This window comes from Ursus americanus, chromosome 2 (genome assembly GCF_024610735.1).
Source record: "Ursus americanus isolate L20-20 chromosome 2, mUrsAme1.1.p, whole genome shotgun sequence".
Taxonomy (NCBI): Eukaryota; Metazoa; Chordata; class Mammalia; order Carnivora; family Ursidae; genus Ursus; species Ursus americanus.
Window position 1 is genome coordinate 39590174 of NC_142128.1, and position 135716 is coordinate 39725889.

At 57.5% G+C, this 135716-nt stretch overlaps 3 protein-coding genes and 1 pseudogene across 4 annotated transcripts; 3 read left to right on the plus strand and 1 right to left on the minus strand.

Annotated features, from left to right (window-relative positions):
• Positions 1 to 7419: 7419 nt before the first annotated feature.
• On the minus strand, positions 7420 to 12464 carry SOX8 (SRY-box transcription factor 8). Its single transcript, XM_045784616.2, has 3 exons — positions 11717 to 12464; positions 10318 to 10547; positions 7420 to 9574 (listed from the first exon to the last, which is right to left on the minus strand). Exons 1-3 carry the CDS (start codon positions 12382 to 12384, stop codon positions 8838 to 8840), a joined length of 1635 nt encoding a protein of 544 aa, XP_045640572.2. The 5' UTR covers positions 12385 to 12464; the 3' UTR covers positions 7420 to 8837.
• A 10041-nt stretch (positions 12465 to 22505) lies between these two features.
• On the plus strand, positions 22506 to 69143 carry LOC148110553 (lipase maturation factor 1-like). Its single transcript, XM_087853922.1, has 4 exons — positions 22506 to 22718; positions 34403 to 34712; positions 41390 to 41451; positions 69064 to 69143. The coding sequence occupies exons 1-3, from the start codon at positions 22520 to 22522 to the stop codon at positions 41406 to 41408; spliced, it is 528 nt and encodes a 175-aa protein (XP_087710048.1). The 5' UTR covers positions 22506 to 22519; the 3' UTR covers positions 41409 to 41451; positions 69064 to 69143.
• LMF1 (lipase maturation factor 1) lies at positions 69079 to 111404 on the plus strand. Of its 2 annotated transcripts, XM_087853919.1 has the most exons (8): positions 69079 to 69212; positions 83454 to 83519; positions 97703 to 97870; positions 109144 to 109327; positions 109447 to 109600; positions 109757 to 109940; positions 110735 to 110847; positions 111185 to 111404. In XM_087853919.1, exons 1-8 carry the CDS (start codon positions 69201 to 69203, stop codon positions 111357 to 111359), a joined length of 1056 nt encoding a protein of 351 aa, XP_087710045.1. In that variant the 5' UTR covers positions 69079 to 69200; the 3' UTR covers positions 111360 to 111404. The 2 variants fall into 2 exon arrangements, with proteins under 2 accessions (XP_087710045.1, XP_087710047.1); XM_087853921.1 differs by lacking the exons at positions 69079 to 69212; positions 83454 to 83519; positions 97703 to 97870 and adding exons at positions 105194 to 107623; positions 107721 to 107763.
• Positions 69221 to 75868, plus strand: LOC123783815 (ubiquitin-conjugating enzyme E2 C pseudogene; annotated as a pseudogene).
• Positions 111405 to 135716: the final 24312 nt, after the last annotated feature.

Genomic DNA, 135716 nt, shown 5'->3' on the forward strand with positions numbered 1-135716 from the left:
AATCAAAACCAAACAAAACCCTAACTGCTTTACGTAAGCGGAATCTCGCGGGATGTCCTCTGTCTGTGGGAAGCTCCATGTTGCCTCCACACCCCATCACTGTCGAGTTGGGTCCCGATGTGTGAACAATCATCATTCATTTATTTACGTCAAGGGCGTGAGGAAGATTCCTGGTCTTCAGTCTACAAAGAACATTCTAGTCTAAGGAGAGCATGAGTGTGCCTTGTGGCTGGGTGTGCACACACCTGGGAGGGGAATGGCCGGCTCCTGGGTCACCTATGTGTCGGCTTTAGGTGGGACTGCTGTTTTGAAACGGTTCTGAAGGATGAGGCCCATTGCCCATGTCCGCTCCGGGTACCGATGCTCTCTGGTGACCCTAGCAGGTGCCGTGCCTTATGCCGGAGAGCTTGGCACACCCTAGCTGCTTCTTGGCGACTGAAGGTCCCATTCGTCAGCCTTAGCCACTGTCCTAAATGCAAGATGCCCCCGAGCTTCCTTCTGTCCGCGTGGCTTTAGTTCTTTGGGGGAGGAGACACTTCACCTCTGGAGGAGGCAGGCCCTGGGTCACCTTCATTCACTCATGGGTCTGTCTGCCCAGCAGACAGTCACGGAGCCTCTGGCTGTGTCCAGGATGGCCCAGGTCATGGGTGACAGTCATGCATGGTCACGGCCCCTGACTGTGGAGCTCGTGAGGCTGCCCAGGGGCTTGCTGCCCATGTGGGGACGGGACCGCCCGCCACCCCCTGCTCCCCACCCGCACTGGACAGGGATGAGCAGCGTGGAATGCTCCATACCTGTTTACTAGGATGACCACCCTCCCAGGACACACGACTTCCAGGGCTAAAATTGGAAATGCCCAGGAAAACAAGGGTGAGGGTTTGCTCCCCTGCCGCTCCCTAAGCTCTGGGACTCAGAGCTGTGAGGGGCTACCCTGGGTCCCAGCCCAGCGGCTCTGCCTGCCTGGGGCATGGCTCAGACCTGCCCTCCGTGCTGCCGCTCACTCAGGACCAGAGAGAAAAGGGCTCCCGGGGGCTGAATGAAGGGGCAAAGCATGATGCTGTTTCCCGGGACCAGCACTGAACGAGAGCGGAGCTGAGAGCCCCCTGCTCAGGGATGAGACTCTGTAGAAACACCTCAGGGGACACAACTTCCCCAGGAAGCCTCCCCATCAGCCTGTGTGGCAGGCTGGGTCCCTGTGTGGGTTCCTACAGTCCCCTGAACTTGTTCTAGGGGACCCTTCACTGCTGGAACGAGAGAAGGCAGGGCCACATCAGTCTTCTTCTTTAAAGCCCAGTACCTGCTGTATGATGGCCACTGGATGGGTGGGTGGATGGATGGATGGATGGATGGACGGATGGATGGACGGACGGATGGATGGATGGATGGATGGACGGATGGACAGATGCATGGATGGATGGATGGATGGGTGGATGGATGGACAAATGCATGGATGGATGGGTGGATGGTTGGATGGATGGACAGAAGCATGGATGGATGAATGGACGGACAAATGGTTAGAGGAGGGACAGATAGACAGATGGAAGGATAGATACAGAGCAGGTTACCCTGGCTGCAGGCTAACTCTGTGCTGAGGTGTGAGCCTTGTCACTTTAACTCAACAACAATGTTGGGTGGTGTGTATTGAGTGGCTGCTCCTAACCAAATCCTCTAAAGCACATGCCCGCATGCATCTCCCATGTTCCTGAGAACCGTTTCTGGGGAGGCGTGCAATTGTTCTTCTCATTTGACAGATGGACCACTGAAGCCAGAGAGGCCATGCACCCTGGGAAGTCCAAGCTCCAGACACAGGGCACCACGCCTCGGAGTAGACTCGGACCCTGCCTTGACACCCTCTCCCTCTTCAGGAAAACGTGGACTACTCAGGTTGCTAGCGCCAGAGTCCCCCAGGTCCTCTGGCCACCTTCATCCCTCCCTCCCCCATTAGTGACCGAGTTCCTAAGGGGACTTGAGTGACCTCAAGAAGTGGGGAGAAGGGGAGGCTCCCCCTCTTCGGGGGTGATGCCCAGGGTGTCATGGCCTGCCTTAGTCTCACACACGTCTGAGAGGGGACACACACACAACCATCAGACATTGAGTTGCAAAGGCAGCGACAGCACTTCCTAGCGGTGTGTGGATGCCCCACCATCTGACGGACACTTGTCATGGGGACACAGGTGTGGCCTCTGCTCCATGCAGCCTGACTGGGGTGCAGCCCCCTCCAACCCGCCCTCCGTCTGTATGAGAGGCTGTCCTCTGGTCTCAGTGGCCCAGGAACAGCCCTGGGACATAGCCTTGCTGACCAGCCCATGTTCAAGTCCTGGAACAAGGACCAGAGCCTCTCATCCTCATCATCTGTCAGTTAGGGCTCCCTCCAGATTCTCGTGCGGGCAAAAGAGAGGGTGCTGGGCTCTGTGGGCGGGCCTGGTTGCATCTCCTGTCCCTGAACATCCAGCAAGGGAAGGGCTGTTGACTGACTAACTGACAAACATCGTTCTTTCTCTGACGTTCCCTTCACCCCTGGGGCAGCGGAAATGTCTCGGAGCTGTCTGGGATTTCTCCCCCTCCGTCCCACAAGGCACCCGGAGACGACACCCAGACGGGGATAAGACCTACTGCAAAGCAGCAGGAAACCCAAGTGTAGATTCCAGCCAGTTTCGAGTCCAGCCCCCGGGGGGCAGTGGGTCAGGGACAGGAGGTGCTGAGCCCCCACCCCGTGGGCCAGGAGCTGTGGGCATTGGGACCCCCGATGAGCTCCTACTTCACGGACTCTCCACTCCCCCCCAACCCCCCAAGGAGCTCAAATTTTCTGGGTGGGAGAGCCGGATCTGTGGGTGGCACTTTTTTCCTGGTGACGTCTGAATAACCATGACAGCAGCTCAGGGGGGTGGAGCCGGGCTCTGGGAAGAGCTTCTGGGTCTCCCCCTCTTTCCTCTCCCCTCCTTCTCCTCCCCCCACACTTGCCTTCTACGTCTCATCTCACAGTGGGGGGAGCGCCCCCATGCCAGCCTCTGTCCCCCCTCCTCAGCCAGGAAGTACAGTAGGGGGCCAGAAGACCCATCCCAAAGTTCCTTTGCATCCAAATATTTACTGCTGTGTCTGCACACCAAAATTAATACACCAATTCTGTCTGCGGTTCCCACTGACCGCTTTGCCTGTGGGGATCAGGCCAGCCCCGGCCGCCCTGGCGGGCCGCAATGCCAGCGCCCACAAAGCCCGCACAGAGGCCGGCTGGTCGTGCATACAAAGCACCCGGCCCGGCCATTATCATTCCGGAGCCGAAACCCACCCCAGCGCGCATCTCATCGGTCATTCAGCAACCCTTAATGACTTGTCAGTTCCTTGCCCTGCCATTTTCTGTCTAATTAATTCTTTTATTGTGCACCGGATAAAGAAAGACAAAGGCCTCCCCGGCAATAATGATTCATTAAAATGCAGCGCCTTCGCCGCAGCTCTTGGCCCCGCACCAGCCCGGCTGCTCTGCCACCGAAGCAGGGCTGCCCGCCCGCACTCCCGCCGGGCCGCGCGCCCCTTAACCCTTTGCAGCCCCGCAGGCCTGGCAACTGGCTGCACCCTGCCCCGCCTTGGCCTCAGGGGAGCTGGTGAGTGGGGCTCCCGCAGGCGCCCACGCGGCTCTGGGAACAATCCGGACCTGATTTGGGCGCGGAGCTCTGCGAAGTGTCCTGCACTTTCCCACGGCAACCTCAGCGGGACTAAATTCTGGCCCCGGCCCCCTGGGGAAGGCGGGGACTGCTGGGGGTGCATTTGCCACACACAGGACACCCCCCACCCCGCCCCCCGGGTGGCCCAGGGTGGGTGAGGATGCAGGGAGGGTGAGCCGAGCCCTGAAAGTCTGAGGAGGACTGGGGAACGGAGTGAAGGCCCTGGGGCTCTAGGGACAAGTGCACCCACGGACAGGGCGGGAAGGCACCTGTCACGTGTGTCTGTCACATGTCCCAACCTCAGTGAGGCGGCCCGTCCCATGGTCGTGGGAGGAAACTGAGGCACACAGAGATCACTGGCCGGGGGCAAGCCTGGCCTGCCTTCCTCCGGTGGGGGGGGGTGTTGCTAAAACACCCCCCATGCAGCAGGAGGGATCCCAGACACAGAGGCTGGGAGAGGTGCCCCCTATTCCCCAGGCTTCTGAATGTACGTTCTCTGCCTGGTTTACTTTTAATTTTCTTATGGACAAACCGACCTTACAGTGCTGATGAGCAAAGTGAAGTATTGTGTGCTCAGAGGTAGGGGCGTGCTCACCGACAGGCGTCCTCAGGCATCGGTGCAGAGCGCTGGGTCCCAGACATGTCCTGATCTCACTGAGCGCCCCCCAGCACCACGGCGGGGTCATTGCCATCTTACTGTTGGGAAAGCTGAGGCTGCACGGGAACCAGGTGCCCCGAAGCCAGCAGGGAAGGCAGGAGACAGGGAACCCCTCAGAGCCTGACTCCCACTCTTCCTGGAGAGAAATGGGCTGGGGGTGGGCCATGCCGGGCTCTCAGCCCCAGGAGGGTCCTCACAGGAGGGCAGGGCCACGTCCCTGGTGTGTCTCCCCCTGTAGCTCCTTCCCTTCTCAACTCTTCTCCTTGGAAGGCTCCCGCGACTCCCAGGGAGCCCCGGGCCTCCACGGCCCCATCCTGGGAGGGGGTGGTCTGCACATCCGCTCCCTCCAGACACAGGGACCCCCAAGCAGGCAGGCTGTGGCCGAGAGTGAGACAGAGAAGCAGGAGGTATGAGGACGTGAGGTCTCTGAAACACGAACAGAACCATGACCCTCCTCTTTTTCCCCTGACTCCCTCTTCTTAGGGAGGCAACAAGGGGACTGGGATGGGTCCCTGCACCTTGCAGGCACGCCCCCCTTGCCTGCAGCAGCCAGCTCAGCCTCCAAAGTGCCCTCAGGGGCTGCGGCTGCAGGGCAGGCTGTGGGGAGCAGGGTCTTGAGGGGCCGCGGGGCTGAGCCCAGCAGGGAGAAGCAGACGCCCGGGCCCAGGGAGCAGTTACACATCTCCTTTCCTTGGGAACGATTCTGGGCCCCTGTGCCTGGTGGCAGCAGCCCCATCTCCCTTGTCTTGGGGGTCCACACTGGCCCCAGGGGTGGGAGTAAGGGATCTCACACCACTGGCTCCGTGGCCCTGAGACCCGGTCTTGGCCAGCACAGTTTTCCCTGCAGCCTGGTGGAACGTGTCCCAGGAGGCCGTCCACACAGGGTGGTGAGGACTTGTCTAGTGTCCAGTGGCCATCAGTCTCCACCCACAAACCCATCACAGCAGCCCTGATGTGTGGCTCACAGCCCCTGCAGACCTGGTCAGCCAGAGACCGTGTCTAAAGATCCTTGGTGCAGGGCCGGCCTGGAGGCCCTGGGCCAGACACTGGGGAGGAAGCGTTGGGGACCACGCAGCAGGCCACGTCCCTGAGTCTGACACCTGCCCTGGGTGCTGTCCCCCCAAAACGGCCAAAAGTCAAAGCAGGCAGGGTGGAGGTGGAGGGTGCCCCCGGGACAGGTCTGTGAGTGGGCTTCCCCCCCCCCCCACCGGCCCGCCCCCGGCAGCTGCTCAGAGGACACGGGGCCTTCCCCAGAGCTGACAGCCACGCCAGCCATGAACTCACAGTCAAACAGAAAACCCACTCCTGAAAGCTGATATCGTCCCCGGAAGAGCGACTGTGCATAGGACTAGCACAGGCTTTCCTGATCCAGCAGAGTCTGGGTCATAAACGCTGTTTCCCCTTTGTCTCTGAATAGGGCATTCTGTTCAGCTGAGATCAGAGGCAACGCGCTCCACTCCGGGGAAGGAAATGAAAAATGAGGAACTTTTCCCGCCAGCTCCTCAGGATGGGCCGATGGAACGCTCTCAGTGAGAACAGAGCTCTTGACAAGCTTGGACAACTGCCCCCTTGGACTTGGGCAAGGTGGGGCAAGGCCAGCCTTGTGAATAATGTTGTCTGGTGGGAGCTCCCTGGAAAAACCCTCACAAGCCTGAGGACCAAGGCAGCCCCTGGGACCCCTCCCAGCTGCCCTGACCCCCTGAGGGATCCACCTCGGTCACCTCCTTACAACATCACTGGAGATCCGGCGTTTGGGGAGAGAGGCCCCATGACTCCAATGCCTGAGAATGTTCCAATGGGGAGGCCACCGGCCCGGCCCCCCGAGAGCAGGGGTCGGAGTCAGGGGTGTCGGGGGGGGGGGCTGTCCTTGCTCTCCCTGGAACTCCATGAGCTCAGAGGGAGGAAACCAACAGGAGGCTTGCCTGGGCTGGGACCCAGGGCCATAGGGGCCTTCGCACCAGTCAGGTTGGCGGGAAGAAGGGCCGGGCCCCCGGGAGTTAACATGCAGGAGCCCCTCCAAGTGCAAACAAAACTGGCAGAGGCTCCCGCCTCCGGGAACCTGGCAAGGCCTGATCGATCCTGGAGCAGCAAAGGGGCGGCCTCGCCCCCTCCATCCGGGAGCTGGATGCAGGGGGTTTCCTTGCTTTGCGGTGTCCGTGTGACAGCCTGGAGGGCCATATGGACCTGGACAGCCCTTGGCTGGACACAGGACGTGCTGGACTGGCTCCACACAGGCATCCATGAGCCTGGCTTGCAGCCCCCCTCCCAGACCCCGCCTCGCCCGGGAGGCTTGGCACGCCCCAGACCTCACGAACCCTTGTAAATCCGGGCAGCTCTTCCCAACACTACCCTTGGCAGGCCCAGGACATGGCTCTCCAGCGCAGGGTGAGGTACGCGCCCTGGATCGCAGCCACACAGGCGGCTGTCAGACAAGGGGACAGGGTGGGTGCCCCCCTACCCAGGCCACCCTGTTAGAATCGCAGAGCCAGTGGCTTAGAGGATCTGGGTTCTCATGAGAAGCCCGATCTTCCTCTCGGCCCCAGACCCAGATGGCCCAGATGTGTCTCCAGGGCCCGGCGGCCAGTGCGCCCAGCCCGATGAAGGCCCGGAACCGGCTGCATGTGCCGGGGAGGCCCCACCAGGGGGTGAGGCTGCCCCTTGCTTGCTGTCGCTCCCCACAAGCGTTTCTCCCTAGAAACAGTCCGCCAGCCAGACAACCCCGGCTGCTGTCTGCAGGGAGGCGTTCACCCAGCTCCCAGCTTGGCTCTGCGCCAGCGCCCGAAAAATGCCGTCAGCCACCCAGAAACCGGCTCTGGGGTTTGCCTGGGAGGAAACCATGGCCCCGGATCTGGACCCGTTTTGCCTACTGAATAGGCCCCGGGGGAAGGAAGACTGGTGGGGCAGCTGGCGTCCCGGGGTCTCTGAGATTTGTTTAAATCCAGACACAGCCCCTGTGGGGCAGGGGCCTGGCTGTGCCCTCATGGGACTCCGGGTGCCCACATCCTCGGAGGAGGGCCCGGGCTGACCCCACTCCTGCCTCGGCCGAGGCCCTTCCTAACGAGACCCCAGGCGTACAGAAAGCAACACACAAAACGCAGCCCATGTAGATAAAAAGCATTTTTTTTTAATTTTATCAAATTGGTCTGTACAAAAGTTAGCGTTGCTTGGTCAGAAAGTAGCAGAACACAGCAGGTAGTGACGGCGGAAGGCCAGACTCCACGCGGAACAGAGTCGGAATAAAAATGAGTTTGCTGTAGTTCCCTCCCCCACCCCCAGAAAGAGATAAGCAAAAAACAAAAAAACAAAAACGAAAACAAAAAACATTTTTTTTCTTCTAGAAAAAGATAGGAAAAAGTAGAAAAAGTAAAAAGAAGCGAGTTCTCAGACGTCTTCAAATGTACAAAGTTTAAAGGCACAAATTTTCATGAAGTCGGAGTTATTGGTGCTCAGCACACAGCGGAAGCAGGTATGCGTCGATCGGGATTATTCACCTAAAACTAAGACTAAACACTTTAGTGGACAAGGCTTTAGTTTCACAGCTTGTAGGTGGCGTCTGGTTCCTAAGAGCCGGGTTCATGTGCTTCTGCAACCACCCCATCCCAGGAAATCCCCGTCCACTACTGGGCACAGCTGTGGGCGGGGACGGACCTCAGCGACACCCCTGCCTTCCACACCTCGGCCGCACGCTGGTGCCAGGGAACCCGACCTGGTCAGAGACACTACAAGGCAAATCCCTCGGGGTCCTGGCTACCTCCCCGGGGGCCTGCAGCTTGGCGGGGGGCACCCCACCTGTCCTCCAGGCCCTCGTGCTCAGCAACCCGGCCTCCGTCTTGTCTTAAATTCTACTCTCTGCACAAATTACTTCATTAATTAAAGATAAAATAATACAGAACATAAATACATTTCAACAGCTTCCAAAACAAATCGAACCTGTTTAAGCTTCAAAAATAAAAATTAAAAAAATAAAATAAAAAGAGAGAAGTGTTAGTCGCAGCCAAACCTTGCCCAGGAAGAGCCTTAACGGCAGGGAGCACCTCAGATCTGACGGGCCGGTCCCAAGAGGGGCTCCCGGCAGACATGCTCCCACCAGGCTGTGGACGTCTCCGGACCGCGGTCCCCTGGAGTTCTCTGTGCCAGGCCGGCAGGGACCTTGGAGCACATGCAGCTGGAGACTCCACGCCTCTTCCCTCCTCTCTGTCTTGTGTTGTGGCTGCTCGGTGTCCTCTGAGAAGCAAAACCACGGCGCTGATGTCGGCAAGGAAGAGGGCCTGATGGCTGTCCTTGGTTCCGCAAAGACAGTGCGGGAAGAGGGCTCTGTTGGCGGAAGGGAGTGTGGAGATCTGGAAGCCACGGGGGTCGGTTACAAAGCATGGTTCCCCCGCGCACTTCATTGGGCCCTGATAGAGCAGCCGCCTCTCCCTCTGCTGGCACACCCATTCTGGAAGACCTGAGGCTCTGTCTTTGCTGAGATCAAGGTTCTCCCTCACGGACGCCAGTCCCTTCCCCGGGCCACGGTGCCCTCAGGGTCTGGTCAGCGTAGTGTACACGGGCTGGTCCCAGTTGCCGGGCGGGCTGTGGGCAGGCGGCACGGAGAGGCCGCTGAGGAGGGGCGAGGCATAGGGCCGACGAGAAGGGTGGAAGTAGGGGCACTGGTAGAGGCTGGATGGGCAGCCAGGGTATGGGCTGTAGTAGCTGGGAGCCTGCAGGTCAGTGTAGTCGCACTGCGAGCTGGTGAAGGAGCTGGCAGCCGCGGCGGGGGCGGCCGTGGTGACGCTGGCCTGGCCGCTGTAGGAGCCGTAGTCGGCGCGGCCTGGAGAACTGTGCGACTGGTCACCGTAGTGGCTGGGGCTCAGCTGCTCCGTCTTGATGTGCGGCCGCGGGGGGCCCGCCTCGGTGGGCGACGCGGAGGCCGATGGGGCTCCCTTGTGGGCCCACACGGGGGACGCCCCGATGCCGGCCGCCCCCGAGTGTGAGTAGGAGGCAGCCCCATAGGAGCTGGCGGCGGGCTGGCCTGGCTCCGTGGGCAGGGCCGAGTGGCCATTGAGGGGCAGGTACTGGTCGAACTCGTGCACGTCGAAGGTGTCCATGTTGCCAATGACCTCGCTGCTCAGCTCCGAGATGTCCACGTTGCTGAAGTCGATGTTCTGGCGTCCGCTGTCCGCCAGGCGGCGGCCTTCCAGCTTCAGCTCCGGCTTGCCCCCGTGGTGCAGGTCTGTCTTGGGGGTGGTGGGCGGGGTGGGTGGCCCGTGGGTCTGCCCTGGGGACAGAGCACATTTCAGGGATGAATGCCCCTTCTGTGGGGGGCCGGCCGGGCTGGCGACGTGCACCCGGGAGGAACACCAGCCTGCTAACTGCCGCAGGTAGAAATCAACGGCTTTTTGTTCCTGTACGTTTCCCAGAAATTCCAGCAGAGCCAGACCCAGACCTCACTCCTTGGCCGAGGAAATTCCGTTAAGCGCTGTTCTGCAGGAAGAGCTGGGGCCGTGGAGGCCCCACCGTGAAGACCAAGGTGGGGGAAAAGAGAGGAAGTGCCCAGCCCCCTGCACATGACCACAACGTGATCCACACAAAACGTATTCTCCCCGAGGCTCACCATTCCCACCAGCTTGACCGAGACTGCTCGGCTGGCCGGGATTCTCCCCCCCCCCGGCCCCCCGGTCTGTCTGATCCTAGAGCTGGGCTGCTGACCACCATGCCAGGGGCAGGAGTGCTGGGTCAGCACCAGCAGCAAGGCCAGGGGAAGCAGAAACGCCTTCAGGCAGGGCAGGCCACACCCACGTCACCCCACCGGACCAAGGCAAAGCTGTGAGGGCCTCTGTGCTCCAAGGGGCCAAGCAGACCCTCCTCCCTGCGCGCCTCGAGGAACACGTGATCGTCTCAAAGCCACCTTCCCTGGGAGTGAGCCCCGGCTCCCCACCCCCACTACTCATCTCAGCGCATTCCGGAACCCCCACTTCTCCTGCTAGGGCAGGCACATGCTGTGGGGCCCCAGGAGCCCACCTGTGTGGTCGCTGTGGTGGTGTGGGTCACCGAGGCCCGCATCGGCCTTGTACACAGCACTGCCGGGGTGGGGGCCCAGCTCGGCCCCCGAGTCAGAGTCGCCTTGGCCTGTTTTCACGCTCTTCCTGCGGCGTGGCTGGTACTTGTAATCCGGGTGGTCCTTCTTGTGCTGGACACGCAGCCGCTCTGCCTCCTCCACGAAGGGGCGCTTCTCACTCTCACTCAGCAAGCTGCAGCACCAAGGGCAGAAGTGGGATGGCCATGGGGGAGGGCCTCACCAACCTCGACACTTACTGGGGGCACCCTCAACGGGCACCAGGCAGGCGCTCCCCTCTCTGGGGACAGGGGGCTCAGGCCAAGGAGGATTTCTGGTGAGGTCTGTTCTCATTAGGGTCACAGGAACATGCCAGAACAAGCCCCAAACCTTTCCATCTCCATCATCCTTACTTCCCTTCGCCCGGAGCCTGTGTAAGTCCCCTCCCTTTGGGACTTTCTAAGGCGGGGGGGGGGGGGGGGGGAAGAACCCATCAGAGAACACACTGGGGATAAAGCGAGGCTTCCTGGGAATGAGCAGGGATTCCATGGGCATCTGGGCTTCCTAGACCTCCAAGAACACGGAGGACAGATGCACAAACTCCCAGTGCCCACTCACGGGGAGAGGAGCAGGAAATGGCAGCCAGTGCCCCGAACCCAAAGCCGTCCATTTTAAACCCAAGTAGAACACATTTGCTGGGGACGGGCAGTTCTCAGCAGCAAGTGACGCTGCTGCTGTCCTACTTTCTGCAGACATGTCCAGCTTCGCCGTGCCCAAGTATGCACAAAGCCTGTGATGGACCCCCCTGCATCCCTCGTCCCTCCCTGCAGAGGGGTGCAGGGGCGGCAGAGGAGGGAGCAGCTGTGGGGAACATGCCCACTGAACTGACATGCACCCCCTCCGTCTGCCTTGACTTCCCCCACATGGTGGTCAGAGTGGAGGGGAGCCCTTTCCAAAAAGGGGCACCTCCGATGAGCACCTCATTGCCTGATACTGTGTCCTGCTTCCAGACAGAAGCCACCTTTCCTCAGGGAGGGACAGGTCCAGACCCTGGGACCACTCACAGGAGGGGTCCCCATCCTCAGCCTTCAGCAGACTGTTAGCGACTGAGGGAGTGTGCTAGGGGTTGCATACTCCCCTGGCAGCCCTCTGTGGCCTAGACCACCTGAGCATCCCGGGTGCACTCTCTCAGGCCAAAGGGGGGTTTTCCACTAGGGCTCGCCCTGGGAACAGCCACTGGGAGCAGAGCCGAGGCTGGGCGCAGGGCCACCTCCTAGGCCCTTGCGTACCCTCCGGACCCACTCGCAGCCCGCCCGCGCGGCTGTGGCCGCGTCCCTGGCCCTGGCCCGGGGACAGTGCACTCACCGCCACAGTTTGCCCAGCGTCTTGCTGAGCTCGGCGTTGTGCAGGTGCGGGTACTGATCGGCCAGCTTGCGGCGTGCCGCCTGCGCCCACACCATGAAAGCGTTCATGGGCCGCTTCACGTGAGGCTTGGCCTTCAGCGCGCCGCCGCCGCCCCCGCGCACCGGCATGGGCACCAGGCTCCAGTCATAGCCCTTGAGCACCTGCGACACGGCGTCGCGGATGCAGGCCGGGAAGCGTTCGTCCGCCGCCTCAGCCGCGTCGCCCCGGCCGCCGCCCCCCGCGCCCGCCGCGCGGCCCAGGCCCTCGGAACCGGCGGGCGACGGCGGCGCGTCCGAGTCCGAGTCCTCCACGTGCGACATGGAGCTGGCGGTGCCGGACGGGCTGCAGGGCGGCTGGGCGCGGGCCTCGCTCATGTCCAGCATCGGGGCCGCGCGCTGAGGGGCGCGCACCGGGACCCGCTGCTGCTGGGCTGCGCCGCGGCCGCTCTGGGACCCGAGGTCGCCGCGCGGTGGCCCGACCTGCGTCCCCGTCGCCGTCGCCGCCGCCGCAGACCGACCCCGGCCCTCCCGCTGCCGCTGCCGCCGCCGAAGCTCCGTCCCGGCGGAGGACCCGCAACAAGTTTCTTTAAGCTGCGGCCTCGAGGCCCCGCCCCCTTCCCGGCTCCCCATTGGCCCGCGCGCGCCCCGCTGCCCCCGGGGGCGGAGCCTAGCCGGCCGCCCCTCCCCCACCCGAAGAAAGTGCAGCGGTTCCCTCTGCGCCCCCGCGCGCCCCGCCCGGCGCCGCCCCACGCCTCAGGCCCCTTTTCCAGTCGGGGCGGGGAGGAAAAGGGGTCGAGGACCCGGGACCGTGGGGCGCGTCGCGGCTCCTGTGGGTCGCGCCCTTGGCCCCGTCGCCCAGCCCAGAGAAGCCCGCTCCGCGTGGAGGCGGGTCCTCCAGGGCCTCCCCCACAGCCGGTCCTGAGCCCGGACGTCTCGCCCGCAACCCAGAGGCGCCGGGGTCCACTGCTGCCAGCCTGCAGCCCAGGGGAGGGCTGGCTCGGCCGTGTAGCCTCAAAGCCCGGGCTCCCCGCCCGCAGGGCCAGCGCGCCGGGCAAGACCCTCCAGCGCGCCCTGAGTTTGCGCGCCTCGCACGTCCAGGTAAAGCTCGCCCAAGGGCCGCCGCTCCGAGCCGGGCGATCCCAGGTCCCCCGCCCAGGCCGGGTAGGAGCTGGGAAAGCGCGGGCGGGGGAGCGGCCCCAGGAGCCGGGCAGCCGAGGGAGGCGGGAGCGCTGGGCAGGGACTGGGCTGACCCTAGCTGCGGAGTCCCTGGGGGCCGCCCGGCGGATGGCGTGGCCGGACGCGGGGGCCTAGGGCCTTCCGGACCTGACCCGGGGAGGGGGGTGGGAGCGCTGAGGCCGTCTGGCTGGGCGGCCCTGGGTGGTCCGGCGAAGGTGCTGGCCGCCCCGGGCGCCCTCAGTGGAGGAGGTAGGCGCGCCAGCCTGGAGGGAAGGGGGCGGCTCGGGGCAGCGGGGTCGGAGAGGGGACATTTCTCCGGAGGCTAGCGCCGGGCCCCGGCTCCGAGTCCCCGCCCGAGGCCGCCCCCGCGAGTTGGCCTTGGGCCTGGCAGTCCCCGAGGGCGGCTCAGATTCTTTCGCCAAACCCGCCGGGAGGCGACGGACCGGCCGCCCAGAGCCTCGCCACAGCCCCTCGGGTGGCCGAGTGGGAACACGTGCGGCTGCGAGCTGTGGCCCGCGCGCCCTGGGTGACCCTAGGCAAGGGCGCCCAACTCCCCCAGCCGCGCGCCCCTCCTCGGAGGGGCCTGGGCCTGTGGCTGCCGCAGCGAAGGAGCGATGCCGCAGGAGGAGCTGGTCTGCTACCAGAAAACTCCAAATTGAAAGTCGGTGGGTCGGGCAGAAGCGTCTCCTAGGTGCTGGCATACCAACCCAGCGGTCACCAGCGTGCCCCCCGCTGCCCAGCACAGGCCTCCTGGCCCGCCCCGCGCCGGGGGTGTGGAGTCTGTAGTTCGCGCTTGAGCCTTGGAGCCCTGTCCATCCCGGCTGCCCTTCTAGGGATGAAGCCTTCACCTCAGGGACACTGGGGGCTGCCCCGGGATCCCACATACTTGCATTGGAAACATGCTGGCGCCTCTGTGGGGACACCTCAGGGCCCGAGGGTGGAGCCCAGATTTCCTGTCACCTGCAGGTGACCCCAACGCACAGCATGGGCTCTGATAGTCTGCCTTATAGGAAAGTTGGGGGGAGGGGCTGCTGTCTAAGGTGAACAGCCCTGGTGGGGGAGCCCTGGAGGGCAGACGTGTAGCCTCTGGGGACGTCTGTGCTCTTCTCTCCTGTCCTGTGGCTGGTCTCCCTTGGCTCTGTCACCTGCCAGGGAGCATCCTTACCTGCTGGTCCTGGCCTCCACTTGGGGTCCCCTCTCTGTGCTTGGACGACTCAGGAAGGGCCCAAGTGGGGGTTGCCTGAGGGCAGCCATCGATCTTATTGGCCCATGGGGACCCAGGCAAGTGTAAGCAAGAGGAGGGTTGGGGTTGGCACACCTGGACCCCCCAGAAAAAAGTCCCACCCCTCCCCGCACCCAGTGTACCATTGGGCACCAGGTCCGGCTTTGCATGAAGCGCTCTGCTGTGCCAAGGAACGTGAAGCAGGGGCTGCACGGTGGGCATCAGGTAAGGCAGCCTCGCCCCGCTCCCCACACGCGGTCGTGGGCAGGGGGAGTCCCGTGCCAAACCCAGGTCACGTAGTGGTGTGGCATGGGTGGTCCTAGGCCCCACCTTCAGCTCCACGGGGCTGTAGTGACCGCCGGGGGATTGGTAGGGGTGCTGGTGGGCCATGCCTGACATGTATGTGCAGCCCATGCCTCCTAGGGGATAGGTGGGGAGGAGCAAATCCTGCCAGGCCTGGACTCAGGCTGCCTGAGGGCGTGTGTGTGCACTTCCACATGAGGCAGCATCCAGGTGCGGGCTCACCAGCCCAGGGCGGGCTGCAGACACATAGGGTGGCACCCAGAAGTGCCCCACAGCCTCCTGGCCTTCTGGAAGGCCTGTATACCTGCCAGCGTGCATCCAGCCTCCTCCTCTGTTAGTGCTGACCTCAGTCCATGTCCTCAACTGCTAGGCAGGCCCTGACTGGGTACCTGGGTGTAGCCTTCAGAGAAAGGGGTGGCCACGGTTGGTTCCTGTGTTCACCAGTATTGATGAAGTGTCTGTTTTGTGCCAGGGGCTTCAGTGGGCAAACACCAGGGAGCTGCGACACTCACCACGGCGGAGGGGGTGTGCGTGTCTGGGAAGGGGTATTTTGAGGAGGTGAAATTAAGCTGAGATCTGAAGCTTCCAACTGCTTGGAGAAAGAGGGAAGGTCATTCCCTCAATGGTGGGGAGGAGAGGTGGAGGGGAAACATGTGCAAAGACCCTGAGGCAGCAGAGAGCACAGGGTATCCGAGAAAGCGTGAAGCTACAGTGATTTAAAACTTGAGGGATAGCCCTTTGAACCTCCTCTCAGTCCACCTCCTGGCTTCCCCTGCTTAGCTCTTCCTTCCTGCCCCACCCACCACAATCCACATGACCTTACCTTCACCTAGTGGCCTTTGCGGTCTCAGGGAGGTGATCTGATGAGCCAAGTGTGGACCATATCCCTGCCCCTGGGGCCTAGGAAGGCCGATGGCAATGAGGATTCTAGACCCACACCCCTGGCAGAGGCTCCAAGGGCACCTGTGAAGAAGGAAGTATGGGACGGCAAGCACCCCATGTGCCTACGAGCCCTGGCCGGTCCAGGCCCGGAGGGTTCCAGGGAAGCCCTTTCTAAGCGGAAACCTTCCCACCCATTGGCTTCTAGGGAAGCTCAGGAAGCCTGTGCCCGCCCCTGTGTGTGTGCACGTGTGTGTGAGTGCACGTGTATGTGCACATGCCTGTGTGTGCCTGTGTGTCACCCTGTGTGTGCAGTGGGCACTAGAGAGGCTGAGTAGTAAGGAAGGGCTGCTGAGGGCTGCAAGCCGCCATGGAGGACGGCATCGTGCTCTCATTCCCTGCATCGCCCTGATGGTCTCTCTGTCCACCCTCTGCCTGGCCCTCATCTTGGACAGCCAGGGAGGCCATGTCCGTAGTTTGTATGGTCTTTCAGAGAAAGGCAGTGGGGCCAGGCCACATGGGCGCTTGAGCCCCAGGGACGGCATGTCCCCTGTGTGTCTGCAGCCGTGACCTGGGCCTCTCCGCGAGCCAGCCCGAGGCAGTTGGCATCACATCCTGGGAACCCCAGCTCAGTCTCAGAGATTAATTGGTGCTTTTAATTACTGGCTGGTCTGGAGAAACCGAAAGTCCAAGACAAAGATGAGCCATCAGCTCGGAGCAGTGGCTCCGTAAAGATAGCCTCGTCCTGTCCCGCTGGGTCTCCGGAGAGAGAGGCGAGGGGGCTCACAGGGGCGCCAGGAGTCCAGTGTCCCTCAGTGACAGACTATCAGGGCTCCAGGCCAAGCTTTTTGTTGAAACACCCCTCCCCGACTTAGCTTGCCAGCTGGCGTGGAAGTTCTGGTTTGGGTCAAAGCCCTCCCCTTGGTTGGGCTGGTGTCCACTTGGGAGCTGGCTGTGCCTGTTACTCGGCCTTCTGTGCTATGCGTGCAGAGGACCCCAGAAGGAAGCTCAGGCCCAGATCCATCCCCCTCTGCCAGCAGCACCGGGTGTGGTGGGCCAGCCTGGGGGTGCTCGTCCTGAGAGGCTTGCTCCAGAGAGGGGGTGCTGCTCCAAGCTGCTGCATCTTCAGGACGAGGCCCAGCTTCCAGGTAGGGGTGCACGAGCTCCAGGCTCTGTCCCTGCACCTTCTTGCCAACTCTGAAGCCTCCAACACTGCCCAGGGATGACTGCTGACAGCCCAGTGGGACCCCCTGCTGTGGCCATTCTTTGAAAAAGTTTGGGGAGAGGGCAATGCTTAACCCAGGGGGCTGAGCCCCAGTGAACACGGTCTGTCCAGGGACATGTGCGACGCAGATGTGTGGAGAACAGCTGTGGTCTCTGCTCTGGCCTCCGCTCACCCCCTGCTGGTAGTGACCCCCCCCCCCCCGCCTCCGGCTGTGCCTATCCATCTCTCCTCTCCCCGGCCTGGGTCTGGGGGGCTGACTCCACCAGCGACGTTCAGGTCTGGGTGGTATCTTTGACGGGAGGCAGAGGCTGCTTCTGTAGCCAAAGACCATCCTCAGGTGGGGTCCCAGGGGTCTCCACATGCAGTCTTCCTTGGGGAGAGGTGAACACCAGGCATCCAGGCCAGGCTGTGGGGGAAACCTAGCCTGCTGAGGTCTTAGAGACGTGGGATCTGCCAGTGCCTTCTCTGGACACTTCCATCCCATAAGCCAATGTACTCCCTCCCCGTCTCTGCAGACGGGCATTATGTAATACCAGGCTCCTAGATCCCTGGGCCCCAGACCCTACCCTCATTCTGGAACCTGGGCTTTCTGGCTACTCTGGGCTCTTGCCCCCTGGACCCCAGTTCTCAAGACCCCTGCCCTTCACCATCGCCTGGGTCCCCCTCCGCCTGCACCAAGCTCCTCTGTGTTCTGGTCACTGGGCTCCTCTGAGAGGCAACAGGGCCAGGAGAGGCTTTCTCAGCCCCCTTGCAGGAGGGGAGCCAGGACGTTGGAAGATGACTCTCACTCCAGAAAACAGGCTTTCAAGCCCAAATAGGCTGTGTGAGCTATGCGTGTCCTTCCGAACTTGACTTTCAGAATTAATGAGGCTTCTTGTTCTAGATGTCCAAGTGCGAACCCCTCGGAAGCGGAGCCCTGCATCAGTCACCACCGAGAAAGGCAAATGCTAGCTTGAAATGAAAACATCAGAGAGAAAAATCCTTTCGGAATGAGGGGCCCTGGCTGGCTTTGCCACCACGGAAGGTTCCAGAGACACGGCAGAGCCAAAGGCAAATTAAAACACACCCTGTCAAAAGATTTCCGCTGTCTCCCAAGTATTTATTTTTTGGAACTTGGCGAAGGAGGGTTTAATTAAGACACCCTCAGGCGGGAGCCTTGTGCAGAGTGGAAGAGGCTGACGGTTCTTGGGAGTCCATCAGGACGGCTCGGAGCACGCGGCTCAGGTCAGGGGCAGAAGGCGTGGTCAGCTCCGGGGGCTGCGCAGACCCAGCTTCCCTGGCTGCAAGCCCTCAAGGAGCTCCACCAGCTAAGTGTTCTAATAAAGCGTGAGGAGAGGTGCCTCGGAGTGGTTTGTGGGCTGGGCTGGCCGCCTGCCCCTGCCTGCTGCCCTCAGGGTGTGGAGAAGGGTAGCAGGGAGTTGGAGGGATCCCCCAAGAAGGCGCTGGAGTTCTGGAGAGGAGGGCGTTGAGGTCACGGGACCTGATGCCGTCTGTCCCCTGTGGCCCCTTGACTGTGGGTGCGCTACGGGGTTACTCTGGGCAGCAGAGGGGTCCGGAATGCCTGTCCGTTCTGTGGGCTCGCCGTGGGGCCTGTGTGAGCCACTGTGTGCAGGGTGCTGGGCGCGCGGTAGCCCACACCTGCTGTTTATTACTTCTCTGTGACTCCTCGTCAGTCCAAGCTAGCAACTTCCAGAGCCCATCCACACTGCTGGGGCCCATCTCCATCTTCAGGGAGAACATCTAATAGGAATGCCAGCTGTTCTTTTTGGGAATGAATTGTCTGCTCTAGTCACTGGGCAGGAGTCATAGGAAGGTAAGACACAGTGCTGGATGGTGTAAGCACAAGCTCCCCAGCCTGTGGAGTAAGCAGTTTGGGCCAAATCAGGGGTCTTGGGTGCGGGTGCCTCCTGGAGCCTGGTTGAGATGGGAGCGTGGCAGCTGCCAGGGGAGAGGCTGTAAGGAGTGCTGGGGCCTGCGGGCATCTGGAGAGAGGCCCCAGTCATCCCGACGGCCTGCCCTCGTCCTGCTGCCCCCAGACCTCAGCCGACCATAGAGGCATGCCCGAGCCCAGCGCGGTAGGTAGCAGTGCGGGCCGACACCATGATGTTTGGTTTTAAGGCTGTTTGTTACTCAGCAGTATTGTGGCGACAGGTAACTGACACAGCTCTGCGAGCGGAATTCAGTCTGCAGGCCTCCTGGGTGTGACCCCTGGCCTGGGCAGTCTCCAAAACATCTTCCAGGACAGAGTCTCACTCTAAAAGAAAAAAACTGCACCGCACATTCTCTTTCCCTGTCGGGCTCTACCGCCACAGACTGTAACAGCACTGTGATTTTTTGCTTTCCTCTCTGCCTTGCAATCACGGCTCACCGGCTTGTGGGGCAGCACAGAGCCACATCTCCCTCGGGGGTGCAGGCATGGGAGGCAAGGCGAGGGTGCCAGGAGAGGAGACGGGTGAGCCAAGCAGAACAGCCGTCCGTGAGTCACAGTTCCCGAAAACCAGCAAATGGCCCAGCACCTGCTCACCCACCCCCACCTGCACCTGCCAGCCTTACCCGGGGTCTTGGCCACTGGACAGTCAGGGTGGGACCAGCCCAAAGTGACCACCCCCCAGAAGAAAGCGACAGATGTTAGCACCCGTGGGTTCTGTCCCCCCATCAACTGATGTCAAGACATGAAAAATTGGGGTAAATGAAGGGTGGGCGATTAGGTCGGGCCCAAGCTGGGTTCTTGTGGGTGCCAGAGACAGCTGCAAATGCACGTCAGGGATGATAGCCCTGGGGCAGCAGGGCCTGCCAAGCCAGGGTGCCTGGGGACAGCTGGACGAGGTGCCGACACGGGGCTCATTCCTCCGTGAAGCCGTCCCGCAGCTGCTGGGAGTACGGCCAGCCTGGGACGGCACCAGGAGAGCTGTGGATGGCCCCCCAAGACGGGCCCAGGCGTTCTGGCTTGTCCGCGGGTCCGTGTGACACCAGCCCCAGGCTTGAGCTGACCGGTCATCTCGGGGAAGCCTCCCTTTCTCCCCTCTTGTCCTTTCCTGGGCTCTTTCTTGCTCACTCTGTCCGGGCGGGCTCGGCACCAGTCCCTCTGTAAGCAGCCTGACTTTTTCTCCAGCAGTTTTTGGCTTGAAAATGTAGGTTTAGGAGCCCTGCCCCCCAGGTTCCTGGTGTGGAGGAAAGGCCGGGAGAGAGAGAGAGAGAGGGAGGGAGAGAGACCCCCATGTACCTGGGGCCTGCAGGCACTGAGCCCACAGGGTGAGGAAGCCAGCTTGGTGCCTCCCCAGCACCAGCCTCCCAGCCCTGCAGCTGCCTCAGGGTTTACAAAAAGGTTTTGTTTTTAAGTGGAGTGCCTTCTTGGAGTATAGGGTGTGCCCATATCTAAATATTATTCAAAAGCTGTTAGATGCTCCCTGATCTAGATGGAGAGGTAAGTTTGGTGTAAATGACATGACCTATTCCAACAGGTAAAAACTGCCTTCTAGGGCATTCTGGAACAACAGGGTATTTTTAAGGTTTTTTTTGTTTTTTTTTTTTTTTACATTTTAAGTGAAATTCACATGGCATAACATACAAGCGTTTTGAAGTGTACAGGTGGGCAGTATTTATCGCATTCCCGATGTCACGCGGCCATCACCTCTGTCTGGCTCCGGCATATTTTCGTCACTCCCCGCTCCCAGCCCTAGACAATCACCGATCTGCTTTCTGTCTCTGGATGTTGTCCTGGACGTGTCACATACATGGAGTCGGGCATTGTGTGGCCTGTGTGTCTGGTTCTCCCACTCAGCACGACGTTTTTGAGGTGCATCTCTTTTGTAGCAGGTGTCATTTCACTCCTTTTTACGGCTGAGGAATAGACCAGCACACTTTTGATTAAATTCATGTGGAAACAGACAAGCACCGAGCCACTGGCCAGCCTTTCCTTGGCCCACGCCCTGCTCCGTGAGGTCCGCTCCCGTGTGGGCTCTAGCCCCTCAGACTCACTGGACCTCTGCAGTCAGCTCCCAGCAAGGCGGGTCCTGGAGGAAATAGAACATGAGCCCCCAGCAGAACGCTCTGATGGCCTCGCCCACCCTGGGTAAACCCGGAGAGGGAGCCTGGAGCCCAGCGAGCTGGATTCTGGACAAGGGCCCTTTTCTGCTCTACACAATGCCCCATTGTGCCCTTCTCTAGGGAGAACAATGCAACTTGGGCCAGGGCACGCTGAGGACAAAGGGCCCTTTGTGAGGACTGTCCCCACCTGAAAAGCAGCATCCTGGGTCACACCTGATGGCAGAGCTGTCCCTCCTTGCCTTCTGTCCCCTGAGCACCTCCTGCTTCCGGGGGATGCACGGAAGCTCGAGTGGGCTTGGGCTGAGGGGCGCCGGATTCTCCCTGCTCTCCCCAGACAGCTGAGTAAGCCCATCCCAAGCGCAGCGCCGGGACCCTGGAGAGGAGGTGCAGATTGTAGCTTTGCTGGAAGGACCTGGAAGCATGGACCAGGACTAACTGTCTCCCTGATCCCCAAGGCTGGGAGCCCTCAGGCACACGCCTTCCTGCTAGGCGCTCACCAGGATGCAGAAGATGTTTGTGCCTCCCCCCCCCCCCCCCCGCCAATCTTTTCCAAGTCCCACATTGCAGTTGGGCTCTGAGAGCTTTTCACCGCAAAAAAAGGGGGGGCACTCTTTAGAAACTCACTCTATAAGGTGCACATGTGCTATTATCCCAACAATGCCGGCGAGGGACAGCTGGAGGCTGAAGAAGTGTTCTAGAAGTTGCTGGTTTGGCCCGGATTTTGAGGAGTCTATGTCCAGAGCCACTCCCTGCCCTCACAGAGCTCACACCGCAGGTGGTAAAGATGTAATTAAACAAGACTGATCATTTGGCCACACAAGTATCAATAATAATTTCTACGTCAAAACACTCAGGATACGTACGAAGTCAAAACAAAACACCCAGGACAAACATTTGCAATTTACACACAAGAATAGGATCTTTAATATGTAAAGAGCTGTGAAGAATAAGAAAAACCCACGCCTACCTCAATGATGTGCTTCCAAGTACCTCACAGTTTGCCCACTAGCCACGAAGGTTCTAATGCCTACTCTGTCCTGCACACCCTTGGTTCTTCTAAGGAGTGCCTACGAGCCCACCCACTTGGCACCACCTCTCCTGAGCCGTGCCTGGGCTGCCCTATCGTCAGAATGTAGAGTTGCTGGTGTCTTCACCAGGGTTCTGCTTGGGTCATTGGTCCGTAAGTTCTTCTTTCCTCTGAATCCTCAGTGCATCACTTTCCCCAGGGGGCTGGGTGTGCAGTCTGGAGAGCTGGTTGGAGTGCTGCCTGAAGGGGCTTTGCTGACCTGAGCTGAAGGATCTGGCTGAAGTTCAGGACCCAGCTGCTGACCGTGCTTTTCCTCGCTAGCTGTGTGACTGTCTCGCCAACATCCTTCCGGGACAGCGGAGATGAGGACATGGGAAGGGGACACCTGTGAGACACCTGGCCACACACTCTGAGCAGGCAGTGGCAGCCTGGAGCCCCCGAGTGAAGCCACTGCTCTGACCCTTCCTCTGCTGGAATGCGACTCCATACACCTCAGGGGCACGCAGAGGGAGTGCAGCACCAGCAAGGGTCCTCTGCTGCCCACGCGGACGCTGACCAGGCCTACCCCGGTCCCGGCCAGACACAAGATTTCCAACAGCCATAGAGTGAGGGTCCAGGAGGGCAGTCGCCTAGGTAGGAAAGTGCGGCGGGAACTTCTGCAACACAGGCTGATGAAAGCGCAAATGAGCAAACAGGTCAGCCCCTTTCCAGTACATGTGGGTCCTCCCAGGTACCCACCCCTTGCCCTCACTGCTGCAGCTCGCCGTGCGGCCTGCGGGGGGCGCGCGCGCTCGGACTTGGAGCGCGCTCCCCGCCCATGGGCGTGGCCAGCCGGGACGGGACTGGCCTCCCATTCTGGGCGGGGCGTCCGGGCGCGTGGCGCTTCATGCGCATGCGCACTGGCGGCCCCGCGATGGCTGCGCCGGAGGAGTCGCTGAGGAGGCGGAAGGCCGGGAATGCGGGCCCCGAGCCTGGGTCTCCGCCGGGGCCGGGGCGCGACCCCGTGGGCTGTTCGGCCCGTCTCCGAGCGGGCACTTTCTGGCTGACCAGGATCGTGCTCCTGAGGGCCCTCGCTTTCATTTACTGTGAGTCCGCGGGGCCCGGAGCTCCCGTCACTGTTGCCCCTTCGCACGAGCCCTCGTCCCCGAGAGCGTCCTCCACCCCGGGACAGTCCCCGCCCCCCCGACCAAGACGCCCCTCCCCCCTGGACTCTTTAGCCCCCCTCCACCCCACCCCGTCTCCCCTTCCCCCGGAACGTCCCCCTCCCCTCAGGGCGCACCTCCCCCTGGGGCGTTCCTTTCCTCCAGGACGCTCCCCCCTCCAGGGCGCGCCTCTCCCCGGGACGCTCCTCCCCCTTGGGCGACCCTCCCCCCCCCAGGGCGCTCCCCCCCAACGCCCCTACCCCGGAGACGTGCATCTCCTCTCCAGGGCGCCCCACACCCCGGGACGCTCCTCCCCCTTGGGCGACCCTTCCCCCCCCCCCAAGGCGCTTCTCCCAACGCCCCTACTCCGGAGACGTGCCTCTCCCTTCCAGGGCGCTCCTCACCCCGGGACGCTCCTCCCCGTGGGGCGTCCCGCTCCCCCACCCCGCGACGCTCTCCCAAGGACGCCGCTTCTGGGGGCGTCTCTCCCCATAGGATGCTTCTCATCGCCCCCCTACGCCCCTCCCCCCTGGCCGTGCCCCTCCCCTCTAGGGCGCTCCTCTCCCTCTGGCGACCCTCCCTACAGGGCGCTCTTCCTCGACGCCCCATTCCCCGGGACTCCCTTCTCTGCCGTAGCCTCCCCCGCCTACGTTCCCCCCGTTGCCTCTCCCCCTGGGTCGTACCTCTCCCCTCCAGGGCACCCCTCCCCCCGGATACACACCCACATGCTCCACCCGAAGCCCCTCTCTCTGGGACACTCCTCCTCCCCCCCCCACGCCACCAGACGCTCCCCGACCCCGGGGCGCCCCCCAACTCTTTATCCCCCTCCAGTCGCCGGATGCCCCTCCCCCCGGGGTGCTTTCCCCCCAGAGCCCCTCCCACAGGCCCCTTCCAGAGGGTTACACAGTAGAGGCCCCCCCTTCCCCCCCCCCCCCCCCCCGTGGGGTGAGGTCTGGAGAGGTGGAGCTTCGGAGGGGGGGAGGTGACGGTGCTCGCAGGTAACTTCACCTGCCCCCTGCCCTGACTTCAGCACTTCCCAGAGCCAGGTTCCCCAGTTGGCCTGGGCAGGGCGTGGGGGCGGGGCGGGGGGGGGGCATCTGCCCAGGAGATCGGCCAGGGCCAGCCGAGGGACGCTGCTACGGAGCCTGTCCTTTAGCCACATGCCCCTCCCACTCACGAGCTGCACAGAGCTGCACGTCGGCCGGCCATGGGCAGCCCCTTGCACAGCCAGGGAGCCTGTGAGTAGAGGCCAAGCTGAGCCCCAGGCCTCACTTCTGCTCCTTCTTGGCACCGTGGAGACTTCGGGAGCAGGTGAAACTTGAGCCCTAGCCCTCACTTGACCAGGCTGGGAGCCTCTGGGCCCTCAGCTGCGCAGAGCCCACAGCAGCCCTGGCCCCAGAGGTTGAGGCCTGTCTGCACCAAACGCACCTCCCCGCCCCAGCCGCTGCACCCTCAAGGGCGCAAGAGCCCTGAGTCCGAGAGCAGTGTTAGAAGTCTGTAGCAGTGGGACACAAACTCTTATCCTCAAACCAACCTGGGGACCAGGCTGAAATGGCCTGGACAAGCCGGTGGTCTCTGCTAGAGGGATCCAGAGGGTGCTGGTCCCTGGCATTATTGGCCTAGACCACGCTGGGGGCACTGAATATCTCAGCTTCATTTCTAAAGCACTTTCCTCTCCCCGAGGAAGCAGCAGTGTCCTTCCAGAAACACTGAACAGTGGGGTGCACCCAAGGAGGGTGAGGGTGGCTTTTGCGTCTCATGGCGAACAGTGGACATCAGGCTTTCTGGAGCGATTCGGTGGACTGTGGGGTCCCCAGTGTGGGCTTTCCACCATGCCTCCCTCTCTTTTGTTACTGTAAAAATAGTTCTTGCCAGCCTTGCTTTGTCCTCCAGTTTTACATAGTTGTTCTGAATAAGCTGTCACTTAGCAAAAGACAAGCGAAGACAGTTCCCGGAGGAGGCTTTAGTAGACTGTTACCGGGGAGCCTGTAGCCCTGGCAGAGAGCAAGCTTGCTAACACCAGCCTCAGGCTTTCTGGTGAGCGGGGCTGCCTTTGATCTCCACGGGGATCCTCTGCTCGTTCTTGAGGAGACAGTTCTGAGCTGCTGGGTCGCATACGTTTTGAGCCCTGTGCTGAGCACAGAACCACTTGCTTTGAGACATGCGTTTTTTCCTATCTTTTCTCTATATTTGGAATAGAGTCAGTGTTTTTCAGTTACATGAAGGAACTGGTTTCCCATCTTCCATTGACAAGGTTCTCTGACAGATGGCCCTGGGCAAGTGGGCACGCCTCTTGCATTGGTCTCTTTCTAGAGGGTTCCGGATCTTTCTGGTAGCATGAGCTACCTCGGAGTTTCTGAAGTCCCAGGGTTTTTCATGATGCCATAGGGGCTGTCCACACATTTCACTTGATGTTGAATTTTATAGTTGCCCTTGCGGACTCCTGACCCACAAGGCTGAATGACGCACCTCTGCCCCGTGCTTCATTCTCTGCACATGTGAGAGGTTCTTAAAACACTGTCTTTAGTCTACCTGTTCATCCACCTGTGAGCTTGCAGCCGGGACAGTGTTCTATTTATACTTCTACCCTCCATCTAGGGGCATTTCCTGCTTCATAGAATTTCCTTATTGCCTAGTCTTTATCTTTACTCTTTGTCCCCACGGGATACTTTTCCACCTGTGTCCCCCTTCCCTCCCCGTCCCCAGCCACTTGGTGTGGACACTCGGGACACAGACGCTTGGTGTGGACACTCGGGACACAGACGGCCCACCCCAAAGGCCCCCTGACTCCCTCTGGGTTGTATTCACAATTCTTCAGATCTCATATTGCCGTCTTTTTTCTTTTATTCTCTCTTTTTGCTGGGATTTATCCCCAAACAACTTTTCAAGAAAGAATTTGGAGGTGAACTTTGTGTGTTTTTCTTGCACCCGTGGGAATTATTGATTTGCCTCGGTCTTCCATTCTCAGTCAGAGCAGGTTGTCTCAGAACTTTTTGGGTTGATGATGAGAAGTCTTCACACAGCCTGACCCCTGCTCTTCCCCAGATGCCTAAACAGAAATGCTTTCATTCTTTTTTTTTTTTTTTTTAAGATTTCATTTATTAGAGAGAGCAGGAGTGAGGTGAGTGGCAGAGAGAGAAGCAGACTCCCCGCTGAGCAGGGAGCCTGATGCAGGGCTATGCCAGACTGATGACATGAGCCAAAGGCAGACACTTAGCCAACTGAGTTACCCAAGCGCCCCAACACTTTCATTTTTCTACTGACACACTCTGACACCAAATGTGGTGGGGGGGGATTCCTCACAGGCAGTTCTGACACTATCTGCCCGGCATGGGTGCAGAACCACCCCCCCTCCCCAGGCTGAGGGCCCGGTCCCACGAGACCGCCCCCACTCCAGATGGCACTCACACACCCAGGCTGTCAGCAGCCGTAAGTCAGGGTTCTCATGACCCCCTTCTCGAGCACCGTAGTTTGCTGGAACAGCTCACAGAACTCAGGGAAACACCTTACTTATGGTTACTGGTTCATCATCAAGGATATGACACGGGAACAGCAGATGGAAGACACCCACAGGAGGGGTGTGGGGGGGGTGTGGTGGCAGGGAAGGAGCATGGAGCTGCAAAGCCCTGCCCAGTCTGCTGTCTCTAGATCCCTGTGTGTCCAAACACCCCAGTGGTTCCCAAATATGCCCCATTCGGGGACCCCTGTCCCATCAAGCCTCCCAGCTTGCCTGGAGCCTGCCTGAGAAGCCACTTCACGAAGCTAAGTGAAGGTCTGTTGGAAAAGATGGGCCCCTCCCAGGCCCTGTGGACCCTGCTGCTGTGACTGCCCTGGTCCACTGAGTGTCCACAAGTGGTGATGTAGGGGTCTCCAGAGGGGGTTCCTAGCACTGTGGAACAGAGTGATGTAGGAAAGATGTTAGGGTTCGAAGCCCACAGCCAGGAAGGAATTCTTGAGACATCTTTGGTGCAAAAAAGTTCGTTTTATTAAAGCACAGGGGGCAGGTAACTTGTGGGCAGAAAGAGCTGCACCGGGGTCATGAGGGGCGGCCAGTTATATGCTTTCAAGTCGGGACGGGGTTAAGGACAGTGTAAGTCTCCCAGAAATTTTGGAAACAAGGTTTCCAGGATCCGGAGGGGGCTACCTATTATTAGGAAAAGGTCATTTATTACCATCTAATAAACCCTCAGTCACGAGACCCTTCAGATGTATATCGGTGGGTCATACGCTTGGGGGATCTTGGGGCGGGGGTAGAGAGAAAGGAAGTTTCAAAGGAATTTTTTATGTTAAAGTAGACTTAGAGGGCCCTGGGGCGGGGGTCAGGCTAGGATGGCCTTTTGCCCTTAGCAGAGTGTCCACATGGAGCCAGTTGCGTCCCTAGAGGAAGGTTACTCTGCCTGTTTCGAGGACTTGTCAGTACGCTGCGGGTAGTTACGGAAATGTCATAATTTCTCTTCTGCCCTTGTTTCCCCCATCACAGGGGACGTTACACGTAAGCAGATTGCACATCTCAGTTTCCCACTGTTACCTTGGAGTCCCTGGAGCAACATTTCTTTGAAAATCCTACTTCTGAAGGGTCTCAAGGCTAGTTTTGGTCCAACTCTAATTCCTGCTTTTGCTTCACACGCATGTTTTGTGCAGTTGCTCTGTTGGCTTTCCTTATTTCTGTTACACGTGCTAGAGTTTTATTACTTCTCGCCCCTGACCAGCGGTTGCTCTTTGAGGTGAGTCTACACTGTACTTTCTAGAGACAGAAGCTTGTTGCCCTCCTGGTCTGGGCACACGACGTCACCCCACCCCCACCCGGGGCTCCTGCTGCTCAGACAGCACCGAAGGGGCATCACACTGGCACTGGCAGAACTCTTAGGTGTCCTTCGGAAATTTTGAGGAGAAAAATGGAACCAATTGCAAGAGCTTCATTGTATGTAGTTGTGAGATTTCACCAGTTCTGAGAGTTCATGGAAATTAGCTCTTGTTCTGCGCTCCTTGCATTCTAATGAAATGCTCTGCTTAGTTTTACAAGGTTCCCTGTAAAACGCTTCCAGGTTGTTTAAGAAGCAAGTAACACTGCCTCCTTCTGAGCTCTCCGTAGCACATGCCTCTGACGAAAGAGCACTGGGTGTTACTGTGCCGAGGCCCAGAATTTAACCACACTCAATAAAAACCAGCCAGCCGAGAATGGCATTTGGGGATGATTCTGTTTTAATTTTATAGCAATTCATCTGAATGGGAGAGAAAACTAAATTTGTGTTCTCTAAAGAAAATATTTGCAGACAACCTTGATAATGCATATTTAGGTAATCTGCTCACCTCTCCTAGATCAGTGTCTGGGTTTCCCCCATACCCCCACCCCCAGTGAGTGGCTGAGGGAACCTCCCTGCCTAGGCCCTGTCTCCTGCCTTCCTGGGCTGGGGGAGGGGCGTGTATCCTGCCTTCTTCCTGGGCTGGGGTGGGGGTCTGTCTCCTGCCTCCTAGGGTGAGGGTGGGGGGCAGACTCCTGCCTTCCTGGGATTGGGGGCGGGTAGGGCTGACTTCTGCTTTCCTAGGGTGGGGGTAGGGGCTGACTAAGCCTTTGTAGGTGCTATTGGTTTAGTTTTTGAGATGCTATGATATTTTGACAGTTTTGCTTCTTCTTTCTACTCAGCCATTTCTATAACAGGAATGGAAATTGAAATAGGTTTTCTTTTCTGAAATTTTAATCCAAGCTTTGTTCATTGTTTCCTGATGAGATAGGAAGCTTCCTATGCTTCTTGCCTTAGAATTGCTTTTTAAAACTAATTGGTGAGGGGCACCTGGCTGGCTCAGTCAGTTGAGCATCTGCGTTTGGCTCTGGTTGTGACCTCAGGTCCTGGGATCAAGCCCCATTTGGGGCTCCCTGCTCAGCGGGGAGTCTGCTTCTTCCTCTGCCTCCCCCCCTCCACTCGTGTGTGCTCTCTCTCTTTCTCTCTCAAATAAATAAATACAGTCTTTTTAAAGAAGAGCTAATTGGTGAGACCAGGGCTCCCTGGTGTCTCAGTCAGTGGAGCATCCGACTCTTCATCTTGGGGTTATGAGCTCAAGCCCCATGTTGGGCATAAAGATTACTTAAAAAAAAAAAAAAAGTCCTAAAACTGATTGGTTAGATCAAATCTTGTTTTCCTTCCCTGGCAATGAAGTGTGAATTGTGGTTGCAGGGAGGAAGGACCTGCCTCTGTTCGTCATTGCTAATTAGGTCCCCCGTGCGCTTGAGCCCCAGGGTTCTGGAATGGGCCACAGCAGCCTAAGTCAGGGGGGAGACAGGCTGGGCGCCACCTAGGGGAGCACCGCTGTGGAGGTGCCCTCGAAGGTCAGCAGCATGGGGACTTGGTTGGCTTCTGCCCGAGGCGGAGGCAGGTGAGGGAGAAGAGCGCCAGCGTGTGCTCCGCTGCCCTCCCACTGACCCTCTGTGGTTGGGTGGTGGGCTTTCGCCCTCAGGTGACTCACAGCCAGTGCCCCTTCCACGACCAGTGCCTGCCCCTTGGCCTCCCGTGGTCATGTGAGGGTCAGGCCTCACTTCTCTTTCTCCGCTGCTGTGAGCTGCATATGGCGTGCTTTCAAGAAACGTGGATGGAAAAAACCCAACCTATTAAGCAAACTCCGGACTTTATTGGGATTTCCCACCAGTGCCCCTTCCCGCCCCAGGGCCCCTCCCGGGGCCACACTGCACTTGGCCGCCTCGTCTCCTTCGTCCCCGTCCCCTCTGGTCTGTGGCAGTCCGTAGGACTTCCCTGGCTTTTTGTGACCTTGCTCGTTTTGAGCAGTTCTGGTGCCATATTTGGTCCGATGCCCTTCATGTTGGGTTTGTCTGGTGTTTCTCGGGATGAGACGGGTCACAGAGGCAAGGTGCCCTTGTCACCAGATCGGGTGCCCGAGTCCACACGACTCGCCGCGGAGGATGCCGACCTGGATTACCTGGTGAAGGTGTTTCCAGGTGTCTCCTCCCGTCTGTTCCCTGTCCCGTGGAAGCCGCGCCCTGGGCCCAGCCCGAGCCCCACGGGAGGGAGGACTCGGCACCACCCTGGGAGGGGGATCTCCACATATCACTGGGAATTTCTCTGTGAGGAAGGTTCGCGTCTCCTCTGCACGTCTTCACCAGTCCGCACGTTGAGTGAGGCTCTGGGTTACATCCCAAGCTGTTCCTTCCTGTGGTTTCAGACTGTCCGGCTCCAGTCAGCACTGCTGCGTCCCCCGCCCCGCCTGTGCCCCTGCCTCTGCTGCCTGCCCTCCTGCTGCAGCTCGCCCCGCCTGTGTTTCCCCACCATTTCTCCAGGGGTCGCTTCTTTACTGGGAAGTGGTGTTAGGGACCCAGATCTGCATGCCGGTAGGGCCCGATGTCATGTGTGGTCCTTCACATCTGGTTGTCTCCCGCACATCCATCTGAATGTCCGCTAGGGTTAACATGAATTCATACTGGCTTCTCCGGTGCTAATCCAGGACGCAGGTTAGGTGCGCGCCTTCCTTCCTTGCTTCTCCAGAACTTCCTTGTCTCACGGTGGGAATCTTGCCCCGCCATGCTTTGTTTGCTCCACCCACGGCACGTGCAAAGCAGTTTCAGAATTGTTCGCACGCGCCGTGAGAAAAACCAACTGGACTGCAGGGTTTCTCAACCATTCCTTTGGTATTTGTCCTTACAGTTCTCACTCAAAGCATTTTCTGGAGTTACTCAGGCCAGCCCTCCCTTCCCCCTTCTGCACAGTGTGGTCGTGTTAGACGTCTGCCATAGAGTGTCATTCATGTGTCACAATCTGCATTCCATCCTGGCATCCTCTGACCTGCGGGCTGGCTTGTTTCGATAGTTTGTAAACATTAAAGTTCATTTTTTGTGACATACAGTTCTATGTGTTTTGACAAATGCATGCTTACCCATCTCCCTGGCACTATACAGAGTGGTTGTGTCCCCCCCAACTTCCCCTGTGCATGTAGTCACCTGCCCCCTCCAGCTCCCTGCACGGCCGCTGTCGTCCATGCTCTGCCCCCGTGGCTTTGCCTTTTCTAGTATAGAAGGAATCCTAGAGTATGTAGCCTTTGGGTCTGGATTCTGTTAGAAAAGGGCATTTATGATCCTTCCGTGCTGTGGTGTGAGTCAGTGGCTGGTGTTATTTTCTCCCCACTGTTACCACATTGTAGGCATGCACCACCTGTGTTTATGTTTACTCCCACGCTGGGGGGCCTCTGTGTTGTTTCCCACGTTAGCAGTTGTGAACCAAGCCCCTGTTTGCTCCATTTGCATGCAGGCTTTTGTGGAAATGGAAGTTTGCAGTTCACGTGGGCAAATACCTAAGTGTATAATTTCTGGGTCATATATGGTAAATCTGTGTTCAACTTTAGAAGAAACTGCCAATGCGTCGTCCACGGTGGCTGTAGCAGTTTTCCCACCAGCAACGAATGTCTGTGGTTCTGAATCCCCTGGAGCATTTGGTATTTTCAGGTTTTCAGATTTTGCCTATCGTGACAGGTGTGTGGTAAGATTGCATGGGGGCTTTAATTGGCATTTCTCCAGTAAATGATATTTAGCATCTTTTCTGTGTTTATTTACCATCTGTGTATCTTAATTGTGTGAAACAGATGACTTCCGTGTCCACATATTTTGCCCACTTTAAACACTGGGTCGTTTGTTTCTTTATTCTTGAATTTTTAAAAAGTACTTTAATATTCTGGATACAAGTCCTTTATCAGATCCTTTATGTGGTTTGTAAATATTTTCTCCCAATCTGTGGCTTGTCTTTTCATTCTCTTACAAATATCATTTACAGAGCGGGAGTTTTTCATTGGATGAAGTACAGTTTATCAGTTTTTTTCTTTCTTGGGTCACACTTGTGGTGTTGTGTCTGAAAACTCATTGCCACACCCAAGCCCCAGATTTTCTTTTAGAAGTTCTCTGCTTTTATACTTCACATTGAGGTCTGCGGTCCTTTGTGAGTAAATTTCAGTTGTAAGGTGTGAAATAGGTGTCTGGGCTCATCTCTTTGCTTATGGTCGTCCAGTTGTTCTGTGCCGTTGGTTGAAAAGATGACGTTCCTTCATTAAACTGTCTTTGTACTTCTGTCAGAGATCAGCGGGCTGTATTTGTGTGGGCCTATTCCTGGGCTCTGTGTCCGGTTCCATGACGTCCGGGTCCCTCCTTTTGCCAGTACCCCACTGTCCTGATTGCTGTAGCTTTGTAGTAACTCTTGCAACTGGGTAATACGAGTCCTCCAACTTTGTTCTTTCTCAGAATTATTTTGGCCATTCTAGTTCCTTTGCTTTTCCATATTCGTTTTAGACTTAGCTTGTCGATACCAACAGAAAAGCTTACTGGCTGTTTTGATGGAGGGATCAGCTTGGGGAGAACGGACATCTCTGTAATGCTGAATCTTCCAGTCCACAAATATGATGTATCTCTCCACTTATGTAGATCTTCTTTGGTTCCTTTTGTTAGTGTTTTGTATGTTTTCTACATACAGATTCTGCGTGTATTTTGTTAGAGTTTTATCTATGTATTTTTGGGGGTTGCTATTTATTGTAATTAAGAAAAATTCAGATTACAGTTCATTGCTGATACATATGAATACAGTTGACTTTTATGTATCGCTCTTGTATTCTTTGACTTTGATAAACTCATTTTTTAGGTCCGAGAGGGGTTTTTGGTATATTTTTTGAGATTTTTCTACACAGGCCATCATATCATCTGTTAATAAAGACAGTTTCTTTCCAGTCTGTATGACTTTTACTTCTTTTGCTGGCCTCACCTTATGAGCTAGGATTTCCCATACACTGTTCAGTAGGGTGGTCAGATGTCCTTGTTTTGTTCCAGATCTTGGGGGAAGGGGCTGAAGTGCTGGCCAGAAGTCTGGTGCTGGCCGTCGGTGTCTCATAGCTGCCCTTATGGGCTGATGACGTTCCCTTCTGTTCCCAACATGCTGAAAGTTTTTACATGAGCGGCTGCTGAATTTTGTCACTGCTTTATCTTGTGTCTGTTGAGACTGTTGTACGATTTTTCTTCGTCTGGTAGTTTGGTGAATCACACTGATTTGTGAGTGTTGAACTAGCCTTGTATTTCTGGCATGCGATTCGTCATGATTTATTACCTATATTTCTTCTTTTGTGAGTTTTGGTAGTTTGTGTCTTTCAAGTAATTTGTCTGTTTCATCTGAGTTGCTGAGTTGACGATCCTTGAGCGATTTGTGGTGTTTCTTTATGGTCTTTTTAATGTCTGTGGGACCAATAGCGATGCTCCCTTCTCTGTTCTTGATACTGCCTCTCTCTTTTTCTTGATTAGTCTGGCTAGAGGTCTATCAGTTACCTTTTTGAAGAACCAACTTTTGGTTTTCTTGATTTTCTGTATTTTTTCTTGTTTTTAATTTCATTGATCTCCACTCTTCAGTTTTTCAAGGTTTCTTTCCTCCTGCTTGTTTTGTGTATCATTGCTATTTTTTTCTGATTCCTTAAAGTGGAAGTTTAGACTTGAGCCCTTTCTATCTTTCTCACATGAGTGCTTTACTGTAAGTTTCCCCTCAAGTGCTGCTTCAACAGCATCCTGAAATTTTTGATATATTGTGTTTTCAATTTTCATTCAATTAAAAAAATCTTATCATTTCGCTTGTGCTTTATTTTTTTAAAAGATTTTATTTATTTATTTGAGAGAGAGAGAGCACAGCAGGGGGAGCAGCAGAGGGAGAAGCAGACTCCCCGCTGAGCAGGGGACCCGACGTGTAATAGAGACCTTGCAGTGTGGCGTCCGGTCCTTCTGAGAGTGTGTTCCAACGTCTCCCTCCGGCCTTGGTGCTGTTTTCTCATAGGCTTTCCTTCATGTGCTTAGCTGATTGTGGCCGGTTTTGCTTTAGACTAGGGGTCGCACACGTTTCCAACCGTGAGCCTAAAGCGGTGTATGTGGAACTAGAGACTAAAGCACCACACGCTCAGCCCCATCCCTGCCCCGCGATGCCGCTGTGTCCGTCAGTGTGAGCGCTCCTGCAGCGGCGGCGGGGCGGGCGTCCCAGGCCATGTGTGTGGCGCTGCCCCAAGATGGCCTGTTGCTTGGCTCTTTCCCCTCGGTGGGCGTTGAGTTTCCCTGCTCTTCACGTTCACAGATGGGAATGCTGTCCTCTCTCTCCTGTCCTGTGGCATCCCTGTGCAAACACATCTGTGCCAACACTCAGTCTAGAGAATGCCAACTGCTCTTGTAGGGGTGGGACTTGAAGGCAACTAGCGGTTTGAATGCGGGCGATTGTGACTTCCACATGAGCTGTAGCCCGCCTGGGAGGGGCACCGCGGACCAGGCCCGTGGGCTGTCCGGACGTGTGTTATCATGACAAATGCTGAGTGCAGTCAGGGGTCCGTAACTGGCCGTTCACCTGTAACCACACGTGTGTGTGACACCAGCGTCTGTCTCACATACACACACACCCCATGTAGGTTTGTATGCGTGTACACATACAGCCTGGCTTCTCCGGATTGGGTCTTCCCGTGTTTCCCCCAGGATTTTGGAAATAGGACCTCTTGTGTCCCTTCTTTGACTCCAAACCATGGCTTGGACGCCCGCTCATCTTCTCGCCCAGCCAGACCCCCTCCTGCACGTGTCCACAGGTGGCCGTGCTCCTGCTCACGGTCCTTTGGTCTTTGTCTTCCAGTCGTGGCGTTCCTGGTGGCTTTCCATCAGAACAAGCAGCTGATCGGAGACCGGGGCCTGCTGCCCTGCCGCACGTACCTGAAGAGCGTACAGCAGTATTTTCGGGGCCCAGTCGGCTGGGACGCCGTGAGCTATGCGCCGACTGTGCTCTGGCTGCTGGACTGGTCACACATGGACTCCAACCTGGACGCCCTCGCACTTCTCGGGTTGGGCATCTCATCTTTCGTCCTGGTCACCGGCTGTGCCAATATGGTGCTCATGGCCACTCTCTGGGTTCTCTACATGTCCCTGGTCAACGTGGGACAGATCTGGTAAGCAGGAAGAACTGGAGTCCAGGCACACTGTGACTCGTGTCCTGGGCACGTCACAGGCTGCAGCACAAGCCAGAACCTCGTGGCAGCTGGGGAGACGCAGCAAGCTTGCTTCCTACGTGAACTCAGGGGACTGTCGTCACTTCAGTTAGGTGGTAGTAGAGTCTGCTGGTTGCCAGTAGACCAAAATCTAAGGAACTTTCTTCTTTGGGAATAATCGCGATTCTGTAGGGTGTGGCGTGGCCACCACCGAGAGAGCTCCCACAGTCGGCCTCCTGGGGCCGGGGAACCTGTGAGGTGGATGCAGGGTCCCTTCGTGAGCTCCTGGGAGTGCTCTGGTGGTGGGGGCTTGATTTGCAGGCTTGTTTCTTGTGCTCCTCCCAGCTCCAGCTCCTTCCTTGTTCAAGGGGAACCATTACCAGCTAGTGCCAGGAGTCACAGATCTGGTTGGCCCTGCTCCGGGTTGGCAGGGGGAGGAGAAGAGTGAGCAAGCTCCCGCTCCAAGCAGCCAGAGGTGGCGGTGGAGCTTCACAGAGCCGGGGAGGCTGGAGAAGTCCTGCGGGAACCGAGGGGGTGTGACAGGGCAGCTGCGGCCCAGGGGGGCCGATTAAAGTCCAGCGGCCACGGGGTGCTCCAGTGTGTTGAGCAGAGGGTGCCCCTCTTCTTCCCAGTTCTGGGCTCCAGAGGCAGCACAGGGGACCCTAAGAAAAGGCAAAATCTTGAGAGAAGCTCTGGGATATGGGATTGGTGTCTGTACGGATGCGTAGGAAGTAGATGTGGGCGTCTGCCCCTGTGCACTGACCAAGGCGTCGTCTGTCCTCTCGGCAAAAAGTGTAAGTCCAGTGTCCTGGTAGTTCGTCCAGCGCTGGCCTGGGATGGAGAGGCTCATGCAGTCTTCCCGGAATGGGGGCTCTAACCCAGACCACCCTGACCTTCAGTCCCATCTTGCAGGTCTATTTTGAATGGTTCCTTAGGGCTGTGGCCATGGGCTGGGGGCCGTCTGGCAGGCCCCCTTTGCTCCCCCGAGTGCAGTTGTGCCCTGGTCCCCGTGTGCAGGTGTGTGCCACTTGGAGAGGAGTCTGGGCTGGACTCTTGCCTGGTCCTCTTCCTGGCCGTGGGAAATGCTGGTTAGCGTTGCACTGGGTAGGACAGGTGTGGGGGACACTCAGCATGTATGCAGGAGGCCCATCCTGCAGATCCGGTCTGTGGCAAGGAGGGCTGGGCATCTCGGTCACCCTGAAAACCAGTCCCAGGGCCCTCCTGTTGGTGTGTTACTGTTGACCGTGGGGGTGAAAAATAGGGGCTGGGGTGCCTTGGGTGGGGTCTGGGTGACTGTCCCATGTGCCTCCTGCTTGTTGAGCAGCTGCAAAGGAGCTGGGAGGTGTGGCCCCCTCCACCCCCGTCTGCTCCTTCCCTTGCGGAATTCCCAGAGGTCAGACGCCCGAGGTGCTGTCCTTTCTGCCTCCATCTCTCGGTCAGTAGGTGATTACCAGCACAGAAGGACTCTGGCTGGGTTTTTCTGTGATGCCTTAAGAGGCTGCTGTTTTTTGAGATGTGTGATTTTAATCCACGCCGGAGGCGGGAGAGTTCTAGCACACACAGCGAGCGCACCCGACTCCGTGGATGGGTGGGGTGGCACACTTCACGCGTGGCATGTGGCTTGGGTCACGACCTACCGTGTCTAACAATGAGAGACATCGTTCTGATTTAAGTTTACTGTAAAAGGTATTTCCTAGTCATGTGTAGAATATGGTCAAGAAAGATTAACCCCATGTTTAAATTTTTGAAAACCAGTTTGGGTACACGTGGCCAAAAATAGTCTTATATTGACTGGAAAAGATTCTGCTCCCCTTCCCTTGGATATGTAAAAAAGAAAAATGTGATTCAGATTAATATAAGCTCACTAAAGCAAAATAAAATAAAAGTAGATGCATGAGATGTTTTGGGTGAAAAGTGAAAAAGAAAACAAAACCTATCAACGGGGACCCGTGGTTTCTTTACCTGGCTCACGGTGCACGTGTCTTCCCTCGTGGCCGAGCTGCTGGTGTGGTGCAGATGTGGGGCCGTGGAGGGGTGCCAGCGCCCTCTGCCTCCACGGTCTTTCCAGCCCCGCCCTTGACGCGGGTTTCCCTGATGGACGAGAGTTTCGGGGTCAGAGTGACATTACTAAGTGAGGCCCGCTCATGTGGACAACAGGCTTTCTTTGTCCTGGCACCCAAAATGAGACTTAGACACAGACTGTTCCTTGCATGTCCCGTTTATTTAAAGTTAAGAGAAAGGAATATTTGTTTGGGGCGAGACACTCTGATAATGGACACTGTTGACAGAATGTCTTCCAGGTGTTGTCCAGCTGGTGTCCCATGGTGGGGACAGGAAGCCCCCATGGGGCAAGGAGGCGCCGGGCAGGTGCACGTGGCGCTTCTCCGGGGTGCTGCAGCCTTGCTCTAGGGTCCCGTGGTGCCGGCCCTGTGTCTTCCCGCCTTTGCCACGTGTGCGGTGGCTGTTGCTTCAGTAGGCCCTCTGTCTCTCCTGTCCCTCTGCTGGGCGTCCGCTCAGCTTCTTCCCGGCTCAGGCTAGTGCCCTGCCGAAGTCCTGGCATCTCACACAAGTGCGCCAGGGCACCCTGGAGGCCTGCATTGCTGCCAAGGGAGGCAGCTAAACCTCATTCTCGGTGGCACTGTGAGTCTCCAAGGCAGATGTCGTGGGGCAGAGCCAGGTGGCCTTACACAGCATCCTGCACATTCCGGAGCCATGACCGCCCTTCGCCCGCTCTCCTGACTCGTTCCTGACACTGCGTGGCCGGTGGGAGCTCACAAATATACTTCATGGTGGCAGTGACCAGAGATCTAATCGTAGGGAAAGTGGCTCCCCTCCAGGCAGTGGGCACTCTGTAGAGTGATGACCCGTGCCCTCAGATTCGGGGGGTGGGGTGCTGATTTTATGAAGTCCTTATTGTGGCTGCAGGAGGCACAGTTGGAGGGAGCCTGGGGACGTGGGGGCTGGGATGAAGGACTGAGTCCGGGGGTGAGCCGGGGGCCGTGCCAGAGGCAGCAGCACCCTGGCAGGCCTTGTCCCAGAGCTGCAGGGCCAGCAGCAGTGTGGCCTGTGGTTGGGCGTGGGGCAGCCGTGGGCTGTGAGGGAGCGTTGCCACGTTGGATGCTCAGCCACCCAAGGCCACCCCCTTCTGCCCCATGAACCCCTATGCCTGCAGTTCCACAGTCATGGGGTGGGACCCGGGGGACCTGGGGCGCTGACTCTCCCCGCTTCTCCCATGTTTCATCAGATTCCGCATCCTCCTGATTTTACCCACGAAGTGTTTCCAGAACCTTCCTCTGCTGTTAGCACCCAGTGTGGCCCCACGTTCACGACATCTTTCAGCTCCACTTCCCACACGGCGTTGTTTTTTGTCAAGGGCACATGCCAGCTTCATTTTGGGTGTCTGCCGTTCCAGCTACGGGCAGTTAAGACGTACTGTTTTCATATGTTGGGCAAACCTAAGGTGATTTCTCCATGTACTCCGGCCGCCGCCTTCCCCACCAGCGTTGTGTTAAAGACCAGGGCAGACGTGATGTTGGTTTCTCAGGCCCTAGAGGCTGAGACTCATGGCCCTTGTTAGGGAACGGGAACCCCACACCCCAGGAGAGCAGCCTGGGTGCTGCAGGAAGTAGCTAGGGGCAGGGGCGTGAGTCCCGGGACCCCTTGGGGCTTTGCTGGTGTGCAGGAGAGCGAGGCAGGAGCAGGGTCATTTCCTTTGCGGCGCTGTATTGGGCTCGGGCTTCTCTCTGCCTTGGCTGAGTAGAGGGAGGGATGCAGCGGCTGCAGGAAGGCCTTGCTCATGCACAGAAGGTGAGTGGACGGGAGGTATGAGCGGCGCTTGGCACTGGGGGTCCCGCGTCCCCGCAGGGCTTCCTGGAGGCTGTTGCGAGCCAGCAATCAGGGCGCTGGTGCAGGGCGAGCCCGAGCGAGGGCGCGGGGTTTCCAGGGACACACGTGTGGGGCTGCTGCATGGCTTTGGGGTTCTCACTTCGCAGTTGCCCCCTTGCCATTATCCGCTGTGGAGTGTGGTCGGAACAGGTTTTCGTTTTCTGGTGCTGCGGGGCAGCAGCAACACCGGGGTGTCCGTCCCTGAGGCCGTGCGGTTAGGGGCAGAGAGATGACTGTCGGCAGCTCCACTTGCTTACGGAGGGAAGCCTTGTTAGAAGGGGCGCAGCGCCGTCTGTCAGGTGGAGACGGGGAGGAGGCGCCCCGGGACTGGATCGAGAAAGAACGGGCCTCACATGAGGCGGCCGGGCACACGGCTGGCAGGCGGCCCCCGAGCTGATGTGTCCTTGTCCTCAGATGCAGTGGGCTGCGGTACGCACGTCTGAACACACCGTGCGTGCGTGCTGTTCTCGCTGAGAACTTGGGTTTGTCTGCCTCGCATGTTGCCCAGAGTCCCAGAGGTTTTGTTCAGCGGAAGGAAGTTGTGCAGGCCTGCGGGGGCGCCACGCACAGGGGTCTGTTTGCGGGTGAGGACCCAGCAGGGTTGGAGGGAGCTCTCCCCACAGGCAGATTCCGTTGCTGCCTGGCCACTTCCCCTTCTCCTTTTAATTGAATAAACTTCATTTTGGAATGGCTGTAGGCTTACAGAAGTATTGCAGAGACAGTACAGAGAATTCCTGTGTACCCCCGACCAGCTTCGTGTATTGTCAGCCTCCTCCTTGTCATGTTTAAAGAGCTAACACTGATCTCTTCTGTCCCGGGAGCCCCTCCAGCAGCCACTGTATAGGCATAATGTCCCCTCAGGCTCCTCTGGGCTGCGACAGTGTCTCTGGCTCCCCGGCTTTGAGGAGGACTGGTCAGGGTGCTGTGGGACGTCCCTCTGCCGGGACTTGGTTGATGCTCTTCTCATGAGTGGACTGGGTTGTGAGTTTGGGGAGAAGGCCACGGAGACCACGCACCCTCCTCGTCACGGCACATCAGAGTCGGTGCCGTCGACGTGACTTGTCCGTGTTGCTGCTGCCCCTCCTCTCCCGGCTGAGGTCCTGTCTGCCACGCGTCAGGACACTTGTGCAGGGGACACGGGTCTCCTGGCCCTGCATGTTCATTTGTTCAGTCACTGATCATGTCAGTGTGGGGCTTCAGGTGTCTGTCCTCTTGCTCTAGGAGCTTAACCGTCCTGGGGACCCGTGACATGGGAAGAGAGAGCCAGAGTTCAGTAGCCGTGACCGCAGGAAGTTTAAGTGAGTTTACAGAAGAGTCTCACTGCACCAGCTCCGTCCGTCTCCGGCGGAGCCTGGTAGAACACTGGAAGCCTTAACTGTGACTTTGCTCCCGCCGCCCCACTTAGCATCAGTTTTCCAAAACGTTGGTTTTCTGATCCTTTTATCTGTGCTTTACTTTGGCAGTTCTCCTAAAGGGCTCCTTTGTTGCTAGCGAGGACGGCTGTGCAACCTCCTTTTCTCTTCCCCACCTTCCTGGCCCCCCAAAAGAAGAAAGGATTATCTCCAGAAACTTGGACCGAGGTCGGGGAGGCTCAGGGGGTCCCTTCCTGTGGAGGAAGCGCCTTTGCCATGTCCCTCTGCGAGAGGACAGAGCCTGCACTTCAAAGAGCACCAAGAGCAGATGCCAGACGGCCGTGGGGGTGCGGGGTCAGGGTCAGGGCCGCGGGGTGCGCTGCATGGCTGCTCGCCTCTGACTGTCGACAGTGAAAACCTCGTTTTGTCTTAAACACAGCAGCGCTCCACGTGGCCCCTCGCCCCCACCCGGCCCCGGCCCCGGCCTGCAGCCCTGCCGCCCAGAGCTCTGCCTTGATCCTTGCCCAGAGCCCGGATGTCAGGCAGCGGAGTATCTGCTAAAGATGGAGTCGATGCATAGAAATGAACTGCTTCGGTTCCGCGGGGTTCAGGGAGCAGAGTGGGGCCGTTTGCGTTCGGTGGGAGCAGTGGCTTCGCACACCCAGCGCCTGTGTGCTGCTGAGGACCCATGTTCGCATCGTGCTCCACTGTGAAGACAGCCCTTCCTTAACCCCTGGCGTGTGGGGACCAGATGCCTTTCATTTAGGGTCCCCTTTGTGATAATCTGTGCTCGGGGTACTGGGCATCCTTGAAACTTTCAAATTCTAGGGTAGGACATTTTCATGGTGTTGGATTACTTACAGAAATTATTTACTGACATATCCATTGTTACGTTTGCTTTTTCCTAAAAGATTTCTTGATCGGCCTGTTGTGGGCATGGCCTTAGATCCCTGTGTGGGATGGGGCCTGGTGAGAAAAGGCTCCTGGGCCCCAGGCAGCGGGTGGGCCCCTGCAGAGAGCACCTAAGGGCAGGTCTCCCCCGCCCCACCCTCTCCCACCACATTTAACATCCACGGGGTCTGTGACCTGACCTACAGTGTCCTGGGGTCACTGAGTTGAGCTTTACCTAGTTGGGTAGACTGATACTTTAATCTTGTAAGTTTTTTGACAAAACAAGACAAAAAACATTTTTTTAAGATTTTCTTTATTTGAGAGAGAGACAGAAAGCGGGCTCGATGGGGGGGAGGGGCAGAGGGAGAAGCAGAGCGGAGAGCCTGAAGTGGGGCTCAGTCCCGGGACCCGGGTCAGGATCTGAGCTGAAGGCAGACGCATAGCCGACTGAGCCACCCAGGGCCCCGGCAAGGCAAAATTTTAACATGTTTTTCTCCTTTTGTTTTTTAGGTATTCATTTGGTAAGTGAAAATCAGAAACGTACTCCGTGGGAGTTTAGCGTTGCATGTGGGGTATGTATTTGTATGCTTCTCCTGTGTGTCATCAGCATGGCAGGTGTCACTGTGTTGTCTGATGTCAGTTACTTAACCTGGAATCGTGGCCCACGCTGGCTTCCTTGCCCGAGTGGTGGACCAGTGCAGATAAGGGGACTGGTAATGTGCAGGTGTGTTTGTGTAGATGGCAGTGTCCACACGGCTGGGACGAGTAGTCCCACAGCGGTGACCGCGCTGTGTTATCACGGATCAGTTCTGTGCCTTGGGGGAAGGTCAGGCCATCCTGCAGGCCAGCCTCTCCCCACTCTAGGCCGTGCCGAGTTCGCAGGGGACACACGCCTGTGGAGGGGTTCGCCTGGGGCTAACACTGGACGACACCCCAGAGGCGGTCGGGTTTCTCCTTGGTTTGGTAAGGGGGGGACTTCAGGTCCCCCCCCCAGCCCGTGTTCTGTGGGGAATGGTGCACCCAGAGTGAACATGTGGAGCAGGGTTTGTTCAGAAACGTGCAGGCAGTGGGCCCAAGGCTGCTGGCGGGGTTGAGGAGAGGACAGCCCCCAAGTGGGCGGGGCTGGGCACGGCACAGCTTCCCTCTGGGTCGAACCACCTTGCGTGCTGATACCACAGAGACGTCTGCTCACTCCCGGGGTCATGACTACCCACACGCCCCACAGCACAACACCCCTAGTGCCCAGGCAGAATCCCCAGCCACAGGAGGAATCCCCAGGGTCTCGCACAGCTGTCGTGACTGGGCATGAAGCCCTAGTGAATGAAGACAAGAGCTCTCAGGAGAGAAACTGATGAGATGAGAAAAGAACCCAGTGGAAGATACAATATTTGAAATGAAAGACTCCCTGGATGGGCTGGCTGGCAGGGTGGGGGTGACAGCGGGGGGTGGAGGGGTCCTAGAGGCGCCCGGGCCAGGCAGAGCTCAGGCGCCCTTGGGAAGAGCTCAGAGATTGGTGGCATGTGTATGGAGCCCTGAGGGGAGGGGACAGCTGGAGGAAGTTTCCAGATGCGGTACAAGACACAGATGTCAGACCCAGGCAGCCCAGTGAACCCCGCACAGCATGAGCGGGAAGAGGCTGTGCCTCCCCGCTCATCCACGTGCTGCTGAAAACCCGGGGGAGAGGGAGCATTTTGAAAGCAGTGGGGGAAACAGGCCATGGCCCTCAGTGCCCAGGAGCAGTGGGCCCGTGCACCTTGGTGCTGACATGGGAGCTGGGACCCTGTGTGGGCTCGGAGGCTTCAGATCGGGGGAGTGAACTCAGTGTCCAAAGGCGCACTTGGGGCGCCACCATGGGGCTCCAGGCTGCGCGGGAGGGACGGGAGGGAAAGCCAGGCTTCAGACAGCAGAGCCGAGCGCGGAGAGCGGGAATCTGTGGGTCACCGTGAAAGCCTGTGTTCCTCCTCTGTCTTTCTTTACAGCACTCCCGACAAAATAGGTTGTTTGCGCTCTGAGATTGACGGTGCCCCAGAGCAGACACACGCGACAGGCTGAGGGAGCGCAGCGGGTCCGTCCACATGGCTGCGGGTCTCCATGCGTTACGTGACGCTGCACAACTTTCTAACAATATTTATTTATACGAGAGAGAGAGAGAGAGAGCGCGTGCGCACACGCATGCAGGGCGGGGAGGGGCAGACGGAGAGAGAAACTTCGCAGACTGCACTGAGCTCGGAGCCCGACACGGGGCTCCGTCCCACGACCCTGAGGTCGGGGCCTGAGCTGAAACCGCAGCCACCCAGCAGCCCACAAAGCTGTGCAACGTGAGGGACAGTTAGGAAGGATGAGGGTGCGTAATAGTCCCTCGAGCTGTCACTGGAACAGCGTCTGCCCGCAGACGGAGGTGAGGACCCAGCGCCAACGGGATGCATCACGGAGACACTCAGAGCTGAGAGCACGTGATGGGAGAGTGGTGGAATTAGAGGGGACCGAGCTGTTCCCGGTGGGGGCAGGAGCACCGACCCCCAGGGGTAAAGCGGCAGGACGGAGAAGAGGGCCAGGGGAGGACCACTGGCGCGGCACTGCCCTGCCCGGTCCCTGGCTCAGGAGGTGGTCACGAGCGGCTCACCCAGGTAACCGGTGATGCGTCCTGTCAAGGGCACATGGGACACCGCAAGGCACAGTAGCCACGTCCTGGCCATTAGCAAGCATGACACTGAGAAGGGAGCACATCCTGTATGGTTCTGCTCTGAATCCCCAGCACTGGCTCAGGAGGGTGGTGCCGTGACTAGTTTCACCTTTCACCTTGGACCAAGCCCTGGGGGCGAGAGGGCAAGGAGAGACCCCCCCCCAGCAACCATCCCAGATGTGGCAGGCCTGCTTCTGCTCTGCCAGCCTCCCTGGGCCTGTGCGAGAAGGCCTGGGGCAGGGCAGGAGGGGCGTGACTGCCCACAGACCCCGCTCCCCACTCCTACAAGGAGCAGAAGCCGGGAACAATGGGGAAGAAGCAGACGCTATATACCAGACAGGGGCCCCAACTGTGCTACCACACTACTTGGGGTGTTTCTGAGTGGGGCGGAGGGGGTCGCAGGAGTGCTAGGAAAGGCCACCCCAAGGCTGCGGGTGAAGCTGGGCCAGGGGCTGAGAGCGCCTGCTCCCACCCTGTGCTGACACAGCGGCCCGCAGGCAGGCAGGTGGGTGGGCAGGGTGCCCCTATGACAGAGCCTGCCCCAGGCCCCGTCTGGAGGCAGCAGCAGCCTGCGGTCATGGTCACAGAGGGCACCGATGGCAGCCACAGACCCAGGCACATCCTGTTTCTGGGCTTGACGGCCCCATCCCTGACTGCAGCCTCACTGCAGATCCTCGTTTCTGGGTGGTTATGTGCCTTCAGGACCTACTGTTCTTGTACACAGCACAGATGACCCTGATGTTGGAGCCCTCAGCTCAGGGCTCTGAAATACAGGGAGGTGTCCGTCAGGGGTCCCAGCCCGCAGAGGAGCCAGAAAGATGGGCCAGAAGGAGGCACTGGGAACAGGGCATCCTTGCTGGGCCTGCAGCCAGGCGGCCAGACTCATCAGCCTGGAGGCACCCGCCGCAACCTGAGGTGGGGGAAGGAAAGAGCAGAGCATTGGAGGCTGGAGGAGAGATAGACAACAGGCAGAAGAGCATTTAAAGGAATAAAAGCCAAGACCTTTCTAAAAATGAATGAAAGGCACATGCCACAGATCCAGGAATTTCAGAGACCACCCCACACCCTTCTGCATATATCAAACGGGTGAAAACCAGCAGGATGAGAGAATCTTCCCTGCGGCCAGCGGCCCCTCGGCGCCCGAGTGGAGGGAAGTCCCCTTGGTCGGCCCGCACAACGCCTTCCCCAAGAAGGCGCGTGAGGCTCTCCTCAGTGGTCTGCCCGGAGTGCTGACGGGGTCTTCAGGGAAGAGGGGCCCGACGTCGGCAGAAGTTGCATCAACTCAATGAAAGGAAGAATATCGCGGTTTATTAAGAGGAGGGTGAATACAGGCTTGTCGCTGGTTCCTGGTTACCTGAAAAGGTAGTTGAGAAAGCAAGCGTCTAAATTTGAAATTGCAAGTGAAGCTATTCATTTGTCGTGGGCCCGTGTCCCTCAGCAACTTCCTAGCCTGCTGGACGCAGCCGCCCTTGGCGTCCAGAGCCGCCAGCGCCTTCCTGGTCCGCTGCGCCCACACGTGGTCTTCCTGCTCGGGTTTGTGCTTTTGTCTGAAGCAAGAAGCAAGCAATACAGCGATCTCAGGATCTGTCTCATCCCACTTGCCGGTGCAGTAGTGCGGTCTAAGCAGTCAGCCGTGTGGCTGCGACCGGGAAAGGACCAGCTGTGAGTTCGGGCGTGAGGTTCGTGGTCAGCGAGAGCATGTGGCCCCTCTGATTGGGATTCATGTGACCTCAAGATTCTCCTCCAAGAAACCTGCCTTCTCCCTCTCTTGCTAAGATCTATTTGATTTACCTGAACTTGTAACAGTATAGTGTTTCCAGTTGTTAGGACTGAGAAAACGTCAGACCCTCGCTCCCTTTCAGGTGGGAGAGGCCCCTGTGCTCTGACGGACCGCACTGGGGCAGTTACCATAAATGAGCATCCAATCCGCTTTTGTGAAGCCAGCAAAAGTGGAAGCGCTGGTGTGTGGCTGTGAAGGGACAGGTGTGGCAGACGCAGCAGGAAGACCCCACTCAGGAGACACCTTTGGGGTTCGAAGGGCTCTCTGAGCTGAGGTGACGGCTGCGGGAGATCAGCGGCTGCAGAGGTTCCCAGGCCAGTCGTGAGTGGAGCGCGGCGCTGGCCGCTCCCGCTGAAGCTCTGGCATTTAGGGAACCCTGGTGGGGAAGTGGTGCACGAGGCCTCCTGTGGGAAACTAGAGGCTGAGTCCGGAGCCCCAGCCCCTTGGATCCCCGCGCCGGGTGGCACATGGGCCTTGTGGGTGCTGTGAGGCCAGGGCCACGTCCATGGCGGGAGAGTTGCTGCCGGGAGACCCGGCCAACAGCCACTGTTTTGCTCGCAGCTCAATCAGATCTGCCGTCCATCTGTGCGTCGTGGGTGTTAACCTGGCGCTGACAAGCCGCAGCTGTGTCGGTGGGAGCCCGTGACGCCCGCGGAGCTTGCTAGCAAGCTGCTGACTTGCTGACCCGTCTCCTGCGGAAGGAGGCCCCGAGGAAGACGGCGTCATGTGGTGTCTGCGCCGTGCAGCCGCGGGCCCTTCTCACAGACCGCCGAGCAGCCGGGGTCCAGAGCGCCGCTGACAGCTACCGCTGGCTCGCCACATTCAGACCACCACACGGCTCCGGGCACTTTCTTCCTCCCCAGTCTCAGAGAACAAGCAGCCAGCTGCTCCGGTGCGGCCCGGGAGCCAGGCCCCTGAACCACCACGCGGGAAGGACTGAGACCTTACGGCAGTGTCCCCTAGGCCTCACCTGGGCCTGCCTATGAGAATTCGCTTCTTGTTCGTTTGAAGTCTGTTTATTGTGTCTTTGTTTTGCACAGTGGACTTTGATGATGGCGGGGCCGCCCTGGGGATTGCCTGCTGAGCGCACAGCTGCCCGGAGCACGTTCTCGAGCGGTGAGCCCCAGCTGGCGGGCCGCTGAGCGGCTCCCTCCACGCGTCCGGAGCCACGGTGGGCTGGGTCGTTGAGAGCCCGGTGCGACCGGGTGCAGCCCCTTGGGTGCCATGTGCGCCTGCATGTCACAGCCCGCGTCCGCTGCGCTGGAAAGCTCTGTGGACTCGCTGGCCAGGACTCCAGTGGGCACGTCTGTTTTCTTCGGGGGACTCAAGCAGCTGCCTTCTCTGACCCTCGAAGGACATGGTGGGTGAAGTACTAACTCCCTTCAGTTTGGGAAGTGGGCTGCACGGCCAAGCTCTCTTTCTAGGCACCTTCCCCTTGTTAGGAACGACCGTGCGCTTCTCAGGGTATCTGTGTTTCTGGAACATGTTCCCCTTTCATAAGAGGTCCCGTCTGCAGTGTGAGTGGCCCCGGGACCCCGGGGGTCTCGAGTGCCCGTTTGCCCCTGGGTGGGACTGCCGGGTCAGGTGACGGCCATGTGAGTGGGGCTGTTTGCTCGGGGAAACAGGAAAAGCACAGGGCGCGTTTTGAGAAGTTGCTTTGCGGGCCGTGTCTCTGCAGCAGCTTTCCGCGGGGCTGCGCTTCGAAGGCCACTGGTTTGGTCACTTCTACTTCAGAGATGGGTCTAAATGTAATTAATTCAGGTCCCCACTAAGTGCTGACTGTTTCCTGCTCCCCTGCAGAATGTGTGCTTTTTTGGTACTCGTGAGCTCAGGCTGGGGGACTCGCTCAGACTTCACTCTGTCCTTGAAAGCAGCGTAGGCACCAACAGGCCCGGCCCAGCTGGTGCTTCTAGTCTTTTTTGCCCAGAAGGGGCTGCTCTTAGCCCACGGCCGCCCAATATTGCCTGGGTGCTGACGGCCGCCTGTGTTTGGTGAGGTTGGGACCCACAAAGGGCCCCACAGCCCTTTCTTGGAGCTGAGTGCAGCCACTGAATCCCAGATGTTTCTGCAGAGGCAGGCCCCTCAGGCCTGGCGTGTCCGAGAGCTCCAGGAGAGGCTGGCTGGCAGCCGCAGTGGGAACAGTCTCTGCGGCCAGGAGCTGAGCCATCTCAGGGGTCCTTGTGTCCCCTTCCACATACTTTGAGGAAGATGGGTGCTTTGCTGAGGCCTCTTCTGTCGGTCAAGGCCCCTGAGGTCCTAGAGTGTTTCCAGCCCTGAAAAGGATCATGTAACTTCGAGTGTGATTTTGGCTCAGTGCGTGCAGGTGTCGGCCTCCAGGTGGTCTCCCAGGCAGATCCGGGGCTCCACCTCCCCGGACACTGATCTTCCGTCAGGACCTTCTGGAACTTCACTGTTCGGAAGGGCGCAGCGTGCTTCACGAGTGCATTTGGTTTACACTCAGGAGTCCTCCTTCAAGGGATGATATTTCTATAGGTTTTTATCACTCCTGCTGCTGTGTGGGGTTTGTTTGTTTGTGGGTGTGGTTCAGAAGGTCCCTTGCTGGGGGCCATGGAAATCTGGCCCTGTCCAAGGCCCAGCAGCCCAGCCGAGGGCGGGGAACCGCGAGTAAGCACGGACATAGCCTTGCTCCCTGCATGTACCTCAGCCTTTCGCGTTGGCGGGGCGGAAGGCAGCCTCTTGGCCAGGTCCGCTTTGTTTTTGCTCAAACATTGCTGACAGATTGAAAGCTCACACGGTGCCTGAACACGGGAAGCAACTAAGCACAGGTCTTCCTTGGTTAGACAGGGAGCCTGAGCACCCCTTTCTGGTCCCTGGGGTGTGATTGGTCTTATGGAAGGCTTTCGGGATGCTCCATGTCTGGGGACATTCCTTTGTGGGAAAAGAGCATTCCGTTTTCACCGCGGGCCCATCTGGCTGAGAATTGGATGCTTTAGGGAGCCCTGGTTTCAGTAAGAAGCTCAGTGAACTGTTGATCTATCCTGACGTGCCCAGTGCTGAGTGTCAGCTAGTCCTTGGGCCTGCAGGTATCAGTAGGCCCGGCTGCAAACCACTGAGTCAGGGAGCAGGACCCTGGAGGAGCCTGGGGGCTGACCGCAATCTCACGGAGGCTTAGAGGGCTGGCTAGCAGCAGGAGGTCCGTGGGTGAGCTGTGGGGATGGGCGGGCAGGTGCTGGTCCTGCACAGTCGGTGTCTGGCAGGGAGTGGATGTGCAGGTGGGGCCCACACCTGCTGTGCAGGGCTTTGAGGGCAGGTGCTTTGCTGCAGGGACTCGTACAAGCCGGCTGTGTCTGTGCTCGGGAGACACGGGCAGAAGCAGCCCCTTTGGGCGTTCGGCACTCCCCTCTTGTCCAGAGGGATGCTTTGGCTGGTGCCTTATTAAGTCTGATTTTCAGGCAGGTCCAGTGCTGGCATCGATGTTTATGTGGCCTGGACTTTTGAACTCCGGTGTCTGTCCCAGCAGCACGTCCCACCAGCCGTTGTGAATTAAATGCTGCCTGTGACCCCTTACCCTTGCTGCTCTTAAATTCATGCTTTAAAAACAGCTTAATGAGGGGTTTACTGGTCCAATTGGAAGTTTTTATTAAAACCTATTAGTGCTGGAGCGGAGCCTGCCTACAGGAAGCGATTAGGCAGCCACGGAGTTCCAGGCGGACTGGGCTGCAGCAGGTCCCACCAAACCGTTTCCAGACCCTTGTGGCCCCAGCACTGGGCTTTGCCTGGTTCTCATATCCTCTGCTTTAATTTATGGTTCGTCTAATTCCCTTCCCAGCCCCCATGTCCAAGAAAGCAGTTTCTTTTAATCAAATTATTCCCGTAATCAGACGCAGCCTGGCCTGCCCTGTCCTGTCTTGTGAGCTTGCCCGGCTGGGCACCCTTTCAGGGGAGTCTTTCCCTGCTGTTTCCTGGGTGCTCAGGCTTGAGGCAGCCACTCTCCTAGCACAGCCCCCACAGGTCTCGGCCGGCACCCTTCCTCCCTGCTGCCTGAGAATGAGAGGGCCCCTCGGCACTGTTCGGATTTGGTCTCTTGTCTGCTCGTGTCCTTAGGAAGGACAGAGAAGCCTGTATCCAGTGATTTCCAGAGCTGCCGTGTGGCATGCGTGGGCTCTGAACCATGTCCACTAGCAGAGACGCGCATTTCCAAAGTGGGAAAAACAGTCTTGAACAGTCTCTGCTGCACGGTCAGTGTGAGCAGCCCTAGTTGCCTGTGACAGCCTGAGAGGGGCCCGGAGTGTGAACGCCATCAGCCTCTGCCCTGTCTGAATTTCAGGTGCTTTCTCAAACAGGGTCTTGGGGTTGGTCCTGATCTGGGGGGAGCATTCTTGCCTCCTCCCCCCCCCACCCCCCCCACCCACCCCCGCTGTCCTCTCTTTGGCCTGATGTCTCTGTCTGCACACACAGTTCCCTTCTCTGCTCACTGGGAACACCAGTGCTTCCTGCTGCTGGAGAAGGAGCCGTCAATGAGGGGCTGGGGCCTGGGGGTCACCCAAGACACCCTCCCCACAAGAAGCATCCGGTGCTCCTGGCTGTGACCCACTTGGCACAGTGGTCCCCTGGAGACTAGCATGTGGAAGGGGAAAAGGCAGGACTAGGGTGCTGGGGGCCCTTACGGGGAGTCTCTCACGGTACTGGGTTCTCCTTCCCTGTGTGCGTGCACAGTGAACATGCCTGGTTTTCAGTCTTCTCTTTTTCATCTAACGTTTTCTCCTCCCTTCCGTGTTAACCCCCTCCCTTACACCCTCTCTTACGCTCATCCCTCCTCAGAGCTGTGTGCAAAGGTGGATGCATGCGCACGTGCACTCAGGTTAAGGCCACTGTAACCGGACGGGGCCGCGCTGCGTGCATATCTGCCACTCTGTTTTCACTCAGGACTATCTGGTGAAAATTCTTTCGTTGGACCTACAAGAAAACATATTTTAAAGACTTTTTTTCTTACATGATCATTAACCTTTTGCTTATAGCTAGATGTGAATCTAGCTGCCCATTTCCATTTCTAAAACTTGATAATCTCTTTAATAAGCAGAATTCTAGAATAGTGAAGATCCATTTTGTTGCTTTAATCCATACTTGTAGTTCTGAGTCCATTTGGGTGGCTTTTGTCTGAAGTGCTTCTAAACTGTCTTTTATCAAACTGCATAGATATGGATTTTGACTAACATTTGCTTTTTTGGCCTTCAGATTTATTTCTAATAATTTGAAACATAAATGTGAAAAACGATTTGTACCCAACTTAATACGCCTTTCAAACAGGAAAGTCACTAAAGATTAAAATATGGCAAAGAATGTGCTTTGGAATTAACATAGTGTCGGTGGTGCATTAGGGTAACATCTAACATCATGGTTGATGAACTATTGTCTCCTGGGTGCTGGTGCCCTAGCGGTTGAAAAACTGGTTTTGTTACCACTCCGTTTTCTGGAGACTTGCTGCAAGTCCCTATGGCCAGGACTGTCTGACTGCCACAGGCTCTCCCTTCCCCCCTCCCACTGTTGCCATCATGGCTACATGCTGTTAGGAGTGGCCTTTCCACCCCCACCCTGGGCAATGCTGAGTGGTTGTCTGTTCCCTCCTTTATTCCTGTGGTCAAAACTATCATGGGTCTTTTCAAATAAGTGGTTTTATCTGATTTTTAAAAAAATGTGTTCTAGCTCATTAATTTGTACTTTTTATATGTTTCCTCTTTCTGGGAGGAAGGGGTTTATTATTTTCTAAGATTCTGAGCTGATTGTTAAACTCATTAATTTTCCATCTCTTTTTAGCTGCTAATGAAAGCATGGAGGCAGGTCACCACTCCCCTCTGACTGTGTCCCTGGCCCATCCAGCCTGTCAGCTGAGATTCTAGTGTCTTTCTGACAATGGCACATAGTGTAGTTTTATAATCATCAGTGCTGATGCTTCTATAGTCCAAGTGCTGTTTAGAGAAGAGTTCCAAAAATCCCAAGCCCTCAGGGTTTTATAGGTGACCTTTTGTTGATCAATTTCTGATTTTAGTACATTGTAAGCAGATAATCAGGCCTGAAGGTTGTTCTTTTAATTATTAAAAAAAATAAAGTAGACATGTGCACAGATTAGAAATTGTATTACACAGCTTCTAACAAAAACAGCAGTATCTTTTACCTCCGCTCACCCCATTCTGTTTCCTGGAGCAAATCCTTTACTCCTTCTACCACTGCTGGTATTTTCCTCCATATTTCTGAATAATACATTTATGTAGATTATTCTTGGTATACGCTTTTAGACTTTATATTCTTCCTGTTATGAACGATAAGGATTACTCTCCCTTATCTCTGATTCTCTTTCTCCATCTCAGTACAGATATGTCACAAATATAATTTATGAAACTCCTGTTCAGTCATTGTGTAAATGTCAGCTGCTGAGCCAACAGTGAATTGTGCTCATTTGTTTCTAATAACTCTTTGTTTTTCCTGAAGTTAATAGTTGCCTCTTCTTTTTTGGTTTTCCTTGTTTTTCATCTCTGATCATGCTTCACCATTCCATTCCAAATTCACCAGCACAACTGCTTGTTTCCTCCCAATACTATTTTTACAGACTCAAACGTGTTAGATAATCTGTCAGTTCCTTTTCCCCCCTTCACGGAGATTTCTGCTGTGGAACTGAAGCCACCTGGAGTGGATACTTTATGGGCCCCTGGATTTGGAGATTGTGGGGCAGGCTAACTCTTGCCAGATTGGGTGGGTACCAGTGACTTATTTGTCCTTCCTCCCATCCTAGAGATCCTTACGGTTCACAGAGGGTGGTCCCAGTTGTGCTAGGGGTAAGGCTCAGAGGCACAGTCATTTCTCCACTGCCTTCTTCCCCATGTATATTCCAGGGCATCATTCTTAGGAAGGGTCATTTTTAAGCCCTCATCTTCATCACATATTATATAAGGACAGCTAAAAGCAACTGGTGAGATGAGTCCTTCCCTTTACTTCTCCAGCATTAGTAGTTGCCTGACTGAGGCAAGATGAACCATCGCCCGTATGCTCTTTCCCTACCGGGTACACACTGGTGTGTCCTGAATCACAGTGGACAGCTGAGAGGCCAGAGATGGGCTTTGGTCTCCTCAGACACCATTGCAACCACTGGCTGGCCTGGAACCTCCAGAATCTGGTGTGTGTCCCTGGAGCTTCCTGGCTCCAATACCCCATTGTCAGATGCAAGAGGAACACAGCGTCGGCGAGCCTGACCTTTGCCAACGCCAGTAACAGGGAGAAGCATTGTTAGGTTAGCCCTGGAGTAGCAGCTGTGTGCCAGTTTCTTTTGTAAATGCTTTGATATTTTAAAACAGAAATTTTAAGCAAGGAAGCCATGCTTTGTTGCTGTTACAATAGCAGCTCTTGTCTGTGTGGATCCGTTGAGTGAAGACACTGATACTGGAGCAGTTCTAGTGCTGTGATTGGTTCCTGAGTGCATAGAACACATCTCTTCTTAATGGTTTGTGTCCTTTTCTTACTGAATATTTTATAGCTCTTTTAAAGTAGGATCCCTGCACTTACGTTGGTTGGTCTCAGATTTAAATATCTTTGACAAGGTAGAGCATTGCTGGTTTTCCATTTGGCTTTAGCCTCAGTGAATGTCTTTTGAGCATTTAGGAGACTTACGTGCAGACAGGATTGTGATACATTTTTGTGCCACGTCCATTCACACTTACTGGCCTCCTTACTAGGCTGCTCCCACTGTGGGACACGGCCCCCAGGACAGCGGGTGCTCCCCAGCCCCGGGCCCAGCTTTGTTTTTCTCCAGCTCACCACCCTCTGATGTGGGTTTTTATGTGTATGTCGGTTTATCGTTTCTCTGCCTGCCCTCCTCCCTTGGGACAGCGCATGAGTGCTGGGGCTTCACGGGTTGCCCAGCATCCCCGCAGCACACAGGATGGGGGAGCTCAATCACAGCGCGGCTGGTCCATGGTGACCCTGCACACAGGTCCACACTCAGATGCCACAAGGAGGCAAGTGGGCTGGGTTTGTATAAGTCGCCACACATTCTTGTGTTGTCACTCTTCTCAAGGCTGCTGGCAGCTCAGGAGCCCAAGCGTGGTGTGGTGCATGGCATGTTGTATAGAGAAAGCTGACCAGGATTTTCCCCCCGATGGCGTGTCTCCTGAACCCAGAGCACTAGCACAAAGCACCACAGTTCTGGTGTTTCTGCGAGATGGTCGTGTTGACGCACATATGCCATTCCCAGGGACTCCATCGGCCTCCATGGCACGGCAGCCTCGGGTGTAAGAACACAACAGCTCCTCAGTACTCCTGTGTCCAGGAGACGCGCTGAGCAGAATGTCTACAGTGCATTGATTAAACCCAACCAGAGGCAAAGCACAAATGGATAACCAACCACGGAGCAAGAGACACCACCTGAGGTCCCATCTGAGGTCTGTGCTCCTCACATCAGCCAGGGGGAATTCAGAATTAACAGTGGCGTGGCCGTGCTTTGTTCCCAGGTTGCAAACAAAAATGAGAGGTGGCTCTTGTCCAAGGCAGAGCCCCCAGGACCCTGTCCTCTTCACGATGGTCAGGTGCATGCCTGTCTGGGGGCAAGGCCTCACGAGCCAGGTGCTGACCAGAGGCTCTAACTTGTACCAGGTGGAGTGATGTCAACAGGACTTTTAAAAAGATGATCTTGACATAGTTTCTCTCACAGAAATGTTGCAGAGAAAAGTGCAGAGGCCTCATCAGCCTTCACCCTGCATCCCTGCAGGTGGCACATAACTGTGGTCGGAATTGAGACGTCAGCACTGGCAGGACTGTCGACTGAACCAGACTGTGGTTGGGTTTCTCCAGCTTGTTCACCAGTGCCCCTTCCCGCCCCAGGGCCCCTCCCGGGGCCACACTGCACTTGGCCGCCTCGTGTCCTTCGTCCCCGTCCCCTCTGGTCTGCGGCAGTCCGTAGGACTTCCCTGGCTTTTCATGACCTTGCTCGTTTTGAGCAGTTCTGGTGCATTTGGTCCGATGCCCCTCATGTTGGGTTTGCCTGGTGTTTCTTGGGATGAGACGGGTCACAGAGGCGAGGTGCCCTTGTCACCAGATCGGGTGCCCGAGTCCACGCGACTCGCTGCGGAGGATGCCGACCTGGATTGCCTGGTGAGGGTGTGTTTCCAGGTGTCTCCTCCCGTCTGTTCCCTGTCCCGTGGAAGCCGGGCCCTGGGCCCAGCCCGAGCCCCACGGGAGGGAGGACTCGGCACCACCCTGGGAAGGGGGGTCTCCACAGGGGAATTTCTCTGTGAGGAAGGTTCGTGTCTCCTCTCCACGTCTTCGCCAGTCCGCACGTTGAGTGAGGCTCCGGGTCATGGTCCCACGCCGTTCCAGGTGGTGGGTGTCAAACAATTTGTGGATCTACGTTAAAGTCACATAGTCATTAAAAATTGGGGGAGATTTTTTGAGGCTGTGCAGTTGTCCTGTTTTTGCCTTCAAGAACTGCCCACCGATTTAGGCTTCCCTGCGGCCGTCACTACTGTGATGTTCTGGTAGTGATTTTTCCGTTTCCCTCATTCCTTCTTTGGAATTCCCCTATGGAAGAGCTGTCCTTTCTCCCCCATTTATCAAATACGTGCTTACGTTGCTGTGGCTACTCGTTCAGTTCTCATAGAGTAGGATCTGGCACTGGGGGACCTGCTTCGCTGCTCATTGCCCAGCCGTGGCTGTGGGGAGCCCCTAGGCTGGCTACCACACCCTTGCTGAGTCCCCCACCTCCCGACTTCTTAGCCCTACAGGAGCTGCAGGCCCATCTCATGACTTCTCTCCCGCAGCCCTCTCTTCAGCTCTTTCCCCAGGGGCCCTGGTTCCTTGTCGCAGAGAACAGTGTTAGACACCGTGGCCTGGGTGTTGGGTGTGCTTGTCGCTGGTGGGGTGGCACGGCTTCTCTGCCCTGCAGTGGACAGAGCCAGGAAGTGTGTGAACACTTAGAGCACACCACTGACAAGCCGTGAGCCGTGACTCGGACCTGGATGAACCTCAGAGGCCTCACGCTGCAGGAGACGAGCCCTCTCAGCTGCTGCCCACGGCGTGATCCCGGGTCGGGGCCGGGGCGCAGGCTGCCTGCTGGTTGTGATGGGGCTTCTCAAATCCACACCTGTGTCGACGCATGAAACTGGGGCACAGAGTCTGTGGGAACTGCACTGCTCGTCAGTGTGCTAGGAACCCATGACTGCTCTAAAAAATAACATTGAGAAGTATACAGCACAAAGAGTAAATTTCAGCATACATAAATCTTTAAAACACTAAGCAGGATGTGTGGGGAAGGCAAATAGAAACTGTACCAAACCTGCTTATCAACACGCAGTGTTTACACACACGTATGTGTTCTGTAGGGCACGTATTACACGTTACAGGTGACGTGTTGTATTTGTGTTTTGTTCTACCTTCTGTGTATGACCTCCCTGCATATGTGTCTACTTAAGCACACTGAGGGGTCGAAGAAGGCGTTTTCACTGTGCCCTAGGTCTGACCACACAACGCAGGAGACGGCCTCGACGTTCGAGGGCTGTTACCATCCATAGAGGCATTTATAAAACAGACTGCAAACCCGCAGTAAACAGCGAGTGGTTCGTGGAGCAGTTTTAGGTAGCTAATAAGCACGTGAAGTAATTCAGCCCGTGGTCGGGAGACTGTTGTTAAACCAACAGCAAACTGCTTAACCCGGCCTCGGGCTGGGGAGGAGCATCTGCGGTGGCTCTGACGGTGGCTGGGCACCCGGGCCCCACCGCGAGCTCACAAGTCCGTGCGCCCTCCTTGGAGGACAGGGTGGCCACACAGTCTTCGAGGTGTGTGTGCCTGTGGGTCCTGCGGTTTTCTACAGCAGGGTTAAGGGTGTGCAGAGAGACTGTGAGGGCTTCGTCACTGTGTTTACGGCGGGAGAAAATGGAAATATGCTTAAAGGCTCAGCCATGGAGAATTAGTTACAATTACATCTCTGTGGGTTACTAAACCATATGATTTAATGATGCAAAAATATAGTTAAGATATATGAAAATGGGTTTTAAACTATGTACTGTATTCCATTTTTGCTTCTGAAAAAATCTTTCGAAATTATTTGGAAGTATATGATCAAGGAGTTAGATGTATCTCTAGGTAATCAGATCACTTTTCTTCTGAGTTCCCATTTATTTTCACTCAGCATTTTTGCTCTCGATTAAGGATTAATTTGTTTTAATAACACTACTTCTAATAAATTGGTTCTAATACAATGAAATCAATGTTAGATCAAATGTGAACTGATGTGAGCTGGGCACAACACAGGAGGAGACATTGCTCCCAAAAGGCTTTGAGGAGCCCAGGTGGGGACAGGGAGGGCAGGAGAGGGGAGCCAGCGACGCTTTGGCTGAGGGATGGAGTGAGGCCCACTCCCAGCCAGGTGCCTTTGGCTTGGTGGAAAGTCACTTCCTTTCCTGGGACTGGGGCCTTCATGGTGTTTATGACTAGAGGTGGGATATGGATGGGGTTCAGGGGCCGGTTCTGAGTGTGGGGGCTGTGGGGCCCTGCCCGTGCTGGGGGTTTGGGAGGAGTGGAGGCCTTCAGAGGATGGCACAGTGTTAAGACCGGGAATGGACTTGGCTTTGTCTCTCCTGTCGGCCAGTCCAAGGTTGACCTGCGCTCTGCATTGCTGCTGGTAGGATTGGACACAGTCTGCCTAGGCACCCCCCAGGCGGTGTGTGGAGAGAGCTCCCCACAAGGCGGTGCGTGGAGAGAGGCCCTCCCCAGGCGGTGCGTGGAGAGAGGCACCCCCCAGGCGGTGTGTGGAGAGAGCTCCCCACAAGGCGGTGCGTGGAGAGAGGCCCTCCCCAGGCGGTGCGTGGAGAGAGGCCCCCCCCAGGCGGTGCGTGGAGAGAGGCCCCCCCCAGGCAGTGTGTGGAGAGAGGCCCCCCCCCAGGCGGTGCATGGAGAGAGGCTCCCCCCAGGCGGTGCGTGGAGAGAGGCCCCCCCAGGCGGTTCATGAAGAGAGCTGAGGGTCCAAAGAGCGGTCCTCAGGAAGCGGTGTCTGGGTTAGGGAGGGAGGGGCTGATGAGGCAGGGAGATGGTCCTACTGGAGTCACTGATGAAACCCAGCTGTGGGCGTGAGCCCGAGGAAAGGAGGGCGCACAGAGTACTTTATATCAAGGGTATTTGGTGCGTGGGGTCTGCAGAGGCAGTCCACGCTACAGGGGGGCGCCAGCCAGGGCCGTGCGTGGTGTGGCACTTGGCGCTTCGTCGGGCCTGGAGAGTTTGCTAGCCTCCTGCCCGCTCGGTCTGTGCCGTGTCTCAGAGTTTGTGTTTTTGAGGGCAAGAAAGCACCTTCCGTCGGAGTCAGAGCTGTGTGATGTGCCTGAGGAAAGGCCCAGGGCTTGGGGATAAAAGCGGTGACTCAGGAAACAGGAAGCTGTGATTCTCGCCATGCCAAGTGGCTCTCCAGGCCTCAGACGCTTCTGGACTCCCCACGGCTCGGCCCCTTCCTAAGTTCTAAGCACGTATGTAGTTCTGTTGACTCACGTAAAGGTTCTGCCTCGGCACCGGGCCTGTTCACACAGGGCGGCAAGGTAAGCGCCAGCCTTCAGAACAGACACCGTCATGCAGTTCTCGCTGGGGAAGCCTCGCCCCGCCACTTGGCTTCAAGACCTGGATCAAGACTGTTGGCTCAGTGTCTGTAAATGGACAGTTCTGTAATTTTTTTTCCCTTTTGATGGTGCCAGAATGAGCAATTATAGTCATAATCCCCAATGAAAAGAGCAGTGGGGGCAGAGCCTGGGGCGGGTGTGTACACACGAGCTCTGTGGTTTGGGAGCAGGACAGCCCCTCTCACACGGTCACTGAACGGGAGCAGAACCCTCAGTCTTAGAGAACGTGGCTGCCGTGCACCAGGACCCTGGATCCTCCTCCCTTCCCCTCGGGCCCTGCGTGCCTGGTGTGTGTGGGACAAGCGGCAGTCCTCTGCTGTGGTGGGCGCGGAGCGCGCAGCTGGGCTCGGTTCTTGCTTCCACGTCGGGCGGCCACGGTCGGCCCCCTCAGTCCTGTTTCTGCCTCTAATTCTTAACCTTCTTAGGGAAACCAGTCACTCGGAAAGTGGATCTCCTATTTTGGGGGAAAAAATTGTTTTAAGGGTTACACCTGAATAGTTTGGCTAGACTCACCACCAGACTCACCATACTCCCAGAGACCCTGGCTTTCAGCTGCTCTGCTGGTTTCCTCTTCTGGAAAATGCATGACAAAATCTCGTATGTCCGTCTATAAAGTTTAATGGCTTTCTTTATTTCTTTCTTTTCTTTTTCTTTCTTTTTTCTTTCTTTTTTCTCTTTCTTTTCTTTTCTTTTCTTTTCTTTTCTTTTCTTTTCTTTCTGATTTTATTTATTCATTTGACAGAGAAAGAGACAGCCAGCGAGAGAGGGAACACAAGCAGGGGGAGTGGGAGAGGAAGAAGCAGGCTCCCAGCGGAGCAGGGAGCCCGATGCGGGGCTTGATCCCAGGACCCTGTGCCCAGGCCCTGAGCCGAAGGCAGACACTTAACGGCTGAGCCACCCAGGCGCCCCATCTTTAGAAAGTTTTTTTTTTTTTTTTAAAGATTTTATTTATTTATGTGACAGAGAGACAGCCAGTGAGAGAGGGAACACAGCAGGGGAGAGGGAGAGGAAGAAGCAGGCTCCCAGCGGAGGAGCCTAATGTGGGACTTGATCCCGGAACGCCAGGATCACGCCCTGAGCCAAAGGCAGACGCTTAACGACTGCGCTACCCAGGCGCCCCTGAAAGTTTTAAAATGTCTTTTCAGAAGACCTATTCCCATACTCCTTCTAAGAGTGGCTTCTGGAACAAATGGCAATTTACCACATAGCGTTTCAGTTTGTTAGGGTTTGTGAGCATGCTGGCCGTCAGTTCTGGATGTCCCAGCACATGGGAGGACTCTTTGCTTATTTTTCTTTCACTTTTGATTACAATTTGGGAGCACGCACCATGTCCGTGTCCCTGTGAACAGGCCGTGGCCCAGGCTTTGGCGTGCTGACTCCCCGTCGGCCGTGTGGGTGTAGGAGGCCGGACGGCGCTGCCTGCGGGTGCACGTCCTGTGTCCTGCCCAGGATGGCGGCTCTACAGCAGCTCACGGAGAACACGGCGGGGAGTTCGCGCAGCCGGTTAGTCTGTGTCCCAGTGTTGCTGGCTGCCTCTGAAAGAAACGCCTTCTCTACAGTTGCTGTGTCTGACTGAGGCCCGACACACACTTGACAGATATGTTCCTGTAGCCTCTTGAAGCCTCCCCTGCTGCTCCCTGGGCTCCCGGACAGGATTTTGCAGCAGAGCCAGAGAGCACGGCTTATCCTGCGGGGAGCTGACCGCCTCCGGGCCTGGTGTCCCCTGCCCGTCGCCTGTGGGCTAGCCACAGGGCTCCAGGCAGCATCCGAGTCAGCCTGGCTTTGGGCAGGGATGCATCACGGCTGCCGGGACTTCTGTTGCTGTCGGACAGAAAGCACAGGCTGCCATCCCCAGTCTGCGATGGTGAGATTGCTGAGGGACCAGCTGTTACCAGCTGATCCATCCACGAGAAAGTTCTCCATCAGCAGCACCAAGGGCCCGGCCACGGCGGTGGCGAGTGCCTGGACTCACCCCCCCAGGGCCCACCCAGAGTGCTCGCTCTCATTCTGTCACTCTGTTTGCCTTTATCTGGGATTTTTTTTTTTTTTTAATCAAAGCAACTTTCCTTCATCAACTATTTGGTTGCTCGAAATCCAGCTTCTCTGGAAAACTCAAGATAGGACACTTTATTCTTTCCCTTGTGAACTTGCAGAAGAATCACCGGCCCCTAAGGAACCAACAGGGTCCTTTAATGTCATTTGCCAAGGCTGCCACTGCCACCTGAGAGTTGAGCTCATTTTCTGTAGATTTTTAAAAAACTTTGTGTGGGCAGTTGTATTTGTTTCTGTGTCAAGTCTTAGAACTTTTCTTTTTCTTATTTTTGCAGTGGCTAAGAATAAGTGTTACATAGGATGTTTTAAATTATGTTGTTAGGAAAAATTTAAAACATACCAAAAAAGCTTAAGGGATTGTATAGTAAGAACCCATATATCAACCATTTAGCTTGTACAGTTTGTATTTTACTAGATTTTTCCCTTTGTGTAGTGAAGTCTCTTCATCCGTTTGTCAGTCCGTCATCTGTTTGGGTGCGTTTCGAAGTCAGCGTCACCTGCCGCGTACTTGCCCCCGTATATTAACTTCACGCAGGTCGCTACCTAGCGCTTAGCGTGCGTGCAGGTTTTTCCCTCAACCGAGAACTCAGACACGATGAGATGCGCGGATCATAAGGACACGGTGTTAGAGTTTGACAGATGCGTGCACCTGTGTGGTCCACCTTCCCATCAACATGCAGAGTATTCCCGTCACTCCCGTGCACGCGGAGGTGGGACTCTGTCTGTTGTTAAAGCTGGGTCTGTCTGTCTGCACCCGTGCTCTCCACGTGGAGGGGAGGGTTGCTCCGTGCCTGGCTTCTTGGCTCACTTTCTAGAAGTGCTGCTCAGTGGCTGCCTCTCTGCAGACCATGTGTCCTGTCCCTTCCACACCAGGGATACTTGATCTCGGTGGCCTGTGGGAAGGGCCATCGTTAACTGTGAGTGACAGCTGGAGGACTCAGCATGTCCGAAAAATGAAATCAGAATGACCCAAATGAAAGCAGGTCTTAGGTGGTGAATATCGGGGAACCTTCTTTTGCTTCCTCGCAGTGTTTTTGTGGTGATGTGTAGTGTTTTTCCACCTCTTTATTGTTACTAGCAGGGGGCCCCGAAGTTGCACTCTTACCACTTGGATTTACGTCCAAAAGAAAACGGCTTGTGTTTCTGGGTCCTCTGCAGCACGGCCTGTGGCGGCGAAGGCCATCGTGTCCTGGTTGATGGGGCCCGCAGCCTGATCCGTGCTGCTGCGTGAGGGCAGTGCTCCTACACTTGTGCTGCGGTTGCTCGGCGGCTGCATTTCCTCTCTAGATCTGCGACAGTCTCCACATTCTCTCTATGCAAACGACTGGGAACCTTGCTGTTTGAAAGCGTGTGGATTCTTGGTTCTAACCTCTGAGGTGGAAGGGTGCGCATTTGGTTCCCTGTTTCTCACCTCCACTGTTCCTGACAAGAAGCCAGCTGTCACCCATCCTGTCGTTTCTCCGAATGTCATGTCTTCTTTTTCTCTGACTGCGTGGGAGATTGTCCTTGGTTCATAGCAGTTTGACTCTGTTGTGCCTGTATGTGCCGTTTTTTGGGTACTGCCTTGGTTATGATTCTCTGAGGTTCTTGAGTCTGTAGCTTTTGTCTTTTACCAAATTTGAATAATATTTGCCAATATGTTTTCAGGTTATTTTCTGCCCATTCCTCTCCTAGGATTCCAATTCTGTGTATGTAGGACCTTCTGATGATGTTCCACCAGTCCCTGAGGGTCTGTTTTCTTACTCAATCTTAAAAAATTAATAAATAAATAAAAGTCTAGGGGCACCTGGGTGACTCAGTCGGTTAAGTGTCCAGCTCTTGGTTTCAGCTCAGGTCATGTGCTCAGCATCGTGAGACTGAATGTCAGGCTCCATGCTCACTGGGGAGTCTGCTTGTCCCTCTGCCCTCCCCCACTCGCATGTGCGTGCTCTCTCTAAAATAAATACATCTTTTTAAAAAAATCTCTGTTCTTCAGGTCGAATAACCAGTTGAGCTATTTTCATGTTCACTACCTTTTTGTTCTCTGTCCTCCCAGTTGTTACTACGTTCATCTAGTAAGATATTCGTTTTGGATATTTTCTTTTTCGGTTCTAGAATTTCTTTGGTTCTTTTCTTACAGTTCTGTTTCTCTGCCCAGTTTCCATATCTGTTTATGCCTTATGGGTATGTTTTCCTTTACACCCTTGAACACGCTTACGAGGGATGCTTCCTCTTGTCTTCCTGAGCTGGCACTTGGGTGCAGTGTGGATGGAGAAGGAGAATAGGTGAGATGTGCAGCCTGGGGGGTGATGAGTGTGCTGTCCGGCAGGTTGTACTGGGGTGGACTGAGGCCCAGGTCTCACGTCCAGGGAAGGCCTCCCTGAGAAGGTGACATCTGGGCAGAGACATGACCAAAGGGCCCCAGGAACGGGTACTGGGGGCTGAGACCTAAGGTGGGCCTGGGCCTCCAGCAAGGGAGGAGAGCCCAGGGTGGAGTGGAGGGGTAGGTGAGGCAGTCAGCGGGGCACTGGTTAGCTTCACCTTCTCCCTGCGGGCCTCTGCGGGTCACTCGTGTGGTGTTTTTCTAATGATTCATGTCAGCTGACTTAGCTGAAACCCCTCCTCCACTGTACACTGATCCTTTCAAAAACAAAACAAAACAGCATTTCTGGAAACTTCCCCTGATGGTGTCGGGACTGGCCCTGCCCCTCACCAGACCACCACCCCAGGCTTCTTCACGCACAACTCTGGAGCAATACTGGCTGTCGGCGGTGCCCGCGGGGTCCTGTGACTGATGCCCGCCTCTTCTCTCCGTGGCCCCGTGGAATGTACGTGCTGCCCGGAGTTGGGTCTGTGGGGTGGGCTGCACCTTGGTGGCCATCCCGGCTTCCAAACCCAGAGCTGCCTATCCCCTCACTGGAGGGCCAGAAACCACTCCCTTTCAAAGGGGTAGTGGTGCCGGCTCTGACACGTGTGGGAAGGGAAGGAAGAACGCTGCTGTGCCCAGGGTGGTGACCCCCCAGTGGAGACCGTGTCTGTGCGGGGTGAGGCTGCAGTGCCGCCCCGACCTCTGACCTGAGCACCTGCCCGTTAGAGACGTGTGTGACTTCCTACTTTTCAGATGAGTTGACCCTCCCCGTGATTTCTGGACACCCCATCCTTGCTTGTCAGCCGGGCCCTGCCCTCCTTTGGGGACGAGGGTCTGCCCATCAGCAGGTTCAGGGTGCCCAGAAACCGTGTTCAGTGAGTGTGTGGAAGATCTGGAAAAGCAGAGAGTGAAAATGGGTCATTCTCCAGAACTGTGTGGGACGAGGGTGACCCCACTTGCACGGGCACGGGGGCCTAGTGTGCATGGAGGCAGGAGCTCACTCAGCTGCGGTGCCAGAATGAGGCTCGCTCCATTCAGGGCCCATGGACATAGGGTGTCTCAGTGGACATGCCTCCCAGGGTTGACTGAGAGCAGGGTCCACACCAGCCCCTTGCACCCTGAGCTGTGCCCATGGCTCCACGTGGCTCATGGGCACACGACAGCACAGCAGACCCAGATGGTCCCCGCCGTCACAGACAGCCCCGTGGACAGCATGGACCAGCCTGTCTTCAGGATTCTGACAAGTTACTTTGGGACAGGCTTCCGTTAGTTTTCATGCACAGGAAACAAAAGACAAAGAAATGGTAATGCATCATGCCCTTCAGCCTGATATATGTTAAATATTTGGAATATATTAATCCTACGAAATCTCTGTTGCTAGATCTAATTTCCGTTGACAGGAAGCATTTTCCTGTTTATCCACAACCAGTAACGCTAGCTAAGGTCGTTGCTGTGAGTTCTGTTTTCGGGCTAGCTGGTGACACGGGCACAGATCTGAGCAGCAGGCACACCTGGGGCTAGGACGCCTGGTTGCTGTGGTAACCAAGTATTAACCAGCACCGTGACAAAGTGCAGGGGATGGAGGGTCACTGTGTGGGTGTGTGGGTTACACAGGTCACTTCCTGTTCCCTGCAGCGCCCAAGGACATCCTTACAACACAGATTAACACTTTTCTAAATGATTCATAACTGGGAGCATGCAGTTTAAAATGATTTTTTTTTAAAGCATGAAGCCTTTAACCAACTCTTCCAAAAGTATCTGCTTGCTAGAAAATTCACTCCTGTTCACGATCTGATCGGACTTAAATTCTGCCTCTGAACGGTGGAGACCCCGGCTTGCCTCTCCTTTCAGAAATCAGGCTTTGTCTCGGGGCTAACAGCAAGAACAGCCTCACGTGCCACGTTCCGCTACCCAGTTCAGGCTGGTTCTGGAGGATTCTTGGGCAGATTCAGCTCTAAGCAGACTGTGGGGCCAGGGCTGGGGGGCAGGCAGGAGTGTGGCCCCATCTCTGGGGTGCGGCTGGCATCAGTACCGTCCAGCCCCTGAGGACAAAGGACTGTCCCCATTCTGTCCCCTTGGGGCAAAGTCAGCTCTACAAGCCATTCCGGTGGCCAAAAGGGGTCGCCGAGGCCAGGCCCCTCACACGGTGTCCTTCCCCGCAGACTCACACGCGTGACGCATCCTGGCTACAGCTGGATGCCACGGCGAGGGATGTGTGCGGGGGATGTGAGATTCGCAGACGGGTGAAACGCTTTGGTACCTGAGGGGCACGGTCACCCCAGAACCGTGTCTGTGGCCGTCTCTTACGCTCATGGCGTGAAAAGGGCCCCTTGCGTGTCTGTGGCCTGCAGCCCTCTTGCGCCACACCAGCAGCCGTGCCCAGGGGACCGGCAGGCTGCTCGCTAGCTCCCCACCCTCACACAGAAGCCAGAAAGGTGAAGGCAGCGAGTCTGAAGAGCTGCGAGTGCTCTCCAGGTGTTGCCGGGGGCCCGGGCGGCCACGGGTCGGGCAGCCCCGTGCAGGAGTGACAGCCCATCAGAGGGGAGGCATCTTTCTTCTTTTTCCCGGTTTCTAACCTGAAGCTAATGGGTTTCCCGCTCCTCCTGTGGATGGTGGCTGTCATTCTTGAAGGATCCATAGGTGCCACGTTTCATTATTCTTTCTAAGTAACTGTCATAATTTTCAGGAAGGAGACGAGCCCTCGGTTGGTGCAGTCTTTCCAGAGCGGCCGTCTCCGCAGCTTCCACTGTCCATGATGCTTTTCTCCTGGGTCCCAAGTGGCTGCATTTGTGCCGTGTGGACCTTGACTCAGGGTGACCTCCACAGAGGTCTGGCGCAGGCCTCCCCTCTAAGCCGCCCTGGCCCAGCCGGCTCCTCGCTGGCCAGAGCATGTCTGCTTCCTGTCCCGAGCAGGCTGAGCCTGGAGGGGCCGCCGGGGTCCCCCACCCCTGCGCGGTCCGCCTCCAGGTGCCATGCCCCCGGGCCCCTCCCCAGTCACCAGGCACGGGTCAGGCCTCTTGCTGGACTGAGTGTTGAACAGAAGAGTGTCTTCACTCCACATGTCCCGACTAGGGAAGCAGGGTAAGCACCACCTGCACACTAGTTTTATTCGGAGAGCAGGTGCCCTGAGCTGAGCCAGAGGCTCAGGAAGTGGGGCTGAGAGGCGACAGCCCCGTGCTTCTGTCTAGACGCGCCAGGGTGCACGTTCACATTTCAGGGGGTCTTTCCTCGGGCTTACCCTGCAGCGGCCCGGCAGACACAGGCATGCGTCACATGCCTAGCAGCTGTAGATGCTAGTGCAAGGGCGCATCAGGAGAGCGCCTCCCCCCTCCCACCATACTGCAGGGCTCCGGACTGTGGCCGCTCACCGACCTGGAGGACGAGCTCTGGTCAGCACTGCATTGAGGGTCCCCATCCCATCAGCACCGGGTGGGGTGACCCTGCAGCCTCCCCGACGGCAGCCTGTGCCCAGCCCCATGGCCTGTCTGAGCATGCTGCTGCTCGGAAGGGCAAACGGAGCTCAGGAGCTGCCCGCCACCCGACAGCTGCTCCGGCGGTCGGTGTCCGACTGTCAGGGTCACGAGTGCTGACCCCACATCTCCAACTGCAGGCCTTCCCTCTACGTGGGAAGCTTCCCAAACGTGGCCTGTTGACCACTTGTCTACATTATTGGAAAGAAGCCAGGAGCCAGAGAAGTGACAGTTCCAGAAGCAGGCATCTGCCTGGACCTCAGGCTTTGTGGCTTCCTGGTGGATGTTAGCTAACCGTCACTGCAGAGCCACTGGCAGGACCTCCGCAGCATCGCCGAGAAACGTCCAAGGGGGTGGAGCCTTCTAGGCCCACCGTGGAAGGGAAATTTTTTTGAAAAGATTTTATTTATTTGAGGAGGGGGAACAGAGGAAGAGACAGAATCTCAAACAGACTGAGCAGTGAGCGCAGAGCCCAGCCTGGGGCTCAGTCCCACGACCGTGAGATCATAACCTGAGCCGAAATCCAGAGGCAGATGCTCAACTGACTGAGCCGCCCATGCACCTGAAACTAAGTGGGCGTTTGCACCCCAGCGAGGAACTGGTTTGCTGTCTCCCCTCCAGAAAAGGATCTGAGCACAGAGGGAAAAGCACAGGCGCCATCCCGAGGGGCTTGTAACAGATACGAGGCCGCGGTGGGATCTGGCAGTTGCGTGCGGGTCAGCACTTGCCATCGTGAGCCCTGCTGCCCGGCCTGCGTGGTGGCGCCCGGCTGCGCATGGGCCATCCTCCACGCCCAGCCTCAGGCAGCGCCCCGGGCACCTGTTTTCTGGGGACGCCTGCCCGCCGTGCTGGGGAACAGCTGCCCCGACAAGATCCACAGAAGCTGGGGGTTCTGCCGGCGACCCTTCCCGCCCCAGTGGTGTTGGTGAGCACTCATGGCCCAGCACCGGTGACACGGTGGCTCCAGCCAGAGTGGGGGGGACCGGGGGGGGCATAGGTGGCTCTGCTGTCCCCGAGCAGCCTGGCGGGGTGAGGAAGGTTCCAGTAGGTTCACAGGAGGCAGGAGGGCAACTGTCCCTCTGCCGGTCCACATAGTCCCTAAGGTGGTGGTGTGTCCCTTGCCCGCCCCCCACCTGGCCCGTCACCTGCTTGCCGGCACTTAGGTGGGTCTCTGGGCTCTGCCATTTGCACATCACTTTGACTGGTGTCACTCAAACTGCATATTAAAATTCCGCTCATCACATCTGTGCAAAGTGATGTGGCAATTAGAGAAGGCGGGCCTGTGCTCTGGGGAACGCTGTGCACCCACGTGAGCGTCTCAGCGTACGGGGGGTTTCCAGCGAGTGCGGCAGGGCCCGCACTGCGCTTTGGGGCTGAGCAGGTGTCCCTGTGCCTGCAGTGCTGTGGGCGGTCGCCCCACCTGGCTGTCCCTGCTGCTTGCCTGGTTCCGCCCAGAGTGCCCTGTGTGCTCGCCTGTGCTGCTGCAGGGAGCCACGGGGCCCTTGGCTCCGACGTGTTCTCAGCACACGGTCGAGGGACTGGAGCAGGTGGCAGGTACGGGAGATGCTCCCTCACAGAGTGGAAGTGTCCGCAGAGAAGCAAGCCACACTTACCGGTCACTTCCGTGTTCCATGGCACCCTTGGGGCATGAGGGCACATACGTTATAAACACCCCAAGTGAAATGGGTCCAAATCTGACGACAATTATCTCTCAAAATAAAACTAGAGAAATTGTCATGTAAGGAACAAAGTCTGTTTTTTTCCTTGTTGAGACAAGAAAAGGGAGTTTGAAGCAAATTGTAAAGCAACGGTCTTCCATCGATGTGAATGAGAAGAGAACCTTGACCCGGTGTGTTTGGTTGGTCTGCGTCTGGCATCTCCAAAAACAGACTAACTGCTAATACGCCTGCTCTCTTTCCTTCTCCGAGTTCTGACAGAAGTCGGCTTCCCAGCTCTGAGTCGGGGCAGGTGGACGCTGGGAGGCTGGACGGAGCCCACGTGGGCATCCCACACACTGAGTCCCCATGGAGGGGTGGCGCCAGTGCCCCCTTCCCGGCCACAGCCCCCACCTCACATCCCCTCTCCTGAGGGCACCTCTCCCCAGCACTGTCCAGGCTTTCTGCTTCTGGAATCCTCTGTGGACGGATGTGGGGTGCACGCTGGTAGCCCCAGCGTCCCCAGCACGGGTGCACATGGCTCAGCCGAGGCGGTGAGCCTACGGAGATGCCGCGATGGCCACTTTACCCGTCAGCCCTGGTGCCGGGCGCTGCGTCACAGCAAGCTGACCTCTCCCACAGGGGGGCTGATTTGGAACTGGGGCTTCAGAAATCCCCAGAACACATGAGAGTAAATGGGTTCTCCCCATGTTATTATGAAAAATGTCCAACTACAGAAAGTTTCAAATAGGGGCACCACCAAGGCTGCACTGGGCGTCCGCTCTGCCGGCTTCACTGCATCCCTCATTCTAACCTTCTGTATGACTCAAAGCAAGTTGCAGACCTCAAGAGCTGTCCGTCCAGCCCTAAAAACTCAGGTTCCGAACTCAGGGTTGTCTGCTGGTTGTCTTTGTTGTTGTTGTTCAGGAAGAAATTTACAAACCATGAAATACACAGACCTTCAGGTGCCTCTGATGAATCTTGGCCTGGGCACCCCCTGCCCTCACCTCCACCGGGTGTCACCCTGGTGTCCCTGGTGGCTAGGTTCCCATTTCTTTCTCCTATATCCATTTTGCTCATTCTAGAACCTTCTGTGAGTGGAACCATAGTGCGTGGACCCTTGTCTAAAGTATCTGTCATGCTGCATAGTTTTTGATCAAAATGAGATTGAAAGGAATGTGTGCCCCATGCAGAAAGGCCAAGTGAGAGCAGCAGCCTGCAGCCTGTTTCAGGTCCCAGCTCCGGGAGTGTCTGTGAGAACACGAGGCCCTTGTCGCGGCTGTGCACGCACTGCTCCCTGCACATCTCGGCAGGGCTCCCAGCTTGCACCCTCACATCCTGCAGTGGAGCTGGAGCCCCTGACCTGCACCTGCGTCTCCCCCAGCACCCCCTCACTCAGTGCAGACCGGGGCTAGCGTCCACTCTGTGGTCAGACCCTCACATCAGGTCGTCTGGCCCAGTACACGTGGTCACACCACCTGTCCTGGTTCACGGACCATTTAAGTTCAACTGAGTTTGGTGGAATTGCTTCTTTGGAGAATGTCTGGCTGTTGCTAACATGGCCCTTTGTGTTCTTACTGTCATCGTTCTAGGATGGGAGTCCCAGCTTCTGGAAACAGGATTCCTGGGGATCTTCCTGTGCCCTCTTTGGACTCTGTCTCGATTGCCCAGGGAGACCCCCCCGTCCCAGATCGTTTTGTGGGGCTTCCGGTGGCTGATTTTCAGAATCATGCTTGGAGCAGTAAGTAGAACTTCCGTTTGTATGTTTCAGGGACATGCAGACCAAGGAGCTGCCCCTCGCTGCCCTGCTGGCTGGGCCGTGCCTGCTGGGCCCCTCCTGCTGCTTTGCGTGTTCTGTGGCCTGCTTCTGAGCCCTTGAAATGCCTCTGACCCCCCAGCCCTTTGCATGAGCACTTTCTGTGGGACTCTTCACGACTCAGCCCCTTCCACAAAGAGACTCACAGGAAGAGCCCCTCGGCAACCGCACCTTTCTCCACCAGCCCTCCTGGTGGTTTCTGGAACGTCAGAAGTGTTTTGTGTGGTTTAAATCAGGGACGGGAACAGGTCAAGAAGTGTTACAGGATTTGTGTCCCCTCAGTGCCCGCGGTTCTTGGTCATGTCGCTTCAAAGAATGGAGAGGGAGACCAGACGAAGAGTCATGGGCAGCAAAGCAAAGTTAATTGAGCAGAAATATAAGGCTCCTGGAGAGGGAGGGGACCGGGGCCCATGAGAGTTGCCCTTCGAGCTTCTAATGTAGGGGTTTTTATAAACTCTTTCCAGGAACTATCTTAAGCATCCTGAGATTGGGCCGCTGTGGACTGGCCGCTAAGGTGTGCCAATCGGGCTTTGGTCATGCAGCCATCTACCTTTCAGGTTATTGTTCACATATTGGTGGTCTTATGACCTGACATCCGGAGGCTAAGTGATAGTGACCAGTGTTTTATGGTTAATTGTTTTGTTTCGGAATATCCTGCCGAAGTCACTCCTGCTTCCGTGGTCTCGTCTAAGCTGTGAAACAGGGTGCTCACGGTGAGGTTTTGTCTTAGCTGTGGCGGCTCTTTCGCTTTCTTGTTGGGGGCCCTGGCCCTGGCCCTGACTACATAAGTGTCCAGTTAACTCCTAACAGAAAGGCACACGGTCCCCTGTGAGTCTCACACCAGAGAAGCCACGCCGGCACTTCTGTCTGCCTGCCTGCTGTTTCTGGCTGCAGACGCCTCGCTCGCTGGCTTCGGGGAGGGTCTCCTGAAGGCCAGGCGTGTCGGCAGCCCCCTTCGCCCCGGCCTGGCTGGTCGGCGCCTCGGCGCAGGCGCTGCCTGCATGTGTTCTCTCTGCGCACGCCCTCCCACCGGGCCCCAGAGCCCAGGGCTCCCCCGCCACCAACTTCCACGGGGCCCTTGCAGGTGTGCACCTGCTGCCACCTCCGCTGACCATCATCTTTAAAGTTTGGAGCTGTGAAGCCGCTTCCCCCAGTGTGTAATTAGCATTGTGTGGCGGGCTGCTGTGGGACGACGCGGCTGCCCCCATCAGATGTTCTGTACGTGGGAGTGTGCTCCCGCCTCCCCCTCCGCTCCGCCCAGGGCCAGTACGCCGCTTTGTGGCTGGCATTCATCTGATGCCCTCGTTCCCCACGTCTGTCTGATTGCCCTGTCGCCCTCAAATCCTGAGCAGAGCCAGATCGGCGCTGGCGGTTGGTGGTCCTCGAGCAGGACAGGAGTCCTGTGGGTACGTACTGCCCTGGTCCTTTCATTGCTGTCAGGAGCCCACGCTTACGCGTTGCAGACACCCTTCCGGACACTGAAGCAGCTTCTTCTGGTGTGACGTCTGCCTGTGTCTGCGTGATGCTGCATCTCGGGCTCTCTGGCGGGGAGCTCCGGGGTGCTGGGAGTGGTCGGAGTACAGGAGGCAGGCGCTCCACCTGGGACGTGGGTGCCAGCACAGGAAGCCCTGGGAGCATGCGTTGGCCCTGGTGTGGCCGGCAAGGTGCCCGGCCCTGGGCAGGCGCGCACAGCTGCAGGTGCTTGGAGCAGCCGTGTGGGGTTCGCATGCGTCTGGACTATTCTCCAGGTTCGGCGTCCACGCAGTTAGAAAGACGGGAGTCCTGACCGTCACCGGTCCTTCCCTGAAACACTGAGGTCGTTAGCTGTGTCTGGTCCCGACACAGATGTTAGCAGCAGGCTGTGGCTCCACGTCCGTCTAAGACTTCGTTTTGGAGTTTCTCCTCAGCTAACCTTAAAAATCATAACGTGCACAGTGTTTCTGTTGCCCAACGGGGACCCGCCTGGGACAGTAGGCTCGTCGGGTGGGAGTGGGAAGCCGAGGGCCCCCGCGGGAGCACAGCCAGGGTAGGGGCTCTGGGCGGCGGAGCTGTCAGGCTGCAGTGTGCCAGGCTCGCGACGCCGGGAGGTGAGCGGCCCCCACGGTGCCTGACAGCTCTCTCAAGCACCTTTCATGGCATTTTGATTGACTGTTCGCACCAGCTGGATAAAAATTGTCAGGTGCACTAAAAGGTGTAATTACTTGATTCTGTCTGCGTGTTGGATGTTACTTACCCTCCTTCGCTGGAAAGCAGGAAGCAGAGCGGGCTTGGTAAAGGAGAGTGGCAGCTGCACAGCGCCTGTCGTGTACGAGCAGAGAGGGCCGCGGAGGCCGCTGAGGACGGAGCTGCCTGCAGAAGGCAGCCCCGGGCCCTGACCTGCTCCTGCTCAAAACTGGCACCACGGCCTCCGAAGCTGCTGTGGCTGTGTTGTCTGCGGCGCCTCCCGTGTGCTGAGAGGTTGGGGGTTCTTCCCAGAGCTGTGCCCCCCCCAAGACCTGGGCTTCCCAGGCTCCTGCAGTGGCTCAGCATGACCTCCCCATCCTTGGCGCTTCAATGTGTTCACGCTGCACGGAGCCATGAAGGAGTGGTGGCAACGGGCCACCCTGCCCTCTCCGAATAGCTGCAACCTGGCCCTTGTCACACTGGACAGCAGACAGTGGGGGCCGGGGGGAAACAGCAGCTGCCTGGCTGCTCGCCACCTCGCATCCTGCTGGAATTTGGGGGGCAAGGTACAAAGAGGAGGGCCCTGGGCACAGAAGGAGCCCCAAGAAGGACCCGGCACCCCTGCTGTTGCAGACTTGCAACAACGCGTAGCTCTGATCTCATCGGGAGAAACGAACACCACACAAACCCTGACTGAAGGACATTCTTCAGATTCACTAGCCAACGTTCTCCAGGACCAAAGGCATGGAGCGCAGTCGGAGACCGAGGCCCCGTCCGCCCGGGGAACACAGCCGTTAGATGTGGCACCCTGGGCTGTCCTGGCACAGAATGGGGACGTCCATGGGAAAACTGGTGAGATCGGGCAGGGTAGGTAGTCCGCTGCGTGGACCTGAGCGTGACGGGTGCATGGGGTCTCCACACTGTGTGTACAGCTTTCCCGGGCGTGAAGGTATTTTCCAAACGCAAAGTTAAACACCTTACCTACTTGGCATGTATAAAGTAGGCAGTGAGAGGAGATGGTTCAGTTCTTTGAGACATGAATTACCAACACTGACAGAAGAAACAGAAAATCCGAAAAGTTTTAGGAAGTGATCACCTTTCCAACTGACAAAACCCCAGGCCCAGAAGTCCTCACCGATGAGTTCTATAAACATTTACAGAAGGAACAGTGTGAACCCCGCACACGCACATCCAGAAAACAGAGCAGGGACAATGGACGTTTCAAGAAAATAACATTCCAAGAGCGCCTGGGTGGCTCAGTTGTTGGGCGTCTGCCTTCGGCTCAGGGCGTGATCCCGGCGTTCTGGGATCGAGCCCCACATCAGGCTCCTCCGCTGTGAGCCTGCTTCTTCCTCTCCCACTCCCCCTGCTTGTGTTCCCTCTCTCGCTAGCTGTCTCTCTGTCAAATAAATAAAATCTTTAAAAAAAAAAAAAAAAAAAGAACATTCCAGAGACTGTTCTTCCAGAGCACCAGCGACTTGTAGAACTGTTAGCAGATGAAGCTGGGCAGTGCCTGAGCCATGCGAGGCGCCCACACCAAGTGGGCTTTCCCCGGGAGGCAGAACTGGGTGGAGAGAACTGAACGCTGCAGTTCAGCGAATTACCGGATACGGGAGCTCTAGAGTGATGCAATCATCTTAACTGACGGAGGGGAAGCATTGAACGGGCTCACAGTTCACATCTTCTGGCACACAAGGAGTCAGAGGTTTCTTCCAGCTGACACATACACCGTTCTTACCTGTGGGGACTACACATTCCTGCCACCAGGTGGGGAGCACGCGGGGGCGTCCCCCTTCATCCCATCGGCTGGACATCGTGCTGGACATGTGGCTTGTGCAGAAAAGCAAGAAAAAGTCACAAAAGCCCAAAATATGGGAAGAAGTAGAAACCCCTGTCTTCGAGGAGAGGAGATGATGTATGTGGAGCTTCAGAAATCAGGGCTATTTCCATATGTTAGCAAGAGCTGTCAGGAAACAAAACGTTGGGCAGTCACAGTCGTGCTTTCCCAAGTTCCTGTTTCCCTGCCCACACTGCCCGGATGGCCTCCCAGAACCTCGACCCAGCCGCTGCCAGCAAAGGAGCCAGGCCCAGCGGGGATGCCCCCCAGGGCCCCATGGACAAGAGGGTATAGCAGGAGCCAGTGACCCTCATGCTGTCTGGTGACAGAGGAATTTCCGCCTTCTATGAATCAGACCTTTTTAAACAGGTGGGGACCACCATGGAGCCGGCAACCTGTATGGAGGTCTGAGGTGTAAGTTCTCCCCGGAGCTCCCCAGCGGTTCTCCTGCAACGCACCCACGCCCCGCTACTGCCCCAGTGCGGACAGCCAGGGTAGCATCTGCCTGGGCATCCTGAAGGACAGGTGGTCTGCCCTGGGTGATGTCGGGACCATCCTGCTGTCCGTCCAGAGCCTGCTAGGAGAACAGCATCGAAGGCCCTTAGAAGACACATGCTGCCGAGCTCTGGAAAAACCCACAGCCTTTAAGAAGTATCTGCAAGAAACCCCTTCAAAGTAGGTCTCCGGCCAAGAACCCTGACTGGAGCCTCTCTCCTTGTGCTTTTTATCTTCTCCTTCAGTGAACTGTCCTTTCCCTCATTTCTAAGACTGTATCTTGATCTGTGGTGTCATTTTTGTTTTGTTTCTGTTTCTTAAATTAAGTCTCTGGTTGAACTCTTGTGATGAATATACTAAATAAATACATTGGGGTTTTTTAAACAAAATTTTAACTACATCATTAATAACATCCAAAATTAGAAAATTTTAACAGAAGTCTGCTGTGCCATACCCTGAAAGCTACCAGACATGGCTGGGAGACATTAGAAAGGCTTCAGTAGACAGACATGTGTGAGTCACCAGTCCCAGAACTGCTCACTGCCCAGCTGTCCCCAAACCCATCCACAGATTTCATGCAACCCAGACGTAATCCTAGGATTTTCTTTTTGGAAGTTGATGAACTGACTTAGATTTGTATGGAAATGCCACAGGCCTAGAATAGCCAGAAAATCTTGAATAAGTTGTAGGAGACACATCCCTTGTTCCAGGACTTCCCAGAGGTCATGGTCCTCAAGACTGGGCAGTGGGGGCGTGAGGACAGCCAAATTGGTGGCACAGTCCACGTGTCTGAAAAATAGTCCCACACTAAAATCACTGCCATGTAATTTTTGACAATAGACCAGGTCCGTTCAACTAAAACAGACTGGCACGTTCAGCGTGGGGCTGGGGCGTCCAATTCTCTGCAGCGGGTGAGTGGGCCGCCGGGTCCCACCGTGTCGCACACGGGAATGCGTCTGAGATGCGCTGCAAACATGACATTGAAATCACGACACTTCTTAAAGATAACAATATTTTTGCAGTTTGGGATAGGCCAAGATTTCTTAGAACATGGAAAACATTAACATAAAACGCAAAAATGGATAAATCGGACTCTGTTAGAATGAAGATCCTCTGTCCCCGGCAGATCACAGTGACAGACCAGGGGACAGCGCTGCCCCCGATGGAGAGCTTGTGGTGGGTCCATAAAGAAGACACAAAACCCAGTAACAAAGATGATTCAGTATGAAAAGGGGAGCTTTTAGCAGCTACTTGACAAAGACCTGCAAACGGCTGCTACAAGCACTTGAAAAACCGCGCGGCTTCACTGGCCGTCGGGAAACGAGATGCCGCATGCGCCCACGGGAAGAGCCAGACTTAGACGGCACGCGTCCCAGCTCAGGCTGCGCAAAATGCCGCAGGCCGCGCGGCTTCAACGGTGCTGACTTCTGCTGGTTCTGGAGGCTGGCAGTCGACCAGCGTTCCGGGGCCTTCACTCCCCACGGGGACACCTCGTAGCTTGTGGACGCCCGTCCTCTTGCCGTGTCCTCCGCTGGCGGGGAGAAAAGCCCCCATGTTTCTAATGCGTGCACTAATCCCGTCAGGTCAGGAGCCCATCCTTATGGCCTCATCCGCACTTAACTATTTCTTCAGTCTTAATACGGCCACGCCACGGGGCCGGGGGCTTCAACCTACAGATTTGGGAGGACACAGGTGCCAGGCCCTTGGCAGCAGGGGTGTGAGCAAGAGGAACTGGCCTGCGTTGCTCTCCTGCGGGCGTGAGCAGTGGCCTGAGTGTGTGGGAGCAGCTTAGGCCGTTACCCACAAAGTTCACCTCAGCGCTGACCCAGGGGGGCTGGAGATGTGCTCACTAGAGCCCTCCCCCCGGCACCAGGAACTGGAAACCAGCCACAGCCCATCAGCAGAAAGATGGGGGACTGACCCATGCTAACTCCCCGGAATGGAAAGCACTCAGCAGAGCAGAGGACCGAGCCATCTCGCAGGCGTCGTGCTCAGGCAGGGAAGCCAGACGGACCGCACGGTCCTTGTGTGGGGCCTTCCACACGGCAGAGCCAGCACGGGGCCACAGCACGGAGAAGCGCTTCCCTCCAGGACTTGGGGTGGGGGCTGCGGGGGGGCACGCAGGAACTTAGGGGCTGTGAGTGTCTCCTGATGGGCTGAGGGTCTGCAGGCATGCACACAAAAGCTCCTCAGCACGGGCTTCCTGGTGGGACAGAAATCATGTTTTGAACCCTAACAGGAGGTGAACAGCCAGGGGAAGCCTCGGGGGAGGTGGCCAGAGAGCAGAGACCTCTGTCTTTTTGGGCAGGGCTGGAGACAGACCAGCCGGCAGGTTTTCCTTGGCGTGCCTCCGTCGAGCATCAGAGAAAGCCACGTGCCTTCCAGCCCCGGAAAGACCATCAGCCCGGCCGGAAGCTTCAGCTCGGGACAGGAGCCCAGGATCCACCTTCCCGGTCAGCTCTCTGCGCCAAATGCAGGCACCGGCGCTATGGGTGGGACGTCCCGCTTCGGCTCCTAGCTCCGGCGCCCGCTGACGGGAGAGGTGATGTGATAACCCGAACCGTCACCCTGCTGTTGACGTGTTAAAATTCTGGCGGCGTCAGGAGCGCTTCCCTGGCTCCCTCCGTGCCGCTGTGAGCCAGCCTGCTGGGGGCTTCCCCGGTGACGGGCGCTTCCCACTTCAAGCTGCGGAGATGGCGAGCGGCCCCATGGTGCACATGACCCCACCGGACTTTCCTTGGAGCAAAGGTGCAGGTCTGCTCACCATGTTCACCTGGGCCCTCCTGCTGGAACGGGCCAAACATGCACCAGATGCTTCTCTGGGAAAGCTCTGGAACGTCTCTTGCATGTTTCAGCTCAATTTTCTCTTTTAAATGCACAGATTTTAACCATATTAGTGTGGAGAATCTTTTTCATTTGCAGAAAATGGCAAAGAGCGTGGGCGTCTGAGTCACTGTATTTAATAGTTTGCCCTTAATAATGCTTTAAAAAGGTTTTCACTTTGTTCTCAAATCTCCGATTTTGTCAAGACAGAAATATGTTCATGTGTTTGTAGCTCAGTCAGGACTGGCCAGTTTCATCCCAGAGCAGGCGAGCGTGTCCGCAGCCAGTCGCCGAAGCCCTCGTGCTTTGCATCTGGTGCCTCTGTGCCCCAAGTCGGACCCGGCAGTGGGTTTTCCCCATGGCTTCCGAGCCGCAGTGTCCTGGACTGCTCCTGGGCCGGACCAAGGACCTGTGCTGTGCCGAGGGCTGAGACCTCGGTTGCTGAAGTTCTAGGAAGTGAGGCAGTGTCCTTGGTGCTGGGAATTTTCAGAGCTGGACGGCACCGAGGGGAGGCAGGACTTGGTGTCTGTCTGGACAACTAAGACGCATCTTTGTGTACGTCCCTCCCTTCCGCTCCCGTCTGGGTGTGCACGTGGCCGCCTCGGTTCGCGGGCTGCAGGCAGGCGAGGCACTTGCCGCTCCTCCCGCGAGAACCTTGCGGCGTGGCTGCTGGCCCACGAGAAGGAAGGGCATGTGTAGACCAGGCCATGGCACATGAGCAGGCCCGCGCCCCAGCTCAGTCAGACTAAGGAGAGTGGCCGTCAGGAGTCTGAGCCCCGTCAGATGGCACTGCTGGGGGCAAAACTGCTTTTGTCTCCTCGCACTTAGTTGGTTAGCATGGCTTTTACTTTTCTGCATATTCTCTCTGCAGTTCTTCCAGTGCTGTGTACTGTATTTCTACTAATTCATATTATTTTGACTATTGCTTCACATAATCTGAGCTACGAATTGATACCCTAGGACCACCTGGGTGGCTCCATCGCTTAAGGGTCCGACTCTTGGTTTCAGCTCAGGTCATGATCTCCGGGTTGTGAGATCGAGCCCCGCGTTGGGCTCTGTGCTCAGTGGGGAGTCTGCTGAAGATTCTCTCTCCTCCCTCTTTGCCTCTCCACCCCTCAAAAGAAATTTAATACCTTAAATTCTTGGGGCGCCTGGGTGGCACAGCGGTTAAGCGTCTGCCTTCGGCTCAGGGCGTGATTCCGGCATTCTGGGATCGAGCCCCACATCAGGCTTCTCCACTATGAGCCTGCTTCTTCCTCTCCCACTCCCCCTGCTTGTGTTCCTCTCTTGCTGGCTGTCTCTATCTCTGTCAAATAAATAAATAAAATCTTTTTTAAAAAAAAGAAAAAAAAAACCTTAAATTCTTACTGACGAAATCGCAGCTGAAATGAGCCATTTTCTTCATGAGCTGTGTACTTGACTGTGGCCAGAGCAGGTCGCTTGCATATGCAGGGACTGGAGGGGCACCAGAGCCCCCAGGCACCTCTCAGAAGCTGGCGAGGCTTGAACTTTCCCATACGTTTAGGTGACCCCCAAGTGCCCTGCAGTGAAGAGACGCCCGTGTGTTTGCAGTGCGGCTTCGTCCACGGGGGTGTGACGGCTGAGCAGCCGTGCCGCTCGTGCCCACGCCGGTTGCAGCACCCGCGGTGGGGCCCTTCTGATGCTCCTCGTGTGCAGGCTGTCCTGTTGCCACACGAGAAAAAAGCCATGTCTGAGACATAGAAAAGCGAGGCCTGTGGACCTACCTTTTTCAGGTGAGGATTCGGCAGAGCCAGGAGCCGTGGCCGGGCTGTGATCGTCGGCACCGGTAAAAGATGCCGTCCTCAGACCACAGGCAGTTGTGTCTGAGGCCCTTGCTGTGAGAGTCACCTGTCTGGAACTTGACAGCTTAGATGAAATGGACACATTCCATCACAAATGCAGCTTCCCAAAACTGAAGAGGAAACAGGAAACCTAAATAGCTCCATGTCTGTTAAATACATTGAATTTGTAATCAAACCCTCTTCCAGAGAGAAAAGTGTGGTCCCAGATGGCTTCACCAGCAGAATCTACCAGATGCTTAAGGAGGAAACAACAGAACTGCTACCCAGACTCTGCTGGAAAGCCGCGGAGGCAGGAACACTTCCCAGGTTGTTTTTTCTGTGACTGTGAAACCAGATCCGATGAGGTCATTACAGAAAGGACAGAGAGCAGCAGCCCCCAGGAGCAAAGGCACAGAAACCCGTAGCAAAACATCAGCAAATCAAACCCAGCAACAAAAAAGGGCACAGTCTATCTCAGGAATGCAAGGTCGGTTTAACATTTGAAAATCAAGGCACACAATTCACTACAGTAACAGAAGCAAGCAGCCAATGCAAGACAAGCACGTGATACAGTTCAACACCCACTTGTGATAGCTGGGGGCTTCCTCGGCACAGCCCCTGACACGCCGGCCAGCCCCAAGTAGCTGGTGGGGACAGGAGCACTCACGGCCCGCCAGACCAGGCCGGTGTCTGTTCTTGCCAGCACTCTCAGTGCTGTGTTGGAAGTCTTGGTGCAGGAAGACAGGAGAAAGAAGCATAAAGCTTGGAAGAAAAGTAATGACACTGTTCACACACAATTAGAGAGGCAGAAAACCTGGCAGAATCTGAAAACCAACGAGTGAAATGAATATGTGACCTTCGCCAAGTTTGCGGGGCACAAGGCGACCGTGAGGCACACGCTGTACTTTGTGCACGATGAAGGAATCATTACAAGGGAAGATCTTGAAAATACTGTCTACAGCTGGCGAGAGGACCTCCAGTGCCTGGTAAGGAACCTGGTTACGGAAGTCTACGTGCTGCTCTTTACATCCTGACCCACGGCCACTAATGCTGGTGCCCCTTGAGGCTCTGACGCTTGCTGGCAGGGGCAGCACGTTTTCTGGGTGCACGCAGAGCACATGCCCCCATGTCTGCTCTGCAGCAAAGCTGTTTGCTGCCACCGTGTCCAGGCCATACCTGGACCTCTGGCCTCTCCCTCGTGAGACTCAGCACTTCTGTGGGAGAAGATTCCCTACTGAGAGAAGGCTGCATTTGCATCGGCTCTTTCCCTCGGAGGCCCGGTGGCTGCCTTGGGTGTGTGAACTGAATTACCTTGGAAGCAGTTTCCATGTTCGTTCACTCCCCTCATGAGTGTCTGGGTCCCAAAGGTGATGCAGCCCCATGGAGACTGGATCGTGACCAGCACCGAGGGGTCAGGAGAGGCGCTGCTAGCCACCTTGAGCGAGGACCTTCTGACAGGGAGAGAAGAGAGACTTGGAAGTCAGGGCTCTTCCTCGCAGTCAGATGCCTCCGATAAAATTGTGTCACGTGAATGAAATAGCTTGGAATGCAGCGCAGCCCCGTGAAGGCCAACCCTGAATGGGTGTCACCAGGTCCTTGCCTTCCCATCCTGGGACCCCCACTCTGAGAGGAGAGTCCCCGTCTCCTTCATCGCATTAACGTGGACAGCCAAGCAAGGAGTTTTCCAGTGAGCACGTGCAGGAGGCCAGACCTCACACTCCAGCTCGGAGGTGTCATGGGGGTTTCTGGAAAGTACTGTCTATGGTGCTGTGACCGCTGGCCTCAGCTTCAGCCCCTGCTCGTGGCCCCACACGCGGTCCCTAGGCTCCTCTCTGCCTCCATCTCCAGACACTGGACTTAGAACAGCCTGGGCCTGAATGGGGATCGAGTCCTCACTGCTCTCGAGTGCCCGCAGTGCTCCCTCCTGCCCCCTGCAGCCCCTCACGTGGCTGCTGGCACACAAAACCAGCATTAGTCACCCCCCCCCAACCCCGTGTTTCTGGCATCTGCCAGCAGTGTTCATTATGTGCTGTGCATGCTGGATGCAGAGGGTGGCTTCTGTATGGCTGTTCCTCGGCCTGGGAAAATGCCGGCAGCACCCCGAGACGGTGGGAGAGTGAAGGGGCCAGGGTGACATGGAGACAGGTCAGTCCTGAGAGATGCCCAAGTGTGCCTGTGACTTCAGTGCCAAACAGGGGGCACGTGACTGTGAACCTCAGATGCACCCAAGATGTAGCGATCCCCCCACTCGCCTGCTCAGCCCCCAGAGGAGGGATTGCAGGAATCCGGGGTGGCACGTCCTCCTCAACCCATGACCCTGTTAGTGTGCACGGCCCAGGGTCATCGAGGGAGGAGGTAGCCCTGGCAGTGAGAGAGCGGGGTGCTGAGCGCACTTGGGATGGGGTTGCTGTGGACGGCTCCCTGCGTGTGGGTGCCCTGCCAGGAGGCCCCTTACCTGGGTGCAGCTGCAGGCCTGGCAGCCCCTCCTGGCCCTTGGTTAGGAGTGAAGGATGCAGCATGGAGAAACAGATGTCCTTCCTGTGGCAAGGCCTTGGACCTCCTCTCTCCAGATGGGGGTATCAGAAGCATGACCTTGGGCCCGTGAACATCTGGAAGGGCGTGTCTGAATCGTGGGGCAGCTGCCTTCACGGTCCTGCCTCCCCCCACTCCCTCAAGGCCTGAGGCTGCCCTGGCAGCCTGGAATGTCCCAGCACCTTGCATCCTCCCTTCCCCAGAGAGCAGGTGTGGACAGCTGTGGGTCACGTGGCTCTCTTTGGGTCTGGCCTGGTACCGGCTTGTCTGAGCCATTTTTTCAGAATTAATTTGGGGCTGAGAAAGGCTGACAGAAGTCTTTGTTCCTTTGACGCTCACTCAGGAAGGAAAAATCCGTGGAAAATCTGACATCTGCACTATGGGGAGAAGTCAGTGGATGGGGAGGAATATAATTATTCTGTGCTCCCGGAAGAATGTCTCAGATCTTTAAGTGTCTCATATCAGCTTAGAACTTGAATGACATTTTAATTATTTTGTTTTTTTCTTCTCTGCCTGGTTTGAGTCTCTAAAGAGACCCACTCTTGGATTCCGAGGGGTGCGGGGAGCAGAGCCTCACTCACGGGGCTGTCGCGTGACAGTGGCGGCTCTCCCACCCGGGGAGCAGGACAGACGTGCTGAGGTCTGGACAGCAGGCACGTGGGACTTCCTGAATGTGCCAGAGTTGCACCCGAGGCTGTGTCTCTGGCACTGTTGTGACCTAAGCAAACCCAGTTTTCAGAAAGACAGGACTCCAGTCTTCAAATAGCACCACCCGGGTCCCTGGCGTGCGACTCTGTGTGGGGCGCACACGCCCCCGAGAGGCCCGGCAGCCAGGGTGGCTGAGGGTGCCGTGTGCACGCGACCCTGTCAGAGCAGCCTGGGCAGGGCTCAGGATGACGGAGCGCTGGGAGCCCTGGGGGGATGTTTGTAAACCGGCTGTCCGGCTGCACGTTAAGCTCCCGCTGGAGCCTGTGTGCGGGGTGGGAGCATCGTCACTCGGTCTGTGCAGGCCTGAAGGGCTGCCCCACGTCCCTGGGACTTCCTTGTCACTTCTCATCCCTGCTCCTTTGAGTATTGCTGTGTCCATGCCACTCCCCACCCCGCACCCATGCTGCCCCTCAGCCCGTCCTGTGGGCTCCACGGTCCAGACACGTCCCAACTCCTACACAGTCCGTCTGCCTGGATGGCCACAGAGGCCTGCTCACACAGGACTGTCCTGTCCCCCAGGGGCTCAGAGCCCTCAGCACCCCAAGGTCCTTCCCTGCGTGAAACTCAGTTTTACGTGCCAACAGCCAGAGTGCCGCCCCTCCTGACGGCCGCGGCCTGGCCTTGGCCCTGACCAGCCAGCTCTGCCCCTCCCTGAACCTGACAGATGCTGTGACCCAGGGGCCCCGGGCTTCGTCTAACACGGCCTTTCCTGGTCTTCTCTGCTCTGGACGCGCCGGTCCTTGGTTTCCCTCACACCCGCTGCCTGGGGCGTCTGCATTCTGCCCCTCGTTCCTCCTCCAGCTTGTCCCCGCTTCGCAGTGGCTGCCCAGTCTCCTCCAGAACCGGCTTCTCTTCTCTGCATGTTCCGCACGCCCACGCCACCCCAACCAAGACAGGCCCTCTCCTGTGCAAGGCTGGGCCTGTGCAGTTGTATCTGCGGACGGGGCAGGCGGCACTCAGCCCGGGACAATTGCAGCTGTAAACACCAGCATCATGAGAGAAAACCGAGCTGCATCCCATGCTAGTTTCTGTCGGCACACGTCCTCGCCTTCTAATTCAGCTGTCACGTAAGACCCAGAACTCGGAACGGACTCTCTGGGACCCGTGCGCAGCTTCCAGCACCGGCAGGGGACAGCCTCTGACTTAGGAAGGGATCTGGGAGTTCCCGAGAGAAAGTGGGGGACGAGGCACGGTGCTGGGGGTGCTCGGGAGCTCGGCCACAGGCCATTCCGGAGACCCTCACTCCGCAGCCACGGCCCTGTGCCCCCGGCAGCGAAGCCGTTCCCTGGACACTCCTGGGCCCGGGCACCAGGTTTCCCGCATACTGCACGAAGTGAGCGCTCAAGCCACTGGGGAGGGTTGGTGCAGCCCACCTGAGTTTCCAAGTCGCCCGCTGCGGGTGTGAGCGAGACGCAGTCCCCTTCCCGGTTCTCGTGGCCCCTGGTATCCGTCTGCCCACCCGCCTGTAGCTTTCCCAGCCTGTTTTTAAACCCTCAAGTGCATTCCTGCAATGATGCTCAGAAAACCTGGGTTTTTGAGAAAGCACAGAAGGTGTTGCCTTTATCCAAGGAGCTCGTCATTTGCACGTCGCGCACTGTTGCACCTCCACCATCAAGCCCTGAACGTGCCGTTGCCACGGCTTCATTCACATCTTACCTTTTACATATTTCTGGCAGGAGATCCACTCCTCCACTCCCTTGAAGCTTCCTTTGGGTCCTCCCACCGGTGGCCAGTTTGCATGTCTCTGGGTCCATTGCTAGCCTCGGGAGTGGCTCACGTTCCTGTCTGTCTGTCTTGCCTTGGCAGGGCCTCATCAAGATCCGGGGGGACCAGTGCTGGCAGGATCTCACCTGCATGGACTTCCACTATGAGGTGAGCTGCATGGCGGCCGTGGGCCAAGATCCCTGTCCCCACCTGCCCTGTCCAGGGGGACTGGCATCCATACCATAGGTGCAGCCTCTTGGAGGCCACAACTCAGTTGCCAGGGATGCCCCCTCCTGCTTGCTTTCTTATTGGCGCACAGGTAGGTCACAGGGTGGCTTGCAGGGCGTCCCGTGTGCTGGGGCTGGCAGATGGGGCTCCTGGCCCCCGTGGCTATGGGTCCAGGGGTCCATTCTGGCTGTGGGTACTGGTCCCTCCCCACTGTCCATGGTCCTGCCCAGGCGCCCTCCCTCCTGGCATCGGGGCTGGCCCCACGTGCCCCCAGGAGAGTGCACAGTGGGGAGCTGCTCTGCCGTGTGCCCTGCCCCCCCAAATCATGGCAGATGGACATGGGAGGAGGTGCAAGTCCTGCCATCCTCAGATTTCCATGGTCCTCTTCCCCACCTTGGCTCCCAGCTTTAGGTAGTTGTCATCTCCCTGCCCCACCCCAGGACCCCATCCAGGTCCAAGCCCCTCTGGACGTTCCTGTCCCTGCTGACGGCTCACATGTTTATGGGGGGGGGGGGCTGGGACCACGTCTCCCTGTGAACGAATTAACGCTAGGGCACTTGGTGAGAGCGACCTCATCCACTCATCTGTGTATACCGCAAACGCCCGTCAGGTGCCCTTTCCCTCTTGTCGGTCGCAAAAACATTGACACGCCTGGAGCGCCACCTGTCAGATGGGACATTTTCTTCCATGTCTCCCGCTCTCGGTTTGTGGCTCCAGTACAGGAAAGGGACTTAGAGCTGCCCTTCTGTAAAAGGTGCTTGCCCACAGCTCACCTCTCACGGCTTTTCAGTCTTGACTACGTCGAGTAGACGCCGCCTCTGGAGTCCAAGCCGTCACCTGTTAACCAGCCTGCCCGCAGGGATGTCCCACAGGTGCCATATTTAGCGGGGACATCAGACTTGAGGTCTCCCCGAGTCCCACCGGACTCCCCTCCCCTCCTGCCCAGGGGACCGTGAGTCCCTCCCTTTGTCCTGGAGCCGAGAGCCTATAAAGTGCCAGAGAGGAAATGTTTCTGGCTCTCTAGGAGGGAGGCAGTGTGGGGCCCCGTGGGCTAAGCCAGGAGGCCCTCCATTCTGTCCTGGCCCCGCCAGGAGTCCCCAGTAGCCACCCAGCAGCCAGCGGGCAGGCCTGACTGTCCAGCACGTGCAGAGGGAGGGAGTCAGCAGGATGAACGGGGAGCGTGCACCAGAGTCCCCTTGGCACCGACGCCTGTCCTCTCTGTGCCTGCAGGTCTTGGCCAGGGTGGATGCAGGGCCTATGACTCTGATTTCCGGCCGACAGAAGGAGTCTTGGCCAGCAGGGAGGGCGCCAGGGGAGCCCTCACGGTGAGGCTGGGTGAGGCCTCCCAGCTGTGTGTCCTCAGAAGGGTCCGAGTCAGGTGTGCGCCGGGGCAGAGCTCCTGCATCTCCACACACAGCCTGCACAGGATCTGGGCAGACAGGCGGCCTGTGAGCCACATCCTGGGGACGGGCCAGCCGCCTGATGTTGGTGTGGTGTGAGGTCGAGGCCATGTGAAGTCAGTCTTCTAGGACAGGCCAAGTCCTGGCTCAATGACCACGTGGGACCCAGGGTGTAAGCAAAAGGCTGCCGTGGGGCCTTGCTCTCAGTGCTGTGGTCACTGACCTCCGGGAGGCCTGTGGAGGAACAGAACCACCCTGACTCTGCCGAGGAACAGAAGCCTCCTCTCAGTGGATCTTGTTTCCACACGCTCCGTGAACTAGGTTGGGGCGAGGGCACCCAACTGAGGTCAAGAGTCAGGGCTGCGACCGCCGTGCTGTCAGCTGCCTGCAGAACCCACTGTCGCCTGCGTGCTGGGCGCTAGGCTAGGGGCCACGTGGCCTGTGCTCAGTGACCTGGACCCCTCCGGTCCGTGGCGGGTGGCAGCAGGGCCTGCCTCACTCACTGTCATGGCACCGCGGGCAGAAGCCTCACGGGAGGGACCCGCTGGGGCGCAGGCACGTGGCGAGCAGGAGGGACGGGCTTGCAGCCGAGACGAGAGCCCAGGCCTCGCACGTTGCTGCTTCTACTTCATCCTGAACCGCTTTGTCCACAGCATGCTGTCCGCGTGCACGGCGAGGCCCTGCAGGGAGGTCGTAGGAGGTGAGCCCTGGCACCCCAACCCTGTGAGCCCCCCAGATCCTGCAGGGAGGAGGGGACCAGCAGGAGTGGCCTCACGTGACACCTCAGGCTCACCCCCACGTACCCCGCCTATGTCCTCCCTTAACCTAGACGCGGCCGTCGGTGGACTCGGTTGGTTGGAGCAGAAGAGGGGCGGGGATGGTGCCAGTGGGTGTGTGTCATCAGCCACTGTGGGAAACAGGACAGCGGACCTCCCCAGACATGCCCAGGCTGAGCCACGGTGGCCCTGAGCCACCATGACAAAGCCAGTCGCCCCTCAGGAGGAGGTACCAGGAACCCTCATCCCCAAGCTCCTGGGCTCGGCCCATGACCCCGAGTCACACGGTGAAACCGTCCACAAGAAAGGCCGCAGGATCGCGTCGCTGCCCGGCGCCCGGTCTGGCGGCACTGCCCCCACCCGGCTGGCCTGAGGTGCACGAGCGCTCCCCGCGGAGCAGTGAGACGTCTGTTAGCGGCGGGCTCAAGTCCCCAGGGGACCTCCGCGCTCGGCACGAGTTAACAGGGGTGCGAACTCGTGAACTCTGAGTGCCTCGGTGACCAAACTGTACACCGCATAATTGGCGCACGTTGGACGTACATACGCCAGGAAGGGCCTCCGCCCGCGGCTCGGCTGCACTTTGAGGAGCACATGGTACGGTCGCTAAGCTGCCACAGGAGCTCCCGCCTTGCTGGTGGCCTGGCAGGTCCCACCTGCAGCCCTTCCGCGGGTCGGGTCTGTGCCCCACCCCAGGCTGTGCGAGAGTTGACAGACACGGACGCTGTCGTTTTGCTCCAAAATCTGGCACGCAGAGCTGACCTTCCGTCTGGAGTCACCAGTCACCATCCGCTCCCATCGCCTGTGAGGTCCACGGCCCGTGGTGCATCGGAGGGGATTTTGTGTCATGTCCATTGTGCTTCTAAGGCCAAGGTTTAAGGCTGTGCGAGAGCAGCCGTCTTACAGAGCCCGGACGCCGCAGCTGACCCTTCAGGAACCGGGGTCCGTGCCCGCCATCCCTGGTGCGCTCCCCTGTGTCCACGTCGCAGGGTGCCCGTGAGACTGTCCACACAAGTGGCGCCTCGTCACGCTCACCCCCGACGGTCCCGAGCACCAGTCCGGCCCTCACCACTGACTTCCTGCTGCCCGTTTCTCTAACTGGGAGCCAACTGAGCATAAGGGCAGCTTCTGCCAGGTTTGGTGAAGATTTCCGCTTGCTCTTATGGGGTCAGAAGGCCTCTTGTGACCTGTCTCGAACACACCTGTTCAGCTATGTTCAGGTGGAAAATGGTTCCTTGTCATGGCAGTAACAGTTCTTAGCACTCCGTGCTGAACAGGCCGTTGATAGCTCCATGTCCCTGGACATTGTTCCTCCTCCCCATGAGCCCCCCGGCCCTGGGACCCGCGGGGAGGGTGCCCAGCAGCTCCGGTCTTCGAGAGCCCTACAGGCAGCAGGAGGGGAGGGGGCACAGTGCCCTTCATCCTTAATGCTCCTTGCCGTCCACGCCCCTGCAGCAGACCTACCCCGTACTGCCCTGGAGGGCCCAGAGACCACAAAGGTGAGTGCCCCGGTCCGGGGGTTAACACTGACCCTGTGAGCTGGCTCCCATGGGGGCCCTCGGCGAGGCCGCCCTCCCCTACTGGGGAGGAGCTCCTCTCCTTTAGTCCCAAACAGCAGTCCGAGGGACACACACCCGGAGCACGTCCCACCCCCGACCACAGTCCCCTTGCTGCTCCGGGCACTCCGTGGGGGACTTGGGAAGGGGGTTGCAAGTCGCTGGTTTCAAGGCTCTGGAGCGGGCGAGTCCTGGCGGACACCACTGAGAAGGGCTGAGCGGCCGCCATTCCCTCACACGGCTGCTCCTCCAGGTTCGAAAGGCAACACCATGCACTGTTTCTGTAAAGCGGACCCTCTGGAACGTGTCCGTCACAGACATAAAGCGCATCTGAAAGTGGCAGGCCGCTCATCTGCAAGGACAGGGAAGACAGGCCGTCGGAAGACCCGGCTCCGAGTGCACGCACCCCTGCCCATGTCTGGCTCCCTCCCTCTGAGCCACACCCCTGCAAGAAAGCCAGTACACTTGCCCTTTGAACGAGTGTGGCCCTGTGCCCACTCGGAAGCGCAGTGGTAGAGACCTGGGCACTCGGGAGGACCCGATTCCAAGTTTTCTCTTACGGATTCTCTTCCCTGAAGTGGACGCAGCTCCGGCAGGAGGCCATCCCCCGTCACAGCCAGAGGGTCTCGGAGCACAGGGCTCCGCCTGACAGAGTAACGTGCACACACCCCAAGATCGGGATGCCCGCGGTGTAGGCTGTGTCACCTTGATGGCCATCCCGGCTCCGGTGGCCGTCTTCTCATGGCCGCACGTCCGGGCCACGCTTGTCCGCTGGGGAGCGTCACTGGCTCCGGCTCCTTTCTGTATGGATGTGCAGTTTGCTGTAGGGAAGTCTGACCTCAGTGCAGTGGCGCGCACCCTTGCCGGCAGAAATCCTGGACACCGTCTGCCCACACGTGGGGCACGTCTGTGGCTACAGTGTCCCTGGGTGACACTGATGTCCGTTGCAGCCAGAGGGGCCCCAGGCGTGGTCCCCCTGCCTGCTGTCTGGTGACAGTTCACCCAGCTGGCCTGCGTCTTCCCCACCCAGGGGACACACACTCCACCAGCGGGTGGAAACACTCAGCTGTGTCCTTCCACGTCTGGGCCTGTGGGTATTTAATCACAGTTACACGGAGAATACAACATCCGCCTCGTTTCTTCTCCTGTGTTGACATCCGCTCTCTCGTAGCTGTGGGAGAGACGGAGGGGCTGACAGATGGCTGACGTCCTCCACTCCAACTGCAGGTGCTCCCGTCAGCACCCACACACGTGCCGTCTACCTGCCCGGAGGCACATCCCAGCCCTGGGACGAGGGGCGTGCGGATCGAGGAGGACACAGACGGAGGGCCGCCTGAGGCCGCAGGGTGGGTCTGCGTGTCTTCAGCCATGTTCGGGCGCCGGTTATCCGTAGCCGAGGGTAAACTGCAGCCAGGGGTTTGACTGCATGTCTCTGCCAAGACCGAGTTTTCTGCTGCTGTGATTTTCTTTCTCACGACAGGAAACTTCTCAGTAGACAAGTGTTGTGACAAACCGACACCTAGGTCATCCCGCACAGATGCGGCATCTGTCCACACAGGTCTCACTTAGCCCATCACATGTCAGCAGCCGGGCCGGCCAGGAGAGGTGGCTGAAGCCCTCTGTTGTCCCCGGGCCTGGCTAGGCCGCCGTCCGGGATGCAGGCCAGGCTCTGATGCCGCTGCTCCTAGCCCGCATCCCCGGGACGGGCACCGCATCCCCGGGAGGGGCGCCGCTGTGATGGGGAGGAAGCTCGCAGCACCTGCTTCTGCGTCTGTCCGTCTGTCCCCCTCACAGGTCGGGAAGATACGGTCTCAGGTTTCCTGATGTCTGAGTTGTGCCCCAACATAGAATCACTGGTGTCAAACTCCCTGCAGACAGGCAGACTTTCTAAGCAGTGGGGACGTCCGCACCAGCCATGAGGAACTTCGCTGGGGAATGTTCCAGGCATTCCGTCTGTCTCCACTTGCATTTGAAGAAGTCGGTTGTCATTGGGAAGGAGCTGGGCGGTTTCCCCAGGTGGTTTGTTCTTGTTTTAATAACGTAACAGGTGGGCCGCGGTGAGGGGGCTGCTTGGCTGCACACGAGACCCCCACCCAGAGCAGCTCCCCACTTCCCGGCCACACCCCTCCCTCCGTCAGGTGGTCTGCTTACAAGGGTCTCAAGGAATGCATTTTACGTGTGCTTGTGCAGGGGTGGGATTTAATTCTATTGCTGGAGAATTGGGGGAGTTTCATACTATCTTTTGGACCCGTGGCACGAGGTGGTCCCTCTCATCAGGGCTGCAGGCAGAGCCAGCTCAGAACATGCCCAGTTATTTAAGACAGACCGGCAGGGGGCTGTCCTAGGGCAGGGGTTGTGCCCTGGGCTTTGACAGACACCCCCAAAGCAAGAGCACCCAAATCTGTCCTGACAGTGGGGGTTCCAGAGGCCCATCCAAGGGTGCTGGAACACTCACCTCGTGCAGGACGATGGCCACCAGCTGCAGGCAGCCCTGCCCCACCTGTGGTCGTTCTTGGCACACTGACGCCAGGGCCCAGGCCAAGCACTCCTTCCTGGGCGCCCGCCATCTCCGCAGCCACACCAGAGTGCTCCCAGGGGTGACTGAGGTGGGCTGAGCCCCAGGGATGGGCCCTGCTGCCCAGAACGGCCGGGCCAGCGAAGCCTTCAGCCCTTCCCAGGCAGCCAGGGCACTGTTGAGGCTGCTCACTGAACATTGGCCGTGGCACCCTCGCTCCCTGGGCGAGCTGCAGTGATCTGAGTGTGAATGCTGGCAGGCCAAGCACTGAGCAGCGTGTTTCACGGCCCCCACGCCCTTTTCAGGTATGCGCATGGCCTTGGGTGCAGCCGAGGGCACAGCTGGGCTGTTGTGCCAGTGCCCCACCAAGCACAGCAGAACCTTCCTCCTGCATTCCCAGACCCACCGCAGCACGGGCGGCTTCTGTGTGCATCTCGGGCCAGTGGGTCCTCCCTTTAACTGCGACCCTGGGACATGGGTTACCAGCTGTTTTGTACCAAAATCGGATGAGGGTCCGTTAGTCTGGAAGAAACTTGAATCAAGGTTGACATTAGTGTGAAAGCTACAAGTGTGAACTTGATCGAAGCCGAGACGGAGTCCCCTCCAGCAGGTTGGGAGCTGGGCTTACATGCTTTGTCCCCTGGTGTTTCACTGGTTTTATAGGTTTTTGGTGTACTGGGGACTGGAGGGGTCAACGCTGGGGCCAGGAGGGGAGCACGGTCTGGCCGGGAGCTTCTGGTGCAGCCCATGCCCTGGGGTCACCAAGGCCAGGTCCATGAGAGGCCGGGGCACTGCCTCAGGGTCAGCGATGGTGACTGCTGCTAGCACTCAGACTTGAGCCCAGGTCCGTGTCCCTCCCTGCTCTTGATACGGACCTGTGCCGCCTGCCCTCTCGCAGCCACTCTGGCCAACGTGCTCCTAAGGAAGTTACCTCGTGGCTCGACTCAATTTTCCCAGCTTGAAAGTCGTCGTCGTGGGATTGGAGATGTAGATACTGGGGTGCACGCTCTGAAGGCTGGTCAGTCAGTGCGACCAACTCCCAAGTGGGTGGGAATTTTGCAGGTATCTTTCTGTTACTGATTCCTAATTTAATTCTGTCATTGTCAGAGAGGACACGTGTTACAATTTATTCAGGCTTGTTTCATGGCCCAGGATACGGCCTTAGTGAATGTTGCATTTGGCCTAAAAAAGGAACGTCCTGTGTTGTGTGAGTGCTCGTGAAGTCACGCTGCTTGCTAAGTGCCTTCAAGTCTTCCACGCCCCTGTTTTTTGTCTACTTGTCCTGGCAGGCGTTGAGAGAGGAGCCTGAAATGTGCGGCGGGAACTGTGGACTTGTGGCTCTCCGGCTGTGGTCATCTGCAGTTCTGCTCAGTGTATTTAGAAGCTCCAGTACGAGGGGCGTTAAGTGTCTGAGTGCTGGGACCTCCTCGTGATCCCCGTTAGCGAAATGACCTTTCATCCCTGGTCACGTCCTTCTAAGGTCTGCTTGTGTGCTGCCCACGCAGCCACTCCACCTCACCTGCCACCCGTGTTGGCATGGCGCACGTCTCCAGGTCCTCACGGCTCCCCTCCGTACACCCTCACCTTTGAAGTGTGTGTCTCACAGGCAGCGTGCACTTGGGTCTTGTTTTATCCAGTCTCACAAATTCTGCCCTTTTTTTTTTTTTTTGAAGATTTTATTTGTTTATTTGAGAGAGAGCGCACGTGCACAAGCAGGGGCAGAGGCAGAGGGAGAAGCAGGCTCCCCTCTGAGCAGGGAGCTCGATTCGGGACTCGGTCCCAGGACCCTGGGATCATGACCTGAGTGGAAAGCAGACGCTCACTGACTGAGCCGCCCAGGCGCCGCTAAATTCTGCCTTTCGATGGCGTGTTTCAACTGTCTGCAAGCGTCCCCTCTGACATGGTTTCAGACCACCGTCCTGCTGCTTACGTGCGCTTCCTCCCACCTGGTCTTTATTTTTTTTTTTTTTTTAGATTTTATTTATTTATTTGACAGAGAGCCAGCGAGAGAGGGAACACAAGCACGGGGAGTGGGAGAGGAAGAAGCAGGCTCCCAGTGGAGGAGCCTGATGTGGGGCTCGATCCCAGGACTCTGGGATCACGCCCTGAGCCGAAGGGAGACGCTTAACGACTGCGCCACCCAGGCGCCCCGTGGCCTTTAGATCTTTCTCTTTTCCTGCTCCTTCTGGATGACTGAGATGTCTCTTACAGCTCTTGTTCTTTACTTCTCTTGGCTTATTAGCTGTAACTGCTTTCGTGGTAACGTTAGGGTTCACAGTGAGTCTTGCATATGTCACAGCTTACCTCTGAGCGAGGACTGAGCTTGTCCTGTAAGCTGTACAGGACCGGATCGGAACGTGACAATGGCACCCGTTCCCTTTCCCTCCTGGTCCTCCCGCAGCTGTGGTCCCACAGTTACTGTTACAGAAACACATACCATGTTGGTACTATTTTTGTTCAAATTGTCCTTTCAGGATACTTCGTGAACTGGGACAGACCCCTCCTGTGTTCATCCACACGCTCACCATCTCCAGGCTCTCTCCTCCACGCAGACCCAGCCTCCACCTGTTTTCCCGCCTGCCGGACATCCCTCGCACTTCTCGTGTGCGGCTTTGCTGCCGGGGGCTCTTGGTCTGAAGCTGGGAGAATTCTGACAGGGACAGGGGGCTAGGTTGACAGATTTATATCCGTCCTTGAAAGATGCGGCTGCGCGGCCCTCTCGCTGGGACCCGGCCTCTCCCCACGGCCAGGCGGGAAACGCACCCCCACCGGGGGAGTGGCGGCTGCCAGCTCTTGGGAGGCACTGGCAGAGCCCACCCCAGTGTCCAGTCTTGTCCCACGGCACTGGGACTGCCCCGTCCTGTGTGCACTGCTCTGTACCACCACCTCTGTAGCCCGCTCTTCCTTCTCCATTGCCCGTCGTCTGGGTGGGAAGGGGCGGCAGCCTTCAGGGGGCCCGAGCTCCCGAGATGAGCACCTGCGTGGTCACTGCCGTGTCTGCCTTGGCCTCACTCAGGACGGAGCCTCAGCCCTGACATCTGGGGCCCTATGCTTCCCGGTGCTCACGGGAGGCCGGGCACCAGCTGTGTGCACGAACGGTCTCCCGGTTTTATCGTAAGACCCTCACCTGACAGATGCAAGTGGTCTCCCTTCTCTTGCCGTCAGGGAGACACCAACAGGCAGATCCTCCATGTCCCTGGGACCCCTGCCAACACCTCCGGTGTACAGGGGACGTACCCCCCCAAAAAACAGATGGGAACTCACGGCCTTTCTGTGGACACCTCACCCCCTGGGCTCTGTGAGGGGCAAGGGTCCTGGACTGGCAGCAAGTCTCCTGTTGGAACAGAACGTGTGCGCCTCGAGCGTTTTCAGACCCTTGTTCTTCAGACAATGTTCCCTTTCTCATTAGAACCTCAAACACGTAATTTACAGTTCCTGAAATGGGAGAGTGGCCGAAAAAGCCATTTCTGTCTTCCTTAGGCTTATCACTGAGGGCCTGGAAGGGAGGGCATTGGAACCGACATGAAGGAACGTCACTTTCCCCAAATCCTGAAACTCTTTTTATCGCCCTTCGTGTTTTCCTGATTTTTTGGTTTTGGTTTTTTTTTTTTTAAAAGCTTCTCTTCTTAAGGGAATGAGCTGTAAATGTTCCAGGGGTCAGGGCTGGCCGGCGGCTGGCGTCCAAGCTGAGCTACGCTCTGGACCTTGGGCGCGATGGTGAGTGCAGCCGAGCATCCTGCCAGAGGCAGCAGTGGGCACTCCTTCCCCTGCTTTACGGGGTGTGATGTTCCAGACGCCATTTCCAGGGTTTACAGCCAGATTTTATGACACAGTGTTTTTTTCCAGCTTCAGTACAAACAAAAATAAAACTCTGTCCCGGGCTTGCAGAAGGGAGGCCTCAGGATCCTCCCCAGCCATGCAGATGGAGCAGGCAGAGCCAGCACCCCCGTGCCCAGCGTGCCGTGAACCCACAGGAGGAGCCAGGCCCTCCACAGCGGTGCAGGCCGTAGGAAAATAGAGCCATGCTTTGTAGGAATTCCATGTCGCAGTGGCCGGCATCGGTCACCAGCCATTTGCTCTCACTTCTGCAGCGCAGTGACGCCCCGGCTGTGTGGGGGCACAGGCCACTCTGGGGCCCACACCCGCTGACCGGGGCCCTGCCCCTCCACCGGCCGTCCAGCTGTTCCCTGGCTGCCCGGGCGTCCTGGCGTCCTGGCGCAGAGCACGTCTTCTCAGTGCTTCACATGCGTGCGCTAAGCTTAAATCTGAAGTAACAAGGATTTGCAGCAGCCGCCCACACAGATCATACATCTGGGCTACAGCCGTCTCCTCAAAACCCCGCGTTGCCCCCTCCGCACTGTTCCGTCCAGGCTGCCACTGCCACGGCGTGACCTGAGGCATCATAGGGCGCGCGGCAAGCCGGGTCGCCTCCCCATCCCTCCTGCCAGGGATGAGGCGCCTGGCGGGGGGCGGCCCCACCCCCGGTGCCAGCCTGCAGAGTATGTGCTGGTCCCGCCCCAGGTGGACAGGGCGTTGCTGCCCGAAGGCGCGGCGGGTGGCTGGACAGCCTGCAGGCTGGGCCTCTGCCAGCTTCGTGCCCATACTCGGGCGGCTTGGTTCTGCTGAAAAACACTGGAGCGAAGTCGCGCACGCTCAGCCACTGCCGCCACCCACACTCGGCCTCCCCCCCCCCCCCCACGCTGGAAGGAACGGATGCCGGAGATGGGCTGCTGGCAGCTTCTCCCAGATTCAGTGAAGAGCGTGGCTTCCCTCCCCAGGCTCCAAGCAAGCACAGCAAGTCCTGCTTTTTCTTTATAGACGTGTCCTACCAGTAGCCGGGCCGGCCCGTCCTCGAGAAGTCCTAGAGGGTGGATGGCCGTCGCTAGGACCCTCGCCGGATGCAGGAGGACCCCACACCTCCAGAGAAGCAGATGTGACCCATTGGTGCAGGGACTTCTGAAAGAGTAACTGCTCTGAAGGCCAAAGGGAAACACGTTCTCCCCCTGCATCCTTGCTCGTTCCCCTCATGTCTGCATCCTGTCACCAAGGCGGCCTCGACTGAGATCCACCCCAAGTGGCCTTTCAGAAAGGACCCAGCCGAAGAGACTTCTTTGTAGAGCTGGCACCAAGACCTTTGTGCTTGTCGGCCAGTTGTGGACCGTCCACGCTGAGGGCAAAGGACATGGGGCTCCCTGTTTGGGGTCCCCATGGGACAGTGAACAGAAAGGCCGCATCACAGGGACACGCGCTGCACTCACTCATCCATGAGCAGTGGCCACATGTGTCCTGTCCAAGTGTCGGCCACGTGTCAGTCCGGGATTGCATGGCTGGGGGACTTCGTGGGGCAGAAACCTCAGGAGAGAGGAAACAGGGCCCAGAGGCCACATAGGCAGGCACGCCCATCACACTCACAGGGGGGAACAGGTGTTGGTGGCCGAGAGCCCCTGGGGCAAAGATGGGGCGAGGCCCCCCGTCTGCTACCCTGTGCTGCAGAAATCCCCTCGGAACATGGGTAGACACACAGCCACGTGAGCGGGACTGGCGTGGGTGCAGGGCAACGGAGATGCAGCCGCTTACCTATCGGAGGGGCCCAGAGACAGCGACCCTCGTGCCCAGGCTGGGTGCCTACTCCAGCCTCCCCTCAGAGGGACCAGGGCTCCTTGGGAAAGACGTGCACCGAGGGGTGGCAGCGGCCGGGGGTTCACCTGGAGCGTCTTCAGGGCCAGAAAGGAGAGAGGGTTTCTGAAAGTGCTGTGGACACGTCAAAATAAGTGGCTGTGAAGAATGAAAGCCCACGTGTCCACAGCAGCACAGATAAATGGGCTGGACGGACACCTGGACCTCGTGTAGGAAGCCAGCTAATAAAAGCAGAAGGAACAATGGACCAAGAAGTCACCATTCAGAGGCCAAGGGAACCGTGGATTCTGGCGAGAACCATCAGGACGCTGGAATGCATGCAGGAGGCTGCTGATATCACAGCCTCACGGTGCAGAGCAGGGCCTGGCTGACACCCCTCCACCAAGAAGTCCAGGTGGAGACCACCACGCCAAGGCACACGGCCACCCTGGGCCTCCCAGGACAGGCCCGTCACCTCTGCGGGCCTCCTGCCAAAAGCGTGTGCCCCAGATCCACCCTGAGGGACACGATGCAGATGAGCTCGTCCATGTCCTAAAACAGATGAGAGGCGGGCGAGACGTGGGGGCCTGGAGGCAACATGGCCTGGGTCGCCTTTTGTTGAATACACCTGCTCGGACCCGTGGGGCAGAAGAGCCCCTGTCCCTGGTTGTGATCGCGGTGCCACGAGCGCGCTCACCCGTCACGGTCCAGCGCTGCGGGGCAGAGCCGCACGCTTCTGTTTGCTCCTGCAGCGGGAAGACAAGTGAGCGCGGGTGAGAAGTGTGGCATTCAGGGACTCTTTTCTTTCCTATTCTAACTTTTCTCCAAGTCAGAAATTGTGTCCAAACGCAAAGTTAGCAAGAAAGCTCTAACTGGATGGGACGGTGGCCCTTCCCTAGCGGCCGTCCTACCTGGAGCCACCTCCAGCCCTGAGCGTTGAGTGCGGCGGGGGTGGGAAGTCAGCCAGGGCCGCCATTTGCATGACTTCCTCCTGTGGCCTCTTCCCCGATCCTGTCGCCCTGCATGTCCAGGCAGCAGGCCCCGCGCTCCGACACAGGTGCTGTGTCCAGGGGGCAGCACGCCCAGGGTGGGGGTAGGAGAGGCTGCACCCAGCCCATGCTGGGGAGCAGGGTGTGGTGGGCGCAGGGCTGTAGGGGCAGTGGCAGGAGCTAAACTACCTGTGCCAAGTAAAAGTCATTTAGTATCAGAAACACGTTTGAGTTTCAGAGCTGGAACCAACCGCTATTGCCCATTTGTCCCTTCAGCCCCGGCGTTCCCCTCGATGGTGATGTCATCGCCACACTGGGGGAGGGGGCGTGTGCGTGCGCGGAGAGCAGAAGTCCTCAGGAGGGAAAACGGTAGCGTACGAGGGGCTTGTGTTCAGATCCTGTGGCGGCAAAAAAGGCGCCAGGCCACTCACCTGGGCTGGGTTCCCCCCACACCTGCTTTCAAACACCCCGGGGTCCCAGACCTTGGTGGCGGTGGGGGTGGCGGATGTGCTGGGCTGCACACAGTTCCCGGAATCGGAGCGGTCTGGCTGGCGTTCAAATCCCCTGCCCTTCACTGACGGCTGCACGTCCACACTTGGGCGTCCCCTCTGGATGGGTGCGCACCCCCACCCCCAAAGCCTTCTGCGTGGCCGGCTCCCAGCTTCGGCTGCTGCCCGGGATCGGGGGGAGGACCGGGCCCCTGCAGTCAGAGGCGCAGGGCCTGTCAGCTGGGCCCTAGGGCGGCCAACACCGCGGCTGAGTCAACACGCAGGCCTCCCGGGACATGCCGCCCCCGCCCCCCTCACACATGCTCGGAGACTGTTCCCAGGAACACACACAAGGCCGGAACCCCCAGCTTCCACCAGCCTCCAAGCGGAAATCGCCCGCATGTGAGCACTGGCCTGAAACCTGGGTTCCCCTAGTGCCCGTCCCTTTGCTCCTGGGTCCCCAGAACATTCAGGGTACCCCCAAGGGTCAGCATCAGAATTACAGGAGACCAGGCGGGGGGGGTGCCCGTGACATACACCCCAAGAAGGCTGAGACACTCGGTTCCATCGTCCTGTTCCCACCACCCCACCCAGGTCTGGCACTTTGCTACAGGCATTTGAGCTGCCGGAGAAAGGTCCACGGGACTGGCCTCCCAAGACTTTCCCAGCCAGGATGCTCTCCTGGGACTGCCAGTGGGCACAGGGTGGGCAGGGCCGGGGTGGGCAGAGGTCCCCTTGTGGGGTGGAGTTCCAGGCTTGGCTCATGGGCCGCCTTCTGTCCCCCAGACGCAGCCAGTGCCCAACCCTGTGGCCTACTTCCTGCACCGATCCCCGTGGTGGGTCCACCGCTTTGAGACGCTCAGCAACCACTTCCTGGAGCTCGTGGTGCCCTTCTTCATCTTCCTCGGACGGCAGATGTGCGCCCTCCACGGGGCCTTGCAGATCCTGTTCCAGGTGAGCCCGCGCCAGGGAGTCACCGTAGCTGTGTCCTCGAGATCAGAGTCTCTGGGGGAGGACGGGGCAGATGGCCCAGGACATACTCCTCCCTCGCATCTGGAGGACGCGTCCAGAGGATCTGGTAGGTTCCAGGGGTTTCCTCTCACGGGTTAACCCCTCTCACGGGTTAGCCGTCCAGCCGTCGTAGGTCAGGTCTCTGAGGAAGAGGCTGGTGGTGGCTTACCTCCACGCGGACAACTGTCCTGAACCCTCAGCTCCAGGGTGTCCTAGGCCGCCGCTCTGCCCCATTCCTGTACGGCAAGCCCCCTGGCTTTGGTCCCCGTGGAACCAGGCCTGCTCCCCAGTGAGCCGAGCTTCTGCCGCCGACTTCCTCTGGGGCCCCGACTATTTCAGGCCTCCCTTTCACTAAACTGGGGTGTCTACTTATTGATTCCCAAGAAAAACACTGTTGGGACTTTATGTTCCTTTTTTTTTTTTATTTAAATTCAATTAGCCAACGTATTTACATCGTTAGTTTTTGACGTAGTGTTCATCGACTTTAAATTCGTCTGTCGTAGCTACTGTCCCTGTGCGGGGGGCAGCTAGCAGGGCAGTGCACGGTCTGCGTGTACCGGGGAGCACATGCCCTGCCACACCTACCCAGGTGGAGAGGCGCCCACGCCCCTTCCAGCCAGTTCCCTGCCCCCAGGCCGCTGTGGCTGCTCCCCAGAGCACAGAGCGTGGGGGACAGGGTGGGGCCGCCCCACTTGGCCAAGGCGTGGTGTCCACGGTGGGGTTGGTGTGTCCTGGGTTGAGCTCCCTCCGTTACTGCATTCCATGGTACAGATGTCCTACGGTTAGCTTCTCTGTTCTCTCAGTGGACATTCTGGGTGTTTCCAGGTTTTTGTCGTTAGAAATAAACCTGCTGTGGGTGTGTGTGTTTGAGGGGAGCCCACGTCCAGCGGGCGTGACCTCGTACAGTACCGTCTCCTCTCCTTCCGGCCCGTGAGCCCCACTTGCTTCACCTCCTTGCCAACTGTGCTGCATGTGGGCTGTCCCGGGGCTGGGGGCCTGATGGTGGGCAGTGGTGCGTGGGATCCAGCGGGATGGCCTCTGGTCCACGGCCACACAGCCGACGCCCCCGTGGGGGTGTGACAGGCGCAGGTTTCGTCCACACCGGGATGGATTTGTACCACCTTGCTTTTGTGGATACTGTGAGTGGAATTTCTAACTGAAACGTCTTCCCCTGTGGGGCCTGAGTGTGCAGACACCATGACCGTCCACGCAGCTGTCACGTCTCACGGCCCCTGCGCCAATCCGTCATGATCACGCGTCTGCTCCACCCGAGGCAGTTCCTGGAGCAGCAGCAGCGCTCTGGCCGGCGGTGCTCTGTCTGTCTGCTCCCCGGTCGTCAGGCGGTCCGGGCACTGCCCCCGGTCACGGTGCGACAGGCAGCCGGAGCCGGGCTCCGCGCATTCTCGAGTCCCTCGGCCGAGGGATGCCGGCGGAGCGTGCGCGGAGGCGTGCAGTGCGTCCGCCTTCATCAAGCCCTGTCTGTGTCTAGTTTACTTCGGGTATTTTTAGTCACGAGCGGATGAACTAAATACGGGGTTTGTTGTGCGCCGGCCGTGAGGTCACGCTTTGCTCCTGTGAGTCGCTGACGAGGTGTGTCACGGCTCACCTCCCGGGAGAAACTCCGCTTGGTGACACCGCGCCCTGGCTACGTCCCTGGGATAACTTTGCCAGCGTGGGTGTGCGCTGCGTGTGGCTGTCGGGGACTGCGGTCCGTCGGTGGTGGTGGCCTGCCTGGTTGCGCCGGTGACACGCAGGGCAGGGACAGGGCTGCTGCGAGACGCAAACTCTGCATCGCGGGGGCTGTCAGACAGGCCGGGCGTCCTTTCTTCTGAAGGCAGTCGTAGCAGCAAACGTTCTCCTAAAACCGGGCCCCATGTCACAGCAGAGGGGCTGCTTCCCACACGGAGGCTGACGCGCACGCCCCTCAGCTGGCATCTTCCGACTTAGTTTCACATCTTTGTGTTTCCTCTTGTCCCTTTCAGCTGTTCTCACCGTCCCACTTTGTCTCTCTCCTAATTCATCTGTTACACGGCTTCTTGCGGGTGAACGCATGCCCCTTGCACAGACTCGCAGTCCAAATTTCATCCCCGTCTGGCTGCCACGGCCACGCTAAGGCTGTGCTCTGGCTGGGTCCTGCCACCTGCTCTCGCTCCCCCAATGCTCGAGCTGTTGTCTAATTCATACTCTTGTTGAGCAGTTTTAGTTTTTCCAGAAAGATGGAGTACAGACTGTAGAGAGTCCCCACGTCCGTGTGTCACGTGCACATCGGTGACAACGTATGAGCCCAGATGGACACCCGGTCATCAGTTGAAGTACAGCCTACTTCAGGGTCACCCGGCATTGTGCGTCCTCTGGGTTTGCACAAATGTATAGTGACAGGTGTCCATCGAACTGCCCTGACAACCCCCCATGCTTCCCTTCCCTCAACCCCAGGGCAGCCACTGACCCTTTGCTGTCTCCATAGCTCGGCCTTTTCCAGAATGTCACATGGCTGGAGTCGTCTGGGAGACCCACTTCTCAGAAGCGCCCCTCACTCAGTAACATGCATTTGAGGGTCCTTGTTTTCCTGGTTTAAGAGCTTAACTTTTCACTGCCGCATCATCTTCTGTGGTCTGGGTGCACCACAGTTTACGCATGAATCAACCACACTTGGCTCAAGGGCAGAACCACGGCTGGGCCAATGAGCCCTGTGCCCACGCCCTCCGATGAGGGCCCCCCTCCCCTGGGCGGCCAGGAGCACTGTGCTCCATGCCTGCCCCGCCTACCTGGAGCCCCGTGCTCCCATGGTCCCAAGCCAGCAGCAGGTGACTCCAGGCAGAGGCTCGAACACCCAACAGGACCCACCAGGGTGGGCACCACCTCATGTTGGACTCTCCCCCACTGTCCCAGTGCCAAGGCAACTTGGAGGACCCTGCCCTGCACAACCAGGCGTGTGGGTCTGCTCGGCTTCGTGGTCACCATGGTGACGGAGAACTGCTCTCGGGTTGTGGGGCGTTCAGCAGCCCCCCACACCTTGGCTGCTTTTCCAGGCCGTGGACCACTTGGGACCCTCTCCAGGCTCTAAACCTGCCTGGGCCTGCAGGGACCAGTTTCCACCTACCGCTTTCTCTCCCCAACACCCAGAGGCCGGCTCTGACGAGTGCCAACAAGCTCATTGTCCCGTCACCCGGAAGAGCAGGTGAAGGACGTTTGTGCTACTCGAGCAGACGTAAAGGGTTTGGCTACTGGGAAGTGGAATTTGAACTGGGGCTCTCAGAGTGCCCTTGTCCCCACAGTGCACTTGGCAGGGGTCGCCTCAGGGCGACGACCGGCTCACTGGACCCGGCTGGGCAGGAAGTCTGAATCCTGGCCCAGGGCACCGGTGTCGCCACGGCACGTGGAGGGGCTCAGGGCTCAAGTGTGGACGGCTCTCAGCAGCCTCGGGCCCCATGGCTGGGTCCCGACCCGGCTCTGGGGTCTGCTGGCTGGGTGGGTAGTGGTGGACAGCAGGGGGCAACAGGAGCGCAGGGCAGGGCCCAAGCCGGACCTTGCCGACCCGCAGCTCTGGACGTTACTCCACACGCTTGCCTTCCATCCCCACAGGCCCTGGGAGCCTCTGGTGCAGGCACATCCCCGGAGTTACCCTCACCAGCGCTAGGCCAGGCCCAAGACAAAGCAGGAGGTCCCTAGCGCTGTGGCGCTCCAAGGCCCGGTCTGCTGCCCAGCTGTCCAGAGCAGAGAGGACAAATGGGCAGCTTGTCCAGCCCCCGCCCAGACATGTGGGGTCTCAGGCACGGGGGCTGCAGGGCACAGCCTCACGGCAAGAGCTTGGCTCTCAGGGACCACCATGCCGTGCCAGGGGTTGGTCACTGTGAGGAGCGGTGTGGGGGGGGGGGCTTATGCGTTGTCCTGACGGGGGCCGCGCTTCTATTTCTGCACCCAACACCCCAAGGGAAGTCTCTGGGTCTGTTTGTTCCCGTTCATTCCTGCGGGAGAGTCTGAGGATGTGAACACGCTTCTCTCCTCCTACACACCGCTTACACAGCTGTTCTGGAGGGTTCTGCAAGGCCACGGGCCCGTCCTCCACTTGGGGAGGTGCACGTGAGAGTCGACAGGAGCACCGAGCCGCCCGGTCCCAGACGCCCCCCGCCTTCTGACGTCAAGCCTCGTGTCTAAGGGAGAGACCCTGGCAGGGGCAGGACCGGACGCCCATCCTAGCGTGGGAGCGGATGCTCACTAGGCCAGCGGCTCTTGGTAAGGGCGGACACTGGTCTTAGATCCCGGACCAGCTTCACCCCCACTGCCCACCAAGTCCTGGGTCCTTCCACCCCCTGTGGCCGGAGTCAGGAACAGGTCACGGTGAGGACCATCACCATGGCGACAGGCGGAAAGCTGCCTCCCCCAGCCCCCGAGCCACATGCCCAGAACTGGGGGCCGGGGATAACGGTCCAGGGCTCCCGGCCACAGAAAGTGCCCGTGAGCATGTGTGTCCTCCGTGAGGTGCTGGATGCAGAGAACCCAGCTCAGGAGTTCCAGAAACCATCCCCGTCCTTTGTGGGTGTGTTGCATCACCCAGAACATCTGCTCAGCATCTCCTGGGCCCAAGATTCCACCCTCACGGCTCCGCTTCCTGCCTGCTCGCCGCTGGCCCTGGTGTCCAGCAGCCTGCGCCGCGCCCAGCAGGCACGCTGTAGGCTCCACGGCCAGAGTGAACACAGACGGACCACGCGTGTGGTTCTCTTTAGGAGAGATGGCAGCAATGTCCGGGAAGAACAAGACAGGATCCCTCCGCACATGGGGGGCCGTGCGCTCCACACCAAATTCCATTTTTCTTATTAAACAACCACCATCCAGACGGATGGCAGGGGACACACAGCTAGTGTGCGCCTGACGAGGGCTCTGCACCCCCAGGGTTCCATCCCTCACACTGTGCTTTGGGGAACCCGCGTTCTCTGGGTCAAGGCCCCACCATGTGAATGTGACGGGGGGGGGGGGCAGGAAACCCCAGGCCTCTTTGTGCCACATCCAGGACGACAGAGCCTCCTCCAGGAAGAAGGCCCGTGTCTCCTGCAGCGCCCAGCAAGGCTTCGGGATTGGGGCCCCTCTGTCTGGTGATCACATGCAAGGGGGGACAGGGGCAGCCGGCTGTGTTTTTCAAAGGCTGGAGAAGTGCCCCTCTTAGGGAAGTGTGGAGCCCCGGAGGGGCTCTGCCCAGGCATGGCTGCCCAACCCCAGTCCACTGTGGGGGGGGGGGGGGCACGGAGGGTGGCCTGGGCCGTCTGCGCCTCCAGGAAGGCTCAGGTTAAGGTCCCGAACCGAAGCCACTGGGAGCCAGGGTGCGGCTGAGGGAGGCAGGCTTGTGCGCTTTTGCTGTAAGTGGAAGCTAACAGTGATCTGTGCCTCGCACCCGCCCCACCACACAGGGTCGTCCCTCAGGGAAACAGCAGATGTTCCAGAGCTGCTCACGCGCAGACCTGCCACTCGACCGCAGTTCCCGAGTCTCCCTGGGGACTGAGCGGGGCTGCGGGAACAGCACTCCCTCGTGGGAGAGGCTGCTGGCAGGCATCTCCACCTCAGCCACTGCCTCCGGGGCGTTTGTGCCTCGTGGTGTCGGAGCCTGACAGCGTCGTTCTTTCAGCAAAGATGTGCCCTCGGTCTGTGCGGGGCCTGCCGCGCTCACCCTTGCTTGCCCTGCGACTCTGCCCGTCCACCCGCCTGGAAGATGCTTCTTTCTCACTCCTGTTCAGTGATCTGGTAGTGTGTGCCTGGTGGTGGTTTCGTAGCTTCTCTGACCTGTGCGTTTATCATTTCCATCAAATTAGAACTTTTGGACATTATTTCTCAGTATTTTTTCTGCCACTGCCCCTTCCTGGGACGTGGCGCACAGTGTGTCTGTCGGGCGCCCTGTGCGGCTTCGGTTCTGAAAGTGCCTCGGGCTCTGCTCCTGCACCTGTGAGGACGCTCCTGTCCCCGTGTCCACCAGTCCGAAGTCTGTGCCGTAGCTGCTCCGTTTCCTCTTAAAGTCATGTGGTTTTCGTAGTTTTCATATTTCTCTCGTTTGCAACCGTGTCGTCTTGTAAATCCCTTTATTCACAGTAGCGGTTCTGACGTCCTTATCTACTAGTTCCCGATTTTCTCCTGCCTCTGATTCTGTTCTCGTGACCCTTTTTCCCTCCCAGCTGTGGCTCGCACTTCTGCAGATCCTGACGGGACGCCGGCCACCGTGGGCTGTTGGTGAGGGTGTGGACGCTGTGTGCTTCTCGGTGCTGAATTCTTTCCTGCCGAGCAGCTCCCTACTCACGAGTCTCGTCGCACCGGGCGGGTCTGAACTAGCATTAGAGGCAGGGCTGGTCTAGCCTCCCTCGGGCCTGGGCCTCGTGGGGTCTCTGCTGTGTGCCTGGCTTTCCCCTGGGTCTCCACCCGCCTCCTTCCACGTGCCTGGGACTCTGTGGCTGGCAGACTTGAGGGCGCCCAGGCCATCCCTGCAACTACTGGTCTATGCCCTTCTTTTCCGGCACAGTTCCAGCCAGCCACCTTGACCCCCCCCCAGCGTCAGGTCTGCCCTCTGAGGGTTCCTTCCCTGGGCCAAGGTCCACTAATTGCCCCTAGGGAGAGCAGAGGCTGGTGTGGGTCTGTGTGGCCGCCCAGGGTCAAGCTTCGCCTGCTCTGTCTCCCATCCAGCTACAGCACTGCTCCCTCCTTCCAGGCCCTCGAGCCTTGAGAAGCCAGTTGCCCTGGATGCAAAGTCGGAGTGTTCCTGGAACCACTGAGTATTGAGGCAGGATGATCATGGCCTCGGGCCGCAGAGGCTGGCCCCACTTTTCAGGGATGAAGGGGCAGTGTCAGATTTGGCACGCCAGCTACCGATGGCTCTGCCTGAGTCTTGAGAAACTCCCAAGGTCATCCCTGCTGGGCTCTCCTCAGGGGAACAGGAAGGAAGGGTGTGCCCAAGCGTGTCCTCGGATTATTCCAGGGAAGCCGAAAGGATGGAGCTGCTGGAGGAGACAGAGGGGCACCTTGGACAGGGTCTCTGGGGCTCTCCTCTGTCCCCGTCCTCACTGTTGGGTGTTCGCAGACGGAATTCGGGGAGGCCCGGCGCGTGGGCGGGCAGCGGGCACGTGGTTCTGCTCAGTTCTCAGAGGAGCCAGACAGACCCCGTGGCTGTGCCCTGTCCCCCTCCAGATGGTACCTGCTGTGCAGAACCACATGACCGCCCTGCTCGCCCAGCTGGACTGTTTCAAAGAGGTGAGTGGGCGACCCCGCATCTGGGCCACCCCAGAACGTGGCAAAAATGCCACATGTGCCATGCCCTCCACTCTCAGACTGGAGGCGTGGCAATCCACGGACCACTTTCCCCGTGTTTCCCCAGTCTAAATGCTTACGTGATCTTACCTTCTAATTCATCCTGGGACACGAGAGACCGCCAGAGCCCTGTGAGCCTGCACGTCACTCCACTGGGGTGTCCTGGACCCCCTTGGGGAGCTTCTTGAAGGTCTATCAGGAAGCCCCTGGCGCTGCTAAGTCTGTCTGTCCTCCCTCAAGGGTTTCTCAAACCCATCTTCAGATTTCAGTTCAGGTTTCAGCAATTCCCATCTGCTTTTCGCCTGGTACTTTTAGGACTGTGCTCCCTGACACACAGGGCGCGGAGAATGAGTGTTCTCTGCCGGTGAGTGTCCTTTCCGGTGAGTGACTTTGGGCCTGGGTTTCTGTGGGGTCTCAGCAAGGCCGCGAGGGGCCAGGGGTGAGCCCGTGTCTCGGTATGTGTGCAGGCTGGACCCGTTGCGCCTTGAGAGGTTGGCCCCGGGCTGCGCTGCTGCTGGGTCTTCAGTGGTGACAGCGGCCATGTCTCCGGGCAGTACGGGGTCGGAGTGAGGGTTTGCCCAGATGGACCCTTCGTGGCTAGACGTGGGTGCTGGTGGCCAGCAGTGCGAGGGGCTCTGAGGGGCAGATATGAGGGTTCCCCACATGCCCGGCGCCCCACCCAGCATAAGAGAATGGAATTTGGGAACGCACCCCACTGTGGGCTGTCGGGAAAGGAGGCAGGCTCAATGTCCCAGTTGTAATCGGGCCGTACAGAGCAGTGGAGGGAGCTTCTGCCGCTGTACCCCCACAGCCCCAGAGAGCTGCACCAAGACCGCCAGCCCCTCAGTGTCTTGAAAGGGGTCCAGATGGAGCAGACCACCAATCGACCCCACGTAAATCGTGCAAACTTTCGTCAGAAGGTGCAGAGAGCTGCCAGACGGCCAAGACTCCTGAGAGGAGGAGGCACAGCCGAGCTTCAGGGACACTTGCCCCTCCGGTCACTTGCTGACGCAGCTGGGAGAAGCTGGGGAGCTGAGCAGAGTGTCAGAGTACCGCTGGCCTGGGGAGGCCAGTGCTGGGAGGCCAGGCCCCCCTGGGGAGGAGGCACAGGGATGCGGCTCGCGGCCAACTCCGGGGAGGAGCCCCACATGCCCAGAGCAGCCCGCCAGCTGGGACCACAGCCCAGGGCCCCGCCTGTGAGAGAGACTGCGGCCCAGGGGCTGTTAACGTGCAGACAGTGAAGAATGAGAAATCATTATTTGGGGGCTCACAACCAAGAACACTAGTTTTCCAAATTAATCCTGGGAGAGCCATGAATCCACACATCTCACATCACACCTCATAAAATGCCGTCGTAATCCATAAAACTGACATGACCCATCAAAAGCACGGTTCCTCCTGCCAGACCCTCATTAGGTTGGCGTCTGTGACCTCACATTCCTCCCCGATCCCCAGGATCAGGACCCGGCTGTAATGAAAATTCAGGAATTAAGGGGCTGGGCAGCAGCAAAGGAGAGCGGAGGCAGACCGGCTCCCGGCGTCTATGGGCCGTCTGGGGAGTAGAGCCCGGGTGCCGGGAGGTCTGACCTCGACACCCCACGCTGGGCATCCCACAGCGAGGCCGCGTCGCCACACCTGTCCAGTCACCTGCGCGAGGAGACGGCCTGCCCTGCTTGGCAAACGGCCGTGGGCTTGTGAAGGTCACACCTGCTGCAGGAATAATCCGTTTGGTCACGTGTGTGGACGAACTCGGCTTTTCTCCTCTCGCCTCAGGGGCGATTTTGTGGTGGTCCGGTTTCATCTTTTTCTCAAAGTCCCTCCGGAAGCAGGTCTGTCTGGCCGCTGCCCGGCTCACCGGGTCCCACTCGCATCTTGGCTTCTCCTTGCGTGCGGCAGCTCGTGAACACTGCCACTGCTTCAGCTCCTGCCCCGTCCTGGGGCTGCCTCCTCCCTCCGCGGGACTTGCCCAGGGTCAGTTCCTGGGCAGGAGCAGAGGGCCGGCTGCCAGCAGCCCCACCACAGCCAGACCTGCGACCTTTGACGTCTGTATTGCCGTAGCCCCGGAGTAAACAGCGGTCCTCGGGACACACAGCACAGCACTAGTTGTGAAGATTTCAGAAACTGGTAACTCGGAACTTCATGGAAAGCAGACGTCTCCCCTTCTAAAGATACTGTCGGGGAAGCACCTGGCGTGAGAGGACGGCACCATACGCACCTCTGACAGGCCACGCCCAGTCCAGCAGGCGCGCCGGACGCCCCCGCAAGCTGCGATCCGTCCCAGATGCGGGACAGCACGCCAAGCTCCACAGCTCGCGCACCACTGGGTGGGTCTCGGGACCCCGAGCCGGGAGACAGTGGAGGCCAGAGTTTTGTGCCCACCAAGTTCAGGAACAGGCAGAGTGACAGGCGGCAGAGGTCAGTTCACAGGTCATAGGGTGGGGGTTGGGGACTAACAACGCAGGCACCAGGGGACTGTGAGGTGGAACCTTCTGGAATTTATCGTGATTTACAGGAGAGTCAGCATCTGTCAAAAGCCATTGAACCATACGCGTAAGGTGGGTGCCTTTTTCATGTATTTCAATGAAACTGACTTAAAAAGTAAGAATGCAGATTTGCCAGAATGCATGGTTCCTGCTGCTTCCTCGCCGCCTGTTCCCGAGCCCATGCTGCTCTGGGGGCACCTGTTCATGCGTGGGGAAGCTGCCTCCCCAGGGCATTGGGGCCTCCTTGGAGACCTCCCTCACAGAAGCCTCCCCCTTGGGTGCATGTGGGCTCTGGGCCGTGCCGCCTGCGGTCTCGGAGGGCCTGGTGTGGGTGGGCAGGGCAGGGGCGCAGCAGGAGCATCCTCACCCTCCAGGGCCCAATGACAGAGTCATAACCAGGCCAGAGATGTTATTTTTAAGTCACTAAAACAATTTACAAAAATGTGCAGCTGCTAGAAGGAACCTTCCAGAAGTTCTGAAAGGTGGCTCCAGGCTGCAGCCCTCTGACGGCCAGCAGCTCGCTGGAAAACGGGCTGGGGGTGCAGGAAACCCCCAGGTTGTTGGCACTCCATCCACCTGGAGACTTCTTTGTGACCTTCGTTCTTAAGACCAAGATGCTGAGTCGTTTCTAGGGGTGAACCTTATGGGAAAACTGTCACCATCCGGCTCGTCCGTAGACGAGCCCAGCACGACTTGGACACAGGGCAGGCCCATTTGGGCTTCCTGGACCGTGTGTCACCCCAGACCCTGCAGCTGAACCAGCCGGGGCTGCTCGAGGCCTCTGAGGAGGGACAGTGGCCAGCCCTGTCTTACGGTGCCTAGAAAATGCAGGAGGTTGGCTCCACGAAGCCGCACCTAAGGGGAGGTCAGCCACGCCTATCCCAGCAGACGCCCAGGTCGGCCTCATGCATGGCCACTGTGGATGTGTCTGGGGGGCTGCTGGATGTGGAGGGCAGGGCAGCCAGACAGGTGCCCCCGACCCCTAACTTCCAGTGGGCAGGCAAGCGCCTCGTCCACCTCCCACATGACGGGCACAGGTGCCCGGGGCTGCCCCAGACCTGTACCTGTTGACAGTCCCCAAACACCAACTACAGGATCAAATCGCACAAAGCAGCCAGCTCCCAGTTCTGCGGGGAGGAATCGGGCAGCCTGAGAGGCCGGAACTGAGGTGTCCGCAGGCTCGGTCCCGCTCAGGGCTCTAGCAAGAACCCGCCTGCGAGATCAGCTGAGGCGTGGACGCGCGCGGGGCCAGTCTGCGGAGAGTCAGGCACGCAGCCTGTGGAGGGACAGGGGCCCAGCCCTCGGGCACCTCAAGAATCGGCACAGGCACCGTGTGCGCTTCTTAGAGGGCCGGCCCTCCAGGTGTCACTCCCCCTACGCCAGCGCTACAGCCGCCACATCCCGTGCAGAGTCCGTCCGGGTGTGGGCCTCAGCGAGCTCCGTCCCCTCCAGGTGGTCCTCATCATCAGCGGGAACCTGAGCTTCCTCAACTGGCTGACCATGGTGCCCAGCATGGCCTGCTTCGACGACGCCACTCTGGGGTTCTTGTTTCCCTCCGGGCCTGGTGGCCTTAAGGACCGAGTCCTGAAGCTGCAGGAGGAGACCGCCCGAGGGGCCCAGCCCACCCTGAGATGCGGTAAGTGGACAGTGAGTTTCCACATCAGCCTCGGAGTCGCGGCTTGGGAGTAAGGGGCTGGCGAGGGTCTTGGCCCAAGAGCAGAGCTCACCCCACCGCCCCCGTCTGCCCCCTACCAGGCTGCATGGTGCGGCGGGCAGTGCACGTGGCACTGGGCGTCCTGGTGGCCTGGCTCAGTGTCCCTGTGGTCATCAACCTGCTGAGTCCCACGCAGGTCATGAACACCTCCTTCAACCCGCTCAGGATCGTCAACACATACGGAGCCTTCGGAAGGTATGGGTGCAGCCGCCCCTTGCCCTGTCCATTCTGTGCACCTGGGACCCAGGGGGACAGCCCCTCACCCTGGTCCACTCGGAAAGGAAGCTAGGGTGCAGAGGCACAGCGGCCACCTTCGTGTGCCTAGAGCCCCCTGCCCCGGTCTCCCCACAGCATCACCAAGGAGCGCACAGAGGTCATCCTGCAGGGCACAGCCAGCCCCAACGCCAGCTCGCCAGATGCCGTGTGGGAGGACTATGAATTCAAGTGCAAGCCGGGTGACCCAGGGCGGCGGCCATGCCTCATCTCCCCCTACCACCACCGCCTGGACTGGCTGATGTGGTTCGCGGCCTTCCAGGTAAGGGCCTCTCCTGCCCCTCCCCTCCCGGGTGTGTTCCCAAGGCTGTGGCTACCTCAGTGGGGACGCCCAAAGTGTGGCTGGTGGGGGTGAGGTCACTGCCTCATGCGACACCCCCCTTCCCCGGCCTCGTGGACGCGGGACAGGAGGCATCTTCGCCCCTCCGGCGCCGCACCCCAGGACAGCAGGCCGGGTGCAGTGCGTGGCACCCAGGGCAGAATCCCAACCCCCCTGGGCCACATCCTCCTCCCGGGTCTTTCCCTTGGTGGTTTTGAGCGCACAGGCTCCGCCTCTGCGTCTGGAGAGCAGTGAGCGCCCCCCCCACCGGGGTGTCTCCACATTGCCCAGACACCCTTGCGCAAAGGTCTGTGGGTACAGAGGGCCAAGGTTGTCCCCACCAGCTCCTCTGAGCCCTTCCACCAGAGATGACAAGACAGGCTTGGCAGGGATGTCCCTGTCCCATCTGTCTGTGAAGACCGTCACTCAACGTGAGACCCCAGGGCTAGCAGCTGACAACACTGAGAGGCCAGCACCTGCTCCCCCCAAGAACAGGACGGTGCTGTGGAGCCCACCCCGCAGAGGAACCATCGACAGACACCTGCCCAACAGGCCCAAGCAGGGAGCAAGTGTGCGCCCACCATCCAGGAGAGGCTAACCCCCCCCACCCCATCTGAGGGTGACCAGGCGGGGAGTTGAGGGCCCCGGGGCCACAGCTGGGCGGCCTCATCCTGAGGGCTCCCTGCATCCCTGGCTCTGTGCCTGGAGCCAGCACCCTCTCCCTTTCTCACACCCAGACCTACGAGCACAACGAGTGGATCATCCACCTGGCAGGCAAGCTCCTGGCCAACGACGCCACGGCTCTGTCCCTACTGGCCCTCAACCCTTTCAAGGACAGGGCACCTCCCAGGTAGGACTCCCCTCCTGGACGGGACCCCCGTCCAGTGCAGCCTCTCAGGGCTTCTCCTACAGATGCACCCTCAGCCATGCTCGGAACCACAGGAAACGTGCCTGGGTGCAAAGATCCCCAGGCTCTGGGCCAGCCCCTTTCTTGCGTACTCCTGGCCTGCTTAAGGGGTGGGGGCGACCCTTTTAGTGCCAATGGGTTCCGGAGCTGAGTGTCCCTTTTCCAGACGTCACCTGGGCCCCCACGGTCCCCGTGGCAGGGCCTGGCAGCGTCCTCCTCTGGGGAGCGGCACCTCAGCAGGCAGAGGGACAGGCCACCCGACGTGGGGTCTCCCTTGCAGGTGGGTCCGGGGAGAGCACTACAGGTACAAGTTCAGCCGCCCTGGGGGCCAGCATGCTGCCGCGGGCAAGTGGTGGGTCCGCAAGAGGATCGGCCCCTACTTCCCCCCGCTCAGCCTCCGAGACCTAAAGGACTACTTCCGGTCACGGGAGTGGCCGTACCCGGAACTAGAGTAGAAGTGGCCCCAGTGCGCGGAGGAATAAAGCTGGAAGGCCTGGCTATTTGAGTGAAGTCTCATGTGCCCAGCACCGCTGCCCTGCTCCCAGACCTGGAAAGCCGGCTCAGAGAGGAGAGGGTCCCTGAGCCAGCGTGTCCCCTCCTTTCATACATAAAGCACCTGACCCTGGCCCCGCTGTGTCCACCAGCACCCAGGTAGGCCCTTACGCCCGGGCAGCTGAACCCCATCACACATCTGGTGTGGCCACAAGGAAGCTGCCGCTCCCTGCCTGTGCTCTTAGCCCCCCGTGGCTGTCCCCCCATGTCCAGGATAGGCCTGGGAAAGGGAGAAGCCAAGGCTCCCGGTCCTCCCCACCCCCTTCTCAGAACCTTCGTGCCTCCTCAAGGTCCAGCATCCAGAGGCATGGACAGAAACCCTTTGTTCCTCGTCCCCCTACTCCCTGACCTGCAGAGGGGGCTCAGCTGGGGACATGAGAGCCGTCAGCCCTGGCCTGGGCCCTGGGAGTGCCCACAGCAGCAGTTCTGTCTAGATTATTCTTTGCTTGGCAGTCCTTCTGGGGCCCTCTGCCATTTGAAGTGGGGTGTGGCCCCAAATCTTTACTGCCTGATGTTAGCTGTGAGCAAACAGAACCCCCACCCGAGGGGTGGTATTCTTGCTGCACCCCCAGCCAAGCACTGGGTGGCACAGCCCCCTGCCCCGGTCACCAGGCAGCCCTCCCCTCTTCCGCAGCCTAGCAGGAGCCGCCACCCACCCCTTCCTCCCTTCCCCCCCCAACAGTCCAGAGGGCCTGGCTGCACCAGGGAGGGTCCCGGCGGGAACGAGGTGGTTCAGGCAGGAGGCCCGGCCGAGGTGGGCACAAGCGTGGTCTGTGTGGAACACCCGCCCCCGACAGCCCGCCTGGGGGGCCAGCCAGTCCAGGTGCCAACAGAGAGGCCGTGTTCCTGCTCGCAGGAAAACAGGCTCCCTGTGTCTGTCTCAGAACAGACGCGGCCTCAGATGAGGAGCCTGGAGCCAGCAAGTCTGCCCACGGCAGCCGCATGGAGCTGACCACCAGCCTGCCATGGCCTGGGCAGCCCTTCCTGGGGGGCTGTCCCGGGAGCTGTGCCGCTGGGTGGGGGCACCAGAGTGGGCAGGGGGCCGAAGGAGCTTACAGCTTGGCTTGGTGGCCACCCTGCCAGCCCTTCTTGCTGCACTCTGGGCTCACTGCCACCCAGGGACTGAGAATTCCTACCTGGGGGCTCCTCTCCGGGCCTCAGTCCAGCTCTGCTCCCCACCCCCAGTCTCCCAGGACCCCCTAAGAGACAATGCTTAGGCCTGGGGGCATACCCGTCCTGGGACAAGACAAACATCTGCTCACCTTGGGGGCCACTGCAGGGACTCCAGGTCCAGGCACTGGGGCCTCTGACAGGAGAGACCCCATCAGACCTCCTCCCCCAGCCTCCACCCTTCCAGAGGCTAAGGGCCCCCCGGCCTCCATCCAGGAGTCAGCAGACAGAGCGTATCCTGAGGCCCACAGCCTCTGGACAGACCGCATCCCTCCTCCACTCAAAACCCTCCCGTGGCTCCCCCACCTCACTGAGCACAAGCCTGGGGTCAGCAGGTCACCCCACAGGCCTACCAGGACACAGGGCCTCTGCGCTGGCAGCTCCTGCACCGACACCCACGCAGCTCACACCCCTGCAGGGCCCGAGCTGCTCGTGGCCACACACCAGGCCGGTGGGGGCTTGGCCTGGCCCCCGAGTGGCAAGAGGCCCCAGTACAGGCCTAGATTAAGCGTGCGCCTCGTGAAAGAAAAAGGCCCAGACCGTTTGCATCTGCTCTGCCCGACGCTGCCCTCTCTTGGAATCTGCTGTTTCTTGGTCAACACAGAGAAACCTCAGGAGCCGGGGGCTCAGGGACACAGGATGTGAGTCCACCCTTCCCCAGCCACCCAGGTGTGAGGGGCCACGGGACAGCTGTGTCCAGGTGGACCTAGTGCACTCTTTCCTCCCAGCTGGTAAGAAACAGACGCGGCAGAAGCCAGGGGTCAGGCGTAGATCAACATGCCAGAGACGCCGCCCTCACCTTCCAAGACCTAAGGGGGGGGCACCAAGGTTCAAGGGCGGGGCCTAACCCTGGGGACCAAGCCCTCTCGATCCAGCGGCTGTTCGAGGGGCCAGGTACAGCAGCCCACGCCACGTGTTAGGCAGGGTGTACGCAAGCCTTCACCCAACTGTGGGGCGTGGGAGTCTGCTCATTTGCTGAGAGGGTCCCCACTCAGAGCAGAGACCTACAGGGGCATCAAGTTCCTGATGCGGCCCCCTCTCCCCCTGGGGCTCCTGGATCTGCACTGGGACGGCCCTATGCTGCACGGTCCCAGGCCGTCGGGGGCTGGCTGCACGGGGTCCGCACGCCTCAGGGCCCAGAGGCTCTGCAGGAGGATGGGCACGGTGATGAATCCGAGAATGTCGCGGATTTCTGAAACTGGCCCAGGTGGGGCCTGGGGAACCCAAGCCGTTAGTACTCCTAACTGTTCGACTCGGTTTCTTCTGCCATGACTCAACGCTGTTCACCACATGTCCCTGTAACTTCAGGAACTCCCCCTCTCTGGGGTGATGGCCCTTCTCCATTCCTGATGCTTATTTGGGCTTTCCTTTCTTATCTCCTTGTCAGTCTCAAAGCCCCAACACTGGGTTTTCCCGTCAGCTTTCCTGTTTCCTTCCTCCATGGTCCAGATGTTCGCTCTTTGCCATCTTGGGCTGAAAACTTCCATTTCTTTCTATTCCGCCTTCTGATCTCCAGGAAATGCGGCTAAAGACCCCCAGCTGCACCTGCAAGCTGTGCTGGACACTATGAGCCTTCTCTGAATCCTAGAAATGTTGATTTCCCGGTTACCTCGTCAAAAAAAATAGAGGGGGGGATTTTAATTTCCAGACGAATGGATTTGGGGCTTTTACCTTCACTTTTATCACATACATTTGCCACCCCAAGCACCCTTAGGATTGACATCCCTTTTAGAAGTGAACAGGCTCCTGGGAAGGAGTCTGGGAACAGTCCTGAGGCAGCTGTTTGCCTCCCTCTGCCAAGAAGGTCCCCTGGGTCCATTCCCCACGGTGACCTCTCTGCCCTGTATCCACACAGTATAAAGATACCTTCCTCCTCGGGATGCAGTTTCAAACCCAGGGAGTAAAGTAGAACTCACATATCAGCAAAAAGACCTTTAAAACCCCTAAAGTAATCAATGAAATTGACAAGCCTTTAGCTTAGGTGACAGAGAAAGAAGATGCACGTAACTAAAATCAAAGTAAAGCAGAGGCATTACTACCGACCTTACGGAAATAAAAAGGATTACAAGAGTGCTATGAGCAACAGTACGCAGAAAAATTAGATCACATCAGTGAAATGAACCACCAAAAGTGACTCAGGAAGGAACAAAAGTTGTAAAAGATCTATAACAAGAGACTACACGTACTCAAAAACCTCCCAATAAAGAAAAATACTGAACAAGACAGCTTCACTGCTGAATTCTACCAAGAATTTAATAGAACACCAGTCCTTCCCAAACTCTTCCAAAAAATTAGAAAAGGGAACACTTACTAATTCATCTCATGAGACCAGTTTTACATTGATGACAAAGCCAAAGACACCACTACCCCTTATGATTTTTGCATCCGTAAGCAAAAATCCTCAACACAATACTAGCAGAATAACAGCATGATAAGAGGATTAGATGGCATGACCAAGCGGCAGTGCTTAAGAAAATCAATCACTGCCGTGCACCACACCAGCAGAATGGGGGGTGGTGGCGACAGCACACAGTCCTCTCAACTGATGCCCGAAAAGCATTTGACAAAATCCAACACCCTTCCATGAGGAAAGCCACTGGGGAAACTTCCTCAACATAATAAAAGCTAGTTAGCAAAAACCCAGAGCCAAGAGTGGAAGGGTGAAAGCTTTCCCCGAAGATCCAAACTAAGACCAGATGCCCACTGTCATTGATGCCACTCAGCACCACACTGAAATCCCAGCCAGAGCAATCAGTCAAAAAAAAAAAAAAAAACCACTTTAAAAAGAAGTACAACCACCTCTATTCACAGATGATGGGATCCACCAAAAGAAAAACACCCTCTAGAGCTAATAAACTAACTCAGCAGAGTTGCAGGTACAGAATCAACACCAAAAAAATCAGGTGTGCTTCTGTACACCAGCAATTAGCAGTCTAAAAAAGAAACTAAGGGAACAATTTCATTAATTGCATCCAACCAAAAAAAAAAAAAAACCTACCAAAAAACTTAACCAAGGAGGCGAGAGACCTGTACACTGAAAACTGTGTAACACCGCCGAAAAAATTCTAAAGACAACCTTCAAATCAGTGGAAAGCCACCCACAGCTGTAAACTCGTGACAACAGTGTTAAGATGACAGTACTACCCAAAGCAATCTACAAATGCAATGAAATCTCTATCGAAATTCCAACGGCCTTTTTTTGTAGAAATGGAAAAGACAACACTCAAATTCACACGGAACTGCAGACGGCCCCAAATAACAAAAACAATCTTTAAAAAGAAGTTGGAGAATTCATATGTCCTGATTTAAAAACTTACTACAAAGCTATGGTCATCAAAACAGTGTGGTCCTGGCATAACAACAAACACATGGAAAGGAATAAAATGGAAACCTAATAAACCCTCACACATATGGTCAAATGATATCTGACCAGGATGCCAACACTGGGTCCTCACCTCACACTGTATTCAAAAATTAGAATGAATGAAAGAGCTGAAACTATCAAAAGTCCCAGAAGAAAACATGGATTTAACAATGGATTCTCAGGACACCAACAGCAGGAGCAACAAAAGGAAAACCAGATAGATTGGACAACATCAAAATTTAAAACTTTTGTGCATCTAAGGACATTATCAGGAAAGTGAAAAGACAACCCATAGAGCAGGAGAAAATACCTGCAAGTTATATACGAGTCCAGTATCCAGGATATATAGAGAACTCGTACAGCTGAGCAACAAAAAAGACAAACCCCAATTCAAAAGGACTTGATCAGCCATTTCTCCAAAGACACACAAGTGGCCAAACAGCACATGAGAAGATGCTCGACATCTTTAGTCACTACCAGACGCACGTGAAAACCACACTGAGGCACTACTTTGCGTCCACTTGGCTGTGATGGTTTTAATCAACAATCACAAGCATCGCGAGGACGTGGATAAACTGGGAACTGTGTACACTGCAGGTGAGAGTGTAAATGGTGCAGCCACTGTGGAAACAGTCTGGCAGCTCCTCAGAAAGTTAGACGTGGATGAACAACCACAAGATCCAGCAATTCCACTTCTCGGTATACGTATCCAAAAGAATTAAAAACAGGGACTCAAACAGACACTTGTGCATGAATGTTCATGGAGGCACAATTCACAGCGGCCAAAAGGTGAAAACAACCCAAATGTCCACCAACAGAGGACTACATACACTAAATGTGATCTCTCCATAAAATGGAACAGTCTGCAGGAGTAAAAAGGAATAAAATGTTGACACCTGCTAAAATATGGATAAACCTTGAAAGTATAACGCTCAGTAAAATAAGCCAGACATAAAAGATCACCTATTATATGGTTCTATTTATATGAAATATCTATAACAGGTAAGTCTGCAGAGACGGAAAGATTAGTGATTGCTAGAGGCTAGGGTGAGGGGAGAATGAAGAGTGACAGAATAACGGGTAGAGGGGTTCCTTCTGAGGGGATGAAACAGTTTAGAACTAGATAGAGGTGGTGTTTACAGAAATTGTGATACACTAACTGCCACCAACTGTTCCCTTTAAAACCATTAATTTTGTGATAATGTCAGTTTAACCTCCATTTTTAAAAATAAAACCAAGAAAAACCTCCTAAATGTCTCAAGACCCCAACTTCCCTGTCTCAGAGGCCAGGAGACCTCACACTGCCAAGATCTAGTGGGAATGCAGGGGGAGCCAAACACATACAGTACTGATCCCTTTTGTGTTAAGTGCTTAGGGCTAGATTCTCTTAAGGCCAATACATAAGGTGGTGCTTAGCCAGTGGGATAGAAAGTGGGTGTCCAGAGCCAACATATAGACTCTCTCTTACAGGTATGCAGCTACCAAATGGTCATGGAAAATTTGAATAAATAAAGGGAACCATGGTTACATGATGCATAAACCTTCTGCCATCTAGATGGCTTTCTGCCAAGGCTGCGTGCCCTGCCCTTACCTGGAATCAGCTCAACACCTAGCATAAATGGGGTTCTGCCCCATCTCTCCAAGATATGTGGCCACCTTGCTCCACTGGGACTGACCTGGCTGGGTGGGCAGCAGGCTGTAGGGAAGAGGCACCTTGTCCTCATGACATGGGGACTCCCAAAAAGGCCTTTGCATAAAACCAGAACCCTTTCAGGGCCAAAACATTTGAGAACAAAACCAATGAAACCCAATCTGGTTCTTTGAAAATGCTGGTGAAAGGAATAAACTTCTAGCTACAGCAATCAAGGGAAAAGGACAGAAAATACAGATTATCAATATCAAGAATGAAGGCAGAGTCATCACTACAGGTCCTACAGACACTGAGAGGAAAATAAGAGAATATTATCAACTTTATCCTAATGGACTTGGAATACTAGATGAAATGAAAACAATTCCATGAAAGATCTAAGTTACTAAAACTGACTTATGAAAAAAAGAGAAAACCCAAACAGTCCCATAATAATGAAAGGAACTGAATTCATGAATTAAAACCTCACAAAGAAGATTTCCGGCTGAGGTGACTGGTGTGTTCTATCCAACATTTAATGGAGAAATATCCTATGCAAACACTCATACACTGCTGGTCAGAATATAAAACGGTGCAATTGCTCCAGAAAAATCTGGCATTTCCGAAAACACTAAACATCTTCTACCATACGACCCAGCCATTCTAAGTATCTACCAAGAGAAATGAGAAAACAGACCTGTGAACAATGCTTTTAGCACATTTATTCAGACTAGCCAAAAACCAGGCAATAGCCCAAGGGTCCACCAGCAGAAGAGTGGATGAATCCATTGTGTTGCATCACCAGCAATAAATCGGAATTATTGATACACATAACACATCTGAACCTCAGAAACATGCTGAGCTGATAACGAATCCAGAGACAAGAGAATATACACCAAAATGATTCCATTTATACAGAACTCTAAGGAGGAAAAAGTCTCAACTGCAGTGACAGAAAATAGGTCAGTGGTTACCTGGGGCCATCTTGGGGAGGGGTTGACTGGGAAGTAGAACAGGGAGTATTTGGGGGGCCGGAAACACTACATCTCAGTTGCATGGTAGGTAACACGGTATACACATTTGTCAAAAACCATCAAGCTGTACACTTAAGTAGATGCATTTAATGTAAATTGCAACCAGCTCTCCAAAGCTCTGATTTACAGGGTTTTTAACTTCCACGATCTAAATACTCCCACTGCATCTGATTTCAAGTGACCAACATGTCATCACTCAGCTCAGAGCTGAGAAGAGATACAGGGTAGTGTAAGCCAGCATCTGCACGCTACCACTTGCACCTCGATCAAGTTGATTTTGAAAACAAAAGATGACAAAGAAACCCTGAAATATCCCCTACACCAGGCTAAAATACAGAATACTGGCAATGCCACGTGTTGACGAAGGCACAGAGCAATCGAAATGCATTTCGGACCCAGCAGCTCCCTCCCTCAGTGTGTACACCACGGACACGGATAGGCACCCTCGAGGAGGTCTACTCTAAGGGTCACAGCAGCACTGTTCGTAAGATACAAAACTGCCAACACGTCACCGCCAAGAGTAAAACGGACAAATGAGTGTTCATGGGATACTTCCCAGCAAAGAGAATTGACAACCTACAACCACACGGCGGACGGCATGAATGTCACAGGTGTGCTGCTGAGCAAGAGGGGCCTGACGCAGTGGGGGGCGCAGGCTGCATGACTAACTCTCAGAGATGTGCAGAACACCACTGGGGGCTACACAGAGCCAGGCTTGTAATGGGGATGGACACCAGGGGCCACGAGGGGTCTGGCAGCGTTCTAGCTCTTGGCCTGATGGTTGTTGCACTATACTCACTTTGTAAAGTTTTTTGAGAGCACACGTTTTGTGGACTTTTTTGTATGAGTTCCAATTCACAATTAAAATCTTTTAAATAGAAAAACCTATGTTTTCATGGTCAAGCACGAGAGTCTACTTTGTTTCCGATATGTTTATCATAACGAGCACTAAGCTGGCTTGTCTTTTCACAGACACATCTAAGAAAGTATAAGCAAAATGGATGTCTGCGTCCACCGTGAGTCCTAACGTACTTACGTCCCCATCCTCTTGTGTGTCCTTGGCTTGTTGCCATCCCTCTCCACCCTCCATTTTCCACTCTTTCGAAGGGTTTTCTGTCCTCTTTTTAAGCTGCCATGGGGCCCCTTCCAGCCCACGAAAGGACTAGGAAAGCCTCACGTGCCCCCTCTCTCCACGCAAGGCCTCAGGCTCGTGGCTTGGATCTCCTGTGACTATGAACGTAGCTACCTAAAGTCAGCTTGAGATCAGAGGACTCGTGCAAACTTGACAAAGATTCACACTGAGAAGACTGGCAGGCCGCCCCATTCCCACCCACGTCTACCTGCAAGGACACCTTGGTTTAGGGCTGCAAGCCAGGGAAGCTGTGATGGGCAAAGCCAATGAGACAAGATGATGCCTCCTGTTGAGGGGCAAACGATGCCTTTGTCCTCAGGGAGGGTCGCTGGCGAGTCACCTCCCTGCGCTGGCTCTGGCGGGTGCTGCACCTGGGCCGTGGAGGGCACTCGGCGCCAGCCCTGCAGCTGCAGGCCTTTCTGTGGTGGGCACACATTTGCATCTCAATAACCCCTGATTAATATTTAAGGAGCCAGCTGTCTGTGCCACATGGAAAAGGAGGGGGGGGGGGAAACGCCTTGTTCCTTTAAGGGGTGGGCTCAAGGCTGTTCATCAAGTGGCCTTCATCTCCCCACTGGGTCTTCACACACACACAATTCTTCTCCATGAAAAAATATGAAGCGCCATTAGCGAGTTATCAGGGGCCGACTGTGTCTCCATCAATGCCCCTCAGTCCATTGTGGCCGTCGTGCAGCTGCAGGGCTGGCGCGGAGCAAGCTGCCTGGGCTCTGTCCCTCTGTCTGTCCGTTGTCACCGGGCACCGTGTCCAGCATGGCCTGTCACTACCCCGTCGAACGGAAGCGGACAGCATGTTCAGAGCTCATGCACTGCCCTGGGGGTCGAGCCAGCCAGCACCCCCACCCAGCCCAGGGGGCCAGGGGCCCCACTGCTGTCCCCCAACGCCGGCACAGCCACCAGTGCAGAGAGTCCTCCCCTTGCTGGCCACCACCCCAAGCCGGGTCTTGGCTCAAAAGTCTGCCCCAGAGGCCTCCGCTGTACGTCTCTGGGCAGTGTCAGTTGTAGTGAGGTCAATCGTGTCCCTCAAAACACATGTCCACTCAGAACCTCACAACATGACCATCTTTGGAAAAACGGTCTTTGCAGATATAATTACCTAAGACGAGGTCATGCTGGAGGAGGGTGGGCCCTGAATCCAGTGTCTGCTGTCCTTGTAGTAAGAGGAACTACAGAGGCACAGGGAGAAGACCATGTGACCCCAGACCCTCGGTCCCCAGAGACCTACACACTCCACAGCAGTGGAGGCAGCGACTCTGGACCCGAGAGAACCCCACATACCCAAGATGGCCCCTCACAGCCCCGCTCCTTTCCAACCTGGGGGGCAGGGGCCAGGTGCCTCCTGGGACAGCAGCCCCACCAAGGTCAGGGGTGCAGGGAAGCAGGGCCAACAGTGGTATGGGGACTGCCCTCCCAAGCCCCATCTGGCCCCTTGACCCCACCTGCCCCTGTGAGTCCTGGGCCCCCTCCAAGCCCTGAGCACCCAGCCAGGAACCAGCTGAGACCCTTCATGCCCACCCAGGGGGGCATATCACCCTCAGTACACACAAATGCCTGGATCACTGAGTTCCTGGGAACCTCAGTGGGGCGTTCACGGGGGACACCCTGGGAGGCCCCAGGGGCCTCCACCTGGGGAGGTCGAGGGTCCCAGACCCAACGCTCCCACTGGTGGGATCCTGCTTCCCCCACTCCCACCCAAGGGCAGGTCTAGAGAAAGTCAGTCTTCCTCAGAGTTCCTCCTCAAATTCCCCAGACAGCATGACTAGGTCCTCCAGACCTGCACACAGCCCAGTCCTGCCCACCTGGCACAAAGAGGAGGGATCACAGGCAGCACCCACCCTCCTTCATGGCGGGTCCAGGCTAAGGGATACTGGGATGGTCAGACTGACTTAACACGTCCCTTCCCCAGACGGAAGACCACAAGGACAGGCTCTGCCCTGGCCAGAGGGGAAACATGCCCCAAGTATGACTCTGCACACCCACTTGCCCGGGAGGGGACCTACCCACCCCTCCCCGAACACTATTCCCGCCCCTTGATTCCCACAGGGCCCCTGACTTTCTGAAACTCGAGAGCTTCCATCTTTTACCCCCAACCCCGGGTGCTGGGTGAGGCCAACCTGCAAGAGGCAGAAGAGTTCACTTTACCTGGTCTCTTCCCTGCCACTGGGGGCAGGTGAGTTTGGAGGTTTAGAGGCAGAGCCTGGGCAGCCCCATTGTCCCCAGCACTGGAGTTTCCACAGGGGACAGACAAAGGACAGGCTGGACCAGCGGCAGATTCTTGCCAAACCTCTCAGAAAGCCTCTGGTTTTCAACGGTGGGATCTGAAAGTGCAGATCAGGGTGGTGGGCTGACTCATTTCATGGATTTTCCTGAGGAGGAGAGACCCCTATTCCCTAGGAAGAGAAAGTAAGGAACACCCAGAGATGGCAAAGGCGCTGATGAGGGCCCGTGCGCACACACGTGCACAGTTGTGGATGTGACACCACCACATACAACGTGTACCTGGAAACACACCCGCAAGCATGCAATAGTGCACAGGGCTGTGCATGCAAATATCACAATTTCATAAATTGTGGGGATGGCTAGGTAGTTCAGAGCTAGAAGTGACCACCCAGACTGACCTTCCACCCTGTGGGCCTACGGGGGGGTGGCCACTGCCCAGCCTGTACGGAGCACCCAGGCCAAGGGCATCTGCCCCCAGGGACAGCCTCTAAGCAGGAGCCATGTGCCCGAGGCTTCGGCTGCCCTTTTCTCCTACAGGGAGGAAATAAGCTCCCCACGAGCTTCAGAATGTCGAGCGAGGGACTTTTTCTGGGTTCAGATGCCCCTTCCAAAGGAAGGTACGGCATCCCAGGGATGGGGGTAACCACGGCCAGCTGGTGACCACACCCACAGTGTTGCTGACCCATCCCTGTGCCCCCTTAGGGTGCCCAGCAGTGTGGTGGCCACGGGCTCTCAGGAGGTGGTAGGAGGTGGTAGGAGGACAGTGACTGTCTGCAGGGCCACCAGCCCCCTGCCCAATCTGCAGCTGCACTGACCAGCCCCGCCCAGGGCAGCTGTGAGCAAGGAGCCCAGACAGGAGCCCGTGGCCGCCACTGCACACAGCCCACTGGCTCATTCCACATTCACTGGTGTCACAGGATTTTGGCTGGCGGGATACAGTCACCAAGGGGAACACCCCCTATCGTCCCTGAGTGCTGGCGAGGGGAACAGCAGCAAAGCACAGAGGGCCTCCGGGGGGGTCAGCAGCCCTGGAAGCCTCCAAGCAGCTCTGCCTGCTGAGCCCAGAGACACCACACTGTAGTATTTCTTTCCCATGTCCCCAGGACCAGAAGAGAGCACCTGAGAGGGCACCTTCTTGGCATTGGCTCTCCCTCAACCCAGCCATGCCCTAAGGCCCAGCGCAAGGGCGCTGCCAGTGCACGAGGGAAGCCATGTGGAACACGGGAAGATGCCAGGATTCTGGACTCAGTGTGACCCACCTTTCTGGGGCTAGGGTCTGTGGCTCAGGTTCCCAGAGAAGCTCCTCTCAGGAACAAGTTTAAATGGGAATGGTCTCCCAGGAACAGGCTGGCAGGGAGGCAGGAGAGTGAAGAAGCCCAGCACACAGCAGCCATTCCACTGGGGTGCAGAGTGAGTGCGGCCCCAGGGGGCAAGGGGCAAGCCCCACATAGAGGAGTGAGTGTCCCATCCCAGGGGCCAGGGACAGCTAGTCCACTGCCTGTCAGAGCGCAGGTACCCCAGCTGGGTCGACCGCACAAGGCTGGACTCTGATCCCAGATAACAAAGTGCCCACACCTGCTCTGTGGCTGCTGGCTAGAGACAAAGCCAGGCCCCCAGGACAGCATCCAGCCCAGGCCCAGACACCAGGACACCCACGGGTCCCCACAGAAGGTGGGAGCGCTGAGCCTCGTCTCTTCCTGAGAGCCTCCTGGGACCCCACCACTGAGAGATATACACAGCCCCTGCCACTCCCACAAAATTAAGGGAAGGACCCTGAAGATGTGAGAGGCTGACACACAAGGGCACACACCGTGGTCCTCACCTGCCTGCAGGGCAGGGACCCACACCCCCTCGCACAGGTCGGGACAGAAGCTGAGAAGACTGTGGAATGACTCTCCTGCCTCGATGATCCCATAGCCCTGGATTCTGAACCAAAGACCTGTGGGTCACTTTGCAGGCATGGAGGACTGACCACCCCACCTTCTCAGGGTCCATGGGTTCAGATCAGGGCCAGGGAGCGATGTACCCCTGCCCCGATGTCACTCATGCATGCCCCCACACCTGGGACTGTGCAAGACAGCAGCCCACACCGCCAGGGACTCACCATGGCAGGCTGAGTGCTGGATTCCAAATGACGCGCCCACATCCTGTGCCCCAGAACCCAGCGGTGTGACCTTCCTCGGAAAAAAGATCTTTGCTGTTCTAATGAAATTAAAGGTCTCAAGGTGAGTCCATCCTACCAGGATAGGTCCAGAATCCAAGGACAACTGTCCTTCTAAGAGACACAGAGAAGCCACACGAAGATGGAGGCAGCAATTGGACAGCTGTGGCCACAACCCGAGTGACACCGAGAGCCTCTGGAGGCAGGAAGGAGCCTCCCCTGGAGAGAGCACAGCCCCACTAGCATCTTCAGCTCAGAGTCCTGACCTCAAGAGCTGTGAGAAAAGAAGTTTCCACTGTTTTCAGCCGCCCAGTTTGTGGTAAAGAGTTACGGCAGCCGCAGGACAATACAGAGCCACCATCCCAGATGTGATGTGGGTGTAATGGGGGCAGCCCCATCACCGCACACTTCCCCTGACTTCTCTGGTCAGCCGTCGGGGTACGGCTGCCCCTCAGCCTCATCAGGACTCACCCCTGACCTAAGGCTACACTGGACACACCCAAAGTAAGATGCAAAAATGCCTGCCCTTTGGTAACTTGGATGAGATGGACCAATTCCTCAAACCCACAAAACACCAAACTCACCCAAAATGTTAATGGATATTGAATAGTCCTATAACTATTAAAGACATTCAATTTGCAGTTGAAATATAAAGGAGAAATGTCCAGGCCCAGGGGGTTTAACTGGTGAATTCTGCCAAACGTTTAAAGAAATAGTAACACCTGGGGCGCCTGGTTGGCTCAGTCGTTAAGCGTCTGCCTTCGTCTCAGGGCGTGATCCCGGAGTTCTGGGATCGAGCCCCACATCAGGCTCCCTGCTCTGTGGGAAGCCTGCTTCTCCCTCTCCCTCTCCCCCTGCTGGTGTTCCCTCTCTCACTGTGTCTCTCTCTGTCAAATAAATAAAAATCTTAGAAAGAAAGAAAAGAAAAGAAAAGAAAAGAAAAGAAAAGAAAAGAAAAGAAAAGAAAAGAAAAGAAAAGAAAAGAAAAGAAAGAGAGAGAGAGAGAGAGAGAGAGAGAGAAAGAAAAGAAAAGAAAAGAAAAGAAGGAAGAAAACAGTAACAACAATTCTACCCAATCTCTTCTAAAAAGCACAAAAGTAGGAAACACTTCCCAATTCATTTTATCAGGCCAGCATTACCCTGAGACCAAAATCAGGAAAGACAACACAAGAAAACTACAGACCAACATCCCTCATAAACATAGAAAAATCCTTAACAACATGCTAGCAAATGTACCAGCCACATACACGTCTACTCAGGATCACACACTGAGGGGTGTCCGGGGGACACAGTCAGTTAAGTGTCCGACTTCTGGGTTTGGCTCAGGTCTGATGATCTCTGCGTGGTGACAGAGAGCCCTGTGTGGGGCTCCACACTCAGCAGGGAATCTGCTTGAGATTCTCTCTCTCCTTCCTCTTCCTCTGCCCCTCCCCACCCCTTCCCTCCTGCACGCACTCATTCTCTCTCAAATAATTTTTTTTTTTAAAGAATCACACTGTGACCATGTTGGGTTCACCACAGAAGTACAAGGCTGGTTGGAAACTGGAAGATCAATTAAAAGACTAAGTAAGAAAAAACAGGTGATCTTATCCATAGATATAAAAAGAACTAGACAGCATTCAGTATCTGTTCATGCTAAAAATTTTTTCAACTCTCAGCAAATGAGAAGGGGGGGGAGAGATGGTGCCTCCTAGCAGGTCAGGCACAAGACAAGGATGCCCGTCTGCTGCTGCCCTTTGGCGTCAGGCAGAGCGGGAAAGGATAAAGGAGGCATTACAGGGATCCAAGAAACCAGACCTATGAGGCTGACTGATTACACTTACATGCGGTTTCAGGACAGGCGGGGGCCCTCCGGATGGAAGGACCGGCAAGAGAACAAGGAGCTTGCAGTGCGACGGGGTGGGGCACGGGTTACTGATGGGCCCTTTGTCAGAACCCAGAAATTATAACAAGGTGTGTGCATTTCGTGACCATCAATCACAATTTGATTGTTTCACAAACAGAAGAGCAGGGGACCTCGGCGTGTCTGTGGGCCTCGATCTCCCCATCAGTACATGAATCATAGCCCAGGTACCTCTAAGCCCCTGAGGATCACCACGCCACAGCCCCGCCCCTCACCCATAACTTAATTACATCTGCAAAGACCCTATTTCCAAACAAGGTCATGTTCAGAGGTTCCAGAGACACATCTTCAGGGGAACCATCCAGCCCGCCATGACCCGCGAACCCAGCCACAATGAGGCTCTACCCGGCTCAGCACACTCACACAGCCTGGCGTGCACCTCCCAGGCCAGTCCCTGGCAACCTGCTCCCCCATCACAGCGTTCTGAGATGGCCCACGGTGGGGGTGCTCATACATGCCTAGAGCGGAAGGGCCTCTGGCCTCTGATCTGTCTCTGTACTCACAGATCCCCTGGTGGGCCTGCCCACCCCGAGTTTGATAATGCCCTGGTCCACTGTCCTCCTGGCAGCTCTCAGCTTGAGGGGCCCCAGAGGGACGACCCCACATCAGCAGGACTTGAGAGGACCACTATCAGTGACAGCTGCTGGCAGAAGGTTGTTGCCTGCCTTGCTGGTTTATGACTGAAAGGGTCTGGGCCAGGCCGCCTCCCCACGAGTCCATTCACTCTGATGCTCTGTGGTGATTCTGGCCTCTGAGAAAAGAGAGAATTTACCAGACTTAGCCCCTCCCTCACAGGACTGCTAGGCTCCAAGCGTGGCCTCACCCAGGACCAGCACTCAGGCCTGCAGGGGGCGCAAAGGTCAGAACTGGGCCCCGTGCCCCGTCCTCCTGCTGCTCCCCGCTCACGGCAGACAATCCTAAACACTGGAGCTGCCTGGGCCTGCGCTTTCCTCTGTGGGAAGTTTTAAGTTACAAATTTAATCTCCTTATTTCTTACAGATCTATTCAGATTGTCTACTTCTTGAAACGGTTTTGGTAGTTTTTGTCTTTCTAGGGATTCATACGTTTTACATTATTAACATGTTGGTATATGGTTTTAACTGTATCCCCCTGTGACCTTCTTTAAGTCAACCGTGACATAAAGCCAGCAGCCTCCGGGACTCACAAGAACCACGAGAGCCGCAGCCGGGCCTCATTTCTAACCTTACAGCAAAAATATCAGGATGTCCTCTTCCACACATTAGATGTGCATTTCTGCTGCATGTTCTCTTCCAAGTTAAAGAAATTATATGTCGTTCCTAATCTTCTCAATGTTTTTTTATCATAAACCAGTGCTGAAAATCAAATACTTCTCCAGCATTAACGAATAAATCAATTGAATGATCGATTTTCAGATATGAAATTACATTACTGAATCCCTGAAATAAACACCTAATAATAATATGCATGCTTATAAAGCCTATTTCTAAAGTACAAATATTTATTAATACAAGTCAAACTCATGTTATTAACGACAGTACTCTAAGCCTCCACACCTTTGCTTACCTGTCCAGCATCTTGGAGGACCGTGTTCAAGTCCCCACAGACATCCCCACCTCTGCCCGGAAAGTCACCTGTGCCGGCTGGGACCGGGTCACGCAACCAGAGCTAGCAGTGATAGCTGTTAGCGTCTTGTCAGAAATTCTTCAGACAATGGCTCAAATACCAGGGTGCACACCACAGGGGTGGCATCTCCCTTCGGGGCTCTCGCTTCAAAAAAGCCAGCAATGCGCTTTAACCCAGCAAACTCTAAGCCATCTCTCCAGTTCCTTATTTCTAGTGGGCTGTTTGGTTTGTTTTTTTTGGTGTGTTTTTTTTTAATTATCAAGGCAGTCCGTGGTAGGGTGAGAATTTCGGGAAGCCCAGGGAAGGCAGAGTAATTGCGTCTGACTCTGAACCAAAGCCCACGGACACTCCGTGTCCAGTTTGTGGGGCCAGTCCACAACATCACTGCGCCAGAGCCGCCCTGGTCCTCAGGCTGGAACCAGAAGGTTCTGGGTGGGGGCAGCCCTGGCCCTGTGTCCCAGTATAACTGCATTTTCAAGGTGCATCTTAGCTACTGATACTGAGAAAAGACAAAACACAAAAACATCGGAAATCACACAGCTGTAGGCATCCTTCTCCATCTCCTGGTGGGGCCCACCATGGAGAGAAGGAACCCTTTTGGGTTCCTGGCTCTCTTTTCCAATGATGACCCAAACGTCTTCTCCCCTAAAGCCACCCCCAACCCTGCCGTGGGAGGGGGATGTATGCAGCGAGGGCTTTGCGGAGCCTCCCCCAACCAGGGACTGGCATGCCACTCATGGCCACAGGGACCGGCATCCGCGGGGTCTGTGTCCCGTCGAGACTGCTCCAAAACGGGAAGGTGACCAGCACCAGCCCAATCACAGTTGTGTGGCCTCCACTGGGAAGCGGCAGACTCGGGCTCCCCTAGGGCGCGCAGGAAGGGTGTGTGGAACTCTGCAGGCATCCCTGGGGGGACGCGCCTGCGCTTCACCTGCGGCGTCCCCGGCTGACCGAGCCAAGCCACCCCCCCTCCCACTTCTGCAGATGACCGCACCTGCTCACAGCCCACAGCAGCTACTTCCTGGACACATTGCGTCGCCCAAGCCCCACAACAGAGAGACCGCATGCTCGGCCAGGTTCCAGCACCACCAGCCAGGGCCTCCCTGAGCTGCGTGAGCCCCCCCGAACACCCCCCGCCCGCCCCGGCACGTCCCGGTGCCCAGCGGCCGCGCCACATCCCGTCCAAACGCCCCAGCCCGGAACGCCAGTCCCACCACACCAGTCCCGCAGCCGTCCCCAGCACTTGCTGCGGAACCACCCCGAAGCACGTCCCCCAGCTGCCCAGCCAACCCCGGGCCTCGCCCGCCTCGTCCCCACCCCAGTGACTCCGGGGCGCGCCACCCGCCCAGCGAACCCCCACTCACATTTTTCTTCTCGGAGAGACCATCCGATACCCGGCAGCGCAGAGTCCACGAATTCCCACGGCGGCCACGGGGCTTCGCGAGCTCAGGCACCCGGAGGCGCCGTCACAGCCTGCCACTTGACCTCGGCGGCCAACTGGGAACGCGGAACGCCGCGCCTGCGCGCAGCTGCGGAGCAAGGAGCCACGTGCAGTCGGCGCACGGCTGCGCGTGGGCCTGACACGCGGTGGCTACCAGGTGCTGCGGCCACGCCTGCGCACAAACCTCTCCCGGCCCCGGGAAGCTCCACTGCGGCCCCACGCGGCCGGGGGCCGCACTTGCAAGGCGGACTGGAGAGCAAGCAGAGCCCCGCGGGTCTCCCGCCACTGAAAAGGAAGGGCCTAGTCATGTGCGGTTCCCGCCTCGGCTGCTCGCCCCGCGTCTGTAGGCGGCCGGCGGGGTCGCAATGCCCCGCTAGGAATAAATGACGAGTAATACCTCTGTCGTGGTGGCATTTTATATTGAATGTCATACACGTGACTGTCCAGATGAGGTGGCTGAACGGACGGTTCCACGGAAGAAGGAGACTGCCCAGGAACGGCGAGGAGCAGCAGGCCCTGATGACCTCGCAAACTGCACATCCTCAAGGGCCAGTCACGAAGCTGTAGGAATTACTCCAAAGCTCTGAAGCCGAGGGAACACGCTGGACTCTGGCAGGGCAGGGGGCGCTGACCCTGCTCCCGGGAGGCCCCAGGCAGAGTCCCCGGGGGGGGGGGGGGGTGCTGACCCCTCCAGTCCAGTTCCCTGGAGGCCCCAGGCAGAGTCCCCGGGGCGGTACCGACCCCTCCAATCCAGTCCCCTGGAGGCCCCAGGAGGAGTCCCCGGGGGCGGCGCTGACCCCTCCAGTCCAGTTCCCTGGAGGCCCCAGGCGGAGTCCCCAGCGGGGGGGTGCTGACCCCTCCAGTCCAGTTCCCTGGAGGCCCCAGGCAGAGTCCCCGGGGGGGGGGGGGGGCACTGACCCCCAACCGGGCCCCTGGGAGGCCCCCAGCAGAGCCCCACACACAGTGGGAAGACAACACCGTGACCCAGCAGACCAGGTCCCAGACACAACGGCTGCTTCGCCAGGGGAAATCCAGTTGCGAGTTACTATAGTGACAGTTCCAAGGAGAAAGATCACAGGCTTCTCCCCAGAGGAGCATAAAAAGCCTTGGACAGAATGTAAGCCCATTCCTGATGAAAATGGAATGAGTAAGGACAACAGGAAGCTACTGCTGCTTTCTTACCACAGTGACATAGATTTTTTTTCGTAAACCCATCACCTCACTGAAGATGCAGACACGGACAGACTTAGGGACGTGAGGACAGCCATGTCTACTGTGACCACTGCTCCTGAGCCCTGGCACCAAAGGCCTCAGCCGTTGCAGTCTGACAGGGGAGGGCATCGGGGCCACAAAAACGGAGCCCACGGGGGGCTGTCTTTGTTCAGAGGCTACACTGATGCACCTGGGAAACCCTGGGGCAATAATGTCCAAGTAGACTTTCCGTGATGATGGGATCTCCCATGTCGTCAGCATCCACAACCAGCCCAGCACATGCGGCCACTGAGCACTGGAAATGGGGCACGTGTGGCTGAGGAGAGAGCATTTGGTCTCGTTTCATCTTCTGTACATGCGAACTTAGCCACAGGTGACTCCCAACCTGGCAGCAAACTCGGCACCAGACCATCAACAGAGAGAGAATGGGCTTTTCAAATATTAAACGAACTCAGTAAGGCTAAAACTAACACACAGACACCAAAAGTCTTCATAACCACACAAAATCACCAGTGGGAGGATGAAACGGCAGAGGAGCCCCATCAACAATGGAAACTGAGACGGTAAAATACTTGGAAATGACGCCAGCAAGAAGTGCAAATGTCGTTACTGTGACTACAGACTGCAGAGCAGAGACCATACGTCACTGTCGGCACTAAGGACCCCCGTGGGTGCAGCACGAGAGCATGGTTTTAGGGAACACACCCTGAAATACTCCACTCCGCAGCTTTGGGTCTGAGAAGGAAAAAGCAAACATGGTAAAATGTTCACGTCTGGGCAACCTGGCAGAAAGGAACACGGGGATTCCTCGTACCGCTCTTGCAACTTTTCTCTAAACGTGAGGTGATTTCAAAATAGAGAACTTAAGGAGCGCCTGGGTGGCTCAGTCGTTGGGCGTCTGCCTTCGGCCCAGGGCGTGATCCCAGAGTCCTGGGATGGAGCCCCACATCAGGCTCCTCCGCTGGGAGCCTGCTTCTTCCTCTCCCACGCCCCCTGCTTGTGTTCCTTCTCTCGCTGGCTGTGTCTCTCTGTCAAATAAATAAATAAATAAACAAAAATATAAAAAAAACAAAATAGAGAACTTAAGTACAAAAGCCCACGTCCTGGGACCAGGGGCTTCCCTGGCGGGAACTCACATCATACTTGGTCTGTGAGTGCGGCTTTTGTGAGGATAAGCTCTGCTCATTCTGGCCTTCGTGATTACCTCCTGAAAATCCCCCGATCGCTTCTCACACGCCCACTAAGAACCCATGCTGAGCGATCCCCAACACATCATGGGAGTGAGGGAGGAGAGCAGATGGTGCACACAGACAGCACCCCTGTGTGCACAGGCCTCTGCACGCGCACAGTGTCCCCGGGATGCCCAGCCTCATGACCAGCCACCTCTCGGCGCGAGCCAGCAGCCCTGAGGTTGGGAAAAGCCATGTTTCTCTGCATTTCTCTAAAAATGAATTTTTTTAATGGTTTTCAATACTGTCAAATACAAGAGTTTTCAGCTGGGACCCTGCAGTAGGTTGAACTGTCCCACAAAATGATATGCCTCAGTCCTGACCCCCAGGATCTCAGAATGGGGCCTTCTCTGGAAATAGGGCCATTGCCAGTGTGATCAGTAAGGGGGTCGGTCACCTGGAGTCGGCGAGTCCCACCCCAACAAGACAGTGTCCTTACCAGAAAAGAGATGCCACGTGACCCCACAGGCAGAGACTGGGTCGACCAAGAGACGCCAAGGATGGCCGGCACCACCAGAGACTGGGAGAGGCAGGAGGTGCCCCCAGCGGCAGCGTGGCCCCGCAACACCTCAGTTTGGAGCTTAGAGCCTGCGGACTGAGACGGGTGTGTGTGGTCTGAGCCCTGAGTTTGTGGCTTCGTTAGGGCAGCCCTGGGAAAGTAGTAAGACCCAGAAAACACACAGAAATGCCTGAGTCCAAGGCGGTCACAGCATCCACGAACACTTCACTGGCCGGGGACACCTTCTCCTCCATCCTCTGTCCTCTGTCCCTGTCACAGGATGTGGAATGGGTCCCACCTGCTGTAGCTAGAAACCACCTCTGGCTCATCTGTGCAAATGTGGATTCTTTCTAATGCTAATCAGAACAGGCAGGAAGCTCCATGAGGGAAGCACAGCACGGCAGGCACCGGAAAGCTCAAAGGCGCTACAGATGGGGGCTGCCACCTGCAGCACCGCGGGCGGGCGGGCGGGGAAGTCTGGTGACCACAGAGCCAGAGGACAGGGACAAGCACACCGCAGGCATTCCAGGGGCCGCAGTGGCTGCCGGCACAGTGGAACAGGAGTAGCTGTGTCAGCCTGGGGATCTCACGGGGGGTGCAGGCGAGTGGCCTCTGAGGGAGGGCACCACTCAGCTGCAGGAGCAGGTGCCCAGGCAGACGCTGCTCGTTCTGCTGTCCCTAGACAGGAACACAGGCCACACCTGCATGCACATGCGCACCCCAGCCTCAAGGACTCACCAGGGACCACTGTGGCTTCACATCCGTGACCTGCCTCCAACGGGACAGTTCATCATCAGTCCCGATCCTGAGGGCACAGGGGGTGGAGGCAGCCATACCTCGAGCCGGTGGTGGAGCTGGGGTCCCTTCCACCTCTGTGCTGGCCCTGAGCAAAGGCCAGGACAGACCGCTCTGCCCTTCCCAGAATGAGCAGCCCTAAGGCCACGGAGGGATGGGACAAGGCAGGCTCCTCCCTAGGGACTGGCAGCCACACAGGCACTGGGGCAGCCGTGCTCTGAGCAGCACAGGGCAGATTTGCGCTGTGGAGACGGGAGCCGCAGGCTCGGACACCGTGGAACTGGGGCATCAGCAAACTCACGGCTCTGGTGTGAGTGCTGGTAGATGGAAGTGCCCGCGTAAGTGTGTGGACACGGGAGTTTCAATCCTGCATCCGCCAAGGGCACAGGGCGGAGGGGAGGGCAGAGGATCTCAGCAGCTGTGTCCCAGAGAGCAAGGGCCCCCCAAGACAGGCTCCCACCAGCCACAGCCCCAGCAGCTGGAGCATGGAAGTAAGAGGAAGAGCATTTGATGGGAAACAGGGCATTGCCAGTGCGCAGGCTGCGAGGGGGACGGGGCCTGGAGGACTCCTTGCTCTCAGAGCCACACAGGGGAAGCAGGCCCCCTTGAGGGAACGTGCCAGGTGCTGGTCCAACACCCGCACACACCTGCCACCTATGGCGAGGTGCCGTCAGACACACGCAAACTGCCCACCAGGCAGTCAAGGAGACGCACGCACGTCGACCTGTTCCCCCGAGCCCACCTCATGCGTGCACCCCAGCTCGCACGGGGCCCCACACGGCGGCTCGTGGGTGTTCCATGGCTAATCCCCTTCCCTAAAGGACCCTACAGTATAGATTCACTTTTATGTTGACTCTGCTTTCGAGTTTGCCCAAGAATTTTGTGACCCTCCCTTGGCACAGAGAATGACCTGAGATTCCAGGTGGGGATCCTGACCCCCAAGGCCCCCCAGGGACCTTCTTGCTCGAGACAACAGCCCTGCCCTCAGATCTGCTATGCAGGTGGGCCACCCAGTGCGAGGCCACCTCTCCCAGAGCACACACAGCGGCCACCTCTCCCAGAGCACACAGCCGTGAGGGCCGAGCCGGGCACGTGGCGGGGGTTCTGGGCTGATGGCGCCGCTCTCCCTTGCCCGGAGCACACCCCTTCTCTCCCCCAGCCGACATGGGCGCCTATCACAGTGTGTCCAGGGGTGCTGGACAGGGCCCCTGAGGCCTGGCCCCTCACTGTGGTCAGAGTGCTGGACAAGGAACTGGCGACCATGAAGGGAGTCGCCCCACAGCCCGACCTCCAGCGCAGGCTGCATGGGCCTGAGCTGATGGCCCGTGTGGATTCCAGGGAATGTGGTTCTGTGGCCCACGTGTGCAGGCCAAGCCAGGCTGCTGCTCTGAGGGGACGCGGCCCAGCCCCGTCCTGCTGCTCACCCCAAAGCTGCCTGGTGAGATCCAAACTCACTTCTCTTACTTGTGTGTATTTTCTCTGGAGCCCAACCCACGGACTTTTCTGCATTCTCTTTGAGATAAAAATCAAAAACAAATCTTTAAAGGCCATCTCCAAAAACCACAGAATAGCTTGAATTAAATAAACATAAAGCTTGTGGTTTTCCTCTCAGGAACTTCCTGCTTATCTGATATGCGGAGTCAGCAGAGCCTCAGAGCCCAGGCGGAGGCTGGGGGCGGGGGGGGGGGGGGGTGCTCAGCCTTGGGGCAGGGGCCAGGCCCGCAGGTGACCGTCGCCCGGCCCCAGTGTGCACCAGGGGCAGTGGGCACGGCCAGACCTGCTGGCCCAGTACAGGTGCACGCATGCGCGTAGCGCCCCGCTCAAGGGGAATTTCACTGAGGCCTGCGCACCATCAATACAGCATGGGCTGAACAGCGTCCCCCAAATATTCACGTCCACAGGTGCGAAGCTCAGGGAGAAGACAGCTGATTACACCCACGGGCGGAGAGACAGGGCCTCACACACACACACACACACACACACACACAGGGCACAGGGTGGTCCGGGCAGGAGCCTGAACTGAGGGCGACCAGGCCACAGGCTTGAGATTCGGGTGGTCTGGGGCACGGGGCCGTCCACCACTGTCTGGCCCCTGGCCATGGTGACCCAGGGGTGGGAAGTAGATAAGGGGCGGTGAGGCCATGAACTCAGGACTGGCCAGTTCCACACAAGGCTCCGAACCTCCACCTCCTCCCACCCCAGAACCTCCCACATCAGAACGGAGGCCACGGCACTGCTGAGCTGCTTTTACTCACAGCACTTCTGACGGAGCGTGTGCGGCTTTTTCCTGACATCACCCGACTCTCCAGCTCTCTGGACGCCTGCCAAGGGTACGGTAACCCACCCGTTCCGACACTCCCCGCAGGCGCTATTGAAGGCCCACAGGCTGCGGCCCTCCAGACATCCTCCCCTTCGGCCACCGCGGTACCAGGTCCGCAGGGTACCCTCCCTTGTGCCCGAACTGGCTGCAGAGTTTGCGGGGTTCTTACAAGGGATCCGACGCAGGAACAGCAGATGGAAGAGACCCACAGGGCGAGCGGTGGGGGGGGGCGGGGGACTGCGCACAGAGCTTCGGGTCCTGCCCCAGAGCGCCACCCTCCCCCTCCCCCCAGCAGTTCACCTGCCAGAGGCTCTGAACCCAGCAGTTCAGGGTGTTAGGGCATCTCATGACAGAAGCAACCGATTAAGTCAATGGCAGCTGGGGATTAATCCCCATCACTTCGCTCCTCCACCGAAGTCAGGGGTCCAGACCAAAAGGCCCAAGCCTCTGATCAGGCGCTCCCAACTCAGCAGCCAAAGAAACTCACCCTCCCCAGGTGCTGGGGACGAAGACCAAATGCTCACTTTTTA

Bases quoted from the DNA above. Each gene is read 5' to 3' on its own strand.
- LMF1 (XM_087853919.1), top strand. The intron at 83,520-97,702 runs GTGAGCTGCATG...TCTGTCCCCCAG, and splicing joins GCATGGACTTCCACTATGAG to ACGCAGCCAGTGCCCAACCC. The intron at 109,328-109,446 runs GTAAGTGGACAG...GCCCCCTACCAG, and splicing joins CCAGCCCACCCTGAGATGCG to GCTGCATGGTGCGGCGGGCA.
- SOX8 (XM_045784616.2), bottom strand. From the start codon at position 12,384: ATGGGGAGCCGGGAAGGGGGCGGGGCCTCGAGGCCGCAGCTTAAAGAA. The intron at 10,548-11,716 runs GTGAGTGCACTG...TTGGTGCTGCAG, and splicing joins ACGCTGGGCAAACTGTGGCG to CTTGCTGAGTGAGAGTGAGA. The intron at 9,575-10,317 runs GTGGGCTCCTGG...CTCTGTCCCCAG, and splicing joins CCACCACAGCGACCACACAG to GGCAGACCCACGGGCCACCC.
- LOC148110553 (XM_087853922.1), top strand. From the start codon at position 22,520: ATGCGCATGCGCACTGGCGGCCCCGCGATGGCTGCGCCGGAGGAGTCG. The intron at 22,719-34,402 runs GTGAGTCCGCGG...TTTGTCTTCCAG, and splicing joins GGCCCTCGCTTTCATTTACT to TCGTGGCGTTCCTGGTGGCT.